This window comes from Dromaius novaehollandiae, chromosome 12, assembly GCF_036370855.1.
Source record: "Dromaius novaehollandiae isolate bDroNov1 chromosome 12, bDroNov1.hap1, whole genome shotgun sequence".
NCBI lineage: Eukaryota > Metazoa > Chordata > Aves > Casuariiformes > Dromaiidae > Dromaius > Dromaius novaehollandiae.
The window spans coordinates 24914136-25058314 of record NC_088109.1 but is presented as its reverse complement, the minus strand read 5'-3'; the positions used below and the strand labels follow the sequence as shown (position 1 = coordinate 25058314).

General features: G+C 45.3%; 3 protein-coding genes and 1 long non-coding RNA gene across 5 annotated transcripts; 1 reads left to right on the top strand and 3 right to left on the bottom strand.

Moving 5' to 3' along the window:
• Nucleotides 1-87485: 87485 nt before the first annotated feature.
• Nucleotides 87486-103030, bottom strand: EDEM1 (ER degradation enhancing alpha-mannosidase like protein 1). Its single transcript, XM_026110679.2, has 12 exons — nucleotides 102507-103030; nucleotides 101948-102020; nucleotides 98798-98901; nucleotides 97910-98081; nucleotides 96610-96793; nucleotides 95878-96052; nucleotides 95200-95320; nucleotides 94572-94742; nucleotides 93882-93955; nucleotides 92640-92736; nucleotides 91670-91855; nucleotides 87486-90762 (listed from the first exon to the last, which is right to left on the bottom strand). The coding sequence occupies exons 1-12, from the start codon at nucleotides 102890-102892 to the stop codon at nucleotides 90673-90675; spliced, it is 1833 nt and encodes a 610-aa protein (XP_025966464.2). The 5' UTR covers nucleotides 102893-103030; the 3' UTR covers nucleotides 87486-90672.
• A 5605-nt stretch (nucleotides 103031-108635) lies between these two features.
• ARL8B (ADP ribosylation factor like GTPase 8B) lies at nucleotides 108636-123818 on the bottom strand. The gene is made up of 7 exons (XM_026110666.2): nucleotides 123511-123818; nucleotides 113748-113828; nucleotides 112570-112643; nucleotides 112047-112140; nucleotides 111248-111315; nucleotides 110936-111006; nucleotides 108636-110599 (listed from the first exon to the last, which is right to left on the bottom strand). Exons 1-7 carry the CDS (start codon nucleotides 123631-123633, stop codon nucleotides 110550-110552), a joined length of 561 nt encoding a protein of 186 aa, XP_025966451.1. The 5' UTR covers nucleotides 123634-123818; the 3' UTR covers nucleotides 108636-110549.
• Nucleotides 123819-124003: 185 nt separating this feature from the next.
• LOC112988862 (uncharacterized) lies at nucleotides 124004-126132 on the top strand. The gene is made up of 2 exons (XR_003260643.2): nucleotides 124004-124864; nucleotides 125008-126132. It is a non-coding gene; the product is annotated as an uncharacterized LOC112988862 (long non-coding RNA).
• Nucleotides 126133-135062: 8930 nt separating this feature from the next.
• BHLHE40 (basic helix-loop-helix family member e40) lies at nucleotides 135063-140238 on the bottom strand. Of its 2 annotated transcripts, none has more exons than XM_064519237.1 (5): nucleotides 140089-140238; nucleotides 139932-140001; nucleotides 139024-139131; nucleotides 138509-138632; nucleotides 135063-137579 (listed from the first exon to the last, which is right to left on the bottom strand). In XM_064519237.1, exons 1-5 carry the CDS (start codon nucleotides 140160-140162, stop codon nucleotides 136660-136662), a joined length of 1296 nt encoding a protein of 431 aa, XP_064375307.1. In that variant the 5' UTR covers nucleotides 140163-140238; the 3' UTR covers nucleotides 135063-136659. The 2 variants fall into 2 exon arrangements, with proteins under 2 accessions (XP_064375307.1, XP_064375308.1); XM_064519238.1 differs by having other exon boundaries at nucleotides 135063-137504.
• Nucleotides 140239-144179: the final 3941 nt, after the last annotated feature.

The following is a 144179-nucleotide window of genomic DNA, read 5'->3' as shown; positions in this document are numbered from 1 at the left end:
TTGAAAAACTGGGCCAGAGAGACTGTTCTGATCAAACACCAAATATTCAGAATGGATATGTGAATATTTCAAATGGATTGGGCATGGATAGAGCCTGCATACCAGGAAAGACCAACCCGCTGCCTAATCTGGCCCTGCCATTTTTACAAGTCCACATGAAGAACAGTAACTGCATCTGCTCAGTGCCTGAGCTTCTATGGGGAGGAGAAAGGCAACAAGAAAAGTCCCTGATAAAATAAGAAAGGTCATAAAAGAGTGAAAAAAGTTATCACCTAGAGAATTTGGCTGAGTTTGAGAAAACCTTGCATCTGACCAAAAGCTTGTAATCAAGGCCTGCAGTGGAAATTTAGTAAGAGGCAGAGGCTTCTCTGACTGTTTTGCATATATGCTTACATATATTTTTCTAGAAAAATAATGAACTGATGCCCTGAATGGTTATCTTCGTTGAGAGTTAAAGAAAAATCTCTTGGCATATAGGTTAAGTAGCAATGAAAGTTTGATGATGCTACGTAACAGTGAACAGCTTTCAAAAAAATTCACTTTAATATACAGCTCAAGTAGAATAAAATACGTTTTGACAGCTCCTCTCATAGATGCTTTCCTACTATTAGCTAATGATCAAAATGTCTCTGAGAACAGCAAACAACAGGGGAGACGCTCAGAGGGAGATGTCCTACTCAGGCCACACTGACACTACGTGGCAACACTGATATTTAAACTGAAGATTTCTCAGCCCCAGCTCTGTGTTCATGCTCCACATAAAGCTGATACATCACCTCTGTGCAACTACACAAAGATGAAGACATGCAGGAAGACAGCTTCCAGATGGATGAATTCTCAAACATACAGTGCATGTCTTTAACCTGCCAAAGTAGACCACATGACACCTTGTCACTACGAGATATCTAATGAGCTTGGAATCCAAGGTGAAAAAAGCTCTCTCAAAGTTAGGCTATATAGGAGGCAACCCAAGAATAACAGTATCCTAAAATAGAGTATTCTAAAAACTGTGATTTTGTTCAATACCTATGTAATAATAAAGAATAAGTAATGCATATAAATATGCAATTCTTAATGAAAACATCAACTCCCCAGGACATTGAGACAAGTACCCAAATCTTCTCTAATATCCTCCTTCAATATCATTGCCAAAGGCATTCAAACAAGCCAATGGTGAAGCTGACAAGCACTGCTTGCTTGTATTGTCAAGTTAGCAGAAAAATGTATGGGGGGGCGCGTAGGGGTACAGAGGCAAAACTGTTAATAATAAAGTCACATAATTACTAATGAGGTAAAGGAAGAGGAAGAACTGCTGCAATGGCATGAGAATCACTTCTAGTGCCAGTCTTGATCCAGCTGTATGAGCACAGAATAAGGGGTCCATTTGAACTCAATCTTGTGCCTGCAGCACTAATGCCCTGGTGTATGTTTCGAGATTAGTTTTCCCTAATCAAAGATTTAAAGAGCAGAGCACACGACTCAGCATCTTGGTCTTGCACTGAGATTTGGCTTTAAGCTATAGCCTCCTCAGAGCTGAATCGTTTTCCCAAACCACAGAAATTTAAGACCACATACCATCTTCAGTGAGATGCAACTAAAGCATTTAAGCTTTTTAATAAAAAAAGTGGACTCTAAAATTAAAGTGTAATGACTAAGGTTCTCCTCCAATATATAGGAATCTTAGATTCAAGCCTGTTCTTTATTCAAAGGAAACTGAACCTTCTCCAACATCCTCGTTTGATCCCCAACCCTAACTACTACCAGGTGACCAGTTATTCAGGGAACTGCTTTTCCTTGTGAATGTTCAACACTGTACAAGCCAAATGTGGTGACTGGAGCAGTCTAGGTGTCTCAGAACAGGGATCATTACTGTGATTACTGGCTTCAGAGTAATTTTTCAGTTCTTTTCCCAAAGTTTCTTGTAGAAGGTCCACAAAAATCTGTGAAAGACATTTCGCTGAGAAATTCCCAACTACCACTGTCAATCTCTTTGCTGTGGAAGGAAACCTGAACTTGCTTTAGAAGACTTAACTATGCACAGCCAGCAGTTGTGCTCAGGAGACAACAGCAACTGTCTTACATATCAGTTAATACAGTGTTAGAAGTACATATCCTTTTTCTAATTTAGTTTTGAAGCTACCATTGTAAAGCACATCAGTTCCTTCAGAGATTTTGAATCCTATTACATATTACCATCTAACATCCTTCTTTAGCATTTAGTGCTGAAATAAAACTAAAGTCTTTGAGATAGGTCTTGCAATATACCCCCCCCCCCCAACAACATCCAAATTTGCCGAGAAAATTGAGATGTTTAGGCTGGCCTTTTTAGTAGTATTGGACAAAGAAAAATACTCTTAAAAAATTACAGCAAACACTATCTTTTGTCAAATTTTTGCCATTTGCTCCAACCCAGTAGCCTAATGACACTCTGCTCCTAGAGCGTCCTCCAGGAAAGCAATTTCCTCAGCTTGCACAAGTCCTACCATTTAACTGCATACCTGGACAGATCAGACTGTCAAGTATGATTAATCAAATTATTTGCATCTTAAGTCACACATCATGACTTAATTGTGCTATAAACTTCACAGCTACAGAATGAAAATATACCTGTCCTAAAACGCATAAAATATAAAATAAGAAACAGATGACTTCAGAGGGAAAGGAAAGCATGAGAAAATATTAGATCATATTGCACAGCACATCAGGCAGAGGGGCTCAGCATACCAGCTCCCTACCCATTATACTCAGTCTGGGTATACATGCTTATATAGTGATTTGTATACATTACACTGGAAGTAAGATTATGTATCAGCTTAAAGCCAGGAAGCCATGTGACAGTACTTCAGCAAAATACATGTCAAGCAAGTTGGATTTTAAGTCACTGATTGTTAACAAAAGAATGCTTTTGTCTTGCTTTTGCTCTTACAAAAATATTAATTCAAGAGGTCTTGCTTTGCTCCCACAATTTTCAATTACTCTAGCTCCACTGCTTTCACAAGAGATATTCCCAATACGTACTAGTGTGAGACCTAAAGTACAGATATCAACATGTAAAATGTGCCCAATTCCCAGGTACACTTTAGTACAGTCATAGCCCCACAGTGATTGCCGTGTAGCTATCTTCATTCCCAATGTATATTTTAGTAATAGGACTATAATTGTTAGTGCTTATAAGACATATAATCTCATTACAGCCAGCCATGTTAGCGTGCCGTAGCTGCAGCCTGCATGTACGCATCCCATTTTACCTCTTGTTCAAATACATAAACATTTTCTTCTGCATGCAAGACAAGCCTAATTCCTGGCTCTGACAGTGATCATAGCTCACCAGGAAGACACAATGGCCTGCCTCACTTAATACATTTCATTTACCACTTCGGAAACAGAGCCAGAAGGCAAGAGGTTTATGACACACTGCAATTATCTCATTACATTTCTGACACTCACATTAAAGAAAAAAGATGCAAAGGGAGAAGGATATGAGCAACATGGGCAGACGCAGTCTAGACAGGAGATAGTACCTGAAATACGGAAGGCAGAACCTGAGCCAAGCCTGCAGGTGGGCTTCCCACCTCCAAGCCCTGAGCTAAAAGCAGTGCTGGCAGGCACCGCTGAGCTGTGACTACCAGCTTATCCCTCCAACACACCAGCCTGTATCACTTCCAGCAGCCTTTACCATTGCACCTATCGGACACATGTGACAGGCAAAGATTACAAAAGCCAATAGCCCTAAACCAAGATTTACCACACAGTAAATTAAAGAACAAAGAGCAAATTGGGAATACAAAGAAATTAGATTAAAATGCACATTATTCTCTGAAGTACTGCAGTTTGACAGAGTTACAGAATCAGGCAAGACAGACCACTGCTCTGAGTCAGCTGATCATCTTTACTCACCCCTGTGCCCTCAAAAGGGAGATAACAGGACAAAACAATGATGCCAGAAAGCCTCCAGTGAGTTTGAGTGTCTGAACATGCATAGGTCAGCAGAAAAGCTCTTAAACATTTGGAGTTTGATCTTAAAGGTAAACATCATGCATCCTCACTAATTTCACGTCAAAACATCAGCACAGACTATATGCCTTCACCATACTCATACATACAACAAACATAGCAAACTTCAGGTAGAAGTGTTAATACTCAAAGCTATACTGGAGAGCACAGTACTAAAACAAAGAACTTAAGTACACCCAAAAGTACTTATATATATTAACTTATTGTACTAGAATGCAAAAGATGCAACAGGCTGCAGGAGTTTCCCTTCAGCTAGTTTCCCATAGAAGGGATGAAGTTTTTCCGAGTTTTTCACTTACAGATGAGGAACAATTAGTAAATAGCAAACAAATGATTTGTCTGCAGACATCTATCATTAGACAAGTTGTGTAGGTTGGTTCATTCCTACTAGTTCTGCCAGACCCCCAGCTTCTAAGGGAATTCACTAGGGAGATTAGAGAGATTCTAATATTCAAGAATATTTGAACCAGGGGTTTGAATTAAGAGTCATGCAATGAGAACAAGTCCTAGAACTGCAGCACAGCTTTGCAAAACCCAGATGACCTTACCAAGTCAGTCCAGTCCATAGTTTAGTCAATGCTCAAACTACTCATAGGCAAATGTGGACAACCAGCAATCAATGAGTTAACATGATGTGCCTTTTATGATCAATATTCATTCATAAATATTTGACTATTTTCTGCAAAAAAGGGAACATGCAGCAGGTCAAAATTCCCTCTCATTAGAATCTATCAATGAGAACTACATGTCCAAGAGGAACATGCATATTCAAAGCTTCCTACAAATTCTTCTTGCAAGGATGATGCTTGCATCTCTGCTAATTAAAAATAATGAACAAGTCCAGCCCAATTCCTGTACATACAACGACAAATACAATTGTGGGTGCCTGTTAAGGGTATCGAGCCAGGAATATCAGCATGCTACTTACTGCGGAATAGCTTAGATGTAACAGTGATGGACTCTATAGGATCTCCTGAACTAGATACAGCATGAGGGTACTCACATAAGAGCCCCAAGCTTATAAATCTAGAAGGGACTGGTTTGTTACAACAAAAATATGTATATATCTAAAAAGCCTGCCAATTTGTTCTGACCCCTTGATTCCTTTTAACATTAATATATTGGCACTTCTAAAGTCAGTCTTGTTAATTTGATAAATTGAAAGATCTTTTAGAAGAAGCTGTTAAGGTTCAATAAATCCATTTTTAATATCAGGATCACTTATTTGATAGTCCAGAATGAATTATTTTGAACTGTTATCATCTATCATTTCAATCCCACTGTCCCAGTTGAATCTTCAGCTTTTGTACTTTAAAATCAGCTAAAGAACACATAAGAAAATGCTTGTGAAAAATGCCAGTGCAAGTTTAAATAATGTGAACAGCTCAGTCACAGCACCCTCTACATAGAGAACATGTAAGCTAAAATATTTCAGCTTAAGTTATTATACTTATAAATCATAAGACATCCCAACTATAACCTTAATTCTTTTACCTTGAAAAGAAGCCATAAATACTTTAATGAATCATTAAATAAAATTACAAATTTATCTAAAATTAAATCTGTTGTGCATAACAAACTAAGAGCAGCATTTTTCCATTCAAGTAACAAACACCAGAAAATACTGGAATTCAAAATGATTCAAATGGTTATAGCATTAAGGGTAGCAAGGCAGACAGAGTTGTTCTAAAAAGAAGTAGCCTATAAGCAAATGCATTAAAGAAATCTAAGACAGCTCCATCATGTACATCACTGAAGTAGAGTAGAGGGTTTATGACTCATGCTAATCACATTACACTAGTATATTTTATATATGACACTCGCTGTATGCATCATTTAGCTTCTGCAACATTCTTTCAGGTCCATATACTTGAGTGTGGGTATAAGAGCAGAACTGGCACGATCTTTGTCCGTGCGCTGGTCAGGGAGCAACACAAACCATAACAGAGAGAATCAGTTTTCAATATGCTCTTGTTGTCTGTTTATAGTTGAACAGCATTAATGGCACCAATTTATCCCAGCAAAAGAGCAACAAAACTACCACCTAGACTCTTAATGACCAATTACCTAAGAAAAGTAATTGCAAAAAAGATATTACAAACCTCATTAAGTTTGGTTTATTTCTTATTACACACACCTGATCACGTTATGTTCAAGCTAAACCTTAACAGGTAGGTACAGAAATTAGCTGTGCCCATTTCTGCTAGCTGATGACTTGGTACAAGAGTGCCTATCCATTACTGGATGCCTCAGAACAGCTTCACTGCAATAAGGTGTCACAACTACAGAGTTCTGAGATGTTGCAAAAAAATTCACACCTTTCATCCTCCTACAGCTGCATAGCTCTACTGTATCTCAAGTCATGGCAAGAGGACAAACATGTAGATAAACATTATATATAGATATCTATAGAGAAGGTTTATCATTACAATGAGCATCTCTAACAGCAAAAAAAACTCCAAGTATTTCAACAAAAATGATACATAATGGCATCTGTTGCTATTGTTCAGTATGATGCTCCTTTTGTTAATGAATAATCTGACTGTAAAATCTCCATTAAAGGAAATACCAGGTATCATTACTCCTAACACTGATGCACTGTTAAAAGCGACAATGGTTATGATAGAAGTGTGAAAATTAAGATTTGTTTTGCCACTTAAATTATAAAATATGTGGTATAATGGCATTTACCTTTTAAGTGCACACATAGCAAGGCATTTATGTAATGTACCTTCTGGTTGAAGTAAAAAAAAAACATGGTATTTGTAATACAAGAGCTCATTTTCATGTGCATTTCTGTACATCTCAAACAGCTTTAACCTTAGGTGGTCAGATTTAATTCATTAGCTGCATTATATATAGATATCCCAGAATAATCTTGTTAGGCCAACCGCCTTCTTGCAACACTCAAAGGTGCTTTGAAATAAGATTTTGACTTGGCCAATGATGCACAAAAGCAAAACATTTAAAACTTAACCCAGGCCATGAGACTGGTGTCAAATCACAGTTAGGGCTGTCACTCCCACAGCTTGCGCCTGCAGACCACCACACCAGGGAGAGGGCCACAGCAGCTCTCTGCAAGGGGATGTCACTGTCCGCTGCAGCCTAATAAGCTGTTATATCTACTACTGAAATTTTCCTGGCATGGTCTTGCCCTTAAAGCAAGAAAAACCTCTACAAAGGGTGCTACAGATTTTCACCACAGACACATCCTGAATGCAACAAGCTTGACACAGAGGTGCCCTTCTGACCTGGGTCACTTCTTGGGCAGCACTATGGGGCAAAAGAGACTATCAACACACACCACAGCCAACTGAGGTATTGGCTCCATAGGGGGCTTTTGCTGGGGGATTATGAAAGGGAGTCCAAAGAACAGTAGTCAAGTTTATCAATTATTTTAAATATTTGTGGGTATAGAGACATTAAGCCTTCTGTTTGGAAAAAAATCTAAATAAGGCTTTCAGTTTAATTCTCAGCTTATCTAGTCCCTGCACTGCTTATTTTGCACGTCAGCTTACTGTGCTCATTTTGTCAAATTTAACAAGTCCATAACAGACCTACAATAGAAAAACTTTGTTGGAAAATTCCAACACACCTCTACTCCCAGTATAAGACCCAGTCCTACATATTATTTTCCCAGCACAACCATCTTAACTCACACAGCCTAACATCTGAAATGTCACTAGCAGAATTACTTTCAGTCCTACTGTCACTCAAGAACTGTTTTTTGCTGAGTTCAAGTCATCCAGGTTTTTTATGCAGTGAGGTCACACGCACTGCCTAGAATTCTGATAATTTGAAACCTTCGTGTGCATGCCACTCATTTTATTCCTCATGCATCTTAATAAGCTTTAGAGATATACACTGCTTTAAAGAAGTTCGTCCTTGCAGAGTAAGTTCTTCCAGAGTAAGATTTTTTTTTTTGCCTCTAAACTCTCCCAATCTGTATCTCTAGCAATATAAACTGAGAATATTCTTTGTGTTACTTGTATTCTTCCAATTTAATACCTGGACACTTTTCATGTGTACTTCTGCTAGTAACCTCTAAAACCATGTGGTATGATCTGTAATTATGTAAAATGTATGTAATCTGTACGGAAGTGACAAATACATATGATCTCCGAAGCAAATAGGATCCTCTTAAGTTTTGTTTGTGCTATTCAGGGTTTGCATCTGAAATCTTAGTGATGTACTTTTGTATGAATAATGTTACATGTTCTGTATGGCTCTAAGGAATATAGAGTGACAAATGCATTTGTATGTCCTGGTTATTGAAATTAATTGCAGAAACCTTGTTACATGAGTCATTGCAAGTCAGACATGCAAAGTGTTCATGGATATAAGGAATAATCCTGCCTCTGTTTTCATCACAGAAGTGCTGAGTGGTCATAACTGAAATCAGGATCCCACTGTGCTATGCACTATACAAACAGGTAGAAGGACTATTAATTACATTTAGCAATTGGAAATGGCAAAGAGATTCATTGAGCAATATGCTCAAGGTTATGAAGGTTTTACCTATGGTAAAAACAATTCAAGGACTGGTCTAACAAGGACTGGTCTCTAGCACAAAATCTCTTCCTTTTCACCACCTATTTCTAACAAAAAGATAACAGAACATCAATAAGTAACCCAGGACAAATATTCACAGTGGTTATGCAGACAGGCTACAAAGAGAGGAGCTATTAGCCAGACTGGCTGCCTTCATTTCTCATATGGATAAATACACAACCAGGCCATGTGTGTGATCCATAGTTTCATTTCTCTGAAAATGAAACTATTTTAAATGAAAAAACTTTTAGAGTAAATGCATCTTCAGTAAAAAAAAATCTCATAAGCTTCAGGAGATTAATATGCATTGAAATAACTTGTAGGAAAGTTATTACAATCAAAAGACAGTTTTTGTTTTATGACAGTTACAATATTTCTAAGTCAAAAACAAAAATAATGTGATAAGCCATATCACTTTAATTTCCTCTCATTCATAAATCAGTGTTGTGTTCAGCAACAGTATTTCCAAATACTTCACATAGAGTTGCAGTGTTTCTGGCATCATCAGGTTGCCTAGCTCAATGTGGTGAAAGTTCCTTATCCCATTGTGTTCAAAGGTATATACTTTTAAACATGCTTGACACTTCAACCTATATTTTTATTTTATAAAATCAAACATATTTCTAAAGCTTGGTTAGTGCAACATTCATTTAAACTTTTCGTTACAGATCAGATCTTCAGCCGATGTAAATGAGGTGAGCATTATTCAGTGAATTAATAACAGCCAAGTTATATCAACTGGAAACCTGCCTGAAGACTTTCTGCAGATCCCCGAGCTGTGGTTTAGCACAGCAGACCAATTGTAACTGATGTAAACAGCCTGTTTACCAGCAGCAGCTGCTGCCTGGCTAGCTGCTCTCAGTGCCATGGGGCACCGAGGGGAAGGCACTATCCTCTGTGAACCAGGCCAGAATTGAGAAGTCAGAAGAGTGCTGGGAATGCAAGTGTCAATCCAAAGGCAAGATGACAGGACCTAATGGTGAGCTGGGTCCTGTTCAGACTAGCAAGAATATTGTCTTCAACTTCAGACAGGAAAAGAAAAAAAAAACACCAAACACACACAGACAAACACCTAAGCAGCACCCTTCACTAGCTTTACACATACAACAGTTGTTCACTCTCAGTACAGATTATCAGTAAATTAATCTGAAATTGTTGAAAAACTGCAGATACACAGAAAACACTAAATGCTTATGACAATTGCAGCAGGAGTCTAGAAGGAACAATATAGTCCTCATGTGAAGATGTTGCCAAAATTTATAATTGCTTTTTAATGTATAAGCTAGAAACATTGTTTACTCATTTCTAGTATATTCTCCCAAACTCTCAGAAGCTGCATTACATTGTTCCTTTCATAAAGGCTCTTCCACCCATAGCAGTTTATTATAACGAATGGCAAAGGGAAATGGGTTCAAATTTTGTTATATGATAATTCCTCCACTTACTCTATGACCCTTAGCTAGATACATCAATAGAAATTCTGTGTTTGGAGAGGAAAGAATGAAACTCTTCAGTTTGTTCAAAACCAGTTTTGAGTTATTCAAAAATTAAAGAGCATTCACCTGACACAGTAGGTCAGCCTTTGAAATACAGCAATATTTCAAAAAAGGAAGCCCAAATTACAGATTTTATCATGTCCTTAATCCTGTCTCTAGATAAATGTCAGTAATTTCCTCACTGAAGTAGTCACTACTAAGTCATACTAATATTCTATAAGTAATTCAGTACATATTTTGAGACTGAGGAAGCTTCACCTCTCAGTTGCTAAGTTAGGAAAGTGCCTGTGCTAACCAAGTATTTTAAGACTGTTCATCCTAGTTCTGCCCTGAGACCCACATGCACAGCACCTATTTATTGTGGTGGCGCTAATATCTGGAAAGACTCTGGAACAGGCACTTCACAGCGCGGTTAAGGCCAAGACATGACAAATTATCTGTTGTGAAAAAAACTGAAACAATATATATTGCATCACTGTACTATGAACGTACTATGAGCTTTCAAAAAAGAGCATCTTATCAGTAGAAAGATTAGGAGATAGTACATAGGAATTACTTCTCCCCTAGATAAGCAGCATCATAATCAGCATACCCCAAGTTTTGGGACAGAAAAATATGGCATGGCTGGGGCATACAGCCTTTGGTGCTTTAAACTAGGAGAGACAGTACCAGAGGCATAATGGATGAGTCTCTGAAAGGCTAAGGAAAAGAGCAATGTAGGCAGCCGTCCCAGCACGACGCTACATAACCATTACATACTAGATGCCTTGAGATCTTGCGACATGCCTGAATTCCTTCTACCACTTTTACACCCCCGTGGGATTGCTCATCACTGCAGCATAGCTAATGAAATATTTCTAACCTGGTATTACTGTGGCTTCCTCATAAGGAGAGCTGAGACAAGGAGAGAACTACAGCATTTCAAAGAGAAGCAAAATCCTTGTTTCTAACCCAGTTTAGAACAAAACATATTTCCAAAGCACTTTCAGAAATGACTATCTTCAGAAGTGATTCATTAACAGATTTTTCATACAAAATCCTAAGAAAACATGTTTTGAAACCTTTAATAGAAGAGGATGTTTTATCAGCTTATGTCAAGTAAATATCACAGCAATAAAATTTAAGTTAACCCCCATCTGTGTGAAGATGGGCATAACCAGAACAAGAAATAAATATGATGCTTTCTCCACACAATTTTCTCTACAGTTTTACAGGATCCATAAACGGGCTATTACATTAATAGACTCTTTTGCAATTTTTATTTTCTACCCTACTGTGTCCAACATAACTGGTCCCAGTACATTTATCTAAGATCAGTGATTCCCATATATTACTGAAGAGCACTGTTGAACCTTCTCCACTAACTGTACTGTACTTCTCCAAAGGTAATAATTTCCACACCACTGCAAAATGTGCTTACAAAACTAATCTTTCAAGGACTAGGAGCCACTGAATTGAATACCAAGAAGATTTATTCATAGACCTGCATGTTGTATTATTAATTTTGAAGTTGCTCTATCTCTGAGAAATAGTCAACTTCATTCTACCAGTTCTTGACCCAAAATACAATTATTTGTTCTGCTTTACTGTTTCAATTGACCTCAAAGGAACCAATCAAGTGTTAAGTAGCTCGCATTTGTGTTCTGCAGCTTAAATGATTTATGCTGTAAATTATATATTACGTACAATATAATGTAAACCCAAGATACCAGAATAACGCTGATTATATATATGCCTCTTCAGGAGACAGTTACTGTTATAGCCTCCTACATCTAGAACTATAATTTAGAATAAAGCTGCTGGTTCACAGAAATGTACGGGTTTTAGCCTTTCTCAATAAATCTGAAGACAGAGCCTTGATAAAAGGGGTTGAATCAGCTTCAAAGCACTTAAATATTATGAAAGATAGATGTTTTTAATCAGGTATCTAATCATTTAACAATATAACAGAAATAGTAACACATTGAAATAATCAGTAACTGGTTTCCAATGTCAAAGGAGCATAATTTAAATAGGAGGAAGCACTGCACATTTCAAAAAAAATGACCTAAAAGGAGGTTCTTAAAGTTTATTTGCAAGCACAGAGAACATTTTTCACTGTCTTGAAGTTTACGCTGTCATTTCCATCTATGCAATGTCCAAGACAAAGCTCTATTTCAGATTTCCCAATTTCTGTGATAGGGAACAGAAGTGATGAGAAAATACAACCCACTAAAACTTATCCTAAACAGCTTACAAACATGCTCCTCCCTTCAAAAGCAGTCATTTCTGTCATTCCTGTCACTGTTAGAGCACAGTATTTATTCTGAGTCACTGGGTGCATCCCTTGAGAAGCCCATGGTCTTTTAAGAAGGTAAGTGTTTGCAAGTAGCAGTGATGCATTTCCATGATGCATTCTGTTTACAACAAAAATATCTACATTATTCATTTCTGCCTTTTTTTTTAAACTATCATATTCATTTCATTTTGAGAGATTCATTCTACTCCAACAGAATGGTTTTCAGCAGTATTCTTGGCCCTCTAATCTTTGGGAACTATTTTAATCAGTCGCCCTTGTTTGTTTCAAAAAAAGGATATTGACAGCTATGTCTACCTCCCTCCAAATTAATTCTTACTCATTTTTGAAGTAGTATTCCTTAGGAAAGCTGGATTATTCTAATTATGGGCTTATTGCTGTTTTCTTTTGAAATCTAATTTTTGATGGTTTTTTAATAAAATAGTCCACTTATACTCAGAAAACATTGTCAGCATTGGATCTGCTAATAGTGCTTATGTATAAACTGCTCTTCTGTTATGGGTGCACCAGGTGAAGCCTTATTTACTTGTAGGGTTTGGTTTTGCTTTCCCTTGTGTTTGGGAAACAAAATCAGAGCCACATGCTAATAAGGCTCCCAAAGAAGAAAGCCTCTCAGATATAACTGGAATCAGGCCACAGTAACAAACTTCAGAGCTGGAATCTTCTTATCCCAAGGGTGAGAACTGGAAACATCACAATTATATAAGCAATGGAGACATGGTACTATTTTAAAATAGCAAAAATGCTTGAGAGAAACAAGAATGCTGCCTTATTTTATATGATAAAGTGAAGGCACAAGAGTCATTCATGCCATTAGAACGGAGATTGGAAACCAATACCCATGGCATAAATACATTAGTCATGTTTTCATGAGGTCTAATCAATTTTGGTCTTCCTCAAGTTTTGCCTGCACAGAATAGTTTTCTGATTAATTTGCTGGTCTGGAATCTAGAACTTCCTCTAGGCTGGAAATCAATTAGTTATTAAATATCTAAAAATCAAGGTGACATCCAAACTGCTGGAAACAAAGCTATTATTTACTTGTGACCTGGAACCAGAGAGAGATCTCCATCTCTGGGTACAATACAAAATACACAACAACAAACTTTTTTCATTTCCTGTTTTCACTCCCTCTGTATAGCTAAATGCCTTCAACTTAGTTTAAGCTTTAACTGTCCATCCAAAGCAGATGAAAGATGAGATTACATTAATTTTAAAGGAATTACGATACTCAAAACAGCAGAGGACATGACATGAATTGAGTATTTCTGAACTTAAGAGACTTAAGTAGAGTATTTCAGGGCTTCTGCTAAGGATATAAAATTGTAACTTCTTGCTGTAACAATCCCCTTTAGCAAACAGCTTACCTATCTCTAAAAGCTAGCAGAAAGGTAGAGAGAAGCACATCCAGATACCAATACAGCCCGCAGAAGATCTAACTCACCCCCATGGGAAAAAATTCTTAGCATAGACACTTCCAATAGATATTCAAAGTCCAGTGGAATTTGAATAAGTATCTGAAGAAATGTCCATTTTCTTTCTTTCAAATTTAGCTTCTTCAGTCCTTTCATTTTAAATGTCCCACTATTATCTCAGGTGAGAACTTGCTCCAATAACAACTGCATAAATCCATTTCTATTACCACTTGAAGAAATTACACAAGACTACGAGTACCATCCTCTTTTAGTGTTAAAGTTCAATAGGATACATACACCAGCTATTCCCATTTAATCTTAGACAAGAGAACAGCTGCTAAAACTATCTTTCTTCAATAACTTACTATCAGTATCTACTCAAGCAACAACTGCCCAGAAGCAGGCAAGGTCTAGCATTAAACATGCTACTGTAGACCTCCTGGGGCTGGATGGTTTGGTTACCTTACCAAGAACTTTGCTTTTCTTTGTCACCCTCTTCTAAAAAAATAATGCCTGCAAAATACTATAAAGACAGAAAAGACAAAAAGCCAACAGGCTTTATAGACTTTAAAGATGATAGTGAAGTTGGACTAAGTTTCACCGACTTCACCAGATCAGGTCAATGGAACAAGCATTTCTCCAAAGTCATAACCTCCACAAAAGTTATTCCCCCCACCCTAAAGATTAGAGATCTTTTCCCTAAAGCAAATAACTTTTCAGTTATCCATACCACATAATTCATCTCCTTAGAATTATGACACCAATTTGGAGATCCTGTTTGCATATAAGAGGGAATGCATTTTGCTCAAGTTTGTAACACAAAATTAAAATGGTTAAAAGATTTCCAGAATTAAACTATGTAATACTTTCAATGCAGCTAACAACTCAATGTTATGGATTCTAAAATTAGACATCATTCAAGAGAGTATTCAGACGAGTTAGCAAGAAGGAAGTTCAAAGCTATTAAACACAGTTAACATTTCCAGCTCAAGAACTCCCAGAGCTGGAAATTGCTGGAAAAATGGGAGAATCTACCAAGCAGGTATCACTGTATGACTGCACCATCCTTATGCTCTTAGTCATCCACTATTGCCATTGGATTTGATGAACCTTTGGTCTGACCCAGCCTTTAGAAACCTTTCTAAGGTCCTGATTCAGAAAAGTTACTCCAGCATATCACTCACATTAGACATGCCACAGTTATTACCATAACTCTTCACTGTCTTACATCAACATCTAGAAGGTGAACACAGCCAAACACAACTACACAAGGCACATGCAAACACCTAACAAAGTTTATGATCTCTGTACCAAAAATGTTTGCAGTTTAAATAAAACTGATCTAAGATTAGTAGCATTTGCATTCGTTCCCTCTGTAAATAAGGTCCTGATCTTTGATTATGGATCTAAAAAGAAATCAAAGCTTGCCAAGTACAAGCTTGTATCCATCCATCGACTTTAATTTCTCAGCTGTAATCTTCATTTGGTTAAGCACATCACCCAGAGTGAACAGCAGTCTGAGACAAAGGAAACCAAAACTTAGGTGGTTGTTAGTTTCTTCTGACAGGTAAAAACAGTCCACCGCATTCTTTACGTCATGCCAAGATGTGAGCAGAGGTGCAAGAGGCACCAAAACTGTGATATTCTCTGTGACATTTCAAGTCCTCATGCTTCCAAGAAATACCATAGGTATTTCTTAGACAGACAGTTGGAAGTTCCACAAGTAGCAAGTTAAATGTTCACCTCCAACTTAATTCTTAAGTCTTCACATAGTGGATCACTTACAGAACCTCAAGTACTGAGAAATTCTTTGTTGAGGTTGCAGGAGTTAAATTTTATAACCAGAAAATTAAATACCTTGCTACCTTGGAAGCAGAACCTACAGCCAGTCTATGCAGACGTATGGTAGATGTGTCCACAAACTTTAGGGAAATGAGACCCTAAGCCCACAAGGAGGGTCATAAGCCCTCACCACAGATCCAGAACTGGATCACATCCTGCACAGTCATTATGACAATTCAGTAGGCTAAGTTTTAAAGCAGCAAGTACATGCAGTAAAATAGATCTGTATTTATCTATCTATAATACACAATTGAGTTAAATCTTCCCAAACCATACTCATCTCTCATGGAGAAGAGTCAGACATCTGATCTGTCATAAGGGTTGGAACACAATAACTGCATTGAAAACCTAACATTAGATCTCATCCAACTATATACATTAATTTTTACCAGAAAAACAGCCTCTTTAATGATAGTTAATCATGATATGAAGCAAACAGAATAATTCAGTGAACCCTGATGTTATATAACTTCAAAGAAATATCAGTAGACTTTAGCTTTCACCATGTATTTTCGGTGAGGTACCTTGGGATATACTGCGTGTGGCACATGAATCAGCCCAAAACAAAGCAGTACCTGTGCCTCTCACAATAAAAGAATAACTTGTACAATGCCAAATGAATCTAATGAGCTATGACTCCAAATCCCCAGCAGGGAATAACTCTAGTTTATTGTTTATCCACAGTACTGTCTAAGCTTCTCTACGGATGCTTTACACAAACACCATCATTCAGGTGGAGAACTACACACGGCTGAAAAACTGACTACACCTCCCTTACAAAAACAGGCTTTTGGCCAAATGCAATTATTCAAATATTTGCCCTGCCTTAGGCCTTGTGTAAGCAAATTATCAGCTTATATATACACTTGAGTTTATGCAATTAGCTTCCTTTGAATTCCTAATTTTTGAGAAAGCTAATTACCATATTTATTGCTACTTGGGATTAGAAAGGGAATCTATAGGAAAGTAAAATTTTACTGAATCTTTATAACTAAAATATCTTCCAGAAATAAATGAGCTGAACAGTTTCTAGCTCAAAATATAATCATCTTATTTTGTGTCTACAAATAGATGTATTATTCGGCTTGAAGCATCTCACAGTTGGCTTTGTTGTTATTTATACTCTGATAGTATATTGGAGCCTGGTCACAAACCAGGATTGCACTGAGCCATTTGCTATGAGAACACAGAACAAAAGGGACATAAGCTTCATGATCTGACAGCTTGTCTACACTTAAAAGATTTATTAATAGAGCATTCTGGTAAATCCCCTTTAGTTTGCATACACAGTTTTGCAGCATCAGTTACGTTAATTCGAATGAAACATGCTAGCATTTGTTACCCATACATTGCTGCTTGTTACCATAAATACACAGTTGCTCCTTTTCCTCCCATCCCAGTGCATTATGCTGGTAGAACTTTTAAACATAGCTCTACTTCTCTATTTATCAGTCATTACATACACTAGGCATCAATACCCAGGCATTTCAGAAACATGGATATATTTATGCTCACAGAATGGTTCTGAGGAGCAAGCTATCATTATCCCTACCTTTCACCAGGGAAGTAGGCCCAGAGAGAATGAAAGATTTCCCCAGTGTCAGGGAAGAAGTCTGTGACAAAGGAAAATAAATGCAAGTGTCAAAAGAAAGATGTCCAGTGCTTCAGCTGCATCATCATTTGCCACACCACCAACCACAAACAGCACCACCATAATGACAGTATCAGTGACAGACGACAACTGAAACAAGGCAGCGTGTGATGCTAAGTGAAACTTTAGCCAAGTTTACACCTCTATTTTTATAAATGCACCCAATGGATCTTTACTTTTCTTAGTTGCCTTCTTTAATTCATATTGTTATAGAGCTTCTGTTTTCAAAAAGTCTTGACTGACTTATCTTTGGCTGTTCAAATCTTTAACTTGCCCAATCATTAAAACATTTGCTAATGAAGATTGAGCTCATTCTATAAAACCGTCTGCATTGCTTTGACTGAGTTTTTTCAGCTATTAAGAAAAATTCATCTCAATAACACCACATTTCAGAACACTAGAAGTTGTCTTCACATATATCATACCTTGATTAATTTTTAAAATGCAGTATTACTTTTAATGATCTGCAGCAGAAGCATTTACCATACCTGACTATTAAACATGATCCTTCCTCATTGCAGGCTGGAAGGGATATCAGTTAAAACTTTGATGTGACTGGTTGCAAGATGTAGGTATGACCTCCAGTTTCTGCAAGCAATAGATAACAAAAGAGGGGGCGTACCTGCGAAGGCTGAGAAAGTCACACACAGGAAGGTGCTAAGTGGATGCTAGAGCAATATAGGGAGCATTTACTCTTTGGGGAAGGAAGATTAAGATATTAAAGCAGCAGTGCTGTAAGCATCAGTTCAGATGGCTTCAGGAACAGAGACCAGCTGTAGAGGAGGACCTTGAAATGAAAGGTAAATTAAAAAAGTTTTTTTTCCACAGGAAAGTGAGACTGTGTTTGAGTGTAGGAATGTCTTCAGCAATTTATGACTACTGTTCTCACAAATATAAAAGTTTTAAATAAGAAAGAATAAGTGAATATAAATAAGAAAATAAAGCATATTTAGCTGTAAATAAACTCATAGTATTATTTGTATTGTACTGTCTAGCTAGATACTTTGTAAATAAGTATGCAACAATTGTTTTTTGGGGGCACAGACTGCATCCCAAAACACCAGAAACTGTACTGCTGGATTTCCTACAGCATTGAAAGATAAATAATTTGTCCCCTGCAGATGTGTTCTAGCAGTCAGTAGATGTTAGCTGTCATAAGTGACTTCCAGAGAGCTTCTCCTAAGAAAAGGAAATATTGAAGTTCGTCTTCTTTAACAGATTTCAGACTTAAAGATATGTAATTATTTTTCTTTAGTATCAGATCTCTTGTGGGTATAACATAGGACCAGGACTCTACCTCTCTTGGGGAGAAAAATATGGGCGACAGTTTCTGCTTACTGATGGGCGACAGTTTCTGCTTACTGATGACAGTGCCAGAATGTCCTTGTTTTACTCTGCTAGAATGCTGAGAAATGTTAGTTTTCATAAGTAAATTCAGGCGATGGCTACCACAAACCCAAGATAGATTAGAGATCTAATTTTGAACAGGTTTGTGCTTTGAAAATTTTGCAGGCATCCTTGAGGTGTCATAAGCATATTTTGCCCTTTGAAATAACTGAGCAATATTCATCCTTTATGTGGGAACAGCCAGAGAAGACAGTGATGTGCACAGGTTTGGGCAAGTGTCAAAATATAACAGGTGCTTAAGTTCTCCCAAAAGGCTATTTCAGGAGTGCTGGCATCCTACTGGATCCTGTCCTTGAACATAAGTTCAAGGGAAAAAAACCTTGAACTTCAGGCAATGCAATGAAATTAGTGAAGTGGTTTAAATTCTTGCAGGGCTATGGCTTTAACTGTGTTTCCTTTCCAGAGGAGACAGGAGGGGGAGATTGTCAGTGAGAAGAAACATGAACCATTCATAGCAGAAAACTCTTCTCCCTGTGCACATTGGTGTACAATTCAGTTGAAAAGTATTTGGTCCATGAGCTTTACCATATTTTCCTCACAAGAGTTTGATTAATTAGCAGCCAGGTACCTTTGATTTTTTCCCCCCAATAATCTAATGAATAATTAATGAAAACAAGGTCATTTTTATTATACATTGTTTTAACTACAAGGGAGTTAAACTTAAACAAAATTGAGAAAAATGTAGAGTTACACTCTCTCCTAATCAACTCAGACTTTAACCTAATGGACCCCCTGCTCAGATACTGTAGCTGGGTTTTTGGCTGTAAAGCCAGAATTTAGATTCAGAAAGCAATGACCTTTCTTACGCTGAGAACTCAGAGCAGGAAGCATTTGCACCTTCTGCAAGAGTTCCTCTACTAAGAGAGGAAAAAACCCTTCTTGTTCGAAATTCAAGCTTTACCTTTTGCAAGCTCTAGAAAGGCTTTGGAGAATCCATACCCATCCTCTTGTATTAAATTTTAATATTTAAGGCTCCCTGATGTAAGAAGGGTTAAAACTCAGAGCAATTGCAAAACCAGGAATTCTATTTGTTCCCAAATAGGCACTCCAGGGCTTTGGACTGCTTACCTCAAATGACAATACAAGGACACAGTATCAAATATTACAGGGTAAGCTGAGGATATATTGGAAGTGAAAAGAACTTGTCTCTAAGTAATTTAGTTCTAATCTGAGAATTAAATCCTAGAACAATTATCTGGTAATGGAATATAACTAATGAATTACCTTGTATTTCTGTAAAGGTTTGTGACCCTCCTAGGTATAATTCATTTTACCAGTGTTATTTTTATAGTAATTTGTTTATCTCAGTAAATGAACATCAAAACATTTGAAACCAGCAATTACTTTAACCTCTTAACAGCATGGGTAAGCAAGCCTATTCTGCAGGGGAGGAGACTGAGGCACAAGGGATCCAGGAGCTTTATGATCCAAGAGATTTGAATTACGTACACAGACAGTAGGTTGTAGACTTTGTAAGATCCCCTGGTAAGTTATTTACACAACAATAGAGCAGATGTCTCAGCAGACCTGCAGTCTGCTGTTTATGAAACAGAAACACGTAACAGGGTATCCGCCAACAGAACAGCACAAGTTTAAAATTCTCAGGCTGCCTACAAACTAGCTACAGGTCAGGAAATACTGACAGTAACTGCTTGGAGAATATCACATCTGACAAGGTGGCCACATACATTCAAACAGAAGAGGTGAAATGTTTAAACAAGTTTGTTATAAACTGTCTATTTCACCTCTGTTAGAAGTACGGTTATTTGTAGGCCCCGATTTGTGTAAACAGTGCCATATTCTGTTACACAACACTCTGCATTTTATCCTAAATACCTGATGTGCACACTGAGGTTAAAAGCGGAATTATTTCTTTGGCATAAAAGAATCTCAGATTCAGCCATCCTAGCTGCTGACCACTGCAGTACACTGACAAGACCATGGCTACTCCCCCTCATCCCCTTTTCCCATCATCTCTTACAATTACAGCTCTTTGGAGAAGGCACTTACTCTTTCCTAGAGACCCAACACAAAGCCTTTGCATCACTGGGTTGTTGCTAAATATTTTAATAGAAATAACACAAACAACTAGTAGTCAAGCTGATCACAGTAGTGTTATTTACATGGATAATTTTATTTCCACAGAGAAAAATAAAATTGCAATTTTAGTGATTCTGGCTGTTTTTCACAAATGGAGCAATGGAAGAACAGACTAAGTCAGCACACTCTGGTCTGGCACAAACCAAAGCTCACAACACAAGTGCAAATCTCCTCTTCCCAGGGTTGTGTTTGTCTCCGGATCAGATCACTACCGAAAAAGGCTGGATTGCCATTTCACACGAGTTACTTCCCCAGCAAAGGAGGGAAACCATGCCTTGCACAGTGAATGCCAGCTGCCTGCAGAGCCCCAAGCCGCCTCCTCCCTTGGAGGGAGGCAGCACCGGCACCAGAACCGCCGTCACTGCTGCTCTGGGGCAAGCCAGGAGGCTGAGCCCTGCCACCTTCACCACACTACGAGCTTCAGCGGGCTCCTGCTGCAGCCCACGATGAGGACACCAAACCTAGGTCTTATCCAACAGCTCCAGAGGACAGGCCATTCTGATTTATGTTTTTTTAATTGGTTTTCTAAATGTCAGCTGGGTCCAGGATATAAAGTTCAGTTTCTCAGCAGCAGTCTTCCAGCTTTATCAGAAAAAGTGCTTGCAGCTTTCAAGCAGGGTGAGATTTAACATCAGTGCAAGGACCTGCTGAAGGGACAAATTTGAAATTCCTGGACAGACCTCCTATACTACATTAATTCCACATGCACATTGCCACCCATCCACATAATACTCTTCATATCACATTCCCTGCTAGCAGATAGCAGCTCATCTGTATCTGGAAGGATTCATTCCCATTATGGTAACAACTAAGGTTCTGTATAAAGGCTGCTGCGGATATTGGGTGGCTGAACACATGCTCTTCTTCACTACTCTAGGAGCAATCAGCATTTTTAGGAGACATTTACACCCCTTTGCCACACAAAGTATTTTAGCTTACTAATAGGTTCCTTGGAGAATAAATTCCTGAGAGAAAAAGCAGGTTCTAGAAATTTTAAGGCATTTGTTAGCTTGTTATAACAGCAAATTTTGCCTCTTAATGTGCAGATTTGCCAGAGAAATTTCATATCAAATCACAAGAGATGATTTCTACAGTTTCCCTAGGAGCAGGTGCTAACCTGAAAACAAGTATCACACTGAGCCTTGAGAATTCATGTCCACTCATGTATTTACAGTGTAACTGAGTATTGGTTTATAACAGCAAGATTTAAGTATTATTAAAATGGCTCAATGTTGTCTAAGCAAGCATGCGCCTTATATACCCTGTAACACAGCTGATTTGGAGCAATGTGATAGCACTGAACCATGTTTTGCAGTTACAAACAGAATTCATAATTCCATTTAGTTGCCAGCAATATGTCCAACTCTTAGCACATTAGTGCAAGACTAAAGAAAGCAAAATTCCAAGTCCCATTCTGAAAATTATTTAAAGCTTTTATGTCAAAAGCTAAGAAATAATTTGCTTTTTCACAAGGAATTCAAAGATGTCACAGTAAGTCAATGAAAGCATCATCAGCAAAAACACGGGGGGAGAAGAGGAAACTGTCTGTATGAAAATTCGCAGTGAACTAACAATCAGAATTAGGGTGTTGAGCTGTCTTGCAAGCACACAAAAATGAGAGTCAGTCAAGCAAGGAACTCCAGATTATAATGCCATTCAAAGCACCTTTGTAACATGCTTCATCTTGAAACAGAAGTTACCCAGAAATACTTCCTCTAACCCTTTAAAAACAGATAGAAAGTCAAGAGTCTGTTTACTTCAGCCATAGTTCCCAAACAGAATAGAGGCAGCAGCTGTTTTCCTCCAAACTCCCAGTTCAGACATGCAGGTAAGAAACGCACTGCATGCCACAAAGCAGGCTTTTTACATCATGGCAGGGAGCATCTAAAGACAAACCCAGTAAGCAGGCTATACATTTGAGGAACACTTGGGGAAGATTTATCCATTGCCTTGCCACAACCTATGCAGGAATTCACTTCTCAAACTCCCCAGTGTCACAAGGCTTATAGGATGACAGATTAGGCACAGTCTGCAAGAGCCTCACAGCGTGTGGGGCATTTTAGCCTTTGTAATCAATTTTCAAAATGTCATAGGGGGTATTTCCACAGTTAGTGGAATTACCTGTATTACAGTAGCACTAAGACACAGCAATTGAAATCAAGGATCCATTGTTGTAGACTTGACAGGTATCTATATTGCAAGAAAGGACAGGGGAATCTGAGTTTACAACCTAAATGTACAAATAAAGAAAATAGCATCCATTTCACAAAGAGCACAGGAAGATTAATATCTAAGCATGCAGTTTGATAGGTCTAGCTTTAAATGCTCTGACCAATTCACATGAAGATTGACACACAGCTGGAACCAGACATCACTCTTCCAAATCTAGAACTATAGATGGAGAACAATAGATGATGCTTTAATGGCACATATGGGAAGCCCAAAAGTAGTGTGAACAAGACTAGACTCGAAGTCCTTTCCTAACTTTGAATCCACAATATTCAACTGAGCTGGAATTAAGAAAAACTCCTTCTCCCATACCTATTTCAAAGCAGTCTTCCACTATAGCTGTGAAAAGCAATCTACTCAGATCTCCAGGGAGCTATACAAAACATGCCCTCCCCACTGCCCTGTGCTTTTCCAGAGCACACAACTACTTTTTCCTTCTACATTTTTATTTTTTCTGACAGAATCTGTTAAAGCCTCTAGCAAGTCAGTAAATAAAAGCAGACAGTGCACAGAAATAAGTATTAATTTGTCCCACCCTGACATAAACCCTTCCTTCAATAAAATTAGTCACAATGGTCATTTAGGAGGACCCCCATAACAGGAAATGCAGCTGCACATGCAGAGGGAAGGAGTAAGGTAGTTAATACATTCAGAGGTGCACCCACACAGCTTTGATGATATTAATGCATAGGTAATGTATTCTCTGCTTTCAGACTCATTGCTAGATATTTTGTATTTATAGAGGTTTATTCAGCCAAAAATCCTTAGTGTACTGACATCTTATAGAGAGTAGTTACAGCTCTCAATATCCCTGTAAGACTGCTATATACTACTATTCTCTTTTTACAGACAGCTATGAGAAACAATTAAGTGATTTGCCCAAATACACACAGAGAGCCTGTGCTAGTCCAAAGCAGATCAGAGATGTCTTCAGCTCTTGGTTCCTGAGTTTACCTTGCATCACTTAACCTCATGCTGATTAGCATTTTCATACATTACAACACAGCCTTCACAACACAGCAGCAGACTGGGAAACATTGCTGCCTCATGCATGTGGGGAAAGACACAGAAAGCAATGCAGTATATAATGAGTATTTAAGCCAGACAAACTACACCTTCAGCCCATATCTATCAATTGAATTTGGTCACAGGTAGCTTCTGTAAAGTGATTCACAGAAATGACTGACTACTACTGAACAGAACTTCAAGACCGCTGAAGTTAGGTGCGCAGGTCCCTTCCTATTTTAAGGGGTTTGCATGCTAGCTTGTCAGGTTCAATGGATTCACAGAAGCAATGCTGCTAGCATTAAACCACCAACTGAAGAACAACTATAGAAAATAATTACATCAGTCCTGAGAAAACAGTTCTCTCCCTCAATTACTTAAATCTGCAGAGTTCAGCATTTCCTGCTGGCCCTATAGATAACAAAGGAAAGTGTGTCCACTGGAGTAGACTTAGTCCATATTCACAAATGGAAATCACATTAAAAGAGCAGAAGATCTGACTGATCACTAGGTCTAAAGAGAAAGGAAGATGAATTCAATAAGCATCAGAGGCATTCACCATTTGCCAACAATGTTGGGCACCATGTAGAATGGGACTGTAGCTAACTAGTTTGTTAGTCCCTCCTGAATGATTTTCTTAAAATTTTAATAAAAGCAGTAAGTTTTCCTTTAAGCCAATCCAGAGGCTGCTATATTAGTTTCTTTGGGTCTGCTTACAAATACAGAAAGTCAGTTGAACTAGAAGTGCTGAAGTATCTATTACTGTAGAAAAAACATAAGTGGGCACACTTGTATACAGTTTTAAAATTATTCTCCTTACCATCTGTGACAATGACTTTACACTGGCATACTGAACACAGATTTATACAGGCTTTCTGCTTAAAATTTTAGATTTATTCTCTAAACTCTTCTCCTTTGATAGCAATACCACATTGCTATCACATGGAATTTTGCTCTTAACATTTATCACTTTCCATGTCCCTTGACACAAAAGAGAAAACTGGCAAGAATGATGTAGGGCTCACAAGCATTTGCTACTGTCACACATATGCACAAAACAGGCTTATTTTATTGCCCCAAGGCCCTCCCCCCGCCACCAAATCCTCTGAGATCATAGGGGATGCCAGATTGAATGTGGTACAGTCTAAAACTGGCCTGCATTCAGAATAAAAGGTCACACCAGGCAACTCCTTCAGAGGACTGTTCTGAAGAAACATGGAAAGATGCATGTGCATGTACAAGGCATATGGACACTTCAGGAAAGGCACAGTTCTTAACAGTGATAATAGTGATGCCTTTTCATGTGGAAGAAGCTTCCTTTGCTTTCAAGCAACTTTAGGTTTATTTAGGTCAGAATACATGAAAATTTGCAGTAAAATACTCAAATTTAGGAGCAGAATGGTGTCCCGGAAGATAGAAACTGGAGCCACAGCCAGTTGTACAGCTTTCTATACAATGGCTAAAGTAACAGACATGGTTTCATTGTCAGGTAGTGATTAGTGTGTGCATCTGCATCTGTAGCCAACACAAGATTTTTGGGGGACCCCAGGGGATCCTTAGCTTTCCAACAGCTACCTGCTGCAAGCACCTGCCACTGCTGCAGCAGAACAGGGCTTTCAAGGGAGCAAAAGGTCCTTTGTGCATCCGGTGTCAGGGCAACTACACTTTGGCCATGGTTCCTCCTCCTAGCTCTTCCCCAGCACAGAGCCAGGAGCCTCCCCTGCACATTACCCTGCTGCTAGCAGGGCTCAGCTCCCAGGAGAGCCATCACCTCTCGCCTGCGACAGCTGGGCACTTGAACTCCCTGCACCCAAGCACAACAGCACCCTATAGCAACTGGGGAAAGAAGCTAGGTAGACATGCCCCAAAAAATTCTTGGATGCAAAATAGAAACAGTAAGCTAATAGTATAAATGGGCAAACAAATTAACAGTGCAGTTAGTGTCTTCAGGTTTGTCCTCATTATCCTCTCCCTAAATACACAATTTCTTATCCTAAAGCTCTCTAGCTTCTACTCTGAGTTAAACAAGTGCAGCTCCCCAGTAACCAAAAGAGCTGTGAATACATACACCCAGTATCTCACTGAATGGTGTGCACCTACAGCTTACCTGTTGACCACTGCAGAGTTATGCAGACTAAGGGAAACCGTCTACATTCCTTTTCTGCATTCAGTGAAAATACTATCATACACATGATAAGGAAAGGAAAATGTGTTTACACATGTGCACAGACAGCTTTGATGTCAACCCATACTGATACTTTTACCTTTATGTCTACATGAGACATGTTCATTACATTGTTGTCACAAAGAAGTGCCAAACACATTTCAGATGTTACATGCATATACACTCAAAGACACTTTCTCTTTTCTGACAATGGGAAGATGGAAAATTAAATCACTCCAAAAAGTTGTTCCATTCTTCCATAGCTTACAGATTATCCAGTATTCTTTCCATTTTTAAAAATCTGGAGGGAACATACTATTTAGATGTACATAATTCAACTATGGCTTTACATGTTTAACCTAATCTTTTGTTTCATTCTTTCTTCATGATTGGACTTTATACCTATCACTGTAGCCCTCAATTACAAATGTAGTTTGACTGCATACCTGAAAGAATTTCAAAGACATTTTATCTCCTGATGCAGACCCTGAAGAAGGCATAGTTGCTTGTCATTCTAAGAATTACAAGTAGTTTTTGAAAAGATATGAAATGAATTGCAATTAATCACAATTGTTTGTAATGAGATGTCACATTCATGTGTGCATGCACACATATATGTATCTATCAGAGGCCTTCACAGGACAAAGAGGAACTATTCTGTGCATCATTAATCCTACACCATTCACAGAAGGAGAGTCAAACTTCTTTTGGAGCAGCAGGACTTGAGGTCTGCTACTATGTTTGACTTTACTGCAACCTGGAGCATGTCAGTGAGTCTCTTACCACACCATGGATTTATTAACTGACTTTAGAAGTGAATTTTTATTCTCTTATGGACCCCACGTGACCTTTGCCTAACCTGCATGAATACAGGTAAGGTAGCTTGCAGTAAATGAACTAATCCATAAACCCAAAATGCATAAACACAGCCCTCCACTATGTAACTTGTGTTACATTCCTGCAGGATTCAAGCTCTTCTTTTCTATTGAAAAGGCCCATGCTTTCAAAGAAAAAGAATTCCTGTTAAACCAGCTAAGGGCTAATAGATACAAAAACATTACTTCTCCAAGTTCCTGGAGGCAGAGGGTCACAGTAGATGTTTGCCCTGTTCCTACACTTCTCCCCTTCAGGCTTCTGTCAGACATGCCACACTGGTCTGAGCAAGCCTTTGATTTACCAAGTACAGCCAGAGAACAGTCTGAAGACTATCTCAGCAGGTCTCTAATCTACACTGGGCCAAACTGTCTAGAAAGATTCTCAACATGCTTTGCTCTTAGAAACAGAATACATCTGGGCCAAAAATAAACGCCAGTGCTAATTCCACAGAAGTCTAAAGAAGATAACAGCAGGATTACAACAGCCAATATGGACACAGCAGCATATGAAAGGAAGCAAGTGTAGGAAAACAAGAAACAAACAACAAATCTTTCCAGCGTTACTTTTGATCTCCCAGCATGAATGAACTTGTTGCAACTCTTCTTTTAAATCTGTTCTCCACAGAGCAGGACACAGCAGCTCTGGGCCCTGGCAGATAGGCCAAGTCAGTTTTACCAAAATGTTCAAGCAAAGCTTCTCTTCACATGCAGCTTTTGCAGGAGCTGTAGATCACAAGTGACATGAATGATTTTGGACAAATCAAACAATGTTACATTGGACAATACTGACAAGGCAATACTCTATATAACCAAGCTTTTAATATTTTGTATGAAAATTGAAGACATTTGGATATCTTCATGCATCCAGTCTAAGACCTCCATAGCAATGCAAAGGTTAAAGCAGCTCTGATTTGATCATCAGAGTTTTGCCAACATGGAGTAGGCTATTCCACTAAAAGCATGGGTGACGTTTTTCTGAATTCTAACATCAACATAAGCATCTTCAAGTATACCACAGTGAAGTGTACCAATATGTCTAAATAAGGAACCTTGAGCATAAATGGAACCCTTTATAGCAGAAGGCAGAAAGATGGATATTTTAAAAGATTTTATTGAGATGCAATAGACATGTCTGAACAATAATGGTACCTTCTCACCTTACAGTCTCCACAGCATAGGAGGAGCTTAAGAGCCACTTAAGAGAGAAGCCTACCAAACAAAAGACTAAAAAGGACATGCCCAAGCAATTATGGCCTCTGAGCACTCTGTCATTATTATTGAAAAGTCTTTCAAAATAAGCAAATCAATTTTGTAGTCTCTCAAATGGTTGCTTAAAACAGATTTCACTGTACTGTCATTTAGCTGCCTTTAGACTATATGTCAATATAACTGTTATCTTGACTATAAGCCAGGAGCTTTCTAATCCAATTCACTTTAGTTTATCATTTAGGAAATTACCCATTAACAAACTCCCTGCTCTCATAAAGCATGCAACTGGTTTAGATTAACACAGCTAACCAAGTGAATAGATGTCTTCAAAACCTTTCTGTGCAGAGATCATTAATGAAATCTAGCCTAAGAGAATGCTAGGGTGTAGTATTATTAGGTTTTTGTTCTTTTTGTAGTTCCTGTAAAATACAAAAGAACACAAACCTGTATTAGCTACATTTTCTTAAACTCACTTTCCTCTCAGTCTCAACTAACAAACCAACATATGAGATTTCTTACAATAAAATTTAAATGAAGTTATCTGCTTGTAGATGCTCTAGCAGCCAGTAGAAGTAATGAATTAATATATGTGGCAGCCACCCTTCAGACTGCTGAAATCCTTCTGGAAGCCCCAGAGCACTGAATATCATTTCCCTTATGTCACTGTCACAAAATCACATGCATGGCAAAACTAATTCATCTCAAAGCATGTACCTTTTCAGGCATGTCAAGGGAAACTTTTTGTATTATCACCCTCCAAAATTTAGTGTTTCCACATTTCATTTCTTTAAAAGTTAAATCCAGGAGAAACTATATATTTTTCCTATAGGATAACAGGTTCTGTAATCCATATATTTCCCCATCAGAAGTTACTCAGAGGTAATAAGAAGTTATATTGATTTGACAGGGAAACAGTTTTCTAATTAAAGCTGAAATGGTCAATGCTTTTACTAACAGCATTTTTAAGCATTAGAGTCATTTTAATACATTCACTGTTTCCAAAATAAATGCAAGGAACAGTTTAAGGCACTCAAGGATTAAGGAGAGGCATAATATGAGACTGCCTTTGCAATCTCCATTCAACCATCTTATGCATCTTCTTTATTAAGATGTGTTTAATTGCATCATCAACATTTCCCCACATGCTTCTGCCTCCCTGTGTACCTAGGATGGTTCAGTTTTACTTAATGAGCATTATTTAATATTCTGGGTTTGCCTTATTTTTCAGTGCATGTCTGAGGCCTTATCTACTGCACACTGTCCAAACACTGCTCTGAATAAAGAATTTTTCATTTCCTTTGGGCTCTTCTCTGCTGTTTGTCACTATCTGAAAGCTTCACAACATTAATTGAACTTGACAAGGTAAGGCAGTAGTATTATCTCCATTTTACAGAGGGGGTACTGAGGCACAGAAAAGTCAAAGTCAAAAGTAAAGCTAGTCAAACTTTACAAATAAATTCTTTCAGCTGAAATAAAAACAAAACAAAAGAAAGCATGCCCTTTAAATGAAAGCATCTAATGAAAAACAGAACCAGAATCTCAGGTTCAGGGTGAGTGGAGTACAGAGAATGAAGAGTTGCTCATTTCAATCTAAAAAACGGAAAATATGACATTTCCATTTAGCAAACACCTTTGAAAGTTTACATTTTCACTTCCAACCTGAAAACTTTGGAAGTTGCTATGAACTTGAATGGCTATTTTTAAGCAGACTTGAATCACACCAACATTTTGGATGTTCAATTGTAGGCCTTAACTACACAAATAAATTAAAGGAATTTGGAGTAAGCTGGCCATAGGCAATGTTAACATACCTGAACAAAAGGGTTATAAACCTCAATGCAGATAAAGAATCAAAGTTCACTATATAGATAAAGCTCAGGTAGCTGTAAGCAATCAATTTGGCATACATTAGAGGTTACCACACACCTCAGCTAAGGTACAGTAGCTGTTTCTATGCATGCTTCTGGGTAGTACAAAGCAACAGCTCAGTTTTAAAGTGCTGATGCTTCAAATGGACCAGGATGTCCGTTTTCTTCCACTCAGCCCAACCGCTATTCAATATTATCCATTGACAGAAAAACACTTCAGAGGTGCAAAGGCTAAATCAAATTAATTTAGGGAATGGCACACATATGATCTGACCAGGAAATAGGCCTGTGACAGACTCAACCGTTATTGACAAAAAGCAATCTTGCATGCAGATTGCAAATTTTCAAAATCTTGTCTTCAAAGATAGCACAAGAACTGCTCAGAATGCCCTGTATGACCTGGCAAAATGGAGCAAAGCACAATTATAGCCTTTTTACATCTTTTCAGCTATAAATAGTTACTGAGTATTATTACAGATTATCTGAGTGTTACTCGGATTCTATTCCTTCTTGACTGTCTACTTGCATATAAATCTATTAAAGCAAACTAATAAGAGTCACCCAAAAGAGAGGTAAATATAGGTGCCTGTGACTGTGTTTATGCAATTAACACAAAAGAATTCCAAACGCTCTAAGAGTCTATGATCTCTTCTTGACAGAGCTACATAATTTTGTCTAGGTACATGTCTTGGGCTGATATTTTGAAAAAACAGGTCTTCAAGGTCATTTATAGACTTAAAGACAACATTTTCAAAAATAAGTGACAAAATATAAAGGCACAAGCCTTTAAAAAGGCTTGCAGAAAGCTATGGTTTAACAACTCAAAATAGTGTAAAACAAATTTCCAAAGTGTCATAAACAATTCTTCTGAAAGCAGTTTCATCTCATCTATAACCTCATATTCAATTCTAGAATTCTCTACTCTCCCTCTCTATCAACCGCCATTAAAAAGTAGCAAAATTACTGATTACAAGAACACATCTAAACTAAATCCTTTAACAGCATGTCAAGTGTGCAAATATTTTAACAGCTAATGGCAAGTTCCACAGCAAAATATATATTTATTAATTTCAGTCATTCAGGCCAGGGAGGTATGAGTAAGGGCAATATTATATAGGGCTGTAATTAATCATCTTGGACATTCCATTGTCAGTGAACATAAATCAAGAAGCAAATGCTTCCCCATATCCAAGTGATATGTAACCAGCATTAACACAGTGACAAAATCTAATGCTTGTCAGTAGCTGATATATATTTTATATACCTTTGACACCTAAGATGCAAGGCTGTTTCACATGAGTGCCCTCCACCACAGGATTTATTTTTTTGGATACAAAGCACATCCTTTAAAAATACTACCAACATTACAACAAGGCTCAAGAAAGAGCTTACTAAAGGCCAAGATATAAAGTTTCTGGAATTAAAAGAAAAAAATCTTGTAGATCAATACAATTAAGGCACAAATGCATGTTAAAAATAAGAGGGGACACACACCCCTTTGCAGGAGGGTACAAGGCAATTTTTAAACTGTAAAACAGCTTCTCCAGCCACCAGTTATGTTCTATGTATGTCTTTGCTAAACATCCACTGGATCATTAAGAGACAAATTGACTTTTGCAGCCAGTAGTTAAATGCTTACAGAGACTGGAGAGTGGATGCTTAATTACAGTCTGAATCATACGGAAAGGAAGGACCTGATTCTCTTGCACCACACAGGTCAATACCTCACCGTAACAGCACCAGTCATTCTTCAGAAGGTCTCTCTTGCTTTCATTGTGCCTAGACATTTCATCCTGAAGCAGAAAACCCCTTCTATGGAACTATTTAGTCTGAGACTTCCTCAAATCCCTCTCCCTAACTCTTTATTGCCTTTTAAAACTGTCTTCACAGGCAGTACCTCTGACTGCAAGTGTGGAAAAGGATTGCAGAGAGTCAGGAATTTGCAAGCTCAGAAAAACTAGTCTCTAGCTTCACACTTAGTTACCCTTGCTACAGCTATGTGTGTGCTATAGATCCCATGCTTTCAGTTGGTCTGAAATGCAAAATAGAGATACTTCCTTGAAAATGTTGTTACCACACCAGGTACAAAGCCCACACATTCAGCAAGTCTGTGCTGATAATGGCAGCTCAAATACCATCCCTTTACAGGCCCCAGGCAGAACAGCAGATGCCCACACTGGGGGCCCATCCAGCACCCTCATCGGACCACCTGCACCCTGCCTTATGCCCTCTGCACTTCTGAAAATCCTGGCACAGGGAGGCACAGGAGTTACCCCACAGTCAGAGCAAGTGATCTGCTCTGAAACCTGCCTGCACCCGTGGACAATGATGAAATGCCTTGTCAGGCTGGATTCAGCCTGTATGTACTCATTTTAACACCATGAAATATGCATAACCAGTACTCGTGCACCAGAAGTGGAGGTGCCCTGGTGTTCAGCAGCAATTTTCTGGTCTGCCTATGCTATAGGTAACCACCTGTACCAAAACCAGCAAGATGGGAATTCATTATGACTATTGAAGCACAGCTCTTTATCTTAAGCTGTAAAATAGCATGTTTCCAGCTCTGAAGACATTCAGCTTATTCTTCAAATTATAGCCTTTGCAGTAAGAAAATGCTCTCCATCACATATGCAAGCCCAGACTAAGTTTAAAACACTGCTGGGGGAAAATAAAAACTACCCTGAAGCACGAAAACTAATTTTCCCCAAAAATCTGAAAATCCACAGGACATCTTCATGGTCAGGATATACCAGACTGCCAGGATAATTGGTTACATAAATCTGGAGGAGTGGAAGGCAGAGTATTTGAAAATTCATTTCATGTTTTTTCAAGTTCTTTCAACCCCTGCAATTCTTGCAGGCACAGGTGTTACCCCAGACAATGCATGTTAAAAAAATTATATATATTATATATACATATACACACACCCCTCATGGAGGCAGTTAAAAATCAAAGCAAGCCAGGAAGCAGAGTTCAAGCTGCACTCCACATATGAGTTCATAGCATTCATAGTTTTCTGAATCCACAGCCCACAAAATAGACCTATAATGCTCCAATTTGCACTGACTCACAAGTTTAGCTGCAGTGATCCAGAAGTCACTGCCCCAGAACCAGCAGAGATTGAATGGGGGCCTGGAGCTGCTGTGATTAAACACTGCAGGCTATTAACATGAACTGAAAGTGAAGTCAGTTCATGATAGCCATTGCAGCTCAGAACCCATCATGAAAGCACCATCACAGCCTCCGCTCAGGTGCTTCCACTGTAGGGACTAACCTCTTCAGTCAGCATCACTCACTATCCACCTGGCACAGCAAGTCAAAAGCCTCAAGCCTTTCCAGAAGTGGTATGGGTGTGAGGAATCTTATCACTGGATCAGAGCCATCCTATATAAATCTTGCAAAACTGGTTAATTGAATTCAGTTTACTGCCTGCAGGGAGACTTATTATTGAAATATGATGAGGTGTGTAGAGAAGGAGTAGAATATATGTGTCATTTAAGTTCTTAGTTAACTAAAACAGAGGAATACAATTACTATATAATGTCCTTTTAAAAAATTCTCAATACTGCATTTTAAGAATAGGTTAGTATGAGAAACTCTTATCTACAAGATGGACTTATGAACTACCCAATGCACACAAATTTGGGGTTGGGGGAAGCACGCTGTTTACAAAAAACAGCCAGAACTGTTCTATCTCAACACATTTAGACTTAGTTTTTAATTGATACAACTGTGTTTTCCCAACAGACCATTATAACAGGAATTTGTTTGTTGCATAAATCCATATCTACTCCTTCTGAACCATTATGATGCATTTCACAATTAGAAAAAAAAAATCACATTCAGTTCAAGTTTGTTAGTTGCTCTCAATGAACTAAAGATCTCCCAAATTCAAAAATAACCAAGACCTAGGACTGGCTCCAAGTTGCATGGCTCAAATAATTCTCTGTTTAATGGCAGATATAAACAAATTCTTCTCAAAACATTGCTGATAGGCCACTTTCAGTCACATGAGAAACAGGAGAAAAATACAAGCTACCAAAACTCCAAATCTTCACTCCTTCAAAATATGTATTCAAAAGGGAAATCTACAGGAGCATTTTAATATTAGCTTATTTACCAGAAATGTATACTAGAGCATAGCAACCCAAAATATCTGCCAAATGTTAATAAACATAGGTTTGAAATATGCATTTGAAGAGATTTAAATCTCACAAGTAGCTCACCTGAAACGCATTCAAAAACTTAAACTACTTTAAGAAATCCTGTTAAGACTCTGGCAATAACTGTCAATGTCATTTATTCCAGTTTTTCCATTTCCAGCTAATATCACATGCTTCAATTACAATTCAAACCATTTCCTATTAAAACATTAACCATCATTAGAACATAATAGTTTAATAGATAAATTACTTGGGTATTAATCTAAACTAAGGTTAGAAGCTAGACCAGGTTTAGGATTGTTATTTGTATCTACAGCAGGAGAGAAAGAAGCAGGTGTTTTGAGAAAACTCAAACATTTTACTCTCCCCACAGAGCATACATAGCAGATAGCGATATTTTTAGATCAACAGTGATACATCATACACTACTGTTATTTTCTAAAGATGATTGGTGCAAGTTATCAGACTCCAACAACTTTAAGAGAAGTCCCTCACCCCAAAATAAATTCTATTAAGCTGCTTGAAATACATTAAGTTTCTCTTTGAGACAAATTGTACAGTTACCTATTTAATTCCATTTTCCTAAGAAAATTTGCTTTGTTTCACAGAGCTGCAGGAACAAGGACCTCCAGTTCCAAAGTTTCTAATGCTGGGGCCAGTCAGACAGCTGGTCTGGCATAAGATGGGTTTGTTTGAAGTACCAAGCTGACTACAGCCAAGCCTGCCTAGTCTAAACAGTCAAACATAGCTGTGAACACAGGTCATCACCCAAGATTAAATACAATTCAAGACTGCTGAAGACAACATTAATCCTTTGGCTTTTGAATGTTCAAGATCTCAGCACTTGAATTCTGATATTCCCTAACTTTTTTGCCAGCCCACATATTCTTGACTACTGCAAATTTTATATCCAAACTCAACCCTAGATATACTTATTGCAATCTCTTGCAGAAAAAAATGATATTTCTTATTTAATCACACAATTCTATCAACAATATACAGAGGAGAAAAATATACATACAGCAATCTTTCTAAGCTGTACTCTAAGCACTAAGGTAGAATTTTGCTCACAGGCAGTAACTATAAATTCAGGTTTTAGATAATCCATTTGCAAAATACTAAGCATACAGCATGTTTTCAGTCTTTGATGGAAGTGTTGTTCTCAAAGCAATTTACATTTAAATTTGTATTTTAAGAAATCAAACACCAAAAATAAGTGTCAAGGTTTTCTTCACTGACTTGTTTCTTAATTAGATTCAAGTGTTTTGTCTAACCATTTCATATTCTTATTGCTTTCTAACAATTACAAAAATTTCTTTAATTATTCATGACATCTAACCACTGGGAAGCACTTCAAATTACTTTTTAAAAAAAGAACAGGCTGTTTACATATAGCTACTGGGACACAGCAGGGGTAGGTGGAGAACAGGTAATTATCTTACTACTTCCTTGATATCTGCTAGGACAAGAAAGGACAGGCATTGCCAATGTCCATTATAGACACATATTGAATAATATTTTAAATGGTGCAGAAAGTGTTCCATGGTTCTATAACGTTTTCTTTTGTTCTGACAACAGACATAGTAAGAATTGACTGACTTAACAGTTTAAAAAACATAGTTAAGTAATAGGTTTTCATGCAGGAGCCACCCATGAAGTTCCTGGTGCCTGCACTTGAAATTTACTTAAGTAAGGAAAGCACTTTATACCAGAAACCAAATTTCTTCAGTACTATCCCAATGACAGCACTGCAAATGAAAATGAATCAGACTGCAGTCAACAAGCTCAGCTGTAGCTCCGAGCTAGCTCAAAACCAGAGATGCAGAGATCTCCTAGACCGATCAGGTCCATTTTTAATTCAGAAAAATCTATTTCTGCATCTGGTTTTTATATTCTATTGTGCTTCTGAAAGAATTTAAGATTATAAAGTTTTTAAGCCAACCTATACTGCTAAGTGCTTCCTGATATAATTCCATTCCAGCTGATAGCATTACACAGAAACTTGACACATCACATCTCATTAGAGCTAGATGTGCTGCCACTTTGCGAAATATTTCGCCTGACCTCCCCAATTGACTGAGTACTTTAATTTTTTCTTTTTAGTACAGTAACTAATGGAGGAACCACTTATTCCACTTCACTGAAACTAAAAGTTGATCTGAAAAACAATAGCTGCTATTAGCTTATATTACATTAAACATTGCCTTCTGAAAGAAGCAGCCAAATAACAGCATAAGTGAGAAATTCATTTTTTTTCTAGATGATCTCCTTTATGATGATTCCCCCCCCAGACATTTTTACTTTTCATTTAAAATACCACACTAAGAAGTTCAATATAGTGACAGAGAACTATAAAACTAGAGAATACCTTACCTTCACAGCTTCTGTAGAAATCAACAGAGACTTCTGTGCTATCCCTGCATTCTTGAAGTTGTGCCCCCACTAAACTACATTCTTCTAACAGATTTGATTGAGTCACAGTAAAGGGGGACATAAGGTTTGTCCCAAGCTTAAGTATTTCTTTACACAGTCTGCTGGGCTACAAGGCCACTCTGCATGCCTGCCAGTCACACAAGGTAAGCCACTGTAAAGAAGTGCTGGGCACCATTCACTGAAAGCTGTAACACAATTTTTTTCTACTAAAGTGTTCTGCTACACAGAAGAGTCATAAAAGGCCTCATCTACTCACCCCCACTTCAGGTGGTTTAACATTTCAGACTGTTTTCTGTGCAAGAAAACAGGGCATTTGGACAGAAATGCCATAGGTATAACCATAGAGCATAAAAGGAAGAAACTCACATTTGTGTCACAGAGAGAAAAACCCAAGGTAGGCTTCTTTCTCCAGCAGGCACCTCCATGCAGATGCAAAAGGGATCTCAGCTAGACCAACAGGAAAGTTGGTTGAGAAAGGGACATCCAGTCTCTTCCTGCAGAAAAAATTGAAAAGTTTTATCTAGAGAATTATCAACTGTGAATATATAACTCTTTACATTGTGTCATCAATTCAAATTTACTCCATCTCAAAAGCAACCAGAAGTTGTTACTACTTTATTTCTTCATTTAGCTCCTGATCCCAGTTCACCTATTCTAGTACAAAAACATAAAAATGCATCTTCCCATAACTTTCCAACTCTCAAGAAGAGAAAAAGAACAATAAAATAATAGTGACAGATTTCAAGAAAACTCTACTGACTCAGAAAACTAGTAGTCACAATACTTAATTTAAGCAACATAAAGGTGACAAGAATAAAAAGATGTTGAAATTTCTTGGCACAGGCACAAACTTCCCCAACAGAAGAGATGAAGGGTTTTACACTTTCCCTTACATTCAGCATTAAAGCTTTAATTTAGGAGACATCTGCATTTTCAGCCCAAATTACTACCTAACAAATTTGATAATTAAAACCCTAGCATATAGCTAACAATACCCCAAAAAAGGAACATTTAGGCCACCTTTTGCTTTACTCATCACCTAAAAAAAGGTGAACTGCAACCAAATAGTCACTAGCAGCAGCAACAAAAGAGGTTAAGCTTCAGGCTATAATAGAGAAAGGAAAACTTAAAGGGTAAAGTTTAAGCTAAGTATTTTTGTTCTGCCTGAGTCAGATAAAATTTATCTCTGGCACTTGGATAACTGCCTGATGCAATTTCAGAACCCTTAGCAGTTACCTTTGAAAGCTCGTGAAGACCAGGCATCATCCTCCATCGCAGGAAAAGCACAGGCAAGGTGCCCAGCTAACAAAAGAAAGGAGGGCAGGAAGCAGGAAGTTATATATTAGCCAGCTCAACCTCAATTCCTGAAAACAGGTGGGAACAATCAGTTAATGAGCCTCTAGCAAAATCAAGGAGATGAGTAGCAGCTGACATAGTTTTAGCAAGAACAAAGCCCACTTAGTTTCCTTCTGTGACAAAGTAATGGGGCCTGTGGATAAAGAAGCTTTAGATCTGAGTAAGGGGTTTTACCCTGTCTCACCTGACGTTCTCACAGGCAAGCTGCAGAAACATGATCTTCAGAAAACTTAACTAATTATATAAGCAACTGGAAAGCATAAAGAGCAGTTATGAGTGGTTCACTATCAAACTGAAAAAACATATCTAGTGAAGTCCATAGGGGTTTGCCTAGCATCCAGTACTAATGAAAATTATCACTAATGATTTGGATGATGGAACAGGGAGTATACTTATTAAATTTCCTGATGACAAGAAGATAAGAGGAACTACAAATCCATTGAAAGACAAGATCAAAATTCAAAATTATCTTGCCAAACTGGAGGAACAGGCTGAAGGGAAAACAAGGAAACCATTCAATCAAAACAAGTGCAAAATTCTACACTTAGAGGCTCATCAAATACAGAAATACAGAATAAGGAGCAACTGGTTAAGTAGCAGTGTTGCAGAAAAGGGCCTGGAATCAGTGTGGATCACAAACTAAACAAGAGTCAACAATGGCACATAACTGGAAAAAAAAAAGCGAATGTACTTAATGTACACACAGCAATATTTTGTGTAAGATATGTGAAGCAATCCTCCTCATTTTTACCCAGAACTTTCAGGGTCTCAACTACTGTTCAGTTCAGGCACTACATTTCAAAGAGATGTGAGCCAACAGGTGAGAGCCCACATGTGTAAAGACCAGAGCAGGCCTCCAAAGAAAGGTTAAAGGGATTAGGTTGTATTAGGAGAAAAGAGAAAGCCAAGGAGACACATGATAATGTTGTCCAATGTGTAAAAATGTAGCTACAAAGAGATAAACTCTTTTTCATGCAACAAGTTACAACAAGAGAAATGAATGTTAGATACCAGAATTTCCTGGAGGAGTTGAGGAATCACCATCATGGGGCATTTTTAAGATTAGGCCGGTCAGGAATAATGCCATTTATCCTGGTTTAGGTAGCAGGCAGAAAGTGAAGATGGAACAGCTGTTCAAGACAGCAGACAGCTTCACCCATACAAAAACACATACCTTGCTCTGGCCCATGGCCCCCACAGCTCCCACCGGGGACGAATCCTGGGAAATGCTGGCCAAGGGGTGGTATCCCCCGCCAGCGCAGCCCGTGGCACCCGGCTGTGCGCCCACTCACTGCGACAGCACTGAGGCCTTTGCTGACCATGTCAGTCTTTCCAGATGGATTTGTTTTCCATATTACATACCAGAGACTGTGCAAAAGCCTGAAACGGCCTAAATTTTCCTAGTTTCCCCCTTCATCACAAAACCTGTTGTTTAAAGTAATTTTTACCTCACAGGAACAAGCTATGAAACCACTGTCATTAGCATTAATGCAATCTTGATTACCAAACCTTGCCCTATGGGATGCCTGCTGTTTTTCAATATTTCTGTCTCACGATGCTATCCCAGGAAAAGCGTGCTTTAATGAATGCTTACTACAGCAGTTATGAATAAGATGTCACACTTTTTGTCTCCTTCAGCCTCACATAAGCCTTGATTATAACCTAATTACATTTATAAAAATCAAGCTATGTGGTTAGAAATACTGACTAGGAAAAGCCTCTGGAGTAATGATAAATCATGCCTTTAATGTCCTCATTTATTTGTGAAAAAGAAATGATGCTATTAGTTGGGACAGTGCAAATCTGATCATTCAAAGCTTCGGTAAACAATCCTGCAACTTTTAAAGGCAATGAAATCCTATTTTTTTTAATAGTTAGGCTGCTAAGGCTGAGCTTAACCTTAGGAGATAAATGATACATGAAAAAATGATATTCCTGTTTTTTTTCAGAAATATTTTCCAAATCATTTCTCCTTCCTTTAATCCTTGTATCAGAAAACTAAAAACAGAATTGATATTAATTAAAGCTATGCTAAGAAGGGAAGACTCTCTTTCAAATTAAAACTGGTGTATACACAGGAAACTAAAATATGTATCCTAAAGCAGATGTATAGCTTGATCCTGGTATGCTTGACTAGGCTCATAAACTTACATGGACTACTTGATGCTTCTCAATTTCGATTGGCATCAGAATTAAAAAAGCTAGACATGAGGAAAATGTCATTGTAACAAGCTTTGCTAGACCATAAGGAATGCTGATCTTGTAACAACCACAGTCCTTCAACATGTTTTGTCTATGCACCTTGTGCACACCTCAAATTTTTGTTGCATAGCAATATCCATTGGAGCCATATATGTACTTTGGGCCTCTGTCAGAAAATGCTACCCCGTAGCAGAAACCGCAGAAGTAGTTTTAGAAACACTGTCCAATGTTGCTGAGAATGTGTGAAAATGGAGGAAGGCTTGCAAAGGACAAACAGTGATTTTTTTAAAGTGCTAGAAAAGGAGATGGCAGGAGCCCTAGAACAATTAAATTATTTCACCTAGGGAAATATGAGAATAAAAAATAAAATAATAACAGAAATGTTCAAAGTCAGGGAAGAGGTAATAACCTCCTCACTTAAAATGTTTAAAATTAAATTAGAAAGCATAATAGCAAATGTATTTTATACTAACAATGGAAGAACTACGGATCATTCAGGACCACATCATCATCAATGTCTGGAATTTTCAGTGACATCTACTCAGCCAACTTTACAGCAAAAAGATCTTGGGAGCTTTCTTTGGTGTTTTTTTCTGAAATCATTTCCTGCTGTACTCATCATGACCAATTGTATATCACTTCCCCATGAGTAATAAAAGCAATTCACTTCAGCCAGGCTTCCAAATTATACAGGAATCATGTTTATAACAAGTTTCTATTATTTGCATGCTTTTATTAGAACAAGAATATCACCAATGAAGAACACAGTGTTCCTTTAAAATTCTGCTTTGAGAGAAGCAAACTTTGAAGGCAATCTCTGAAATATATAATTTACAAAATTACTGTAATTGATGTAACTGTTATATTGAGAGGTGTATAAGTTCAGAAGCTTCCTATATAATGCATTTCTGTTTTTAAAATGCTATCTTCTCTTGCATAATGGAGCATAGCTAATAACCTGTCTTTCACCGACAACCCAAGTCAAGCAAGTGGCAGGGCCAAGCTGCAGAGCTTGTTGAACTTGTCATTTTCTCATTTGACAAGTAGATAGATGAAATAATTTAAATCAAATAAAAATTAGACCAGACATTTATGCAGCCACCAACCTTTTTGGCAGTGTGAAATTTCACTTGCCTTGGAGTAAAATGTTATGTTTCAACTACCTAAGACCAAACAACTGCTACAAATGGATGGAGATTTTCTGTGCTCAGACAATACAAATTGACTTCTTTAAAGGAGGAAGCTCAGAATTCTTTCCATGTTGTCTGTGGGAAGTGTGAAAAAGACCAAAAAGACCTCAGTTACTATTCTGTTACTCTTAAATGGTTAAGCTTTAACAAATGTTAACATGTGTTAATAAAAATGTGGCCATCGTAACAATAAAAATGTACTTCAAACATGTGGCATATACACATAATGAACATTTTTATTCCATCTCATTGGAAACTATAGTCATATCTGTAAGACATTTAGTGAATCAGTGTTTTCCTACCGTCAGTACTGTCTCAAGATTATTCAAAAACCTTTGCAGTTTGAAATGGTTGTTGTTCATTGACTTGCATAAAATAATTGGCACTATAATTTTATACCTGTCAAAAATCCAATATACACCATTGACTAATTGCTATTTTGTGTGCTCATAAAGGTATAAAATCAATTTAACTGCTCTGGAAATCAACAAATTCTTTTGTGAAGCTATAGAATGGTAAACATAATTATGTTTACTACCTCCAGTCTTCAATTTTAGTCTTTCTTTTTTTTATTTGCTTGCCTCATATATAATCTTAAGACAATTTTGCGACCAATCTTGTAAAATGCTTAAACCACTCTAAGTTGCTGAGAGCCCTCAAAACCTGTTAGTATACAACCTTTTATCCAGCTGAATCCCCAGTGATTTGCATTTTTGTTTCCTGGTTTTATTCTGTTCCTAAATCAAAGAACTTTAAAAAAAAAAATAAAAAAAAAAAAGCATCTCACATGTGGGTGAGAATACGAAACAAAGATATCTTTGGGGGATTTGTACTTTCTCAGGATGTGGCAAGGCACACACAAATCATGTGATTTGACACAGTATTTGAAAAGAAATAAAAAGTATTGGAAACTATTCCATATTTCTTGTGCCTTATACTGAACAACCTCATTCAGTCTCATCAGAGGGCACGTGGAGAAGGTAGAATAGTGTTCTCGTTATGCGCATTTCTTACTCCTGTGCCTCCTGCTATGATGTTCTAATACTGCTCCCATTGAAGCCAGTAACACAGCTTCTACTCTGAAAACATTTTGCATTAATGCCACTTTTATCAGAGCCTTGAATGAAATGAATGAAGCTTGAAGTGATACCATCAAATTTCATGTCTGTATATTTCAAAAAACAATGCATCTGTCCTAATTTTACAACATGTTTGGGCAGAATAGTTTCTTCTGTAAAATAACATTTTCAAAGCTACTGACTGTGGTTTTTATTGGCAATTGAAGTGGATTCTTGTGGATTCATGAAATAAATGTGAAGAAAAATAGTTACAAACTGAAATAAAAATGCTATTATCAATAGGTAACACGAGCAAGGATGCCATTCACTATAGAAAACTGCTATGCTGAACAGCTGTAAGAACGCATATTTCCACAACTTGCAGTATTTTTGTAATAAAACAAACAAGCAAGGGCACTAATAATCTAATAGATGAGGAAGATAAATATTATCTACATTCCTAAATAAGTCTCTGTTTCTAATATACTAGTTTTTTATCACTTACCCAGCAGAAGTTTTAAGTCAACATCAGTCCTAAAAGGAACTCATCAAGGACAGGTTTAATGGACCCTGTAATGACAGGTGACTCAGAACAAATTCAGAATTTTTATGTTAGTTTCAACATAAGGCTAGCTTCCCAGAAGCAATGATTTAAAATCATACACAGTCTTATCTGTCAAAGTGCCTACCCTACTTTGTTACAGGACCTGGGTAGTTTTGCTGCCTTTGGACCAGCCACTTGATTTTGCCATGTTTCAAATTCCCCAAAACTGAATAATCACAAACAAAACAAAATGCCAGAAAAATAAAAAAACAAACAATCCCCCCCACACACATCTCTTATGGCAAGATGGCCACGTGAGTACCTCTAGTGTAGCTGGATGCCTCTTGTGCTCTTGGGCCTGTCCCTGTATCTCTTCTCAACAGTATTTCTGACAAGGTAGGAAACCTAGAAAAATAGATTAAATAGAGGTGAGCCTTGCACCATCTCATAAAAGTACTCAACTTCTCTTAAAACCCCAGCGAAGCTATTTTAAAGTCAGAAGCCGAGAGAGTCTGCAGCAGAGACTTTATCCTGAGCCGCTAGTGCCTGCTAACTGCAGGAGACACACAGCCCAGTCTCACCTGTCCTCCCAGTCTGCAACGCCTCAGCACAACTTCTCTCCAGCTTTATGCCATGCACAAGGCACAGCAAATAATAGATCAGCCTGGCCAGTGGCCTATGACACAAAATTACAAAGCAGGAAAGATGCCGCAGATGCAGCACAAGAGGTGCAGCAACGACTTGGCGGACAAATCCGATTCAGCAGCAACGTGTAATTGTTTTTGCCTAGAAGTAACACCCAGCTTCATCAGTGGTTCCACTTTTCAAACAGACATTACCTGTTCCAGAGGGAATGGTCTGGGAGCAGACTACTGCCTTCTTTCCTTTTCTTTAATGTAATACAAAGTAATCTCTTCTCTTTGTATTTGCTGTCTTAATACATTTAAGCAATTAATCCGTAACATGACAAAGGCAGCATGAAAACAGACTTACAGCTTAGTTTTAATAAGCATTAACACATTTATGCTCGTTTTGGCAGACCAGCCTTCTACTAATACTTGGTTTCCCAGATTATATCCATGAAAATTAATGATCTGTCACCAGACTTGCCTATGTTTTAAGGAGCAGTTAGCCAAGCAGGAGTAAAGTCAGGTGTAAGAAGCTGCCTTTTCCTGTTTGCAATAAAGCCTTTCTCCCTTTTTTGCTAACAAATTAAATTAGTTGAGGGTAAAAATGTAATTACTGTCATTCACTGATTTTGCATTTGTGATCAGAGAAGAGCATCTTTGTGAGCTTTATAGTCCCTTGCTTGACTGAAACAGAAGAGAAGTAAGATAAACCAAGCTGAGCATCAGAATCGAATTACCACTATTGTTTTCTCCAAGCAACAAATTCCTGGAAAAAACTTTTGTTTCTTTCATTTAAATAAGTAAGCTTCTTCTAGCAGTCTGATAGCAGCATTGCCATTTCGTACCTAAATCAAAGGAACAAAAGTATATCCGGTTACACTATTGCCCTTGAGCAAAACAGAGGATGATTTAATAACTGAAGTCACCTTTCTGAAAAGGGCTGCATTTCTAAGTACTGTGCTATAAGCACTGGAGGACCACAAGGGCCATAACTTATTTCTTAATACAGGCATCACACAACACCTGCAACATTTGAACAGACTGGAAGAAAACAGGGTGAAAACATATAAAATAGAACAATCCTTAAAAAACATCTTCTCAGCCCTGTCATCACATATTTGTCTAAATATTATGGAATAAATCCTTACAATATAGCTCATGATTCAAGAAATTTCCTGAGACTTGCTAAAGTAGAGGAGAATCGGCCTTTCAGAGCATACCTGCTCAGGGCTAAACAATTCAATAACTGCTCTGAGGTGGAAATAATGCAGTTAAACTGTAATTTGCACTGTACAATCCAACTGACCAAGGGCTCTTGCTGCCTGTATGCTGGCAGTTTCCTAGGTATTGATTATTTTGATTTGTCTCAGCCAAAAAAAGTTCACAAGGATCAAGATTTAGCACCATGAAAGTAAAGTTCAAGCCAGTGTTGAGACTGGAAGATGGAAAAAAAGAGCCAGAAAGGATCTGAAGAGACCACCCTGTCCATGATTATCTCGCTCGGTTCATATCAACTGGTAAAAAGTATCAGCAATTAATAGCTTGGCTTCCACAGGACGCACAATCCACATTTCACTTGCAGAATGACATCAGCTGCATTAAGCACTGTCACTGTTGACTTCATCCTGTTTTACATACTGCCAACCTAATGCAACTAAAAGGACTGTTAACTAAATCAGAAATAAAGTTATTTACTGCCTAAACACGGCACTCAGAGAAAGCTTCTAAAAATCTAATCTTTTCTGATCACAGAAATAGAAGTCTGCTCTAAAATTCTCAGTAGTTCTAATATAATCATGTACAGCAATAATATTGCAGATTACTGAAGTTCTAGTATAATATGCATTGTATCAAAAAGTCAGAATAACCTTAATATACACTACTTATTGTACTTTAACATACATTATACTTTTCTGTGTAACATAAGAAGCATTTTGCACTTTTGTACCATTTCCCTAGCTATTTAACTTCAGAAAAAAAGTCCAAGCAATTCGAAACCTCCAACTTCCTGCTCTGTAATCTTGCGAAAATATGTTCCTTAAATCTGATTTGAAGTTATATTTCTTCAAACAGTCCCTGAAATCTCAGTCAAGACCAGTCTCCTGTGCTGTGAGAAGCATATATATTTACATAAATATATATAGCATATATATGTATCCATCCCTTGAAGACCTCTCAGTTGGAATAGACATGATAACTCATTATTAAGTTCCTTGCATTTCGAATCCCAGCCGTGTTGCACTGTGCCAGAGCTAATAACAGCGTTTAAGCACTTTGCTGTCAGACAGCATCCACAAATCAGCTAATCAAGTATGCAAACACTTAACATATAGCTCCACAACTGTGCATGGTAAGAGCTCTGCATGTGCCTAGTAGCTGAAGCATGTTAACCCTGATTCAAGTGCTTTCCTGCAAATTTTAGAAACAAGTGCAGGGGGAGAAAGGCAGCTGAACCGAGCTCCATGGCGGGGACTGAGCCGCCGTCACTGCACGCATGCTGCCACAGCTCTGCTTCGGGCAAGAGCTGGAGCAACGCCTGTGTATGTCAGCACTGCCTTTAGTACCCTCCTGCTACCATCGATTACATTGCGAAAAGGAAAAGAAACCCACAATTTTCCACAAGAACCGGACAGAAGTGACTCCCCATTCCTGGGCTTAACATAGGATTTCCAGGCCTCAGCTTCTGCCATCTCACCTGCGTCTGTATACATCAGTAGTGACTCCACCGCACTGCAGCTGAAAAATAAACAAATAAACATAAGTAAATCTTTAAAAAGCTCCTATTTTTGTTTCTGTGGCCATGGCATCCAGACCCCCATCCCCGTGCCCCCCACAGGCGAGGCCCCCCCCGAGCGGCAGCAATTCACAGCCTTCACGGGTGAAAATCCAAACCCCACAGGCAGCTCACCTGAACCCCGCGGAAACGTTGCGGCCAGGCCTTGTTTATTTTTCGGAAAAGAGACGGTGGCGGTGGTGGTGCCGGGCCTGGTCCGGGGAGACGCCCCAGGGCCGCGCTCGCACGCCATTGCCCTCCCTGAGGCGGCGCGGTGCCGGGGGGGCAGCGGGAGCCTTCCTCTTCCCCTTCCCTTTCCACTTTCCCCTTTCCCTTCTCGTTCCCCTTTCCCCTTTTCTCTTTCCCCTTTTCTCTTTCTCTTTCCCCTTTCCCTCCCCCGGCCTGCTCCAGCTCTGCCCTTGCTTCATGCAGGAGAGAGGGGAACGGCCCTGAGGGAGGGACACAAAATGGCGGCTGGCCCCGGGGCCTCCCCCCGCCATGGGGCCTCGGCCGCCGCCTCAGGGCCGCGCGAGCCGTCATGCCGCCCACAACGCCCCAGCAGCACTGCCACGGCTGCAGGGAAGAGCGGGGACGGCAGAAGAGACGTGGTATTTCTGTCACTCCCGTGGGGGACAAGCGGCGAGGGGCTGCCAGCCGGCACGCGTCCATCGCCCTGCGGGGCTGCGCGCAGGCTGGCTGTGACTGAGCAGCAGAACTGAGCTAACGCCCAAGGCGGGAGGCACCCGGCGCCTTCTCCTTTCAAGCCTCTCGTTTTTTTCATTATTCATATTGGAAATAAAAAGGCTGGGCTAAGATTTGTGGGTCCTTTACAACCCAGAGATTATCATTCATGCCTCTTGATAATTAAAATAAGTAGTAAACAGTCCGGTTTCCCCCCTGTTAGACGGCTAGGTTCAAACACACCTAGGCAGCCGGGGGAGCATCTTTTTCCTTAAATCCTGGATATTTTCCAAACTTTGCTAAAAAAGTGCTAACCAAAGCTCTTTTTTTTCCTAGCCTCACGTGTCTACTCGCCTCTTCACAGCTCCCAGGGACCCCTAACGGCTTCGAGAGCAGCTGCATGCACGTCACTGACAGAACCACGAAGCTCTTCCTCCGAGCTTAACAGGGCGTCAAACATCGAGCTTTGGGGCACTACAACTTAAAACATGCTGTTTACTCTTTGGCTTCGGTCCGGGTGGCACTTCCACCCTTTATGTCTGCAATAATCAGCACACCTGGAGACTGGAAGTCGAAGCGAGTCGAGGGCAGCAGATTGAGCAGATATGCCAAGTTCTGCGCCGTTTGCACTGCTTGGCATGCGGCCCTGAGCTTTATTTACTGTACGTATTATTCTAGCCATGCCCTGAATTAGTAATTTCCCCGTGGATTTTTCTCTGTGGCACTGATCGGTATGTTATCTGAGTGCTTCATATGCCGTTACTACATTTATGCGCACAGCCATTCTTTAGGTAATGTAATATTATTATGCCTATCAAAGCACAGAATAAAAGGTCAAAAATGCCCCCAAAACTGGGTGATAAATCTGAGATCTTAACATGCAATTTCTCAGAGTATTTAGCATCTTATAGTACACTATATGCAGAGTACAGCATGCAGTTATTTTAATGCAAGCTGTGACATCTCAGCCTCAGGCTCTTAAGCTGAACACCATAAAATGAGAAAAACAATCATCTATAAAAATTTGGTTTCAGTGACTTGACCAGTGGCGCACACACACTGCTGATTTTCTCCCTATCTATGAACCTCTCCCTTTCTACATATAAATGTACAGAGAGATTACCCAGAAGAGAGAGAATGGCACCTGGAGCTGCAGCTGGAGGGATGTCACCAATATGGGGAGAGAGACAGACAGCAAAACAGTGAGACAAAAAGAGAGAGGACCAGGGAGAGAAGGAGAGAGAAGGATCCCAGTCCCAGGTCAGCCTAGTATCTGGCACCCTTGCTCTGGAAGAGGTGCAGGCAATGAGATGTAGGGGAAGGAACAGTTTTGTGAAAGTGATAAAGAATAAAGGGGTCTCATGAAAAACAGCACTTGCACTGTGTGGTACAAAGGATCGAGGTAAACTAATAAATGTTGCATGCATTGGTAGCATTGAAGTATTTTTCATTAGAGTTGACAGTAAAAATTATAGAGAGCAGTTCAAAACTGGCTTCCATTCCACCAGTTCCTGGGGGGGGGGGGGGGGAAAAAGCAGTCCCAAACCATCTATTTTCCAGAAAGACATCTCCCACGTTGAACAAACATCAGTTAATCCCAACAGCACAACAAATACTCCGTACTCACACAGCGGAAGTGAAGCAGTAGGAAACATGGGATTTTTAATATTCTCCTCTACCTCCAGCAGCAAAAGCACAGCAGTGTATTTTTCAAAACTGCTTCTTTGTGAATATGCATGAAACACTTGTAGCAGTATGAAGCACACTCTTCTTTCAATAGGTAGCTCATTTTTCACACAGGGCTTTCTTTCTCAAATAGCCAAAGCACATGGCATTGTTTTTTAAATTCATATAGGAGTATTCTGCCAAGTACTAAACTTTAAAACCTTTATATTCAGAGAACCCTATCAAAATTTCAGTGCCATTTGAAGATTAATTCACTTCCAGTCATAACTCCAAAAAGGCACAGAGCCATTCAGCAAGCCAAAAAATAGTCCAGAGCTTTAAGGTAGGGGTAGGTAACTATTTGAAATACATACCTTTGCAAGAGAAATTTTTTTTCCAGGATCTTCAGCTTCAGGTTTTGCATGCCTGCTTCCCTTTCTCAGTCTGCATGGACAAAGCGCTGGCCCTGAATCCCTTAGCCAATCTTGGAGGAGTAATAGCCCAACTCAAAGCAATGGTAAAGAGATGCATTGGCTCAGATCATCATACTGCAAATCTTGATTTGACGTTCAGAAATTCACAAGTTTGATGATAAAATTTGTTTGTAAGATGCCATATGTTCACAGTTCCTTAAGGCTTTTTACTGTTTCTAGATACAAGACTATAGTTATTCTAAGAAGGTGTCCTAAATTATGCCCTTCATAAGCTGTAATTATGTCACCAGGGTGAATGACATGATGACAGGTAAGCTGTTGTTGCTTCAAGAAATATGCTTTATTAGCTGGATTGTATCGACGACTCTGTTCCAGGCATGTGTTGGGGTTAGAAACTTCACTCCATGATTTATAACAGTCATTACATCTCAACCAAATAGTTGCCTAGATATATAAGAAAAAAAATGTCACATATCCATTGCAGTTCAATTATCTATTTTGCCTTAAGGATTCTAATTTCACAGGCATTTTTCTTGTGCCTCCCCATAAGTTCTCTATGCAGGATTCCAAAAATGGTTTATTCCTTATACATTATCATTCTGGACCATGGCTGGCTCCACAAATTGGGTTTTTTCTTTCTCCTGTTGTTCCTGATGCTGTGAAAGGGTTGTTTGGTAAACAGAATGGTATCCTTCAGTTCCCCAGAGGGTGAAGGTTGTGGCCTCTGGTGATTTTCCCTTTACCACAGGAATTTCTGGTGAGAAAGGAGAGCTCGGGAGAATAAACTCTACCAGCATATGAGTTGTTTTCTTGAAAACTCTTTCTTTTGTCACATGCCTAAAAGAACATGCACAGAATAAAGCTCTGGCCCCATCATAATCAGCTGAGACCAGGATGAAGCCCTGGCCCCCGGGAAACCCTCCAAAAGCTCTGCCTACAGTGAATAACATGCCAGGCTGTGGAGAGAGAAACTTACTGTGTACTGGGGTCGACCCAATTACGCAGCCGAGAGGGATCCTCTCTTTCAGGACAGAAAGCAACAGTGGTTTATAATTTGTCAGTTAATTGCTGGAGCTTCTCCTGGTGTGATGCATCCAAGAGACTGCACATTACACGATATCGTCCATGGAAACTACCATAAATCACAAGCAATATCGAACTACTAGGATTAAGTTTCAAGGAACATATTTTTAATGCCCTCTAATTTTGCTCCCAGGTACCATATCAGGTGACTTGGCAGGAACTTACACCTGGTAGAAGAGTGCCTTAAAAATGTAGCTTCATATCTTACAGTGGAGCAAATGGCCTCGCCTGTGGCAGGAGCCTCAAGGAACTGACAAAATAAAGGTAATGAATGGTGTCTTTTCAGAAATCACCTCAGACACTGTGGAAAATTACTTAATAGAAACACTTTAGCCATTGTACTTTATCATATAAAAAGGTGTTCATGTGATTTTTAAATTCCATTTTATTTAACCTGTCTTCTCCAAAAGCTGCTCTGAGCCTCAATGCCCCATTGCAGGATGATGCAGTATGAATAGCTGCTATTTACTTGTTTAAGTGTTTTTATTTATATGCTAAAGACCAGACTGGTAGCACAAAAATGGGTCCTCATTTCAAACCCAAGCCTTTGGTATAAAAAGATCAAAATAGGAAGGATGAGATCTCCTGCATTATTTTTAATCATGCTTTAATCATTCTTTTATGTAACCTCTATCATTTTGTCACTCGTGAAATTCAAGTTTCTGCTCTGAATACTCAAATATGTATGAAGTTTTGTTAAATACTTCTAACATAACTATCTTTTTTGAACGTGTAATCTTCAGATTGCACTAGACATTATTTGCAAACCTGCATTCAAAAAGGCAAAGTTAAACCTCTGCTTCAAAATAAAGCCCAAATGCATCTACTACATAAGGAAATAAAGAATTCACTCTATCAGCTGATTAAAAGTATCTGCAAAAAACAAAAGACAGTTAATTCTTCATTCAGAATAAATGTCAGCAGAAAATCCTCATCAGCCTTACTTGTTAAAAGCAGTAAGGCTTAAACCACAGACTGGTTGGAAACCCCACAATATTCTGAGGATTTGACCAGACCTGATTCCGTCTTGTTTACTTACAATTTGCATATTACAAGCATGTAAATAAGTATCACTACAGAGAATAGTTAATAACCGCAGTGCTTCTGCCGGACAGCCCGCCTGCCCCCGGCTACCTGCCCACCGCCCTTCTCGGTTCGAGGCACCTCTGAAAGCAACAGCCAAAACGGAGCCAGGTGGGAAACCCAGCCGGTCTCCCCTCCGCTCCGCGCGGGGCTGCGTGCCCTCTCCAGCTGATGCTCACACACCAGGACTGGACACAGTCCTGGTCCAGATTTCCCCGGGAAGGTGGGGTTTGGGACGCAAGCCTCCTGCCAGCATTTGCACCATGTTCTGAACGCTTTGGAGGGCGAGAGGGTGTTGGGGAGGATGTTCACAAACGGCTTTCACGCTGCAAAGGAAATTAAACAGAACTGCAGAATAAACAGTATGGAAGAGAAGAAAAGCAGAGTAAGCTAACGGAGTACTGCTAGCTTAAACACAAAAACAAACGCTGATTCTCTTTCATATCTCCATGCAAATGATCCTGGGATTTCTTAGTCATGGAAACTATTCTTAACACATCGCATCCTGGAACTTTACAACCATGATACAAAAACAAATGCAGTCGCACTTTGCCCTTAAGTTGTTAGAAAACCAGGCGTGTACATAACCGTACTGCCCTCCAGCGGTGCCTAAAAAATCTGCTTGTACGTAATGGCACAGATAAAATTATTCATTAATGAATATTGAGCTCAGCCTGCAATGCATGTAATAGAGTTGTGTCACTTTTATTTGAAGACAAGTGGTCTATTTCAGCAACCAAATTATATTTACTTGCAAAATGATATATTTATGAGCAAGATAGAACTGCTCTTTTCTGTAATACAGGCTAACTAGCAAGAACATTAGGAGGGAGAGAATTTTGTTGAGCTGGGACAAAGTAAGCTGTTTCAGGGTGGAATCTCAACTCATAACAGAAACTTGCTAGATCTTATAATTCACAGGAAAACTTCTACCTTTTCTGAAATGAAGTTATACCTTTTCAATCTTGTATGACCTGAAAAATCACTTTCTGGGAAGAAAACAATACTAAAGAATAATGATTAGGCAAACTAGGTCAGGGACAGAAATTTTTAAAAAGAATATTTTGCCGTGGTTATTAAAGCTGTGCTATTCTTTTGTTAAGAAAGGTGTTCAGTCACTTTATGTTTTGTAGAGAACAAATATAAAGTCATTGTTTCTTTTATTCCAATTGTAAAACAACATGTGGCAGTTGTAAAGATTAATTTGTGCTATGTCTCACTTATGTCAGCTGCTCCTCCTTTGGGAATGAGAGAGGAGGAAAGAGACTTGGTGGCTGGAAAACATAATCTGAAACATTTCAGTAAATTAATTAACAATTGAATGCTAAAATCTAATTAAGAAAGCACGAGCTCTGAATCTCATTTGTACTAATACTTATTTCTAGCATATTAACAGATCTCAAGTCATTGAGGATCAGGCCCATAGTGTGCCCTTTCATTTAATGACATGTTTTCAGCACGCTGGTCCAACCTGCTAGGTCGTGTTGTTGTAAACTCGGAGCTTCCCAGTGCAACGTGTGCCACAATGGGTTTTTAGATCCTTTGGCCGGGGAGCAGTCGTGGTGATATGACAGCCGTTGTGGATGCTCCACATGTTGTTTTCCATGATCATCCAAGGTCATCCAAACCACAAAAAGAAGTAAAAGGGTTTCTTTCACATATGCTTACATGTACGCGCGTGGTTTGGATGCCTGTAACAATGGAACTGGTTACTTAAATCCAGCAACATCCTGGGTTGTGCTTGCACCTTACGGAAAAGCCTCTGATGTTGACACTCTAATGTCCCTTCTGATTTACACCAGCACATGCAAGCATTGGACTCAAGTCAGGGATGAAAATTCAAACCAGACATGGGAGTGACAAATGGGGTTATGAACACTTTGGTTCACCAGATGCAGAAAAACCTTTGCCACATTATAAAAAGCCTTTCCGTGCTTCTTTTGCTCCACATTGCTGCCGCAGACACCGGTATTTTCTATCATGTATTCCTGTCCTACGCTCACTGGATTAACCTGCTCCATTTGCTGAACACTGGGCAAATTGTTGACAATCCGTATTAAATTTCAAAAAACATCTATTTGGTATCAAAAATCTTTGGCCTACAAACACAGAAAACATCAAATAAAACATTTTCAGTAAACCTTAAATCTCAAAGAGACCAGAAGTGTTTACTATCCCCATTTCTGCATTCGGCTCCTCTAGCGCTGGCGTCTATCTCCCAAGCCTTTTCGGTCTCTGCTTCATTCCAAGGGCTGACATTCCTTTCGTGTGCCCTCCTCTCACTCCCTCCTTCCAATGTCAAGGAGAGGAAAGCAAAGCAACAGCTGTTTTCCCAGGAAACTGTTAGAAACAGCTTAGGCCAAATGCTCCAGGGGTATCCCCACAACATTAATGCAGTGCTGCCCAGGCCCTTAATATTCATCTTTGAGAGGTGGCGGCTCGCACTGACTGCAGAGCTGCTGGCGGAGGATTCATTCCTCTCCTACGGGTTATGCCTCTATCATGCAGCTTGCAGGGGAAGCTGCTAGTTTACCCACGGTAGCTGGAAAAGTAGGGTCTCCAGGTCTGGAGAGTCACATTTCAAAGCTAGCATTTTGGATTTAGACATGACCTTCAGCCCTGCCGGTGCTAGCAGCACTTGGACATGACACATTCACTGGCATGTTGTACTCGAAAAGTGCTCACAACGCGGATGCAGCATGTGCAGGAAAAGCTGTACCCGTAAGCCCATGCTCCCACGGAGAGTGAATTTGGGTGTCTCACCAGTCTTGTACAGACACTCAAGGCACTTCTTGACATCCCTCTTCAGATCCGTGCCCTCTCTTGGAAATCCAGGAGACTGGCTGCAGGCATGTCTGGATGCACACATAAATCAAAGCAATTAAGTAACTGTAATAAAAACGTTGTCTTTTTACAGGCAGAAGCCATGATTAGTTAGGAACTGTTGATTTCACTTCAGTAAGAATTACACGATTTTTTCTGTTGAAATATTCATGCCTCGATGGTCAAATGTTAATATTTGAGGAATCTTTACATGTGTTCCTACTTCCTCCATGCTTTTTCAAGTCTATATTATTATCCGTTTGCCCTCTTATTCTTTCCATTACTTATCCTAATACAAGTTGTTCTGAAAGATCACCAGTAATTCACATAAAATATAGGACTGTTACTATTCTTTTCTTTAAAAGAAGCATAATAATTGCAAACTGCAACTACTGGAGCTGAAAATAACTCTCCAGACAGTTGCACATACAGAATTAGATTAAAATGAGCTCATTTTTTAAAGTGATCTGATAATTTGTAGGGGAAAAAATTAAATGTCTAACAATTGTCATCAGTAGAGAATGCTACAGTCCTGAAAGCTATTGAGAAGGGCCTTACTACATGCAGATGAGACAAACGTGACCTGTAAAGGCCAGATTAACACATACTATAGGTTTGTAGACCAAGCTGAAATAATCAGATTTCCATTGTCCTTTAAAAAAAAGAGGCAGGGCAGAGGGTGGGATAGTTTAGCAGTTAGTGAAGAAGAAAGTCTAGACAACCTAATACAAAATGTAATGCAAGAAGGATGACTGCCTGCGGTTGCCAGCAGAAACCTGTGTTTTGTTCTTACTAACCTCAGTATTTACTTTCTAGAGCCTGCAAACATCACATCGTTTTGTGTGTGGCAGGAGCAGAAGGCTAACAGGTTTTCAGAGCGATGATCTTCCTTGACTAGGGGAACAAGTATGACCAGAACTTGAACTTGGTGGCCAGCTGCATTAAATTTTGAGCAAGCAGCGTCCCAGAGTTCCCAAGGTTTCCTGGAAAAGCTGATCTCCATCACGGGTCAAACACCAACACGATCACTCCCGGGTACGTGAAAGTCCTCATTACCTGAAAAGTATCAAAACGCTCGTTTTTCCAAGACCCAGCCATGCCATACAACCCACAGGCAGCCAGCTTCACTAGTCATTAACTACTCAACTCTTCTGAAGTCCTTGGTAAATTAGGACCGTAGCACTATTTTAACTATTTTAACTAAACCTCCTAAAACTATTTTAAAGCGGGCTAATGAGAAGAAAGCATTATTCCACTAAGCAAAGAAGCGATTCCCCTTTTCAGTGAGACAGTTTAGAAGGCAGATCTCTAGAACTGGAAGACAGATTGTTAAAACTTCTGTTTCCAGGGATTACTATAATGAATTACCATTGCAGCTAGGGTACCACCACTTGCAATAATTAATTCTGACTAATTTTATGGTTAACCTGTAATATTGACAATATTACTGAAAACCCCATGAGTAGGCTTTGCAGGTTTATAAATATATCCAATTATCATGTATTTGATGAGATTTAATTTAAATCTAGCAAAAAATATTCCCAAGTGAGTCATCTATTATTCATAACTTAAGATGAATTCAGCCTCCATATCACAACTTTTCCTCCTCCTCCTTTTTCAGACCCATTGCTTCTACATAAATTAAATCATTCACTACATATATCCAAGTCAGATTTTGTTTTAGAAAGCCATATTTTAGAGAAAGCAATTACATTTGGTCATTGATATATCACCTAAGCTTTCAAAGCCCCTAAAAATGGAAGAAGGCTTCAGATGTTAATTTGAACCCATCTTACGCCTTGATAATAGCTTGTTGTAGAGAAGAGGCTGTAGCATCAGATGAGAAAGTGGAGATCGCCTCTGGCGCGATGTAATTCTTTCAAGATGCGCCGATGGGAAGCGTCAGGCTCTATATCAAAAGGGGCTGATCTGCAGATGGTGTAAACTGCCGCAGCTTACTCCCCTGACCCGAAGGGGCCACGACGATTTATGTCAGCAGAGGGGGCAGCCCCATCAGGGGCAACGCGCTAATTAACTGCTGCAGCGTCCGAGCACCTCAGGGTGAGCGGGCAGCGCTCGGAGGTCGTTCGCCACGCGCTGACCTGAGAGGTTTTATTAAAAGCGCAGCTCAAGAGGATTTGGATTCTCTTTAGAAGTTCATATTTCCTTTCACAGCAGGAGCTCCTCTAGACAACGCTGCAATGGGTACAAATATCTTCCAAGAAGCGTTGTTACAACACATTCACTGCAATGCTGAGATTTAAACCGTAGCACTGGAGGAAAACACAACCACATTTAATTGAGTTAGAGAAGAACAATTTATCAACTGGCTTAAAGGATTCACACATCCAAATGGAAATGGAAATATGACTCACTCCAGAAACTGCACAAAGCAGAAAATGCTGTTAATCTATAGCTTTCAGACTGATTACATTAAATACGTACTTTGCTGTACATATTTTGAGATGAACAGATCTATCAGACCCAGGCTGCTTATTTGCAATCAGGCCAGAGGTGGGAGCAGATGAAGTGTATCCAGGAATGCATTTATGGGGGAAAATCCTGCCTCTCCTGTGGAGGGGGAGGAGGAGCAAAAACAGTGTTAGTTTTCAGTTAAATCTTGCAATACACTCGTCTCTTCCTCCCTAAACCTTTTCTTCCTCTTTTCCATCTTCATTTGTTTGCGCTTTGTACATGCATTGCTCGCTTTGCTGTTTCTGTGCCTTCCGCTACCTCGTTGCCTCTTGGCCATCCCACGTCGCAGGGACCCCTGACAGCCCTCGCATTGACACACAGTGCAAAAGTAACGTCTACGGTGGTCATGGTGCTAGCTGCTAGGAAGGAAAAGAAAAACAAAACCCAAAATGGTACAGATAAAAGCCAGGTTCTCAAACAAAAGCTCTCAGAATGTAGTAACATATTATTCATCTGTGAAGCCGCATACTGTGATATAGAAAAACACGTAGTAGACTGCTGGGTGCAAGGAATCTGCCAGCATCATTATAACGAAGAACTTGTCAACCCGCCCTGATCGAGGGTCGTCACCAGCTCCTGGTTGGGCTTTGCGCTTATTCTGCTAATGGTGCTTAGAGGTAAAGAGCCACAAGATCCTTTAAGGAAAGCAAAACTTCATTTATGTAGCCTCCTGCTTTACTTTGTGACTCCTCAAATCCCTTTCCATTAACTATCTCCCTATTAACACTCACTTTTTTTGACCTGATGCATCATACCACTCCAAGGGAGTCGGCACATTGCTATGAGTGTGGCTTTCTCTTCCTGAGGGGAGAAACAAATGTGTATAAAGTAAGACTTGCCAGCATTTTGAAAGACTAAATATTAATTATTTATTAAGTCCCAGGGCACTGCCGCCGGGTTTCCCTGGCGCACGTACAGCCCAGGCGAGCTCCGTCTCGAGAAAGAGGATCAGGGATGCGTGGATTTAATTAACATTAAATCACAAGTCAATCAAATAAAAGCAGAAACCATGTGCCTTTTGATGATCCCAGATCAGAGGCAATGATTCATTCTCCAGACTTGAAGTGAGAGTGCTTAATGGCATGATAAGAAAACTAAGCCTTTTTCTCTTGGGGGTGGAAATACTGCTTTTTTAGCAGTAGTTACTGGATAATTAACCTGTGCCCCTGTTATTACCTAGGCATATTTGCCATTAACTCCAATAAAAGAGTTCATATGAGGCATGGATGTGAAGAAAAATGATGAAAAAATGTACTGCTTTGAGAACATACTCCTGGTGTAACACTCAGGCTTTCCTCCCGAGCGCTGGCGTGGGATGCAGAGTTTAAATCACTCAGTGCAAGCAGACACGGAGAAGGTCTTCTATTGCTTATTCCAGCTTTGGTTCTAGAGCCAAGAAGCTTTACCATGCTAGCGCCCGTGTTAAATATCATCTGAAAAAGGTGACCTTCCACTTTTTGACCGTGAAGTTCAGCTCGCTTGTGCCGCACTTGACCAGACACATTTCTTTTGTTCGCTGCCAAGATCACAACCTTTGCAGAGAAAGGGAGGTAAGAGCGAGGTGGGGAATGCCACAGCAGCCAGCAATCATCGCTGACACGGGGTAATAAGGGCCCTTTGGAGGCAATCTTTTGAAGTCTGCAATTCGCCAAATACGCTCTTGTAGCTGCCTGCAGCAAAGGCATCCGCTTCTCTTTTCCATAAACAAAGAAAGCATTTTAAAGTTATGCATGGGAGGACTTTGACTCGTCTGGCCTTTCATCCGCCGGAGACATCTTGCCGTCACAATCATTTGGCTCATTACTCGTCACTCGCTTGAGCAAAAGTGACTGAAAATCTTCCCGTCCTATTTATACATTGTTTCAGTTTCTCTATTAAAAAAAAACTACCTAAAATAAAGTGTAGCATGACAATGGTTGGTTGGTCCTTAAAATATTGACAAAAATTATGAAAATCATCATTAAAAAAAAATACACGAGATACTGAGACAAACCTTGAAAGTCGAACTGCGATGGTGGAGGCAAGGGACCGGTGAGATGGGGACGGTGCCTCTTTACCAGCCATCAGCAGAGGAGGAATGCATCAAATCTGTACCCTAAAACAATAAATAATAAAGCTATGAACAAGTTTTCAAAGCGGCTGTAAGTGAGCGTCAAAAATAACTGAAGAATTAGGGAACATGGATTTCACAAACCCTGTTATTTAGCAAAAAGAAAAAAATTGCAGCAAATGCAAAAGACTTCAAATCCATAGAAACCTCTTGAGCAGAGGGAGGGACAAATCTGTTCTTCCTGCCGACTCGGGCAAGCATTCAAATATCCTGGATTTTTACTTTTCCAGATAAAGGCTAGAGAGCTTAAGGTTAACACCTGGATCTCAATACTACAGCACCATCTCCGTTTCATATATTTTTAGATATTGGCAGGCTGAAGTCAGCTATTCCAAATAAATATATATAAGCATTCCTGTGTTACTGTTGTTTTTTTATTTATTTTATATATTATTTTATATATATTTTTCATATTATTATTTGTTTATGTTTATTTAATTTATTTATTTATTAACTAATAAATCCCATCAGCAACTATGCTTTTACCAAATACTTAGAGATTTATGCCAGGTATACTTTATTGCGTTGCGTCATTCTGTGCAGTTGAGTGACCTTAAACAAACCTTCAAGATTGCTGTTTAAGGTGGCCTGATAATTATTCAATTATTATTTCATGCAAGTGAAGAGATAACTTTCCTAAAATAGCTGATTTTCAATTTCATCCTTATTTGCACCCTGAGTGAAACCATAACATTTTGGCGCTCTCCAGTCTTTTACACTACCTGGCCCTATTATATGCTGTTATCCTACTCTTTTTTCTTCTTAATTTGTTTCCTAAATCATTTTTTGTTATTACCACAGCTGAGCTGGTACACCACCTAAGTGCACGCTATTGCATGCAACACCACATTAGGGAGTGAAAACAGAAATTGCCCATTTGCAGCAGACCCCTGGCCGTCACCTCTTTCCAACAGCAGCTAAGGGAGGGGAAAATAACAAAAGTAGTCTTGTAGAAAACGCAAGACACTGTGAAATAAACACAGCTAGGTGATAACCTGCATGTGCGCGCACGTGTGTGCATACATACACACACACACTTCACGCTCTTTCCTGCTCGAGAAGCGCCTGTGTCCTGGAGCATAAAAATTTACATGAGTTCTCGAGCTTGGAGCTTATTTTTAGAAGTCTCTGATTATCTGCCAAGCCCTTGAATACTTTTCTCACTGGACAAGATGTATAAACCAGCAAAGAAATGTATTTGATATTTTTGAACGTCTCCACGAGATCCGTTAGCAAAAGCATGCTTCCCGTGCTTATTAAGGTGCTGCCCCTGACAGCCGTTCACTAAGTGCAAGAAATGCGCAAATTCAAATGCCCATATTTTTAAGCAGCCTTCTGTCACTTCTCATCATTCGTAATATAAGTAACAGCTCTTCTCTTGCAATCCAGCCGTTTCTCCCCGTGGGTTTATCCACTGATGCCGCTCACCTGCATTTGCAGCGGGAGCCCTCGCCATGGGGCCGTGCGATCGCTCGCGGCAACAGGCCTGAGACCTGTCTCGGCAGATGCACAGCCTCTGCACCAGCTTCCTCGGAGCCGTTCTTGTCACCCATCCTCAGTTCAGGATCCACAAAATTCGGACTAAGAAATAAGAGAAAACAGAATAAACAAAACCTTCTCCTCCGATTGCACTCTGATCCACGTGCAACCCCTCCAGGCAAAACCGCCCTTGCTGCCTCTGGAAGTCGGGGTGCAAAGGGCTCGGCAGCTTCTGCGTAGTTTGGGGAGCATCTGGAGAGGAAACTGCAGCAGGAATTGGGGATGTTCAGTGTCTAAATGAGACTCCAGGGAGCAAGGCACTTACATGCGGAATTACCGCTAAGGAAAACACAAAAGCCGGAGTTAGCCCAGCAAGAAAGTGATGCTGGCAGCCCCTTCACGGACGGGGGACATGTGCCTGGAGAGGGGCCGTAGCCTGCCCAAAACAGTCGGCACAGCTCAGTGCCCCCCATCCATCTACAGAGACGTCCTTCCGACTCCCGGGGAAAACCCAGATCATCCTGGGTTAGCGCAGAGCAACAGAAAAAGCACCAAGGAGGAGGACGTAGGCCTCCAACAACGCAAGCGAAAAATAACTTTTCTGTACCTGGTCCTCAAAACTCAGGAGTCTGCTTACAAAGTTACGGCTTTTTCTCTGGGTTATTAGTATTTGCATTTGAATAAGAAAGGATTCAAAAATCAAATAAAAGCTTCAAGGTCAACAATCTTTTAATGGAAGCAAAAGCCCACGAGAGGAATTTAAGCAATTATTCTAAGCCAAAGGAGCAGTCAGTTCAAATGAATGTATCAAAGCCTCCAAATTATCAGCAATAAAATCTTATGTCATCTAATAATGACAATGATGACGATAATTACTAGGGCAATGATTTAAAGCTGAGCACTTTTATAGCGCCTAATTTAACAAATATGGTTATTTATTTATGCCTTTACGAACTGAAAAAGCATTTTTCTAGGTTTGTTTATTTTTTAAGATTAGAATTCTAGGAGATACGAAGAAATAGCTTGTAGGAATTATCACACAAAAGCCTCTTTGTGCAGAGATGCTGACTGAGGCACAATTTTAATAGGCAGAAAGTTTATGGATGTCAATCAGTATTTACGAAGAAAATGGAAAAAATGAGAGCAGAGAAGCAGCAAAACTTGTGGAAAATAAAGTCAGACTCTAGCAGCCAGCTTTGGGGTGGGACCAGCAGCCGTCCGGGCGGATTTCCCGCGTGGGAATCGCTCAAAACCTCGGCTCGTGTCTCTCAGCCACCCGCATCTCCTCTGGCTTCCCGGCAAAAGAGGGGAAGCCTACCTGCGTGTTAGCAGTACTGAAATATATCTTTTACATCAAAGAAAACTTAGTGCTGTGCTCCTTGTGCTGCTTCGAATGCACAAGCAGAACTCCGTAGTAGAAAAAAGATGGGGAAACGCGGCTCCAAACGCAGCTGGGGTGTCCCCACTGGGAGCATTTTGGGGGGTTTTAAGAGTACTAAGGGCTGTTTTGGGGCCTGAGGCACCTGCCCGGCAGCAGCAGGTCGCGGGCTGCCCTCGGGGACGGCGCCTGGGACATGTGCCCCGTCTGCCCCTTGCAAGTGCCCGGCCTATTACGGTTGGCAGCCAGCGAAATCAAAGAAAAAAATATTACTTTTGGCTTCTCGCAGAAGGCCAACTTTGGGGAAACTCAGAAAAACGCCGTGCCCTCTGCACCGATAGCAGCATTGCACCCCCAGGGCTTCTGGATCCCTCAAGTGAATTATTCCACCAGCCTTCGGCAGCCAGATGTTGGACTAACCAGCTGTTGCCTTCCCCTGTCCTACACGCAGGCAAGGCGTCCCGGAGAGGGGCACGTGTTCGGTGCTCCCTCGGCTGCTCGGGGAAGGGGGCAGTCCTTAGCTAAGGGGACGGCTCTTGCACACGCTCGTAAAATTGGAAACACAATCCCCGTAAATTAAGGAAGTGATCGCCTTGGCTTCAGCAGGTCCTAGATCAGGCATTTCCCCCTACATAATTTAAAATAGCAAAAGGAATGAATGATACTTGCGTTTGATTTTTTTCAATTCCGTGCGCAGGGAGTCATGCCCAGGCTCCTAAAAACTAGCTCTGACGTCATTTTACTGTTACGAGTTTCAAACCTGCTTTCTTCGCCCATTTTTAAAAGGGCCGATTAAAGCAAAATGTAAATACACATGCAGACACTCCTCTCTACCCAATCCCAGTATCAGAAAATGTTACATAAATTCACACAACAAGCAAAAATACACAGATCCCTCTGCAAAATTCTGTGCAAATATTTCATAGTTTTTTTAATGCAAATCCACCATGTGCATGTGATTGCAAGAACGAGCAGATTGGCACACCGCAGTTACGTCTAGCCATTTTAAAGGGTTGATTTCTCAGCTGCATACATTTTTGGCACGAAGATCGGACATCTACAGTCATTTTGCTGGCCAAGGGTTTCAAAATAAAAACTCAATGACCTTGAACGGCTGCATCCCTGCCAGCACCTGGGAGCATCCTGCTCCGCTTGGACTCCGTCGCCTGGGCAGCTCGCAGGGGCTGTCCAGGAGCATGGGCCGGCCACAGGCTGGCACACAGCGCGACGAGCTCGATTTTCAATACTTCCCTGCTTCCCCATAGACTCAGGTTTTTCTCCATGCTTGTATTAATGCTCATTAACAGGAAAAAATTAATTTCTGCCTGGCAGCATTGCGATGAACGGGACGCAGCAGCGGCGGGACGATCCCTGCCCGGGGCTGGAGGTGCCTGGACCACCCCGAGCAGCGCTGGGAACGGGAGAGGGAAAATCCGCCGTTGCTGAATATTTCATTCACGTTAGCGGCGTTTTTGGGTTAATCATTCAGTTCCAATATTTTTTGCACGCTGACTGCCAGAAATAAATTCCTGTGGAAATGGGATGCTTGGCGTGTCTGAGCTGGTAAAACATGGCACGTTTTGGAGGTCAGTGCGAAACGCAGACACGAGCAGCCAGCCCAGGTGGGGCTTTGGCCCAACATCAGCCCCAATCATTAAGACATCTCACCACGGCTTTTCACAGACTGGCTTGAACTGTGGAGTTCAATATCCCCTTGAAATATTTGTTATTACAGGTTTTCATACCATGCATACTTGCAGTCCTTCTCTGAGTCCTGAGTATTAAAATCTCAGCGTAGCAGGAAATTCGACTATTCAGTTACAGCTTTTTCTAACAAATCCGGCCTTCTGCTGTTCTCCAGGTGATCAGCTTCTCAGGTCGGTATCGGAAACAGCTCAATTTCTTCACTCTGAATATAGCTTTGGTAGTAGCTTTGCTCTTGCCAGTTAGAGCACGCACGTACGATTGCATTTGCAATTCAAGGCAAATACACCGAAGTTCACATACTGCGCTGGCGTTTTGCCATATACCCCCACAGCTAAAAACTTTCTGTCTAGAAACAACCAAACCGATAATTTGCACCCATCGACCCCGTGTAACATGATGTACCCACTATCTAGTAATGGAAAATTTATCGCTCAACAGGAGTCAGGGGTCTTGCACCAAGCAACCCTCCCACTTCCCAATCCCTGTCGTTTCACTTGCACTTCGCCGAAACGTCGCACTCCCTAGTCGCTGGGAAGGTTTAAGAGCAGCCTTTTCCCTGAAGCCCTAAGTGGCATGAAACTCAGAACCACAGAGATCTCGCTCCGAACGCATGCATTGTGCTAGTCGCAGAGAACTGGACGTAAATTTGTCTATAAAAGCTAGCCACGCCATTCGTAACTAAATATTCAGGTGTTACTAGTTTCCTGGGTACGAATGATGCACGTATTGCACGGGACAGCAGAGCAATCAAGCGCTGCCACGTTGCCACCACCGTCTCCTCCCTGCACCGGGGGAAGGAAAGGGCAGTGCTGTCTTCATGTGCGCTGCTCCGGCCACGTATTGCACGAGCAGTGCCGACGACCAGTAGTAAAATGCGGGAAAGCAACAACCTAACCCATCACCATAACGAACGGCTATGAATCCGGCGCCTCCTTCATAAATGTTATAATTGCGGTAATTAACTACGGGGTCGGTCAGTTGTGTGACCGCCGCTATTGCACACGATGCATCACGATTTGCAGCGCTAACGGTGCGTTAAACGGGTCTGCGGCTGTGAAAGCCGGTTGCCTGAGCCTGCCCGAGCCCCGGGCGCCCCGAGCTCACGGGCTCACAGCAGGGACCGGGCGGCCGCCGAGCGCAAAGTGCCGGCGGGGTGTCCAGAAACCACCTCGCACAGCCCGTTTGTTACCCCAGTCCGAGATGCTGCTTTCGCCTTCGGAGAAGTTTGCATTTATCCCCAGGCGAGGACGGACGCGGGGGAGAGGTCTGCACTGTCCCCTCACGTACCTGGTTTATCTCCGCCGCGTGTCGAGCCCTCGCCCCAGCTCGAGGGAACGACCGAGGGCCGGGGACAAGAAGGGAGGAGGAGGAGGAGGCACGGACACGCACACAACTATACGATTGCCAGGAAAAAGAAAAGCCTTGGTCATTACAGACAAATAAGATCAGCGCAGCAAGACGCTGGGTAATGAAAACAGTCGTCCTAATGCAAAATTCAGCAGCGCTCCCAAATGTCGGTGCCAGACAAATTGCACCGTCTGGTCAGGGAGATATGGTCGTTTAACAAGGACCTCGCAGGCAGGAAGGTCTCGGCCATGAGCCGGGGATAACACCGGGATTCCCCGATCCGGGAATCTCCCTCCCGGCTCCCACCTCAGCCCGGCGGCGAGGGCTGGTGCGGGGCGTCCCCAGGGCGCTGCGGCGCGAGGCAGCGGGGCGGATCCTGGCTCAACCCCCTCCTTGCACCGGTGGCTTCCCACGGCAGCAGTTTCAACTGCTGCTTTAGACGTAGCGCTAGCACCCGTGATCGTGCTGCAGCATCGAAGCACCTGCCGAAGACCTTCCTCTCCCCTGAAAAAAGACCCCTCAAAGACGATAAATACTCGTGCACAGCTGCCCCTTCGAAATGCAAGGAGAAGGGATCGATAATTCGCATTGCTCGGTAGCCTCCCACCAAGCGCCCTGGTATTTGAGGTGTTACATGTAGTTTGCCTCTATGAGATGCTGTTTAATGCAAGCTGAAAAACCAGGCAAGGACGGCACGCTGCAGATCAAAGCTGCTTTCCGCAGCACGTCGCATGGCGAAATATCCACCTGCGCTCTCAGCACCACCCGGCAAACGGGTATTTTGGTGTTCCTGGCAGCAAGTTATTTTCGGGGATGGGGGGAGAGCCGCGGGAGGGCCGTATCCGCGAAGATCCCGGTGTACAGCCCTGCGTCCCCCCTCCCAAGTGGCTTCCCACGCACGCGGAGCCGAGCTGCTACGTCGGCGACTCCGACAGCACCGCCGGGATTTTACCAGGCAGAAGCTCCATCTTTGAGTTTACAGCCAGATAAACTGGAGAAATCAGTGCCTTCATGGTCAGGTTTATGAAAGCAACGGTATAGGGACGGAGATAGAGGTATGTGTTTGTGTGTGTGTGTATCATATATATTTGTGTGTGCACACGTGTATATATGTATGTATATATACTTTAAAGAAAAGGCAAATAGATTCCCGACGTGAATTTACGAGGCTGAAGGAAGCTGCCTCCAGGCTGAGCTGCCCTGGAGGTGGGAACTCAGCCAGCCCTGCTTCTCCCTGGCTCCCAGGTGCTCCGTTTCTCCCGCTACATTCTCAAACAGTAACTCATGTCCCTGTGTCGCATTGACCAAACCACTCTTTGCGATCGTATTTTTCCATCTACATCTTCGCTTGTAACCAGCTCCTAAGACGCCGGGATTGCGAGATTTCTGGTAGAGAAGATAAAAACGGTACTTTATGGTACTGACCTTCTCGATTAATACATGGAGTTAGGTGCAACGCCATTCTTATTAGGTGACCGTGACGACGTGCGAGACAACCAAAGGGCATTTCGGTATTTACGGAGGCCTCCAGCGCGTGCCCGAGCCCCGCGGAGGGCTGCCTTGGGGACACGGCGGGAGCCAGCCGGCGGGCGTTACGCGCTCCAGCACTGCGCAGCTACCTTAAAACTTCGAAATTAGCCTCAAATTTATCCGATCCAGCAGGGATCGTTTGGAAGAGCCAGTTATTACTTAGCCCTGGCAAAAACAGCCGTATGGAGGCAGGGGTTGCTGTAGGGAGGCGTGTGAGGTGTCACGGGCGCACGGCGCTGCTGAGCCCGTCCCCGTGGACCCCCGGCTCTCGCCCCGCTGCGGAGGAGGTCGGGCAAGGGCCCGCGGGGAAACGGGGAGGAACGGGCAAAACGGCCCCGGGGTCAGAGAGGGGGAAACAAAGTTGGTGTTGTCACAGAAGGAGAAACCGGTCCCTGCAGGTGAGGGCTGATGATGGGCAGGTTAGCACCCTTAGCCGATTGCTCATGCCGTTTTTTTCCAGATAATTGCTAATATTCCAAATAAAACAAATATCACACCTTCTGAAATTAGCCAGGTAGCGGCTGAGTCGGTTAAAGCCGCCGAGAGAAGAGGGCGATGCAGGTCGGGCACGCGGGGCGCAGCTGCAGCCGGAGGCTTCGGAGCAAGGCCGGGTTCGCATCCCCTCCGCACACCAGTACCACCAGTGCTGGAAAGAGGCGGGTGAAGCTGAACGAGGCCACGCTGGAAGGGTCCGTACCGGAGCCACTGGGCATCCTCCCGAGCACCTCCACCGCCGGCGGCATCTCCCTCCGCGAGCCGCAGCCGGGCACCGCGGCGGGCCGGGATGCTTTCTTCCCCTGGAAGAGGCTGGGCGGTTACGCAGAGACGTGCACGCAAAAGCTAAACAGAAGATCTGTTTTCCCTCACGGTCTGAGGACTGAAACCCATTTTCATGCATTCGAACTAAGAAACATCAGCCCCCGCGCAGCGCCCGAGCCCGCCGGGAGCGACGCCGCTGGTCTGCAGCCCTGCGGGCCCCAGGCTGGGCAGCGGTTAGCCTGACGCGAAAGCGTTAACTTGCACCGGTTCCACTCCTCGGTGAGAGCTTAATACCTACGCCTTAATCATTCAGCATGCCAGACACCTATAAAACGTCAGCAAATCGTGTAATGGTTATTATAAGTTATTTTTTATTACTGCTTCAATAACTATGAGCTCCATTTGGTGACATCAATTACATTAACACAAGCACCCTCGGTTCACTCGTTATCATTACAGCAACTCCGTAACTACTGACTGCGGGAGGAAATACCTTTCCATCCCAGGTAGCGCAAAGCCGGGCTTTGCCTCTCCCTGGGTGCTCGGGTGCTTTATTAAAGGCGAGCAAGTCTAATTAGGAAAGCAACAGCTCTGAGACGCAGACTTTCACCGAGGGCTTATTTAAAGCCCACGGAGCAGTCGGAGACGGGACGTTTTGCACAGACACAGCCAAAGAAAAGAGAACCACCTCTGTCTTTCCACCCACAGGGGTTTCGATGGTACCAGAGCAAATCCCCAGATGATGCAACCAAAAAAAAAAAAAAAAAAATTTCAATACCTCTTAATTTTAGCACCCGCTGAAGGCAACAGTGTCCAACCCAGCCTCCTCATTGATGCTTTTGGTGCTGATACTCGTCTTCAACAGCCTCAGCAAAACGAACCTGCTGCAACATCACCTCCTTGAGCACAACCCCGCCAGCGGTGCAGGGTTTATGGGCTCTGCTCTCTCTCACCTTTTCGACCTCAACGAGCCTCGCAGGCACAAGCAGCCTTCCCCCAGCGTGATGAAAGGCCCTGCGGCAGCCTGGGCTCATCTCCTGCCTGTTTACAGGCAAAGAAAGGTCAATCCCAACTCCAACACCGAGGCCAGGAGGCAGCACTCAGCCTGCAGCAAGGCTCAGGGAAGCTGGTGCACATAAATGGGGGGACGTGCAAGGACCTGCACCTGTGTCCCAGACCCTAATTACAAATTAGCCAAAGACCCTGATTACAAATTGGCGAGGCACCACCACTGCCATTAGCTATCGGAAGGTGAAATTCCTAATTGCTAAGCAAGAATGCTTTAATTTCAATAATTTGTTTACTTTAAATAGTCATCTTAATTGCTCAAAACTGCATTTCATTCCTTTTTCTTCTACATGCAAAAACTCTGTATTACCCTTTTCTATTACAGGAAAGTCAGCAGGACGTAACCTACTACGTAAGAATAACGTGCACGTTCTTAGTTATACGAGACGCTGCTCGACGCTTTGCCCAGGGGCAGCTGAGGGCTGCAAAAACTCTTGGATAATCCAGGAGCCAAATAAATGAAAAACCTGCCTGCTTCCCTCACAGCGATCGCCCTGGGCTCCCAGCAAGCGCAGGACCGCACTGCTTGGCGCAAGCGTTCGCTCACATTGATGCTCCGTGCATAGCAGACCGCGCTCCTTGGGCAGCCGTCAGCGCGTGGGGACCGTATTTATTTATTAAGTGTATTTATTCTATTTGTATGTGTTTATCGCATTTAGGTCTGTTTGCTTTCTGTGTTTATTCAATGTATTTATCTAAGTCCTTGTGAAAGTCGCACCACATTTTCAGTTTATACCTATCTTCACCAAATATAAATAAATAAATAAAATCCCTGTTATGACTCTTGCATAGGATACTGTTCCCATTAGCATTGAAAACCGACGCTGCCAAAAGCGATGTTATCCTGTTTCTGCCATGAGAATCGTATGAGATCGTGTTGCCTAACAGCACAAGCCATAAATGCATTAAGAGAAGGGTGTCCGGTGCCCCTGCGCACGCAACGCAGCCCGTGCACGATACGCAATATAATTGCATATGACTGCAATTATATGCAATTGCTAGCATGAGAAATAGGGGATGTGCCACTAATTCCTGAGATATTTCCCAGCCAGGGAGGGGGGTGGGAAGGGAAACCCCAGCCCCCCGCAGCCGCAGCAGCTCGCCTGCCTCCATGCCAGCCGACGCACCGTCAACGTCCCTTTGGGCCTGTGAGCGTCACCTGTGCAACGGCTCTTACGCACATGCAAGTGGGCTGGGGACGGGTTTTTACTCGTTTTGCCTTTTCCTTCGCGGCGGGCCGGGATTTCCGCTCTGGCGTGCCTGAAATGGCAGCTCCGTCTGCTGACTCCCGCCACAAAATCGCGTGTTTTCCCCTCGGACAAGGAGATTTCAGAGCCAGCTCCGAAACGGGGAACAACCCAGCTGGAAAGGGCCAAGGCAGGGCACGAAGTCGTCCCCGCAGCGGCAGGAGCGCCGGTGGCCGGGGCAGCACCGCGGGGCCCGTGAGCAGCACGTCCCGCGCCGCGGCAGCCCCTTAGTTGTCATTATTATTTGTGGTTACGGGAGTCAGACGCAGTCGGGGACAGGGGTGGCTTTGTGCTAGATGCAACGCTGTCGTTAATGGATTTATCGGGCGAAGGCACTGAAGAATGAGGACGTTGAGCATCCATCAGCAAACCCGGTAATCACCGGCTCCGGCGGGCTGCAACGGCTGCGTTACCGCAGCACGAGGAGCAGCAGCATCGTGCAGCTGCGTGAGAGATGAAGACCAAAATGTGTTTTCCTAAACAGCTGCAAGGCAGGCAAGCCACGCATTAACCTGTTTTAATTATGTCTGATAACGCGATGATTTGAGCACGACCTTCCTCGCCCTTTCACCAAGTCTGCCATCGCTCAGTGCAGCTAACGAAGCAGCGGCGCGCTCTGCCTGGGAGGTCTCCACCGCCAGCACGTCGCACGTTGCCGAGATGCTGCATCGGCGACTTTCATCAGCCTCTAGCGGGGCAGGTCGCTTCGTGTCTGGGCTAGAGAGGGAAGAAGAGCTCAGCTGGAGGCATGAACAACTGCGTGGATGTGGAAGATGAGACCTGAGCATCACCCATTTGTTACCCAGACCTAGATCCGCTGGCGAAGGTCAGATGCTGTCCATCATGAAGACCAGGTGTTGTCCATCATGAAGACCAGATGTTGTCCAGCAATCATGAAGATCAGATGTCCACCACGAAGACCAGATGCTGCCCACCATGAAGACCAGATGCTGTCCATCATGAAGACCAGATGCTGCCCACCAGGAGCAGCGGCTGGGCGTTTTCCCTGTTCCCTGAACGATTCCTGTGCAACCTGGGAGATCCTGGAGGAGGATGGAGACTCAGGAGGCTGCTTTTCCGCCTCCGCCCACCTATGGTACAAGTCCCACAGGTCATCCAGCTGCTACAGCCCCCAGGGCCGGAAAACGCCAGGGAAAGCAAGGAAGATGTGAGACGGCCCCCGCGTCTCGCTACGCCAGCGTGGAGACCCAGCGCCTCAGCGTTGCACCGAGCTCAACGTTGCCTTGGGTGTTAAAGCAAGAGAAAACCAACGGCACGGGCAACGCTGAGCCGCGGCACGTCAGCCCCCGGCGAAGCCAGCGGGAGGAAAGCGCGGCTCTGCCGGCGAGGGGCACCGCGCGGGGCGGGTGATTTTGTGCATTATTTGCGAATGCGGAGAGCATGCATTTTAAGTAGCTTGTAATAGCTATTGAGTGGTTACGGGTTTTATGGCGAGCGGCTTACTGATTTGTCGAGCTCTCTGACCTGCTAAAGAAATCGATCATTTAATAAATTCAACGTAAAGTGCAACTGCAAACCAGCAACCCGAGTACGAGCAAATGCAAACCCCGTAAGAAAGCCTAATTAACGACGGAGAAGACAGACCAGCGCGCTGCTGTATTTTCAATACCGATGACTCAAAGAATCACAAATTAGAAGATAAAATTAAGATGAATAATGTATCAGCACCTCTGGCAGGCGCCAGGCGCGAGCTCGCGCTGGTCGCTAGCAGGCTGCCTTCCCCTGAAACGCCTGCCTTTGCACCTCTGCAAGGGTTTGGGCCACAAACAGGTGAAAACAGCCTCGTACGCTTGTTCGGGCAGCACCGGGCGTCCTGGGCAGGCGACTGGGCCGTGGGGAAACCCTCCGGAGCCCAGACGGATGCTGCCAGGCAGGAGGGGCCGAGCCGGAGCGACGGGCTGTGCAACGGCTGCGGAGAGGCACGCGAGCACAGCGATGGGATAAACTGCATCAGCTCGTCCTTCCTTGCAGGACGGTGCTTAAGTAAGGAAAGGAATTGTTTTTTTACTGAAAATATAGGTATAAATACTTCATTTAAGGCTATACAGTGCCCAGCAGCCCTGCTAGAAAGAGTGCAGGAGGGAGGGCTTTATCGCTGGCTATGCAATGACCGAGTTAAGATGCATGCAGCAACGCCAGCTCAGGGCACGGTTAAAAATCCAAAAAAGTTATTCCGCGTCTCCCGTGCACGAGGGCTCTCCGGGAAGCAGATACGGCCGCACGCGGCTCCGTTTCCATGGCCTCGTCGCCCGGCGGAGCCGCTCGCAGCCCTGCTCGGAGCGAGCCCACAACGCCGGAGCAGCCCCCGGGAGCGCGGCACTGCGGGAGAGGCCGCGCCGGAGGCCGGGATCAGCCGGCACCGCTGCACGCGAGCCGAGTGCGCCCCGCTTTGAACCTCTCCCACCCGTGCACGCGGGCGCGTGAGCACGGACCGCCCCAGCGCTGCAGCCTTGTCGATCGCACCCGGCGCTTCACGGGTGCACGAGATACGCATGCAAACTCTAAGCAAAAGTTACCCAAGCCTTCGTTTTGCCTGGTCAGAACGGCATTTTGTATTCCCGGTCTCTAGCCAGGAGATGCAGCGTCCCAGGCGCACGTGCACGTCGCGCATTCGCACCAGCGCAGGCTGACGAGAAACCGTTCAGACAGAAGCAAGACCAGCTCCTGCAGCCAGCCGGGCAAATGGCACCGTGCACAGAAGCGCTGACTAACAAACGAAGCCTTCCCTACACCAGCCAGGCTTCCTGATTTCCAGCAATTATCGTAAGGTCTGATTTGCATTTTAAATGTCACCTGTATAAATTAAGGCTGTTTACCACTAGCGCTGGCACCGTCCCGGCCCAGGCCCCGCGCCGGCAGCGCCGCTATGAGACACACCATTTTTCAGTGGTCCCTTGCCGATGCATCGCTCTGGACACGGTTTAAAGCCATTTTTAAGCTGCTGCCGCAGATTACGCGGCGGAGCCTTGCTACGGAGAGGAAGCGGCGATAACCGGGATTTGGGACATTTTCAGGCATTCTGCTGTGTAAAGCAGAGCACGGTCTCGCCCGCGGCCTGAAATCCGCGCTTTGGTGGCCCGCGTCCCAAAAATTTCGCAAAATTTTAAAAATTTTGCAAGTCCCTTGAAGATGCAAGGAAAGACCGTAAGCAGAGTCTCTTCACCAGTGGAGACGAGCACCGTTTTTAGCTGTAGAAGAGTACACATGTGCCCTAGCCTAATTTTTTTGATGATGCAAGAAGGGGCCCTTGAAGTTCTTGAAAAGTTTTCTTCTTTCATTGAGCTAGAGATGCAGGGCATATTCCCCTGCTTACAATATCAGTGTGAACAACTTGAAAAAAATTTCCCTCCTTCATGCAAATTTTTACCATTTTTCCTGTCTGCAATCGAGAGAAAACTGAAAAGGAAATGCTAAAACTACAGTTCCTGAAGTATATTGTAAATTAAAACCTGTGAAGAGGAAGACACTTTCCCTGAGCAGCCACAAACCAGGCCCTTCGGTTAGAAAAGCACAAACGTCCGAGATTTTGGAGACTTTCCTGGGAGATCTCAGAGACGCCCTGCAGCTAACGGGGGAGCACAATGTTCCTGCGGCCGACGCAGCGGCAATAAAACGCGCTTCTCTGTCTCTTAGAAAGGAACATCAACTTTTTTCATCTTTTCAGCTGCAATGCAAGTCCGTACCAGAGGTTGCCACGAGGTCATTAGCTGGTCTCCTTCAGCGTAATTGTTCAGGAAAATTATTATTCAGAGAAAGTTCATGAAATGATTATTTTGTCCAACTTTGCGGTTCAGCTCAGAGATCAATCTAGGCGAACTAATTCCTTCTCCCTAATGATTAATGTCTCGTATTAATATAACGCCGAGGAGGCGACTGAGAATCCCGTGTTTTCATCCCCTGGGATAATTATACCTCCAGAATCGTTCAGTGCTGTTTCCCCAGCTGCAAACGCGCCGCGGTCGCGGGAAACGGCCCCGCGGACCCGGCGCCTACGAAAAGCTCAGGGGCTGCTGCAGCTGGGGTGGGCGAACCTTGCACAAAGCCCTACCTTGGCCTCCTAAAACACGTCCAACCATCGACCTTTTTCCCGAGGTTTACGCTGTGATTTTTATGCCGTGAAGCCACCGACTTGTCCCGCGTGGCAGATGTTCCCGGCTGGCTGTGCGGGGGACAGCGCTTGGGGTCTGGCTGGGCATCCACCACTGCCGCGGCTGGAGAGGCGGAAAGAAAGGGCGGTTTGGAAAGAAAGGGCGGTTCGGAGTCACGTTTTTGGGCTCTCGCTTCAGGCTGCTGGAGGCGATGCAGACGTTAGCCCTGTCTTTGCTTCCGCTGAGGGCTCCCAGCCCGGTCTGTGCATCGCCCCGGTTTCCATTGGCAGGTGTAGGGTCTTGGTCACTGCTGTCTCAACCCCGATTTTCACGCATGAGCAGGACAAAGACAGAAGAATAAAACAAATAACAGTATTAGGAATGTATTTATGTGCAATAAAAAAAAAAAATTAAAGCTGCTATTATGCAAAGTTCACACTGCTTTAAAGGCTCGGTATCTTCTGAGTTAAATATACCATTTGTGGCACACAATGCACCACAGAGGCCAACATCTTCCGTCCTTATTTGGGGGGGAAAAGAAGCGATTATTGCTTTGGCCGGCACCCGGAGGTCCTGGCTCCCCCCTCTCCCGGGTGCGAGGGCGGGCAGCACCGTCCGCACGGGCCCTGCGGGTGCTCGGGGCCTGCACGGCACCGCGTTTCCTCAGCCGCCGCCTTTACGTGGCAACCGGTGTATTTACTAGGGTCACACGCCGTCTGGGGCGTTTCTCCTGCAAGGCGGGAGCAGGCTAGTGCTGCTCACGGCCGAGGAGAGTGAGCCCAGAGCCCGGAGCCGCCTCTTAGCAAAACGGCAGCAGCGACGCAGCCGCGTTTCGGCAGGACTCGGCGGCTCCTCGGCCGGGATCGGAGCTCCTCTCTGCGTCCGAAACAGATTTTAAATAAACCGCTTGAAAATGAAGCTGCTGTTGAGTATTTATTCCAAAGGCCATTTTCATCTGTCCGCGTATAGCATCACTCAAAGTAACCGAATCAAACAGCGATCGGATTAAAGATTGTTTTTTCAAGGCTTGAGAGAGGTTTAACGGCACGCTGATGTGCGCTTAACATCCGCGCGGCTGAGGCATGCCGCGGCACCAGAAATTGCAGACTTCCTCTGACAGCCACATTTTTCCCATAATCCCAAAAAGCACGAAACAAAGGGAGGTGCTTTTACATGCAAAGAGACATAAACTTACTGTGTTTGACATTGAAAATGCAAAGAAGAGAAGCGCCAAGACCCAGAAGTACTTAATAACTGGTGCGATCCAGGACAGTAAGGCAACTGCAGAGCTGGGAATTAGAGCTGGATCTGGGGAATAACAGCTTTGCCAAAGGGAAAAGAGGAGGAGGAGGAAGTCCAGTGTCCCAGAAACACCCGAGTTTCCGCAGATGGACTCTGTTCTTCATTCCTGCTTAACAACATGGGGTGAAAGTATAAAATAACGTTCTCATTCCAGCTAAGACAAATATCAGCAAGGAGACCTCATGGCTCAGACCTCGAAGAAGTCCTTCATCTAATAAGAAGTTTGCAAATAGCATTTAAAAAATCATAACCTCGAAATTAGAAAGGCGAGGATATACAACCTCCAGGCCTGATTAAACCCCCCGAGCTTTATCGCCGTGTAATTGCTGCCTGAACGGTTTTGCAGCAGCGCGAGCCCAGAAACTTCCCGAATACGAAATTTTAATTTCAGGGCACCTCTAATTTATTGTGCCTGATACTGTTATATTATAAAAACCAACGCAGTCTCTCTCCAGGCATGGTGTTTTTCTCCTTGGCTTCAGTTCAATTTATTCCCCAATTTCAGAGTAACCAAGCCTGCGCTTTCCCGTGCCGATGATGCGCTCGCGTTGGGGCGGCTTCGTGTCCTGCCCTGCTTCGGGGTGTGCCAGCAGGTTGCTTTTTCAAAAATTACTTATTTTCCATGTTATTTTCTCTGTACTCAGCGGTGGGGCCCAAATCCAGAACCCAGCGACGGCGGTGGCGGAGGGGCTGGGCTCACCGGAGCAGTCCCGACCGCTACCCACCCTGCACGGCAGGCGCCGGCCCCTCCTTTCCGCTGTAAAACTCGATTTTTTTGTTGCCGGGAGGTGCTAGGGCCTTCCCACGAGGCTTGAGCTGCATTTCCTCGGGATTGCTGCCAAGAAAATCAGATTGCAAATTTAGGCGTATTAACGGCAATGCTGCAAATCCCAAAATGGTCAATTCAAGGCGGCTTTAAAGTTACCGGACGGCAATAAGCAGAGCTATTAATGCCATTTTTCCTATTGTGAAAGATCACCACGATAACTATTTTCCTTCTAACAGGCCAGGAGCATCACCTGCGCTTGCTAGTTTTCACTCTTTTTTTTTTGTCTGTATTGCTCTAATTCAGACCGCGGACGTATGAAAACCGGAGGGTGGGAAGAGATCCTCCGGCTTCGTTGGGGGTTAAACCCTCCAAACTGCTCCGGCGACGCTTTGCTGAACCTTGACGGCAACAAATCCCGTGAAATCCGCGGCCGGAGGCAGGAGAAAGAACGGATGAGGCAGGAAACTGAAAAGCAAAAAAGAAGAGTAGTTTCACCCCGCTCTGCGCCGACGGCGGTGGCAGCGTCGCTGCCCAGGGCTCGGTGACAGCTGGCTGTCTGCAGGGGCACAAGGTCAGTCTTTTCCGGGGCCAAAAACCATGAATCAGGAAAGAAGGAGGAAGGGAGAGTTAACGTATTCAGGTTGTGCAAATTCTTCAAAAACAAGCTATATTTTGCAGACAGCAAAAAATGCTCACGCGAAGGGCCTGGGGACGCCCGGGAGCGCAAAGCTCTTCCCAGCGCCCCTCCAGCCTTCCAGGCCTTCTTCAGAGCAGCTTTAATTAAAAAATATATAATAATAATAATTTTTTTAAACTGTTTTCTAATTTAGAGCCTCCCTGATGCTGAGCATGCAGTAACGCAAGCCGGTGCGGTTACAGCCACCGGTCTCCTGTGCTCCTTTGTGCACAAACTGATGCTTTTCTCTTGCTAATCCCGCTGTTTTCCTCCCTGGATTCTCCTCTTTAACCCCAACCCTGCCCACGCGCTCCCGGCCCGCCGTGCCGGAGAGCTGCTCCCCGGGGAGCGCCCGAAAACTGAGGCATGTCAAAAACACACGAGCTGGATGTTTTAGCAACATTTCTATGGAATTTCTCCTTTTGTTCTAGGAAAGCTGCTATAACAATGTATCAGATTGCATTTTTTTTTCCTTTTTTTTAAAAAAAACATTAATGCAAAACGCCTGGAACAAATTGCTTTCGCTGCTGCACGCGGGAGGAGTTGTCCTTAATTAGATAATATCAGATTTCTGGGCTCACGCAAAGCGATGCAGAAATAAGGCGCTCGTTATTGATGGGACAAACCTTCGGAAAGGAACTGAGCAGGGTTTAATAATGCAGAAAATTATTAAAGGGAGAGGTTTTAATTCTTAATAAGCAGATCCATGGGTTTCATTAACTGGTGTTCAAGGTTTTTCTTTTTTTAAGGATCGGTTTTATTACCTAATTAATTTAAGCCTGACCGATAAGACGCATCAGTCTAATGGAGTTGCATCCTATATTAACAGCAACACTAATTAATCACCTCTGGCGAGGACGGATCCGCAGGCAGCTCCTGCGGCAGCTGGGTCATTACTCCAGCGTTAGGAGCACGGAGACGTCTGGCACCGCCGCGGAGACGCGCCGGGACAACGCCGGGGGCATCCGACGCGCCGAAAGCAGGCGGATACGGGTGCGAACAGCATCCCTGCAAACCACACGGGCAGCAAAAGCCCCAAGCAAAGGCTCAGGTCTTGCAAACCGCCTCTGCCTCCCAACCAACCCTACAAAAACCATCGGCGCCTCTTCGCTAGCAGGCAGGCGACCGAAGTGCAAATGTGCGTTCGGTGCCTGAACCACCGGTATCGAATTATGGCGCCGGTCACCCACGAAATTGCCACCATATATTTTCAGGGCCGTTGCACGCTAACAGATCAGTCCTATTTGTTTTTCTTCACCAGGGTATTGACTTCCTCGATTGCTTCCGCGGTCCAAGCAGCTCCGGTGCCCGGCTGTGCCGCATCGGGAGCAACGCAAGTTCGGGAACAGCAATCCTCGGCAATCCGGTAATTGTATGTCAACAGAAGTGAAAGGCTACATTTTTCACACTCTGAATAATACATTTTTAATGCTGTTTTCATTCCTAAAGTTTAAAATATATCATCTTAAACCCCTTTCTGCGGTACCATCCTTGCTTTACCTATTTGTGTTACTTGTTGGTACAAAAGGATTCTCGGGATTAAGGGAGACACGGACAAACCAACGTGACACTGAGACACAGGGGACCCTACAATGTCATCACCGTGATCTCCAGCCGCACATGAACCGCCTGGACTTCTGCAAACCTCTGAACTATCAAAGAGCCCTTTCCCTCCTCCTTACCGCACATTCCCAGCCGGTGCCAGATGCTGAGTTTAGGGATATTTTGTTTGAGAGAGTCACTCCAGAAGCTGGAGAGCCATGGACCTTCTCCAGGTGTCCCACCGGGAGCCACATCAGGGCAGATGTGGGGCCACAACATCCAGGTGTCCCTAAGTCTCTGCCCGGCGGCACGGCCGGTTGCGCTTCACACCGTGGGCGACCGCGCTGCCGCGGGAGGAGAAGTGACCCCGCGCTTGCCTGGGTTAAGGACGTGGTGTGACGGCACAGGGCGTTTGGGAGAGCCCCCGGGTCAGAAGCAACCTCCAGGGGCCACTGCAAAAAAAAAAATAAATACATAAATAAAGCTAAGTTAAGGTTGGGAATAAACACCAGCAGCTTAAGGGCATAAAAAACCCTTCGCGTGGCTGCTGTAGTTATTTGCAAAACAAGCGTTTAAACCCCAGCAAATTCCAGCTTCCACCTAAAGAAATCCACGTGCCCGCGGTGCAGATGTGCGGCACCCGCTCGTCGGAGCCGCGGCAGCGCAGAGGCACAGTCCGGCTTTCCCGGAGCAGAAACGCTGCCGGAGCTGGGCCCGGCCCCCGGCTGCGGAGCTGCGAGCAGCCGCCCTCGTCGGCCCCGGCTCATCTCGCGCCTGGGAGAGCTTCCCCAAGAGGGACGCGGGGCTGCCCACGCCGCGTGCCCAAGGCCAAAGCGCTCCCGAAACAGACGTTCCGGTGACCTTGAGCCAAACGGGGAGGTCCGGCATCGCCTGCTGCTCCCCAGGGACAAGCTGTGACCGCTCTTGCTCTTCGCAGGACAGGCGAGCTGCGCGGGAGTTATTTGAAAACTTTGCTCACAATATCCTAGCAAGAGACCAGGAAATGGATGCGCACTCACCCAAATTTTCTAATGAGCAGAAATTTTTCATACAAACGGGCTGAGCGGGGACAGAGCATTTCCAGTCCCAAGTCTATCAGCATCGTCTTGCACCCGCCTGCTGCTAGAGGCGATCGCAAGCATCAAAGTCGTATGCAATAGGTATTATTTAGGATCTCCTCTTGTTGAGGAGAACTGGGACACTTCTATTTTTTGTGCTTCAGATGGTTTTGGCAGCTGCTAAGCTCAGAGGAGCAGGTTTTTGGAAGCTCGTCTTCTCAGCCCTGGAGCAGAAAGAGATTACGAAGCTCAAAGCCAGACGATCACAGAAGCAGCAGACAGAACCTTCTACCTGCTCTTAGAGCCACCTCTATGGCACAATTTAGCTATTTTCAGAAATTCAGCACGTTTTAGATGAAAAGCAGCAATTCCTGGATCCTGAAAAACTTTTCCCCTCTGATTTTCACTCCTAGGTGGCTCCTTCCCATCCCTGACCACACTGTAATTATAAAATTAACTATAAAATTCTCTACAGATGCCACAGCACTGTCAGTCTGTGCAACTCTAAAGCACATCCTTACGTGCTTTATGCTATAAGAGAACAAATTTCTGTACTCTGAAAGAAAAGGCAAGTGAAGTCCTCATTTATTTATATCTATGCTCTAATAGCTTTTAGGCAACCAGAAACCCGATGCGATGGAAAGGCAGAACTGGTTTGCTGGGCTGTTGCAAACCCCTGCTGCAGAGGAACGCGGCAAAACAGCCCCGGGAGCAGGGCAAATGCCAGGAACCAGGCAGTTTTCCCGGCTGCTCTGCCTGCGAGTGCCCGGATCACCTAGAATATCAAGTTTTTATTAATTTCACATATGTGGTTTGCGACTTATCTAACGGACAGTTTGCACTGTACCTCTGAGGGGCTGCTTCAGCCCTGACAGATCCTCGAGGTTACCTAGTGTTTCTATAATGAATCATTTCCTAGAAAATGACTCTTTACGTGAGTTTTGGCTTCAGGATGAAAACTGGCCTCCGGATTCACCGACTTGGTTTCATTTCCCCCCGGTTTCCACCAAAGCAAACAGCTAGCAGAACTCAGTGAAGCGGCTGTTCCGTCTCCCGGGCAGGCTCGACGCCCCTGGGGCGACGGGAAGGGTCTGCAGCCCGTCCGGTTCCCCTCCGCCCGAGGCGGTGGCCGTGGGGACACGTCCCCCGCGGGAAGGACGGGAGGAGACGTTCCCCTAACCCGGCGAGAAAAATCAGCTCGAGTCCGAAGTATTTAACTCACTCCCCAGGGCCAGGTATTAATTCACACTGGAGCAATAACGTAGTCGTTCTTCTGTATTCTTAAGCTTAAGAAAAAAAATCACGGAGGTCACGGCTTTGCAGAATAGGGTGGAAAAAAAGAGCAGCAAACCCTGTCTCCCTCCGGGGTGGAAAGTAGCGTTTGCCGGCCCCCGTGCCCTCGGCCGGGACGGGGCGAAGGTGTTAAAGCCCCTCATCCCCCCCGCCTCGGCGACCCGCCACCCGCGAAACTCCCGTGGAAACGTCACTCGCTGTTATCGCGGCTTTCGATAACCCGGCGCAGCCGGCTCTGCCCCGCGGGCAGCCACGAGCCGTCAGCCTTCGCTCCGTGTGCCGTCGAGGGTGAAGCACAGCCGCCCGGACCCATGCGAGGCAAAAAAGCCAGCAAAAAGGAGGAAAAAATAAAAAGTCTGTTGGATCCGATTTTTCTTTTCCTAAATTATGGATTAATTATTCTTACTACATGCTGCAAAGTACCATACTGCTTCATAACAGCACATTAGATGGGCAAAAAGCCTGTTGATGCGTATAAAATGCAGATCCGAGCTCGGCGGTGGTGCATCGATGCCGCGCTCAGCTGCGGGGATGGGAGGAAAAGGAAAGAGCAGTCGTGTGCAAAAAAAAAAAAAAAAAAAAAAAAAGGAAAAAAAAGAATCTGTAGCTGCTGCATAATTTGTTTTTTCATTAAGCAGCATCCAAGAGCAAGGCGATATTTGTTCTATTAAAAACGCTTATTTAAAATCTCCTTTCGGAGTTGGTTTTTCCTCCTGAAGGCTGCTTTAAAAAAAATCAATCTCCTCTGTAGAAGAAGAAGAGAAAAAGCAATATTTTTTCAAACTGTGTTCTGTGTTTCATCTGAAGCGAATGCAGCTTCTTGACAAAACCATATCACGCCAGATTGCTAGCACTGCCTTTACGTGACGAAAGTAATTGATTCTGGAACATGGTACTTCTCAAGAACGATTAGCGTTAAGAATCACCTATTCCACCAAACGAGCGTTATGAAAAATTAATAGTATGCAGACTGCCATTATTGCAAAAGCCTCTGGGCCTTACAGGGCAAGTAATTGCAATTATTCAAAAATATTAATAATAGGAAAATTTTCTTTTTTTTCCCTCCATTTTTCTAATCCGTTTTTTCCACATTTTTAGAGGACCCACAGTGTGCAGATGCCACAGCAATCTTCTGTGATCTGCCTGCCAAAATGTGCAGCAGTATCCTCAAAAGGTAGGTTTGCAAATGGGGATGTCGACACCCTCTCCGGCCTCGCCGAGGGCGAACGGGGGCTACCGGGACTCTCCCGGGAAACACTGATTGCTCCTGATGGAGACGGGAATACAGCGCTGAGCAGCAGCTGCAGGGACAACGCTGCCCAGGCCCGGAAAACTAGGAGGAGCGATAAGATGCTCAAATGCAAAAGTGAGTTTGAGACTGCCGACGTCCTCCCGTGCTCCAGCCAAAACCACGGCGCGGTGGTCCCAGGATAGGTCCCTGCTCTTCTTTCTGTACCTTGACCAGTCCTAGGGGTAAAACAGAGGCTGGAGGAGAAGTCACCGCATCACATAATGAAGATTTGGGGTTTTTTCCCCTTGGGAAGCCTGCGGAAAGCCACTACCTCAGCCGGACCCCATCGGGGCTGGGAAGCGAGAAGGGAAGCACGGGGGAAGGAGAAGACCCAAACCGCCCTCAGCTTCTCCCCCGGCCCGATAAATCCAGACCTGGTCGAGACGCGCAACCAAGGGACACCAGAACCGTCCTTTGCCCCCGGAAGCCGGCGGGGCGGTGGGCTGGCGTCTGTCAAACACCAGACAACGCCGGTTATGTGGAGCCGCCGTAAAGCTGTCTGGGAGGTGATCAATTCCCATTTCGGGGCGGGATATAATTCCTGTAACCGAAATACAGCGATGAATCAGAGTGACAGAAATACTACGCGTGTTCTGTCTCCGGCGGATGAGCCTTCGACACACGTTCCTAATTTCTCCCTCCCCTAACGACTGCCAGACGACGACTCCTTCGTTTATGCAGTCGCTAACCATAAACGACCGCGACGCTCAGCCCTTCCGCCCGGCTCCGCAGTCAGGTCACGTCGGCCTTACGAAACCGCCCCACTTCCATCATCTCAAACGCAGAGGTGAGCCGCGGGCGAGAGGAAGCTCCGTCCCGGGGACTCCCTCCCCTGCTGCAAAAATAACCCTTTGCAGTTCAGGCCGAGACAACAGGACTTGCTTTCCCTCGGCCAAAGATCGCCAGAGACTAGGATCTTCACCGCCGAGCGCAGGGGCCGTTTCACCCCTCCCGGGTTGGTAGGTACCGGCACCGCGTGCCCCCGCCCTGGCAGCGGCACGAAACTGCCCCGACCCCGAGGGTTTTTGAAGATTTGGTGAAAGTTGTCATTATTAACACAGCTGCAGCACGACAGTCGTGACAGCCACAAGCAATTGCTCCCCTCTTCGCCCGTCTGAGATGCGCAAGGCAGCGGCCGTGACCGCGACAGACCGCGGTCAGGACTGAAACAAGCAGCGTTGCTGACGCTCAAGAAGTCGATTAGCTCAGAGCATCCATCGCCGCTAACAGCCGCGTCCTTTCTCGTGCTTCAGAAGTAGCCAACACATACCAGAATCATCTTAAAAATCTCATTGCATCTCACGGAAGCAACCAGTTCAAAACAGCGCAGTTCGGGAAGGTTACAGCCCTTCCCCGTAAATCGCTCCACCGATCACGACAGCAGGAAGCGTCCGGCGGGAGGCGGCCGGAGCGTCAAAGCGGGGCTCGGCGAGGGCTCGTGTACCCAAAACAGTCGTACTCACCCCAGCACGGGGCACGATGCAGCCAGCCGCAGAAACACGGCGTTTGCTTTCGCTCTTATTAGTGCTACCTAAATAAAAAACGACTTTGTGAGACTTCACAAAGCGCCCGTTTTAAGAACCACATCCCCTGTCTCCTTCAGGAGAGGGGGGCAACCACTCCTGGGCACTGGCAGGTCCAGCTGTGCTCATGCAGCTGTAGCAGCTCTCAAGCTACTGTTTTCTTCAACCACAGCTATGCGAAATTGAAGGCAGCAGAAATTCCATCATCTTTAAAAAAAAAAAGAAAAAAATAAAGCTTTTCAATATAATCTCTACAACAAACGTCCTTCTGATACATGTAAGTTAGTGGTGGACAAATAGGGCAACGGCAGCAGAAAGTGGGTTTTGAGGTGGGTCAACAATACAAGTGTGATCAGGGAATCAAAATTTCCCTCTAAAGGAAGTTTCGAGCAAGAACGAAGACAAATGTCTCCACAAATTAGGAGCAATTTGACGTGCAGCTGCAGGGGGAGAGTCTCCAGTCTGCTGACAGCGGGATGCGTCCCTGCTTTTCTCGCTCGTCTTCCCTCAACCCTTCGCAGCTGCAACTGAAGGAGAATCAGTGCTCAAAAAAGCTACAAAACTACCTTTTGAAGCATTTTTAATTTTCTACTTAAAAGCAGCGTTACTCCTGTTTTGCTGCTGTGTAACGTGTGGAGACGTTTCCAAGCAGTGGCACAAGGGTGGTCTCTTGTGGCAGCTCATCAGATCGACAGCATTAACATAAATACGCTAGCACCCAAGGCTCTCAAAGACTATTATCTACGGCTACCAGAAGTAGCATTTTTTAGGTGGAACACCAGGTTAGCTTGATGCATTTTATCCTCGAAAACTTCTGAAGCTCTCACTCACACTTTCAAGCTTTAGCTCTTTTACCACATATGATCTTAGTATACTCAAATCTGCCAGAAAACAGAATGGAAACAGTGTTTTCTCTTAAACATTTTCTTAAATATGGGATTATTAAGAGACACCACAACCAAAACACCTGGAGCTGTAATGATTTGACCAATTAGCTTCCACAAAGCAGATAAAAAGGGAAGACAAGATAAGGAACGTGGTGGTGAGGAAAGAGTAAATAGTTGCTTTGGGGCAGTGACGCCAGTAGTAAACGGGCAGCTACGCAGAAGGACATGAGAGCTCTGGTTCTTCCTTCAAAGTCAGGATTTCAGCCCGCTTAAGGCTGCTTCAGAACCGAAATTCGGAAATGTGAACCCAGCAAAAGTGGTATCAGATGAGCAAAGATCTCTTCACCAGAAACCCAGAGGGACTTTAAGAAACACTACAAAGATCCAAGCACCATGGTTCAACGAACCTTGTCTTTTAACCTGCAGTTTTATCCGGAGCCAAAAAGCGTCCTATCAGCTTCAGTGGCCTTTCAATCAGGACTACAAAGTAGAAAATAACAGGTAACATCAATCAAAGAGAAAACAAACCCAGAATAAAAAAACCAAAATGACATCCACATCCCCTGTTTCCATATTGCTCTATGCTTTTTAATATGCTGTGCCGATCCAGTATCGGGAGGGTTTCGTTACGATCCCAAGGACGAGGTTAAGACGCTAAAACCGGTCAAATATCGTACAACCTTTTAATTTTATTTTCCACAAAGTGGGGAGAAAAGGTGGGGAAAAGTGAGGGGAGAGAGGGAGAGAGGGAGAGAGGGAGAGAGGGAGAGAGGGAGAGAGGGAGAGAGGGAGAGAGGGAGAGAGGGAGAGAGGGAGAGAGGGAGAGAGGGAGAGAGGGAGAGAGGGAGAGAGGGAGAGAGGGAGAGAGGGAGAGAGGGAGAGAGGGAGAGAGGGAGAGAGGGAGAGAGGGAGAGAGGGAGAGAGGGAGATCACCACCCGTGGATGCAGCGGCGTCCCGTTGGTCCTCTTCACCCTGGGTGTAAGTTTTGGCGATGCGCGTGCAGTAATTACAACTCGAGCAGGGTCCGACCCTAGGTTCCCGCTGAAAAGCTTGGAGCCAAATCAAGGCAAGTTAAATAAATAAATGGTAATGACACGCGTGCAGTAGTTACAGCTCGAGCTGGGTGCCTCCGAAGAGGGACCCCCAGCAAAGAAATCCCTGGGCAATTATAACTTTCCAGTCTAAGCTCTCCACCCCTCAGGCAGTAGTTTGGACCAATAGTAGTATTTAGGTCTGGGGTCTCCTGCTCCTTATTGGGTCTCATCCCTGTCCCTAGGTAGGCTGTTTATCTTTACTGTTGCGGTTTCTGCTGACAGATGTGTCTTGATTCCTCGGGTCCCGCCCTTGTCTCTCAAGGTCCTGACAAAGAGATGTTGTTCCAGCAATTAGCACTGCCCCAGCAGTGACAGTAGGTGTTATCTCCCGAGGTCCAGACGAAGGGGATGTAATCCGGACTCCCCCCAATCAGCACCGTTTCAGCAGCGAGAGGAGGCCCTGCGCCCCAGGGTCCCGGTGCCCAAGCAGGCATCACTTCCAAGCCTTGACCTCTTCCCTCCCGGAGCGTGAAGCACAGGGATGCAAACTGCTTGCAACCCTTATCATCCCAGTTTGAACCAGCTCTCAGGCCCCTTTTCTTACTGAAGTAGGTAAAAGTTCATTATTTTATCTAAGCACGGCCTAAGGCTTCAACAAATTTAGCTACTCATGCTAAGCAAGGTTTGTAGCAATAATTTACAGTCCAGGTCCCAAAGTCTCTGCCCAATCGTGCCCTGGTTTGGCACAGGCTCGGTGTGTCCCGGGTGGTCGCAGGGAGACCATTTCGGGGGTCGCAGCAGCTCAGTCCTGTTTCCGCCAGGGACAGATGGCTTGTTCAGGGTTATGGTTTGCTTGCACCTTTTGTTCCAAGAAATGTTTAAGGCAAAAGTTCACTCATCCATCCACCACATACACCGTGACCTTTTTCCCAGTACGCGTTCCTCCAAGGCCTGGAAAGAGCTCAGCGAGGTTCTGCAGGTGGGGAATTCTGCACTGAGTAGGACTTATTTGGAGAAAGTGGTATCAGGAGAAACCAGCTGACAGCAAAGCAAGTAGGTCAGTACTGACTCGGTGACACTTGGCTATCAGCTCACGACGCTGACAGCTTGGTGCCACCACACTTCATTTCTTCATTCCACCTCAAACCACTGCTCTCAGCTCAGGCCGCCCCTCAAATCACCATGCAGTGAAAATGAAGGAGAGAAACTCACTCCCAGGTGTCAGAGGGACCATCGCCTAGATGCGAGGAGAAGCCCGGAGAAGCCAGCCCTGCTGGGGACCCACAGACCTGCAAACCCGAGCTGTAGGAAAGGCTGCTGCCACCCTTTCTGGGTGCTAGCGCCAGCGCCCCGGCTGCCGTGGAGAGTCTTTTAATCCTACACGCTAGCAAGCATTTCAGATGTGCTCCAGCTGTCACTACTGAGGAAGACGGAGTTCATGAGCAGTTCAAGGACAACTCTCCAAGCTTTCGAAGGCACCACCTTCCCCTGTGCTTAACAACACTACAAAGGAAACTCAGCCTGCTGCCATCACCAGCCCTGTTATTCCTCGCAGAGATAAAAGGCCGCCGAGGAGCGTAGCAGCCTTGGGAAAGCTTGATCGACACCATCGCACATTCTCATCAGAAAGATGCCAGCTGCATTCTCCAAATGCATAGCTGCTTTCTGACCAGAAACTGGCTTCTCCATCACTGCAGAGGGAAGGGACACACATAAAAAGCACAACAAAGACAGAAAAATAATGGGGTGGTTTTTTTCTTTTTGGCAGCCATTTGTGTTGGAGGGTTTTTCGAATTTTTCTGCAGTAAGGAGCCATACCTTATTCTCAGCTAACTGAAAAGACAGCATATAGCAGGTGGCAACTTGGGTCTAGTAACTAAGCCAGCCAAAGTTAGTAAGCAATCCTTCGCCAGACAGTAATCCTGCCTCCAAACCATTCATTTACCTAGTGTGCCACTGCAAGGATGTGGTTGAGAAGTCTATCTCATCTCCCATGAGGGGGAAACAAGTTACTTCTTCCACACCTCATGTATGTGTTCCTGAGCTAAACTGGTCTAAGGCACAGACAGAACCAAGTTTTCCCTGGGGACAAAGAATTACCAAGTTCTGTTTGAGGCATTCTTTTCTTCCCTCCCCAAAATATACAGCAGTATGCCCAATTTCTAAGTAAAGGAATTAAAGCAGTGTTTGCTCTAAGAGATAGCAATGCTTTTAGCAGTCATAGGGGGTCATGACTAAAGGTTGGCTCATTCAACAACAACAAAAAATCCAATGAAAAAAACAAAAACAAAAAACCCTTGCTTTTGTGGTACACAGCGGAGACTTTATTCTGCACCCATGAGACTGGCGCTGGCACCTACTACAGAATTAGAGAATTGAGTTGAGGCTTTTGGTTTTTTACTGAAGTGAAAGGTTTTGAGTACTCCAGACTGGCCAAATCACAAGACTAAGAGCTGCAAATCTGCTCAAAGGCAGACTTCAGGTATGTTTTGCTTTACCCACCCCTGCTCCAGTTCACCCTCAACTGCCAAAATTTTTGCATGTCTAGCGAATGCCAGAGGTCAGCTATACATACTAATTTCTTTTCCGTATGTTTGGAAAGCACCTGCAAGCCTCACGATGTCCTTACAAAACTGCAAGTAAAAACACAGATACGAGTGGTCAAATATACTATTTTTAATGCAAATTTGTAAAATTTAAGCTCTGAATTTTGAAAATTTAGGACATTTCATGAAAGAGCATTTGGTCCTTTTCCAAGTTTCCCATCCCCAATTAAATACTTTAAAAACAACAATTAAGCATATATTGCATTTTTAGTTAGGAAAGTGATATTGCACATCATACTGAGAAATACAAAAGTGTTTTAGCAAGTTATTCCAGCAATGTTTTCAACTTCACTTTGACATCACTGATTTTTTAAGGTTTCCATTTTATTGCATAACATGTGCCCTGTGTTTACAGAGTAACATACATCTAAGTATTTTTAAAACAAAGAGGAAGAGAAGTTGGCTCCTTAGAGAATACAAACCTTTCACTGCTTAGTCAGTACCAGTGTCCTAGCAGACAAAATCATTCCTGTGGAAAGACGGCTGTCAGATCACCTTGGCAACACAAATTTCAATACTGTTGGTAACGAGAAGCTGACCATATACTATTTGGCACTGTAACTAATGGCCCAAGTCACCAAGGGCTGAAAGGCTGTAACATGCGCCTATACTGTTCCTATTCTACAGTTACCTTTAATTCTAGGTCTGGCAATATACAAGAAGTGAAAAACAAGCTAAAACAGCTGCAACTTCATAATGTTTGTGTAATTCTCTGAGGAAAATTCTGAAACAGATTTCTGTGCATAACACTTAACTGGAGCCCTTACCAGGGCTCCGTTTCTTTGCAAGGCACAAAACACTGAGAGGCAATTGCAAGATATATAATGCACATTCAAAGAGAGCTAAACTGCGAGTTGGGGAAAAATCATTATCAGACACAGCCCACGAGCACACCTAGGGGCAATGTTTGTGTTGGCATCCACTACGTTGTGATTTTAAATGGCAGGTTCTGGAACGCTGCATGTTTTGCTTTCACATTACTAAGCACTTCTCACTTCAAAGTTATGGCTAGCAAGAGATCTGGCCCTGCAGCAGCATTTCAAAGTGCCCAGTTTTGCCTCCTGCCTCCCTTGTTAGGCAGATGCACTCCCTCGTGCACCCTTCTGCACTGCTGCTGCTTTACACGTTTGCAAGCTGAAGTGTACTGGCATGCCCAGCTAAAGCTTACTGGCTAAGGAACTATACCTTGCATCCCTCCCAGCGCCTCTTTGGATCATAACACCCTGAATTTGTATTTTGCTTTAAAACAGGCAATTGAATCATTGTAAGACATTCTAGTTGCTTTAAAACAGGCAATCAAATCATTGTAAGACATTCTAGTAAAAGCTTTGCAAAGCCATTTCCAAAGGGGATGTGCCCTCAGCTATCAAGGCAACTGATCCTATCACAAGGTTTTGAGAAATCTTAAAACCCTACCTCCCCCCGTCCCCCCAAGCCCCCTAACAAATACTCATTAAGACTAGGAAGACAGGATTTTTTTTTGCCTGAATACAATATTCAGCTACAATAGAAGGTTCTACAGTGAGGTCCCTGAGATGCATCTGTATACTAAAAGATTCAGCGCTAACTTCATATTTATTAGAAGTGTTCTGAACTGCAACATATGGCTTACGAATTTTACCATAAAAAGGTGACAATACAGCAGATCACGTTTGCCCCCATATTTGAGCCTTAATTTAAAAATAATGAACACAACAATAGTGTTCAGCTACTTCAACTGTAGTCAACAGTAAAAATAATAAAATAAACATGTAAGCAACAGGGACCTAACTGGGGAAAAAAAAAATAGTTATCCTTAGAGTAAGTCGGTTTAGCCTCAGTTTGTTTTCATCCCTCACAATAACCCAGCCTGAATTAGACTGCTTTCCTCCTGAAGGCTCACATTCCTCAGATGTATCTAAGCTGCACTTGGAGATGGTAGGCTAGAGAAACAGTAGTTTTCCATCAGTCGTCACTGGAACCAAAAGGCACAGTTTACAGTTACAGCACAGCACTACAGTCAGCATTACCAGCAACTGCAGGCACGACCCTGTTAAAATGGCAGATACAAAACTGCGTCTTGCAACAGGAGGAAGTTAGCACACTGCAGCCTCAGACCTCCTACGAATTCCTGCCCCAGAAGGCTGCAGAGACAGCCACTTTAACTACACTGACTTGGAGAATAAATCCAGCGTGAAGCATTCTTTGGGATGGGCACAGTAGTCAGTATTCTTCCAGTATTAAGAAAAAGAAATAAAAGCCTCTCAAGTTACTTTCAGATGCACTGAACTTTGCAATCAACTGATCAAAAATAATTTATCCCTCCCCCAAGAAAGCTCAGGTTTTCCCACTGTTGAAGACAAACTTAAGGCACTAACTTATTAATGCTATTAGGAATGTGGAACAGCTTGTTCTTCATATACTGTCAGATAGTTCTTTACTTTAGCAGCATCTCTCCTGATGAGGCACTAGATACACGACAATCAAAGTAACTTTTGGAATACCTGCTCAGCTAAACTATACCAAGTTAGCTGCTTAGAGCTGAATGGCTTTGTACGTTCCCCTTCTCCCTCCCCATCCCCTTACAAAAAAGGCACCTGATTTATTACTGGTTTCTGTAGCTACAAGCTCTTGTGACTGCGTAGTTTTATACAACTGTGTATACAAGGGATCTCATGACTATATTGATAACTCCTAGTCACGTAGAAGTTATCTTTTCAAGATACTATTCTAGACAAAGCATTTTTGTTTCAGCCAAAACCCACTACCAGCGGGTTCCTACCTGAGTAGTACTTAAGATTGCGTATTGCTAGTCAAAATAACTCAATGATTAAACTTGGTGTCAGAAATTGCACTTACCCATTCCTTCCCCAGTCCCAAGATCATTTCAAATTAAATATCAGACCCTTTTCCAAAGGGACATCTGCAATGCAGCTACAAAGAGGTAGCTAAATGGCACATGCCAATTTTCTTTTTTTTTTTAAAAAAAAGTATATCCACCCTTCATTTGCAATAACATTTTTCATAGGAAGTCTTATAACAAGAAAACTCTGTACAGGTGGCATGTGGAGTTACCATAGTTCAGAAGACAGAAGTCTAAGCAAACAAGATCTCCCTTCAGGTCCATAATTGAAAACTAGTAAGCATGGGGGATACTCAAGTGACTCAGCACAGGCAAGGGTGTAGCTGCAGAGGACAAGAAGATCTGGAGCCAAATCCCGTGCTCCTCCTGACATACGATAAAGATTACTCTGAAGAGCCATTCAGATCAAGCCCACCATTCGATCAATCTGTCTCATGTAGTTACTCTTCAATGGCAGCAAATATCTCCTCTCATCTGGGACTCTGTTACACTGTTGAGAAAAATCACAATATTTTAAGAATTCGAATCTGCGAACAGTCATCCTCTTTACCCTATTCAGCACCAGTGACCATAGATTTTCCTCCCAGTACAGAAAATCATACCCAATAGCACTTTGGTCCTGACTTTCCCTCACTATTTGCATGCTTACACACAGCACACAGACAAACACAGAGTGTTTCCTTCGTGTATGCTGCAAGTCTCCAAATACAAACCAGACTACTGCAGCTTGCTATTCAACAGACATCCTTCACTGTGACAACAGTGTTTTTTGGTTTGGGTGTTTTTTGTTTTTTCTTTTAATAATGCATTTTTTCTGCAGGATGGGGCTGGGGGGGGGGGAAGGAAGGAGGGAAGAAGGGAAGAAACCCTGCTAGAAGTTACTAGCAGAGATTTTAAAAAATCTGTATCTAAAAAAAAGAACAAAAAAAGCTGAAATTTTGGCTGGTGATAGGCACTGTACCTGTAGCTCTGTATTCAACTGATTCCTAGCTAAAACAGGTCACCTTTATATGCCTCAGAACCATTTGGGTGGAGCAGGAGAGAGAGGCCTTGTTTAAATCACTCTTTGCTCTTCTCCTTGCCCATCACACCAAGACGAAGACTTTAAGCAAAAGAGAAGGGAAAAGTGATTGGAAATAACCTAACAAAAAAAATGAATTGCTCCAAAATACTTACAAGAGGACAGACTGCACCTTCAACTAAATCGCTCTCATATTATTCATTTCAACTACTGAAAGTGTTTTTCACAGGCGAGCTTCATATGTAGTGTTTAGAAAAGAAACAATGCATAGCCCTAAAGTACCACTTCCAAATGGCTCTTTTTCCACTGCCTAATCTAGTTCAACACCTATCCCTTCTCCACTGACACAACCAGGAAAAGTCTGTATATTCCTTACATTAGAACTGAAGTTGACTGCCTTCAATTCATTCGATTTGATTTTTTCGGTGCTGTCCTCTTCACCAGGGAGGGTATCTTGCCACAGTGAGTCACGAAAACGTTTATCCACAGACACAATATGTCCCTCAGTAGTAAACATATATTTATTTCCAGATTTGTGCACTGGATTCTCTTCATCAAACAACTAAACAAGGGAAACAGGAGAGAGACAGCTCAAGTATACATGCAACACTTCATGTTCCATTATCAAAAAGTTAAATAAAAGGGCAGCACATGCTTATGCATTTGAAGGATCACACAAAAAGCATACGTTTTAAGCACTAAACAGCTAGCTACTGTTCGAACAAATGGAAATAAGCAGTTTTAATGCAAGGGATTTATTTTGGCAGTTAGAAGTGGAAAGCAAGAGAAATATTTCTTGCACAACTTAAACTGCCCTTCACTTTCTAAGCTGCACTATGCAGGCATTTCTAGGCTGGCACCCACTGCTTCCATTTGGTCCAAGCCTTTTTTTTTTTTTTTTTTAAAGAAAAAAAAAAAAACCTAAAGGAGATTGAGAACAGTAGTTTAAGCAGTGTTGGCTCAAATCCTTCCTCCTGTGACTGCCAAAGCCTGACGAGGAGAAATCAAAGGCTGCTGCTAGGCAGACAAAACAGCTACAAGCAGCAATTTAGCTCAGAGCTGAGCAGCAGCTGTCTTCTGCCTTCTTCCCTCCTCCCAGCTCCTCCCGTGGCAGCTGCCAGCTCTCCAGCCCAGGTTCAGAAAAGGAAGCTCCTACCTGCACCCCCAAGGTTGGGAGAGGGGGTGTCAAGAAAGAGGCAGAGTGCACCCTCTGATAAGCTCTGATACCTAATGCTTCTCTTGCCCACAGCTTAGCACAGTTTCTAAGTGTCCTGCCTACTCACTAGGTCATGTTTGCATATAGTGCTCACAAGAGGATGCCTTTAAAATGAAGAACATATACATACCAGGTACAAATATTTACATGTTTCACTGAGAAAAAAACTCTCCATTCGATCTTCTTTTGTCTTCTCTACAACATGATGTAATGTAGCATAGCCGCACCTGAAAGATTTAAGATTAGTTTGGATTTAGTACCCATACATTTTGATCTCTGAGCATTTCCTAAATTCAGACCATTCCATCTGTCACTAGGCATGAAGTTAAAATAACTTCTTTTTTAAAAAAAAAAACAAAGAAGCACTGATCATTGATTTTTGGTATCCTGATGAGACTAATCATTGATACTGTGCAGACAGAAGAACAGTGGCTTATCTATTCCATTGTGCTGATGTACTAAAAATGTCTTTCAAAAGACGACAAATTATCAGGTCACCCTGAACGAAACAGATAATTTCCCCATATTGAGCACATAAGAGATCCAGGTTTGAAATGCCGGTCTGCCTGCAAAGGTTTCCTTTCTAGCTACCTACTCTTTCTCCTCCCAAATGACAGAACTACAAGCTGTCACAAAGTGCAGTTTTGGTTCTTTCAGACCACCCTCTACAAAGCGGTCTGAATCCCACTTAACTGCAAAACAGCACTGTTTTGTACCGTCATGATTCCTACAGAACAGACTATGAAAGTAGTAAGTATCAACAACCGAATAAAGATCCATTGTCCTCTCTCCGAGTCTTGCAAGAAGTTCAGATACTCGGTATTAAAATTATGATTCACGGTTACTGCCTTGAGAAGAAAGTTAAGATGCAAAGTCTAGCTCAGAGACCATCCTTCCAGTCCAGTTAAACACCAAAGGTCAAAGAGGTTAGAATTATTCTTGCAGGAGACGCTGGAAAAAAAAAGGTGTAATTTTGCCAACTTTGGGCAAGAGATCATCAATAACACATTTTAAAAGGTAGAGTTATAAGATTCTGAAGATATAAGCCTGTCACTGGACTATAATTTCATTTTCAGATGAGAAAGAGACAGCTGTTCAATAAATAAATCAACCCTTGTGGCTTTTGGAAGGGAGGGGGTGGTTGCGTTTTTTGTTTGTTCATCTATATTTGGTAGATTAGATTCTATATATGTATTTATATAATCAAATGTGCATGTTTTATTATGTAAAGGTATTTATATGTACATTCACATGTACATACAATATAAGTGTACATACAAATATGTACATTTATATAATAAAATATGCAAATTTATGGAATAAAATATGCATATACAGCAGTGAGAGAAGAGAAAGAACACTGAAGACTGACTTTGCTTTCGTGTATTTTTCCAGGCTCTGTAGGATATCCATTCCTACGTGAAGGTAAAATGGGTTCTTTGTGGCCTGGATAGAGAAGGACAAAAGGCAGAGTCAACAATCCAGAAATCGTGTAGAAATAGTGCTTTTACAATAAAGGCCTGCTAGCGTCACATATTCCTGTGCACTATGGTAAATTTTTCTTTGTAGAAACATGCCTTCAATTACTCTGTGCAAGCTTGTCACATTTGCCCTAGTGCAATAATAAAACCTGTAGTAAACTTAAGTTTTGATAGTTTTCTTGCAGCCAGAAGTTATTTTACTGTACTTGCTGCCAGTTATAGAATGTGCCTGGACAATATTGCAAGGGAAGCAATTACACAAACTTCAACAATACCGTTAAGAAATCAGAACTCTACTTTGTAAAAGTCTGTCAGGTATTTTTTCAAAAGGTCATTTAGTATCATTTTTGCATGCCTTATAAGCCTGTTTTTAGAACAAACCATGTACCAACTACATTACATAACAATCAACTCTCTAGACAGAAACCGCTGTACAAGAACATTCAGATACAGAGCTACTAAGTTTTAACAGTTCATTAGCAATGAAGTACATGGCAGGGGTGAGGGGTAGAAAAAGAGACTTTCTGAACAAAAGCATTTTTCTAAAACATTTGAGCTGTTAGTGCAGACAAGTCAAGTACCTGATAAAGAAGATATGTGGATTCCACTAACTCTGGCCTCAGTGGATAAAAGGGAACATCCGGTGCTTGCAATTGCCAGTTGTATCTTTCTGGGAGAGCTCCATAACGTTTCCATATGGCATAATAAAAAGCATGGAGACAAATAGCATCTTCCACATCTCCTATCAACACCTAGGCATAATGACAGCCATAAACATGCATGTTTAACACTCCAGGCCAGCAAATTGCTTTCCACACTGTATGATAACACGCTTTACAATAAAACGCTCCCCTCAGAAGGAAAGACCAGTAAAAAACAAAGTTTATATATAATCTCTTCATACCAAAAGCATCAGTGGAGATTATGCCTCACAGCATGATACATGCAGAACACTTTTTAAATTTCATACTTTATCTTGGTGTCTCAAAACTAGCAGAGAGCAGGCCAAGCTTCCCAACACTGTTATGCTGATGCAGAAGCTGAACTGTCCCACGAATCTTGCCAGAACATCCAGATGTAAACCAGCGGGTTAAAGCTCATCTCAGAAGAGATGCTCAGATTCATCTACACAACTAGAATTATAATAAGCCTCTCCAGCACCCCTCCATTGCATCACTCAGTCTTGAAAAGAACGAAAGCTTATTTTACCTGCAGTCCAGGAAAAAAGGCTTGCAGAGAGTCAATCCACGTGTTCATCAGCTGTCCAGTGAACATGTTTACATTAACATACAAAGGAGGGTCACCTTCACCTTCGTTACAAGCTTCTCGGCTGCCAAGCAACAATAATCATATGTAAATACTCACTATTTTAGAAGAACACAATGCATGTTCCATTTTATAACACCGCCACTAGCAAAGAGAAAGAGCTGCAGTTTTGTCAGTGCTACACTGAAAGCCGTTTTGAGAAAGTCAGTCCAGCTCTCAGAAAAAATCCATTCTTAAAGGTAGATGCATCATATCCTTAAGCTATATCAGCCAAAGTCCTACCAAAAACTCACACTAGATAAGATCAGGCCTTAAGAAGTACAGCAGTAGCTAATTCAATATATTTTCTTTACACGTCTATGGCTTTATGTCATTTACTGCTTTGGAGGGTAATCAATTTAGCTTCTTTGCACCAATAATGCTATACTGATCAACAGACTTGAGGAGCGAAGGGAACGTTAAAATTGATTTCCACAGTGACTACCACAAATATATATTTGTTTTTAAAGAAAAAAAGAGCACAGATTTTCAAAAGGATGGTACAAACACCATATAAATCTGTTATCTCTTACTGAAGTATTTACAGGTTTAAGAAATTGATACTCATATGAAATAACATACCCTCTTCTTAAGTGGTTCTGAATGCTCCGATAAGCATCATTGAACATCTCCAAGTCTTCCCTTTCTCCAAAGAGGATGTAAGACTTCAGAAGGTATTCATAGAATGAATCTGACCCTGCGCCCAAGCCACTCTGCTTTCCAACCCAATGGCCAGTTTGAATATTCACAACATTTCCTTTCAGAGAAGACAAAGACAGGAGTTTAGTCTAACATTGCCAAGTATATCAGAGAAAATAAATCAAGAACTAGAACTTAAAAATATTACAGCGTCAAGAAGTCCTGAGGAGGGAAGAACAGAGACTACTATCAAAATAAAGTGTTACAGAGCCCTTACTGGGGAATTAGTACACACATATAGTTGTTTTAAGTACATTTATTCATAATCTAAGCTATATTAATAGGGATATACATGCAACAACTCCAAACTCACGTCCCAGGTTCGTGAGAAATTTGTCTTTGAAAACCTGTGCCCAAAGTAGCCATTAAGATACTCCATTTTCCTTACAAAATTACAAAATGCCACTTGGTCAACAGAAGGCACAAATACAGGAGAGCACTACTTAATGGTTAGAGAGGAAGCAGATCAGTGCAGGTTATGACATGTGAAAGACCTGCAGAATGACTGCATTCCGCTACACGAGACTGAAGTCACTTAAAACATTGAGCTAGGCAGCACAGCATCACCTGAGACCAAAGACCTTGCTAGAGAGATCTCAAGCACACAGAGATTACCTAGCAGTCCAGTGTTGTTGCTCCTGAGATTCCAGAGTGCTTTGACAGCCCGCCTGGCCACCCATTCAAACGTGGAATCACCAAGCAGTCTGCTGAGAATACCAAACTCCACTAACAAGGAGCCGGCTCCTGCAGTACAAGTTTCGTTATTGCTGTTTGGAGGTACTCCCTTCTTCAGATTGACCTGTGAAGCAGGTAAAGTAAGTGTTAATCACAAGAACGCAAGCTGCTTGTAAATAATCTCATACAGTTTTGTTCTAATCTGCAGTCTTGCCTCTATTATAAGGCCTTCTCATTAGTGCTTGCAATGCATAGTGTGCTGTCTATACATAGTTAGAAAGCCAGTGTATCGCTGCTTACTCAAACGGCTCTCCTTTCTTTCAGAATTCTTGAAATTCATCTTTAAATTTATATCATCACGCCAAAGGTGGAAAATCCCCATAATGCTACCTTTATACTTGTTAACCCTTCCAAAATTCAGTCCACTTTTTCCTCACTTCTACTAAATATTCAGTTTCTTCCAGGGGTGATGCAAGTACTTCTTCCTCTAGTTTAGTTCTCTTCAAAGCGAGACTTTCTACTGAAGAGAAGTTACACCAGCCTCAACTGCTTATCACACTCTGAACAAAAGTGGAAGTTTGTGTTTCCACAGCTTGACAGATCTGGAGAAAAAAAGATAGTGCAACTGTTCCCAGAAAGTAAAAGTAGTCAGGCAAGTGCTAAGTAGTTCTACACTGAGAGCTCTTCCACTAGAACTTAAGTTCTTCTTGATAGCATCTGTTTAACACCAGAGAATGCAACACTATTCAAGGAAACGACATATCCCAAGTCAATGCACTATGACAAATATTTTAGACTATTTTTATTTCTAAATAATAATTTTCTAAATGTTATTTGCCTTTATGATGTTTGTTAACCTTAACGGCAACATTGTTTGTTACCATTTGGTATAAAAAGGGGCAAGGGGGGAGAAAAGGACATGTTCTAGTCAAACTGCATGAAAATAGATGACTATTAACCACACAAAGCCATACATACAAAGTGAAAGAGCAGCTTAAAGAAAGAACAGCTTAAAGAAGATTCAGTAGACATGGTAAGCAACTGATGTATTGTCCATTTCAACATAACATAGTGCAGTTTCCCCCACCCCATTTCAAGCCCCTAGCTTAGGGCAGGTTTCCAGTCCTGAAGTCCACATAATAAATATACACACAGAGCACAGAACTAACGTTGCAGGACAGTTAAATAACCAGTTTTAGATTCTATCCCCACTGCGCTGATGTACATGGTGCTCACTTACTCGAGGATAAGGAATTCCAGTTTTGGTGTTCTCAAAAGCTGGAAGCAGTCTCACTGCTAGGTCATGAGCCATATGCAACAGTTCATTATCATAATCCTTAATGGTCATATCACCAAAAGGCTGTTTGGTATCTGTAATTATTATGTGGGCAGAAAGCAGGCTTCCCAAAACCCTATTAGGAAAGGAAGAGATCCTCAGTTTTTAAATATGATCCAAACCTAGCTCTTCAGCTAAATCCTTACCAATAGCATGTTTAATAGAAATATTACTTTGTGCATCTTACAAGCTATATTTTTATTTATTCACCAAAGAAACAGATCTGCTCTTTTCTCCACCACCAGCAAAAAAGTCTAGATGTCACATTCATCTGTCATTCACAGTAATCCCTAGATCCTGTTCTGCAGGATTTATCCTAACCCAGGAGTTTCTTACAACATACCAAGCATATTTATGAGTGAAGACAAGCTTTCCCCACCTTTTTCACTGCTGCAAAAGGCAATAAAGTTGTTATATAAACCTAATGTTCCCCCAAAAGAAAGTCTACAAATACTAGAGTTAAGCAGCAGCTGAATAAGCCATTTCAACCAGCAATTCAGAAAATAATGCCATTTAAAATCAGAGTACCTTAAACTGATCTCCAAGGCAGACAGGCCTTTTGTTTTTCCATCTACAATGATTTTCCCCATAAAAAGTTTAGAAACAGAGTAGGCAGAAGGTCCAGGGAAAATAACCAAAAGAGGGAAAACCTGTCAGCAAGGTTGTCTGTTATACACAAGGCTGAGCCTCCATTGCAAGAGTAACAACAAAAACTAGAGGTCTACCAGCCAAAGAAGGTGGAGATACCTAACCTTGTTACTGTTTTAAGGACAGAAACTTATGGCTACATACCTGATTGTTGCCTCAAAAACCTGGACTGTTGAGTCTTTGTCAAATGAAACAGTGTCAATCACCAATTTCACTGCTTTCTGGAATTCTGAGGAATTTCCCATTACCTTTTACATGAAAAAAAAAATAAAAACAAACTATTTTGTCTAATTATTGCTTCAGAAGGGGAAGAAGCAGCACAATAAGTTCACATGTTAAACCAGTCATATTAGTTAGATCCAGAACAGAGTACTTCAAGTTCCTGCTAACAGCCTTTCCAGGTTACCTATTTTACTGATATGCAAAAGTACACTAAAAGAGGGAAACCCACAAAGATGCACTTTTGTCCTTTGTACTAACCTATGCATTCATGTACTCCCCCATCCCCAAAAGTCAGCATCATGGGTGATCTCTTTGAGCAAAAGTCTAAAACGTCTTAAGATCTTGCGTGTTGAGTGTTTTAACTGCTTTACTATACACAGAATTCAACAGCTAAGCTCTGCTTTAAAACAAACAAACAAACAAAAAAACCCACACGAACAACGCAATCTGATTTGACATTTATTTGACCAGGAGAGTCTGACCCTTTGGGCTTTTGATTCAACACTGCATGCCACATTCAGGAGTCTCCTCACACCGGTTTTGTTTGGATATTTCCCTACTGAACGATTTCAACTACATCCAGAGAGAAGTAAATTTAGCTGCAGTTTCAAGGAAGAGGGAATGAGGAAGGAAAACAGATTCCTGCTTGCATAAGTTTATTGTGAGGCAGAGCATACATGGAGCCTACTTGTTCTTCACAATACCCAGATTTAGGAGGAAAGCAGTCACATACTTGATCAGAGAGGAAGGAAGAGCACAACAGGCTTTCTCCCTGCCTGGAGATGGCAGCAGCTGCTTTACCAACATGCAATCAGCCAAACAGCTCAGATCCCCAATTGCTGTTTCTGTTAAAATTACTGTTTTCTCACTTCCTGCTTTAAGTTCTGTATGTTACTGCCATGTTCAGCTCAACAGCTGTGGCTTTTCACCACAGAGTTGCAATTCCATTTCAGCAACGGGAAGTATTTTATAATTCAACGAATACATATAATCCTTGTACACACCACCCCCTCCTTAAAAGAGGAATGGACTACAGATAGCATGCATAGACAGGCACTGACCATGCTCCAGAAGGCCAAGAATCTGACCTGGCTGCAAAAATGAGACTGATAGAACCTAAGGGGGTTTCTAAATACACATAAAGAATTCAAGCAAGGGGCTCTTTTCTATGATACTATACTAAAAATACACTATAAAACTGAGTTAGGATAATATTTTCAAGTCTTATCAGAAATGTGTATGATAGTCCATTTTAGCAGATGAGAAGCAGCTTTACAACTGTAACAACTTTTTCCTCCCTCTTCCTTTCACCACTTCTCATATCGACTTGCATGTCAATCAGGCCCTCTCAGCCAGGCAGAACAACTACAGCCCTTAAAGTCTTCTCAGATAAGATGGGCTCTCCTCCTATGTTCTCAGTATTTCCTGCAAATTCCAGTTCACATCCATCCTTCCTGAGCACCAGTGACCAGAATAACAGGAGTATTCCACAGGAGATCTCATTTGAGCATTGTAGAAGATCACTGGAACTTCATCTCTTCTGGAAATCTCCCCTGATACATCCTCAAGTGCTCCTTCCTTTTCCACACTTGCCTCCCACCACTAGTTTGTCATGCAGCAGTAAGCTAAAGCATATCCAGCTCCTCCTTTTTCTCAGAAATGAACAAATTAACCTTAGAAGATATTAGTCCCTTTCACTTCACATTGCAAAACTTCATGGCAATTTTTAATTACTCTTCACAAGGTCATCTTGCCTTCTCTTCATGTTAAGAATTGATCTCTATTGCTGTCAGCAACTCTACCCCACACATAAGAAAGTTTCATCAGCACCCTTTGTATTCATAACCTTAACACATAAAAACTAAACAGCCTGTGGCTGCTTAGTCCTGCGGCAGGTCCTTGCGAAATACCCTGGAGCAACTCCCTCCAGTTGGATACTTTCTGTTGCCATTTCCCCTAAAGCCAGTTTCTCATCAATCCTACAGTTTCTATACACTCTCCCTTCTTCAGCTCTAGGAGTAGAGTTTTTTGTTTTTAAATACAGAGCTGCTTCAAGATATCAGATCTGCTGTGGTCTAAGTTCAACATCAGAGCAAGAGACAGTATTGGAACTGTTCAATATCAGGACAGATTAATTTAGCAAGACCCATCTTTAGGAGGGCATTAAGTAAGTTAATGATGTACTGTATCCCCATTTTCCCCCTCTCTTTCCTTTAAAGTCTGCTCCAAAATCCTGCCTACTATTGAGATCAGATGTCACAACCATACTACTGCCTCAATTCAAGTGTCCTGCAATTTGGACCTGCAGTTTCATAAGCCCTTTTAAAAGAAGCTCTGTGCTATAGATGGAGTTTCAATTCTAAGTTTCACACACCTGGGCTGGGAATAAACAGACAGATCAACTGTGACAGACTTCCATTTCCCTAGCCTCACTTCCAGTATTAAGAACTGCACTAACAGAACAAACAAAAGAACTATACATTGTCAAGGGCATCTGGAGTTTCTCATCTCTCCCAAAACCTCTCACCCAATTAACTGACTTGATTCATTCAGACATTCGCAACCATATCCTGTTAAGACACCGGCCTTTAGATTTTAATTAGCATAAGAATTACGCTTTGATAATACATATTAGATAAATTAGTGTACCTTTAAATTAATTTGCAAAACTCAGTTTGTTCTCTTCAGCTTCCTACACTACCCTCCTGAACTTCCTTCCTGAAGATTCTGATTAAGTTTAGCTTAAGAGGGCCATGTAGAAATTCTGAACCCTTATCATGCCACAGAAGCAAAGTTATTACAGCTGAACAGATTAAAGACTTCTTTGCAGGACTACCAATTTGGAGGACTAGTTAAGGTTTGGTAAATATCTAAAGGCTGGACAAGATTTTAGAGATTTTGTTATATCACTTCAACTTTCCCTGTAATTGATATCTAGCCCGTTACCTCTTTCCTCCATGATGCTATAACCCTCATTCCTACTAACTGATAACTTCTTTTTGGGACAACTTGCATTATCTCCCCATACAAACAGGGGAATAAAACTTGTATGTATAGATTTTGACAACTCACCGCTAGGGTATCCAGTGCGTCAATCAGAGTTAGTGAGTAGTTTCCCAGGACATCATTGATATTCAGATTCGAACTGGGGGGGGAGGGGGGAGGACAAAAAAAAAGTTAGGTGTCCGGTATTACGATAAGCAGACTGCCAAAAAAACTGCCAAGCTATCGGAAAGGCAAGCAACCATCCACCTCGCTTTCTTCAGCCTCGCTCATAAGTTTTTCAACCCACAGAATGGGAAAACCTGAGGCGCTATAAGGTAGGGGCCATGCTCCCCTAAGTCCCAGGTACTCAGCCTTCAGCATGGGCCCAGCCCGGCCCCCCCCCAATCCTCTCCCGGGGGACCCTGAGGAGCCCGGCCCGCCCCACCTCCACCCCCGGGGGGGCTCTGAGGAGCCCAACCTGGCCCGGCACCCCCCCCATCCCTCCCGGGGGGCTCTGAGGAGCCCGGCCCAGCCCCCCCTCCCCTCCCAGGGACTCTGAGGAGCCCGGCGCGGCCCCGCCATCCCCTCCCAGGGGCCCCGAGGAGCCCGGCGCGGCCCCCCCGGGGGCCCCGGCGCAGTCACTCACGGGTCGCGGCGGTCGGGCCCGCGGCCGCGGCAGTGCAGCGGGTCGAGCTCGTCGCGGGGGAAGGCGTGCTGCATGTAGCTGTCGTAGCCGAAGGCGAACATGCGGCGGGCGGCGTCGCGCAGCCGCGCCCGCAGCTGCGGCGGGAAGGCGCCGCTGTAGCGCGCCTCGTACTCATCGTCCCCCCCCGCCGCCGCCGCCGCCGCGCCGCGCAGCGAGCCCCAGTGCGCGCCGCCGCCGCCGCCGGGCGCCCCCAGGCAGGGCGGGCGGCGCGCGGCGAAGGGGAAGGCGAAGCGCGGGCGCAGGCAGAGCCCCGGCGCCAGCCAGAGCAGCGCGTGCAGCCCCAGCCTCAGCACCAGCAGCCCCAGCACCAGCGACCGCCATTGCATGGTCGCCCGCCGCCGCCCGCGACCATCCTTCACCGGGACCGCGGCCCCGCGCCCCGCCGAGGAACCCCCGCCGCCCGCTTCCGCTTCCGCCTCGCCTGCGGCGGCGGAAGACAAACACGAGCGGCGCGGCGCGCCTCCCATTGGCCGGCTCCGCCCGGGGGCGGGAGCGCGCGCCGCTCATTGGCCGCGGGGCGACGTCAGTCAAGAGGAGGGAGGCCGCCAGCCTTAAAGGGCCCCGCGGTGAGGCGGTGCCGCCCAGGGGTGTCGTGGCACGCCGGGTGCGAGCGGGCGGGGCCCCGCCCCCCGTGGCCCGAGGGGCGGGGCTTGGCGGCCGGGCCCGCCTCGAGCTCGGGCGGCCGTTAACGGTCGTTCCCGCCTCCCCCACCCCACCTTTCGCCAGCGTTGGCTTCTCAGGAAAACGCGCATATTTTAGATCAAAACGGTGCGGCCCGGGAGGCCACTTCAGTTGCACAGGAACGGCTAGCACTGTGAGAAGATGGGCGCTGGCCGCTCCTTAACGTTTACCTAAGGAAATGGCCTCTTGAGCACACGCTCCGGGCAAGAGGCTTTCCTGAAAGGCCTGCGTGAGAACACTTGTGACATGGCAATCGCCGAAGTTACCACAGAAAGAAAAGACTATCAGAATTTTAGCGTACAAAGTCTATTAGCCGCTAAAGGAATGAGGATTGTTAATCTCCAGTGCTTACTTTACAGTACAAACCTCTTTCCAGAGAGCACTTAGATTTGCACAGGAATTCCTGAGAGGAACCTTGGTTACTTTTACTGGCTTTTTAAAAAAAAGAAGAAAAAAGTGTCACTGTTGGCAGCTGCCTGCCTTCAAAGGAGGATAAAGTATCCCACGGGCTTTTTCTTCAAGCATGTCACTAAGATTATGCTTTCCCCCTGCCAGCCAGTGAAGGTCCTGGGAGGCTTTAAAGTCGCTAGAAAAAACATCCAGTTGCTATGGTTTTACGTGGTCACATGCTGAAACAGATTGGGGGAATTAGTGCTGCAGATGCTCCTTTTCTAGCATGAGTATTTGCTGGTGTAGCCTCCACCCCGCCACCTGAGAGGGGGCTGTTACGTGCACCAGGCAAGGGCAACCTGGCTTTAGCTGTCACAAGAAGTTAGGTCTGTCTCTTAATGAATACACCAGGCACACGGTAAAGGTGAGACCAAAAAAATGGTACACATGTAATTGGCAGAAATAGCTGCTCTGCTGCTTGAAACTGGCCAACTCTTAATCATAAGGTGAAGCCCTGAGACTGAGAAACAAAAGTTGTGCAAAAATATCATTATACTACAGTATAACTCAATACAAAGCAGTCTTCTTTAACCTAAGCTTTCAAATACATTTTTTTTTCCCTCCATTTTTTTCCTGTGCGGAGAGGAAAAGTGGAAGACCCCAACCACACTGAATTATGGCAAAGGCAATATAGCTCAGGGATAATAATTTGTTCCAACATCAGGATAAGCTTTCTTCCTTGCCTTACAGAGGAAAAAAAAGTAAAAGAGAAAACAGCGTAGGCAGTAGCTAAGAGGAAAGAATTTGGAACATGAGGACAAAGAGAGAGATGGATCATCAGTGTGGGAATTCAAGTTACACAACTAAAATAGTCATGAATAGCAAGATGAAAAAACAGAGTAAGTGTGACTACGACAATGCCAAATATGTCATGAACTAGTATGTTATGCGACTGTGGAAATGAATGAAGAACAAACTCCAAGACAGCTGGGGTTTTTAGAAAGCAGCATAAATGGGGAAAAGCTGAAAAACGCGGTAATCAGAAATGGTCGAGTTTCACAGAATTTCTACCCAGAGAGATGTCCCCTGCTGAGTGCAAGGCTTATGGCCACTCTGTCAAGATGAAGTTATGTAGTTAGTTTGTCGGTTTCCATAGAAACCAATCTTCTAACACAGAGCACATAATGTCCCAGCAACCATGCCGCAACAGCTTTCAACTTTTTCACAAAGACATGGAATTGCAAGGTAATGAACAAACCCATTTACAAGGGGCAAACAAATGGTACTTTTCTCTGACAGCCATGCTTAACAGTTCAATTTTTTTTCTTTTTTTAAAAAAGAGGAAATACATAAAAACAGAGCTATATGTACAAAGCTGCCTATGTAGCATCCAAACATCAGGATTCCCAACTACTCACCTGAGCTGTAGGCTAAAGGAGGAAGAGGGACAACTTAAAATTAGCCTTAGGCTCATTCATAAACATATTCTAGCTCATTCATAAACATATTCTAGATCACCATTTTATGATAGTGCTTAAGATGTAAAATTTTCTAATTCATTCAGGAAAGAGTTCCTACACTTGTTACTTGAGTGTATATGCCTGCCTATACAAAAATAGTACCACATAGTCTCTTAATTCCTAGGAGAGCTCTTGAAAGAGTCAACTTGTTTGCTCCTCTTACAGATGATCTATAGAATTAGATTTTAGCATAGTTATTTTTAGTTTAGCTTGAGAGTAACAATGTTTCCCACAATTTGGTGATGAAGACCTGGTATATATTTCTAACAATACATAAAAACAGCTGTGCTACTATAGATGAATATGCAAAGGAACATTTTTTCAACAACGCTTTTATTGAAGTACTTCAAAATGATCACAATGATAGCTGTCACCTTTAACAGAATAAAACCTGCAAAGTTGTAATTAAAAGGCACTAATCCTGGGACAAAGGTCTACTTACCCACCTTCCACCATGTTGGAAATAAAACCAAAGTATTTTACTTCCCCTTTAAAAGTGTGTGTGTGCACCCCCTTTAAGTACCATTCTTTGTTTGTCATTTAAGTGACGTATAAAAGAAATCCCTGATGTCTGACCAAGGCATACTTTAACTTTCATCATCTGTAGTTCTAAAGCAATATATTACTTTTCGAAGGTTTAAAGTTTAGCGAGGTATGTCATTCTAAACTCACATCTTTGGAACAAAAGTCCCAAAGCATGGAGCAGTCTTAGGCTTTCACACATTACTTCTCCTTTTACACCATTCATTGACTTGCTGTTCACCTAATCTTCAACACACAGCTCTTAGCAAGGCAGCTTTAAAGAATCTGAGTTACATCCACTATTCAGTATTCATAAAGCTATCTTTAGTGTATGGTTCAGTGCAAAAACCAGGCAGCAGGGAGCAGTGTTGAGGCATGCTACCAGTGAAGACAGTGGTTTTACGTTCATTGAACAGGCACAAAGCAAATCATGACATGCTAGCACACCCATTGCCTAGCCAGAGTAAGTAGCTATAAAATTAAATGTTAAAGGAGTTAAGAGAACTTGATAATCCAGCTAAGTCATACTTCAATTATTATAGATCTCTGCATGACATATATCATCTTAATTTAACCAGAGAGATTGTTTAAGGCATTTTCTTTGGCCTCCTTTCTTCCACCAAAAAGTGAAGATCATGCAGTTTTGTGTCTGTCAGCATCCAAAAAGGGCCATCTTTCAAGACCGTTTCCATTAAGGAGGTAAAGGAAAAAAACACCCACAAATTAATAAGATACTAGGTTTCATTAGTTCTATATTTCATGCTACAGCTTCATACTTGTGCATTTTTCACGTTGCCAAGTGGTAAGGCAGAACTGCTCCGTGCAACTGCTAAGACACTTAGCTGCATCAGCAGCGATGGTGAGAATTATGCTGCACTGTAATTCCGTTTAAATAAACCACCACCCACACTAACATTGCATAAACCAGCCGATAGGGCATTAACACTTCTCAAGGACTTTCACACAGCCCAACACTGTGGGTGCATGCACAAACATTTCTTCCAGGCTAGTGCAGGGACTTGGCTGCTCTGTGATCAGCAACACCGAGCAATCACTTAGAACTGAATAAAACCGACAAAAAGTATTTAGAGCTGATGGCTATTTTAAATCATTCAAACACCACAAAAGACTAATATACCACAAGGTCATAAAAATAAGACTGATGTCTTTAACGTACATGCATATTTATGATCAAGAGTTCTCTGGCTCAGTATTTGCCTTTTTCACAAGACCCAGTTTTCTTAACAAATATGCTAATGGGTCAAGGCCTACACCACATCAGAAGAGTGTTTCAGGACTATGGCTACTGGATTTTAAGTACAATAATTTAAGTCATATTACTACAAAAATACATGAAATCACCCCTCCAAAGCATTCCCCAAAGCAACTTGCGGTAAGAGAATTAGAAATTTAATCGGTCTACTTTTGTTTTTCAGGCCAACTACAGAGCCTAAGCCAATTAGCCATCAGCGAGAGGTTTGAAGCACAAGCAGAGCACTGCTGTAGCATCCAAGTTTAGCAGACATCATTAACGCTATCCTACAATTCCCCTACAATTCAGTAGAACAGAAAGGGCTTGACCTTGGACTTCAACTATGCCAGATGAAGGTTAAGTTTCTTTCAGCCCAAGGCTGAAAGGTGGTAACAGCCTCACTTCTCTGGCAAGACTTACTGCATACTTCTAATCCATCTTAAAATGAAGGGAGTTGGCAAGTTAATCCAGCCCTCAAACTGAAGAAAATGTAACCCTCGGCACTAGATTCAAACATTCACTTAAAGGTCTACATTTCTGCCAGTGTTTTGAGTAGCTAAGGCCTCAGGAAGCACAGTGCAAGAATAACTCTGAAAACCCAAGTGGAGTTTCTTATTTTGTGAAGTAATGCACGCATGCTCCTTACACTATGCACATTACAGGTAGCCACTGTAGCTCTCTTTGCTATTTACATTTGGAAGTGGAAACTAAGCATTCCTTGAATGCCACCTTAAGGAATCAATTGTTGGCCAAGCTCACACTGCAGCTAACTTAAATAATTAGGACTGATATTAGACCAGTTAGGGTGACAGATTTTGCACACAGCAGTAATACTGTTTTCAGACCTTCTGCGCATAGAAGACATTTTGCTTTGACTGCTAACTCCAGGTAGCTAATTTTACATGCAAGCAACTCCCATCAAATGAAGTAACATGCACAGGATCTTCTACTTCAGTTCATTAGTCCCCATCCCATGAGCCCAGTTACATGTAGAAGGATGTTATTCAGACTTAAAAACAAATTTGTTACAGCTCAGTAACTTTGAAAGCTTGCATGAAAACAGACTGTGAACAGAAGACATCCCATTTGTTACCATTATCTGGAAGATGTTGACATGGACCTATGAGTTAATCTGCAATCCAAGAAAACTTAATGAGACAAGGCATTGGAAGAACAGTCAGTGTAACTAAGATTAAATCAAGACAAGGACTTTGTTCGAGATCTCAGTCAAAAAAAATCTCATTTTCCAATGAGGTGAGAATCTTCTACTCTTATTAGCACTGACTGATTAGACATTGCTAGATCAGATACTTGTGCTAGAAAACTAAGCATCATTTTATTCCAGGCTTGATGACAAAAGAGCTTGTAATCACAAGCCTTTTTCCTCCTGAAAAATGGAGTTCCAGACAGCTGCCATACTTAAGACCCTTCAGCTGACTAAAAGGTATTTCCCCCTCCCCAATAAGCAAAAAAAGGCTCAGCAGACCTCAGTACTGACTAGCTAAGCTTGCTCATGTAAGTTGAGAAAGCTGCGGGCTTGAAAGGCAGTTTTACAAGCATTTCACTTTAATAGTTTAACCACAGAACATAGAGCTCAGGTATTTACTGGGCCTTCTCCCCCCATTTTAGTTTTGTGGGAGAAAAGACATAGATAGTCCATTATGCATTGCCATGAGTTAAGCCACATCAACTCAAGTCAGTCAGTTAAGTGTCAATACAACCCTCAAAACATAAGTTTATTGAGTAAAGCTGAAGAGCAGTAAACCAACATATGCATCCACCTAAATAAAAAATTCACGTATTTACAAAGTTCAGTAATTGTATAAGTTGTTCACATGCAGAGAGTAATGCACAGGTTAACAATTGGTAGTGTTTGGATGCCATAAACGCTGAAAGCAGTGAAGTAGATAAACACCAAACACATCAAGTTTAGCTATAGGCCAGTTAACTAAACAGTGACCTGGTCCCCCACAAAGATTCACACATTCTAGTTTAGTTTCCTTATTTTAGGCACAAGCAAGTTTGCTAAATAGAAGTACTGTAGCAGTTCATGGAGAACTAGTGACTACAGCAGCAAGTTAATATACCCTCTCCTCTACAGCACCAGAGTATGACTTAATTGAAACCATGCTTCAGAGAACTTAAAGGGGACAAAAAGTTAAAATGCAAGTCCAGACTGAATGCAGGCAGCATGTAGTGTCTGTGCAACAGTGCAGTAGTCGGTACAGAACAATAAGGCCATGGCAGTCTAAATTAAAACTGGTTTGTCATAATTGATAACGGACTAAACAGTGTTTTCAACCAAAGACTGAAATAATGAAAACGCTACATTTAGGTGAAGAATCACACACAGTGTGAGGCAACACAAGTAGGTGTACCATGTATTTGTATACACTAGTAAGCTACACTGACATTACTGTATGAACAAACCAGTCTTAACAAGTCTGTCCCTTTAAATATATTGAAGTCACTGAGAAAGTAAAGCTACGAAAACGTTACAATCTTTAGTTTATACATATTTCTCTATACGGTAGAAGCTAGTCAAGAAATAGGATCAATTCATTGGCTCTCTTGTGCTTTGACACAGTAGAACATTTCATCTTGCAACTTACAGACTTTGCACATGGTTACATCAAGAAAGCAGGCAGGTCTAGAGTTGTCACAATAGCTTAGATGGTTCATAGCACCAGGTGAAACTGTGCCCAGCTATTTCATGAGCAGGAGAGACACTAAACAATTACACAGATATTGTGCTAAAGGTCAACAACTGACTCTATACAAAAACATCAGTAATTTAAGTGTCATGCAGCAGCTCAGAAGTTGTGTTCTGGTTTCAGACAGAGATCACTAGTATCTGGAGATAGGAAAAAAAAAAGATGTGTCTGAACAAAATCTGATGTTCCTAGCAACTTGTTTTTATGCTGGAATACTACAGTTTTTGAAAGCTTGACAAAACAGTCCCTTCCCATCCCCCATACAAGTGTTAAGCAGAAGCAACAGACAATGATTTTGAACAGTTGATTCTTTCCTAATTCGTAAGTTCTCTTTTTAAAGTGACAGGGTAAGATCTCAGCTGTAGATTAGTGATGCTGATTTATGCCTTGTGCTCCCCTCTGCAGACAGTTTCCATTTCTTTGCTTACATATACACATCACATGCATTTGTGAGATAAAATACTATCCCACAATTCACGCTTAAATGTTTTTAACTACTGTATGTGGCATCTTACAGAATCTTAATGCTGTCAAGCATCAGCATCTTCAAGCCACTAAACACTAGAAATAAAACACTTGCTGAAAATCATATAAAAACCTGGCCCTGAAAAACCAGAACAGAGTGTACCATCATAGTTAACATGGTAGAGATCATTTTTTAAAAAGCCCCCCCAACCCTCCCAACCTTAGATGGTTGTAAAATAAATATTTTGTGCTGACTTTATCATGACAACTCTAGTTGTTTCTGTGACAAAATAGGAATACAAGTCTTCAGCAGTGCACATGAGAAATGAACTGTGAAAAGGCAGATTCTTGATACAGGATTTTTGGGTAATCTCTCATTATGGAGGGAAGTGGACAATTGAGATTATGGCCAACTGGTACTGGAAATTCCAGGAAGACTTCAGCTTCTTCTAGATTTTGAATGTTGAATAAGCCACTGAAGCGTGATATCTAGAAGGAGAGAGAAGAAAAGTTCCATATTCAAGTGTTTAACTGTACTTACATTACTGGCATCACTTTGGTACACCAGTGTCCTCAAATACATGAGAGAAACATCCAGCCCCTCTCTAGAGGATGGTCCAAGATAGATTACTAGAATGATACCAGTCAAGCATCCTCATTGCCATCAGGAGTCTAATACCAGATTTAATCAGTGTACTTGCATATTGTTCTTCAGTTTGTTACCAACTTCCTGAAGCCAGGAAGACTGCGTTTAAGAAGTTACAATTCCCCAATCCATCCTCTAACAGCTCTCCATAACGCTTAGTATTTTAGGTTAGTAGTTACCTATATTATCCTTCTCTTTGCAAGAAATTGAATAGCAGCAGATTTCTCTGTCCTGAATAGCAGCAAGGTTCCTATGAAGGAGACAAGATTTCAATACACATTTTATTCATAGTAAGCACTCCTATATCGAGAATCTTTACACTGTTCTCACTTTATCTTCTGTATGTGGCTTGTTTCTGTACAATGTCTCAGCTACCAGCTGTTGCTGAGTTCTTTACTTCTAAATGTGAGCTTGTACATTTAACACAGCCCTACGTACAGGAACTCATTTATTGAGTTAAAATAGCCTTTCACAGGAAGTGTTAGACTTACATCTTTTCAATTAGCTGTTTCTCATCCAGAGCATTGGGAAGGTCTCTCTTGTTTCCAAGTACTAAAACCTGAAAGTCAAAACAGAAGGAAACAGTTGCAGAATTGATTTTTTTTTTTTTTTTTTTTTTTTAAAAAGAGACTTTAGAGGAGTTTTACTTAAGGGAATCTGACAAGCAGTCTGCATAAAACATTTACTGGTGCAACAAATCAAGAGCAAAGATTAGCTACCAAAAAAAAAAAAAAGTCAGTGAGATACTAATGATTTGATCCTAATTTTAGCCTGACTTGAGACATAAGACATCATCTTCTTCAAGTACCTGAGTCATCTCCAGTCATTGTTGGCTGCTTCTACAATCCAGCCACAGGGAATAAGGGGATCTAAAACTCTTATGACCAGAAAGCAAGCATGAGAACATACCATTTGATAAAACAGAATAATCCCAGTAAACTCTCAGCTGAGATTTCCCAAGCTTGCTCTGTAATTTACATTACACTATTTAGCTTGTTTGATAGTAGGTTCTAGAAGAGAGAGCAAGCTCCTGTTGTGGAATACAGTAGTCTAAACTCCTGCTTTTTTTTGTGGGCACTGAACAAGAATAAGTAAGATCATTGAAGGAGTGATTAGTGGTAAACAGTTTATGATTTAAGGCAGGAGGGACAAGTATTATTCATGCTTACACTAACAGCTAAGGTTAGGCCTTACAGTTGACTTAAAGGTTCCAAGTCAGGCTTCAAAATTGCTAAAACTATGCACATTCCTCATGCAAGTTTAACACTACCAGAAGACAATATTACTTACAGGGATTCCTTGCAACTGTGGTTTGTCTAGAAGATTGTGCAGCTCATTTCGAGAGGCTTCTATCTTTTCACGATCTGCAGCATCTACCATGTAGCTGTAAAGAGAATAAGGTTAGTTCAGGGAGACTGAACTACTTCAGAAACAGCAATCTTCGCTTTCCAGCATCAGTTGCAAGCATATTTAATAAAGCTTTAGACAAAGATAGGTCTTCTGAGAAGAGAACTCTTAGTTTTTTTTCCTAAAAGGTTCTCTAGAATGAGAGTAGATGGAAGATTCTTTAACAGAGTTAGACTACGCTGCCACTCAAACAGGAAGTAGTTACTACTCAAGATTAGACACTGATGAGAAAGGTAACCCAGTCTTGAGCCCTGAACTTAAGGGTATAAAAAGCCACTTAACATGGCTGCAATACAGTTTTAGAATTAAAATGCGTATAGTGAGTCGTGTGCACAGTTAGAAAAGCTAGATGCAGAAGAAAGTCAGATCTGCAATTAGATACTAGCCTAAGGAAGATGACACTTACACAATAGCATTAACTCCTCTGCAATATCGCTCCCACATGCTTCGGAATCGTGGTTGCCCTCCTATATCCCAGATCTTAAGAAGAGGGAGAAAAAGAGACAGGTTAGCTATGCACTATGTTTAAACATGGCACAGAGAGCTAAGACAAGAAATTGGAACACTCAGTTTGTTCCTGTCTCCTTATATCAGCCGCAGGACCTTTCGTGTATTAGAACAGGAATAACTTCTGCAGACAGTGGTAAATACAGCTGATCAGAGCTAGCTGGCCCAATGGTATAAGATCTGAGCTACGGCATCTTACATCAGACCCCAGAACACATCTGTGCATTAAGTTAGCATGGAAACACACTGTGGAATACATGAGAAGGCAATATATTGACTTAAAACTTAGCTTTCGACTTAAGCCTGCTCTTAAGCATTAAGTTGTTATAGCAGGGAGTAACACTTGCTCCTGTGCCTCAGACTTCCACAATCACTGCAGTATGAGAAACTGCAGCAGAGGAGGATTTGGGGGCCCTTAACATAAAAGTAACTCAGATTAAAAACAAGACAGTGTCACAACACTGCTTTAACAAGCCCATCAACCTGGAAATTGAAGACAGATACTCACTAAAGGAGTTCTGCAAATAAATGTAGCTATAGTCTCTTAAGCTATTTGAGAGATCTATCTGAGCCTCTTCAGTTTCCTAGCATGTTTAACAATAGACAGAACAACCTGTTTGTCCATGGAATTTTGCCTGCAGGTATCAGTGAGTGACATGATTAAATTGCTCACAAGCAACCTTGAACAGCTTTGCATCTCGAAGAGAAAGGATGCTTCTTGTTATTAGGGAAGATAAAACAAGGCACAGCATCATGTTCGTAGTAGAACCTCACCTCCCTGCCGTTTCTAATCAGCTAAGTTTTCCTGCCTCCCTAAATTACATCTAGAAAGTAGAACTAGAGTATAAACTGAGCATTAGTAGCTTAAATTCCTAAGAATTCCTTTTCAGCATTTGTTGCTTGTATGTAGTATTACTGCAAGTGATCCAGAACCCATAAGCACATAATACAGGGAATTTTGATCCAGTAGGGGAAGTAAAATAGAGCAGTTTTAAACTAGAAGTTGAAGATAACTTTGCCAGTCTTTTTAGAGTTGCCTTTACCTTTTTTAAGCCCCACAGAGCAATGTTAACATACCTTTATTGTGACATTACCCTTCGTAACTTTTCTCATGTTGAAGCCCACAGTAGGAATCATATCTTCACTGAATTGACCTGACTGGACAAAAAAAAACAAACGAAAAACAAAGAATTAAATCTAGTGCTGATCTTATGCAGACAGTTGATATGTTAAAATACCACTAGCTCTTCTAACCTTAAGCCTTCCAACTGAATGCTCCATAGCTGAGAAGCTGTAGATAACAAATTCTTGTGTATTAAAGCTTGTGTGAAGTTACCCATTTCTTACTAGTGCTTAGAAATAACTTCTCAAGCCTTGAGGCACAAAGTCGGGGGAACAATTACATACAAAGTTACTTGGGTAGGAGTGCTTTGCATAGCTAAACAGCCAGCCAGCCAGGACAAGTGTTAAAAAAGAGCCATTCACCTACTTCTACTGGAGCAAAGTTCAAGCTATTCTTCAGGATCTCCTAGTCAGCCTGGAAGCCAGAAGTACCCTGCAGGTTTTCCTCTGATGCAAGCTACTCTATAAGCAATATTTACAGTAGTAAATTACTCTTGTGGAAAAAGCCTCCAACCCACAGGTATGGGTTAATTCCCTGAGGTTTATTTAAGAACACTGTCAAGTGGAAGAACCTGACAGTTCTGCTTCCTATTACGCTACAGACCTTTGCCCAACTCCCACAGTAGCAGGAAAGGCAATCAAAATGCAACTGGAGGGTATTCCAGCCTGTTTCCACCAGGAGTTCAGCATCAGTTAAAGCTCTGACATAACTGCTGCAAAACAGTCTTATATTAGAGAGGCTCTTCAATGACAGATGTTTTATTATCACAGTTGCACATTTTATCTGTAATACAGTTTGAAAGCCAAGCTCATAGCTACCAGTCTGTAGCTAACCTAGGAGCCATAACAAGTGTTCTCAACAGCAGCACGAATTTCTCCTATGCAGCCTTAGCTGTTCAGCAGAAGGTGACTCTCCGGCAGTGGTCATTATGTACCTCACTCTGCCCATTATGTTTAACAGAACGAGACAGTCGCATCAGATTTTGAAAAAAGGTTGACTCAGATGCATTCAGTTGTTTTATTAGGGTTCAAGAGCATAGCTGAAGGAAGTCTGCCCTCTCTCCTCTGACACTGCACAGAGAAGCTAGTCTGAGTTAAAAGCTCCCCAGAAATATCACTTTTAGGAGGTACAATGCAGGCAGCCACTTCACTCCATACAGTTAGCACAAAACTGCTCACAAGCTGGAAGCAGTCACCAACTGACTGGACATGCTTTTGGGAGTTTGCATACAGAGAAGACAAACGACTTAACACCAGTGCTTTACCATTCAGCGTCTGCCTAGAGACCTATGCTTCCTTCAGTTTGTTTCCCCCTCCAACAGTGTTCTTCTACTAGCAAACCAAAGCTAGAAGCTTCCCAGTGTTCAAATTCCAGTATAATGCTGATAAACCTTGGAAGTCAACTGAAAACATACAGATTACAGCAGTCTCATTTTTGCTTATTTGTCTGGAATGCAGCAGGACAGAGTCCTTCAGCTAAACGGCATGCTTATCTTGCTGTTGACCTCCAAAGAAAAATATAGCCAGCACGGAGGTTATTTAGGTCTCATAAACGGGTGATGATTTTTCACATTTGTGATCTGCTTCACAAGAGTATGGCTATACAAACCAAAGGTCTCTTAAAAGGGGACTGAAGACTTAATTGCTTGAATCCAAGGGAAGCAACTATAGATCAGTGAAAACCTGAAGAACGGACAGTTTGAATTTCTTAGCTAAATATTCTGCATTCTCATTTGAAAAATGTTTTAATCGTTAAGGCCACAGAGCAGAGCATATAGCTTAAACTCATGCGGCACGGTTTCAGAAAACTTTGCTGTTAAACTTTAGCAAGGTGGGTTCAGAATCTGAATGCCTGTTAACTTCATGTCACTGCCTTGAGAGCTCAGTATCCGACTCATCCATTTTAGCCAATTTGATTATATATAACTGTAGCAAGACAGTGAGACGGCTAACCACTGTTTCCACGGTTGATGCAATTTAGCTAATAAAGCATGCACTGCCAGTCTTGCCTTTGAAGGACCAGCTTGCCATGGTTCCTCAAGTATCACTGCATTCCTGTCTCCACAATCACACCCCACGCTCAGCTAAGTGTCTCCTGAACACTCCCTGAGCCTCCACCTTACATGGAGCCCATACGCTTTTAAGCTAATCCTACTCACATACTTCCAAATCCTTCAACAGACAGCTGTTCCTACCAATAGCTTATGCCTCACCACCACCATATCCTTTCAAGATACAGATTCCCCCAGACTGGAGCAAATTCACATTTGCCATATGCTTAATGTCGTGTTAGATCAAAAGATTTTCTTCATCACAAAGAAGCTTCTGCAGAGTCTTCAGTAGGACTGCTGAACACTTCAAGTATTATATACCCACGCTACACATCCAGGTAGAACAGAAGCTTGTTCAGATTTGCTAAAAAAAATTGTGCAGTCACTCAGCTACAATTTGAGTTTCAGCTTTTTATATTGTCTTGTATGTTACACAAACCAGCAACATCTGACCCATTTTAAACTGTTCGAAACAGAATGAAAGGGTGGCATGCGCTTCCATTGAATTGCCTTGAAAACACAAGTGAATCCTTTCCCTCTGTAGGGAAGTTGGAGGCTGGGGGTTAGGAAGGAGGTACTTTATAGCCTTGAAAGGCACCTCCTTCTTAGTGCTCTGATTATACTGATCAACTTAGATCTTTAAACACCTTATTCCAATTTAAGTGCAAGTGCTCCTCTGTTCAGAATCAGTATATTTGAGGAAAGCTACTGGCAGTCACCTTATCTTTTAAGACAAGCCAGAACAATGGTTAAGATGATTGCAGTGGATTTTGTGTTATCATGTCTCAGCATCTCCTATTGTATCTAATTGCCCTGGCCCTGAAACTCATCCTCTAAATCCAGAGTTAACTGGGCTTTTGTTTGCTGCTGGGGGGGGGGGGGGGGGATTTCAGCTGTATCATATGTATCAAAGTATTCATACCCAAAAGCTACCTTGAACAGAACAAGAAAAATTAAGCTTTTATTAGTACACAGTTCTATTTGAACCACTTTGTCTTAAGGCAGATTCCTCAGCCTTATCACTGTGTTCAACACAGTATGATGGTTCCTCCTTCCAAAACAGGGGTCAGCTTTAAAACAAGTTCGGTAGGCATGGGAATATTCTCAGCTCCCAGTCTGAGTGCTTGGCTGTTGTCATATGCAGTAAGCACTGCTCAAACACAGTGCCATCAAGCACAGCAAGAGTAGTTGTTTACAAATCTAGCAATAGTGTCAGTTTTCAGCACTCATGAATATTCCACTAGACAGTGTACTTCATTCAGGCCTCCTGGAAAAATCAGCCTCGTATACTAGAAGTGATTATCCATTAAGGCATTAGCTCCGAGGTCATACGGAACATGCAGCATTTTAATGCACAATGTTCACTGAGGGTCTCATGATGAAGTTAACTCTTGCCCATACGTAAGGGATAAGAAAGAGGGAGACTAAATAGATGCAATATCAGAGATCACATGCTCAGAAAACCTGTAGGACCAGTTTTTAAGGCTTGTGGTTTAAGAGATGCTCCTTTGTCAATACTCCAAACCACTGGAGAACCCAGGCACATGACATACTAAAGCTTAGTGCCATCAGATTCCTTAGTTTAGGTGCAACAATAGGCATTAAAGTTCTCCAGCACTCCTATCAACCAAGGTAGTTAAAGATAAGCATTCATCAAGACTGATCTCTCTTGTTTAATGGAATACAGTACTAGTCATTACTGCAGTGACTAAGATCAGTTGTAAGAAGTACCCTCTAGTACCTGTTCTTCACACTTGGATAGTGTATCATGGCTTTATATTCCGGATGTTGTGCATGATGGGCATACAACCGGTTGCTTGAACTCAAAACTCACAACTGATAATCATTATTACCTGCTGCACAAAAATGGAAACTGTAAACTCCAACAACACAGGAAGTGGGAAGCTCAGTGTGGATTTGCACAGTTAAAGCAACTTTGGTCCAGTGAGGTCTCACCTTCAAGAGCAGGCATTAAATCACCACCATACTAGACCTGAAGTGCCTTAAGAGTAGGGGATTTATTAACTAGCTGATCTGTTGCCTGCTTAGCCTCATATGATGCTTTTCTGCTCCAACAGATAGTTACTGTAACAAGCAGGCAAGTGAAAGAAAGTTTTATCATAGGGGAACGTGACCGTTTACCTCCTTGACGTGGATAAAGAGTACTCAGAGGAGTAAAACTGCTTCCAGACTGGACAGTCTCCAAGTCCCTGCACTGTGCTCCAGCAATCTAGGAGCACAGAGCAGATGCCTGCCTGCATGGATCAGCTTGGGTTCAGTTCACCTTGTGCCTGGTATAACTAGTACCAACTCTTGCATACGCTCTAGCATTTATGAACTGCACGCACCATCTCTCTCAACACCAGATCCAAATTTGGTCCATCTATTATGCACCAGCTAACACTAGCTTTGGTTTGGAGTTCCAGTATGTTGAGCTTCACCTCACAGACCGCTGTTCCAAGAAGGCAACAGACAAAAGTTGTTTGGCAGGTGTCAACCTGCTTTGCCGTAGCTAGTATGGCATCAGCCCTCACACTGCACATCAGTCTAGACTCTGTGCTGCTTCCAGAATTGACTCTGGTATCTGCGCCAGCCCAAGCAGGACCTTCCTGCAGACCTGTGCTACAGGAGCTGTGTCCTGTGACACACAGCTGTACAAAGAGAAGTCCAGCCAATTCACAAACATTGCTTTCTGCCTTAACTCTGGCACGCTCTTCCTCTGGGGCTGCACCCCTCTCTCCCGGACACAGCCTCCGTCCGCCTGTTCAGCCCACCGGCAGGGCAGACGCGTGCACGGCTGGCCAGCCAGCACCCACACAAGCTTCACTTCAGGAAAGAGACTGCAGAGTGCCGATTCACTGTCCAGAAGGGTAGGATGAGAAGATTGTGGACAAGCATTTAATCTATCACCTAATGTATTTCAAAAGTTTGGAAAGCATGCAAGTTTAGTCTTTTTTTATACACAGTCAACACTGAAACAAGCTGCTTACTAAGTCTACCATTTCCAATTGTCTTGAATCAAAAAACTCCAGCTGCTTCACCCGCCTTTCAGACTGCTGACTTCCAGAGATGTGCAGTTACCAGACTGTCAGCATGAATCTCTAACTTGATCAAGTCATTAAGGATATGACTGGAATTCCTAGAACTTTCCTTAAAACTTCATTTTAATATACTGAAGTGGTTAACGGCTAAAGTGGTAGCTCTCTTTTGCTGGCACCAGAGAGCATGTGGCCCACCATGGCCCATCCACATAGTCCTCAGCAACCAGTTCACATTTGACATTTTGATTGTACAGGCCACACAAGGAGACTCTCTACATCAACAAAAAAAGGTTAGGACAGCCTTTGGCTTACATCTCAAAGCTAGTATGATTCATTACTGTTATAGCACAGATTTCTTCATCAAGGCTTTGTTACTACACAAAGATTATCTTGACTCATAATATTTTTCACCCATCTAGAAGGCATCATGAACCAGCCTAGCTGACTGGAAGACAGCATCTTAAGCATATGGATTTCAGCCAGGACACTCCCAGTCCACCTGGACTGGAAAAACACCTTAATTCCCTGTGCTCATTCCCATATTTCTTGCCTTTTAAACAAAGGAGGAAAGCTGCATCCTTGAGGAATTTTTCTTGGGGGGGGGGGGGGGGGGAGCAAAGTCATTCTACCATCATATAAAAGCTACCTCTCCCCATCCTCCTCTGGGACACTCAAAGCCTCAACCAAGTGCATCATATATGGGCAAATCAACTGTCTAGTTTTTGTAGTCTACTTTCCTTCTTGAAATATTAGTAGAGTGTTTCAGGTCCTTGTGATCATATTCAAAAGCTTGAACACTATTTTGGAAGCCTCAGTCCTTGAGATCGAACAGTCCCTTGAAAGGTTTTCCAAAAGCATTTCCATGAATGATTGCTGCAGAGAGCACAATAGCTTCTTAATCTGACAAGAAAATGCATTTTTATTTCCCCAAACCTGACTTCAACAGAATTTTTAAAAGAATATGGACTACCTATTAAATAACTACCACAGAGCAACAAAACAAGAGCTAAAAAGGCACATTTCTATGTAGCAGTCAGTCATATAAGAGCTTAAAAATCTTTTAAGCCTTTGTATAAGCCACAAAAGTATCTTTCTCTAGGTGCTACCAATTAGAGATCTTCCACTGCTTAAAGGATGCAATATGGGAAGTTAAGACCCTGATAAAGGAAACAGACTTGCATTTTTCAGGCCATTTGGGGTACAGCAAGCAGGACCTCAAAACAAGAGTATTAACTGGAGTATGAGTCAGCTCATATTAGCTTTATTACCTAATGCAGTGAGGCAATCCATCTCAGGAGATTTTTGCAATTAAGAAACACCTCACTTAAAATGTATCATCCTTCTCACTTAACTACCGTGAAGTGATAACGTATGCTATTTATGATCCGTCTAGGTGCCTCAGAAGGCATTAAACTAGCAGTGAAGCTGCTTGGAACAATCTTTTTCCCATACTTCTCTGCTATGGCTTCTTTAAGTCAGAGTTACTAATAATAGTCACGAGGACTGAGGGAAGTCTCAGCTCTCAACTGTCCAAAGGAATCTTTTGTTCAGAGGGGCTTCAAGCGAAGTTTTCTCTTCCCAGAAACCAAGGCCTCATTCAAAGGCCTGTCACCTATTTCAAGGTTAAAACAAACAGAAAACCACCCAACCACACACTAATTCAGGCTTTGACAGGAATCCTAAAAAGGGATCTTATCTATCCTATCACCTCAAGGAAAACAGATGGAGTTTAGATCTTAAACCTGACAAACAAATCGGGAGAGTCCGACTCCCTCCCCACCCATTTAATTCTCCTCTCCCAACCTGGGAGTATTAAGCTGACGAGTTTTAGTGCCAAACACGTGGCTCAAGGATCAGTCTATTGGGCTTCAAGTGAGATTTTTATAGTAGGAAGCCTTCTTTTTTGAAATTAAACATCAGCAACCTGTTATTCACCAGTATTCACTGCCTATAGCCTGGAAGCAGAGTCAGTTTACTTGAGTCATGTTTCAGCTGCGCCACGTGACTGTGGCGCTTGGTTGTCTGTCATACCTCCTCATACCGCCATGGCTATGACTTGCAGCTTTGACAGCAAGCCTGGTGAAAGCCTGCTAACAGGCACGAGCTGCAGAGATGCAAATAACAGGTGATATTGCAGACTCCAGCAAGTAAGGGACATTTCAAGGCCTCAGCTAAAAAATCAAGATGCAAGATAGCAATGACATGCGGTATCTCTGAATAAGAGCCATAGGCCATCTACATTATGGAAATTAGGAGCAGGAGGAAATGATAGTCTCCCTTGTGAGCAAGTTTACTCACGCACATGGAAAACTATTTTCATTATGTTTAATATCCAATTAGAGACAGTGACTAACACGAAGCCTTAGCAAAGCAGAAGCTGCATTTGTTGCAGCCAGCTACGACTAGATTTCCCTGCTAAGGTTTTTAAACCTTCTAAGCAAACTAAGCTTGGTGTGATTACAGACAAGCTAAGCGTTTGTTTACACTAGAGGCATAAACATGGCCAAGGAGGATTATCAGCCTAGAAAAAGGTTATTGCAGAATTGGATTGTTTGCCTTTCACAGATTTTTCCACCTTCATGGCAGGCAGCAGTTGTGTCAAGGCTCCTTTGTAATTGGCTTGAGTTTTTCCTCCAGTTACACATGCTTGATTTGATTGGATACCCACACAACACACCAGATTACATTAGAGATCTGCATTAGATTAAATGCACTGTTAGAAGTCTGGTAACAGCTTTGTTACACCGGATGCAGCCTTATAAGCCATACCGAGCTCCTGGTATGTAATCCAGTTTCTAGAGCTACTCTATAGGACTAGCATCTTGCTGTGTCATTCCTTTCATTTTAGTTTTATGGAATCCCAATGCTTTGACAGCTACTTCCATGGAGGCCATTAACTGGCCTGCAGAGAGCAGTTCTTTTCTGGGCGCTAGTTTCCAAATGCACACTAGGAATTAAAATAAGCCAAAGAAGTGACTGACAAGAAGAGAGATCTGCATGCCATGGGCTGCACTACTCTTTCTGTGAGAAGCAATATTGTGCTGGTTACTGAAGCTCATGCTGTATTTTTTATTACTTGTTAGAAAAACCAAAAAACCCAAGACAAAACAAAAACTTGAGCAAGTCTCTGAAGTCTGACATACTCACTCCATTCCACCTCTATCCGCCCCAAAGTCACTAGATTCCCTAATTAAAAACTTTGGAAATGCAACTTGCTATTTCCTAACCAAAACCAGCTAACCTAACTAGGTTGCACATTTTGCACAACTTCCTTATTTCACTCAGTTTTGCAAGCCTATTTGAATGACACTCAGATAAATTCCTGGGTGTGATGCTACTGTGCAGTTGGACTCCTGCAAGATTCAACTCCCAGCAAAGCAAGCTGGATGAAGATGTCAGCTTTATACAGCAGCACTACCACTTGAGACAATCTATATAGACTAAATTTCTATGCAGCTACTACAACTGCACACATCTGCACTACAGTTTCACAAATAACTCCTCAAAGGAGATGTGCTGCTGGTGCTACACAAACAGAAAAGTGAATGGCACTGTGTAAGGTATTACCATCCAGGACTCCAGAAGATGAAAAACCTGCAAAATAATCCCACTGCCCAAATTTAGTTGCAAGAACAAACCAATCAGTATCAGCTCAACTATTAGATGCTTCTATTCAAAAAATATCCTACAACTTGGAAGCTTGAAAAAAAACCGTTGAACAACCCCAACAGTTCTGTTTCAGGTTAGTCCAACAGTTTTTGCTTAACGTACCTTTCACTAGGGTTGTCCACTTCATGCGATTACGACTGGGCCCACTAAGTACTAATATTCTCAACTACACAATATCTTTGTTATGTTTTGATAGCTAATCAGTGTAAAGAGGATGACATACAAATGTAAGAGAATGACAGCCTTTTCCCTACCAAGATATCCATCCAACTGACAAACAATGACACTCATAAAAATATTAAGGACACAGCCTCAAAGCAAGGTTGAGGGTCTGTTCAGATCTGAGGTTGGAGACGTTCACTTCCCGATCCCGGGCGCGCCAGAGCCTCAAGGCAATCGTGCTCCCTGCAAAACAGAAAGGTGCACCGGCTTCCCACCGCAGCCTCCCTACAAGGGCCTCCAAACTCCAGCTCGTCTCCGAGCGCCTTCTGCCACGTGCATCCCCAGAACAGGACGCAGACGAAGCCAAACACCCCATTTAAGCAAGCCATTTTCCCCCCCTTGTTCAGCAACAGGAAAGGCCTCACGGAGGAGGCTCCCCACACCCTTCCTTCACCCGCTCCAGGCGGAGCACCAGAGCAGCAGGCCCAGGTAGGCCGAGCAGCCTGCTGCCACCAGGCCTGGTAGCGGCGCTTGCCAGGACGCACCTCACGGCTACCTGACGCAGGTTTCTGCAACGGAGGTGCACAAAAAGCCGAGGGAACAGCTGGGAGGGAGAGAGGCAGCGCTGAATCCCTGACCGGCGCCCACCGGGGCAGACCTGCGTGCGCGGGGCGAGCGGCGAAGCCACCCCGCGCTGCGCTGCGGGGCCTGGGGGGGAAGGCCGCGCCCGGCCCGGCTGGGCCCCCTCGCGCACACACGCACCGCCCGCCCGCCCGGCCCGGCCGGGCCGCTCACCGCGATGACGTTGACGAAGGTGGTCTTGCCCGAGTACTGCAGCCCCACCAGCGTCAGCTCCATCTCCTCCTTCCAGAAGAGCGAGCGGAACCAGTCCAGCAGCCGCGACAGCAGCGCCAGCATGGCGGCGGCGGGCCCTGGGCGCTGCCTCGCGCGGGCTCCGGCTCCGGCTCCGGCTCCGGCACTGGCGGCAGCGGCGGCGGCTCCGGCCCCACCGACGCCCGCTCGCTGCGACGCGACCCGCCTCACCCCCGCGCCGCCGTCATATGACGCCGCCGCGCCGCGCGGCAAGAGGGGCCGCGCCGCCGCCGCCGCGCCCCGCAGCGGCCCCTGGCGGCAGCGCCGTCGCGCAGCGCCCTCGGAGGACCGGCCGCGGCGGCGCGGGGCGGGGCCGGCGCGGGGGGCGGGGCGTTTCGCCGCGCGCCCCGCCCCCGCGCCATCTTGCGCGGGAGCGGGCGGGGGGGAAGGACCGCCTCCCCCCCCCCCCCCCCTCCGCGCCATCTTGGGTAACGGCCTGCGCAGAGGCCGTCTCCTGCGGGCGCCCGGGAGTGACCGAAGCGGAGGCCGAGGTGCGCAGCTCGCCCGGCCCTTCCCGGGAAGAGCCGGCCCGGAGGCCCCGCCATCCCCGTGGCCTGGGAGCTCCCTGGGGACGTCACTGTGGTCGCCCCGGCGGGACCGGTGTCCCCCGACTCTGCAGAACAGAGTGAAAGAGCAAACCCGTGCACAAGCCTGCGCATCTTTTTTAAAGCAGAACTGATAGGACTCGTAATATTCACAGGGACGGAGAGCTTCCTTTCCGCAGTGCGTTTCACACCTTGTCCAAGCGATCTGCCCTTGCCCCCGAGAGGCACCGTGGCGGATCCCCGTGCACGTGTCATCCATAAAATCCCCTGTCGCTAACTCTGCCGGAGCTCAACCGCGGCATTTGCTGTGCGAGGCCGGGGCCCGAGCACAGTGTTCGAGCAAATAAAAATTTACCTGGGAAAAAAAAAAGAAAAATCATGAGGAGTCTAAAAGCAGCCTGAGGAACGAGCACATTTCCCCTCCTTTAGCTGAAGTACCCTTTTTTTTTGTTGGGGATTTGTTACACACCGCACCATGCCTGTCCCCAGGCCCCGGCGGCAGCGCAGCTCCACACTACCCTCCAGTGGCTGAATGTCACAGCGTGACCCTCAACGCGCGAGAATCGCGTGTAAAACCTGCGCCCAGCAGTACCCCGAGATACAACATGCCAGAAATGCAGCTGGCAAATCCCGGTAGGGCCATCGTTAGCATCGACGGAGGCCTCCCTCGAAAAGAAACCGCGCACCCCGACCTCCTCGAGGCGCGGGGCGCTCACCGGCCGCTGCGGGAGGTAAAACAGGGGTTGCCTTTGTATATTATGTTCTCCAAGGATCCGGCAGCATGTAACATCCTTTGTTAATTGTTTGTTGGTTAAAGTGCGGGAGAGGAATCTCTTTGCAAGTCTCTTTCTGACCGTGGTTTGCTCACGTATAGGTTGACGAAGATTTTGCAGGAGCTGAAAGCTGTGGTGTGTCACCGCGCTCAGATTGCAGACCCGGCCCAGAGCCAGTCTGAGCGGTCAGCCGCTCCGGTAGATGCAGATCATCGCTTGGCAGGTAAAAGTGTCCTGAGGTGCGTACACATTGTAGTACACTCCGAAAACACATGTGGAACGGGCAAAAGCACATCTTATACAGCAACCATGCTTTCCATGAGGTGATAAATGAGTATTTTACTCCTGGGAGCAAATCCAATTTCCTTATTCAACCGCTGGAACAAAATAGTGTGAGAAGCACTGAGTACTTCTGTAGCTGAAAACATCACGATTCCCCCTATCTATTCCAGCACTGCAAAGATATCACAGAGATTTCTACGTGTACTGCAAATTCTGTATAGAGGAAGGTTCTTCTCCTTTGTGGCATGATTTTCGGGTAATCAATTTTGTGATTTATTACCAGCTGCTTCCAGAGCCAGCAAATGGGGATGCTATGTCTATTCTCTCAAACCACTGAGTATTTCAGGCATTTGCACGTTCTCATATGTCAAGTGTTTGAACACTGTAAGTATTTCTCCCAATAAAATCCTGCTATAATATATAGCAGAACAAAAGATGGGCAGTTGTGTTTAAACTCAAAGCAATGATAGGATTTATTATCTCCAGTTAACAGTATGTTCTTGGTATTCATCTCAAATTACAGGACTCTCCAAAATGCCCCTCACAATGATCAGAAAGGCCACAGTGAGCACTACTCTTGTTACATAATTTTATGGACTGCTCCATACGGGGTTTCTGAGGGCTTTAGACTTTGCCTCCTCGTTTCCATCGTTGGCAGCCTGCATACGCGCCCCGGGAATCTTTACACTCCACTGCAGCAGTGCAGAGCACTTCGAGCAGTGCAGTCCCTGCTGCTGTGGCTTGCAGGATATTTCTGGCATCTGAGAAGGACCTGTCTGCCGGTGGCCACGCTGGAAGAAAAGAGCACGTAAAAGCAGCAGTCAGGTCGTCAGCTTCTCTGTCTAGACATTTCCTGGAAATTCCCTGGAGGTTACGAAACACAAGAGGAGAACCACTGGACTCACGCAGTGTTACAATAAATAAGCCCAAATTTATTTAGGATACATACACAGTTGGGTTGACATTTATTTAAATTACAAAGTACCTAAATTACCAAACTTCCGTAATCACATGAAATGGTATATTGCTGTATCCTCAGATGAACCATAAAAGTTTATAATGTTTGGGTGATGCAAGAAAAAATATTCTGTAACTCCTGTCAAGGACAAAAGCTTCAGAATTTTCCATGCCCGTTCAGGAAAACCTTGACATCACGAAAGGTCATACAGAAGATGTAATCAGTATTATATGGTGCCAGATTAGTGCTAATCAGTAAGTGGTGTGCACATGTGTGTATATGGCAATATTCTAGCTCACCCGGCAGACTTGTGGTCACAAGTCATTTCAGTAAGCTGCGTTTTCATTTTCATGGCTAAAGGTCCTCCTTCGCCATCATCACTGCCAGAAGGAAATTTTCTAAGTCACACTGCATTATTTTCCTGAGCCAGCGGGTAAGAATGAGGGGCCCAAATCTATTCCCATAGACCAGTGTCAAACAGGACTAAAAAAGCAAACAGAACTGCACTGGCGTAAAACCACGGGGACTGCACACGGGGGCACAGCAGTCTGCAATCAGCTCTGCCAGCCGCATCAGCGGGATCCACGCTCAATCTATCGCTGGCCCTTGAGCTGCTTGGCAGCTCCCCTGACCTTGCTGGCAGAGCTGTATTAATTGGTTTCTCTCCGCATCTCTCACGCGGGAGGAATTACAAGCACTGCACGCGGGGAAAAAAGCTCCTTCCCGTCCGTGTCTGCTGCAGTGATGGCAGGGAGCTGGGCTGCGCAGGTCGGCGTGTGGCCGCTATGAAATAACACTACGCCGCAGCCCCAAAATTAGAAATTTCACAGCTCCCCAGTGATAGGGAAGGTGTTTTCCCAACCCAAAACAAGGCTTTTCTTTGTATCCATAAAAAGCCAGCTAATAGACTCCCTCAAAATAAGCTGTGATATGAACTATGCTTTGAAAGGTCTTAATCCATTTTATGGTTCATTAACTCAGAAAATTTCATACCCAGGGTTAGCAGTATCAAAGAGGAGGCAAAGCCTGGCACCAATTAGTTCTAATAAGGAGCTAAACTGTGTGCGGATTTCTGAGTCTATCATTAGTATGAGAAAATAGGATGGCTGCTCTCAAAGTAGGATATCTTACTGGGCATTTCTTTAATTTGCCTTCAGCTAAAGACATCACCCGCTAACTGATGCGGGTGAAAAAACTAGTTGATTTAGTTAGCTACAGAACTGTGCTGTGGGACACTTTCTGCTCCTGCTGAACAAGGAACCATGATAAAATGATAGCATCAATATTATTATGTAATTTTGCATTTATTCTTACTGATATTTCATACTTTCAGAAGGCAAACATATGTGCCTTATTTGTGCCTTCAATTTACTTAGACAGCAGTTTTCTCTCAAGCAGGATTGAGCGTCCATTTGTGAAACGGCTTTGATGGTGCCTTACAGACCAGGCATCCCGATTCCTCCGTGTCGGCGGAGGGGGCAACCCTCCGAACGTGCAGAGCGGATGAAGCGATCACCTTGCCCATCGATGGGCCCTGCCTGGGAATCCTGCTTCTCAACGCCGGCAGGTCGTGCCTGCACCCAGTTTTGCCTTCTCGAGTCGCAGTAAAAGACCGGCAAGAGAAAAGCAGGCGGGCGGTAGCGCACACGAGATGCGTGTCGTCCGCGTGCTGTGACTGCTCAGAGGAAGTGGGCATGGAAATCAGATTAGCCGTCACCGTCCCCTTTCCCCGGTCACGCATTGCTACAGCAGCAGCATGAGCCTAGCGCACGGTAATCCCGGCGCAGGTAGATCAGTCCCGCGTGTGCAAACTCCTGCCCGGCGTTAACTGCCGCCCCAGCCTCAACTTTGGATTTAAATCCTTTTTTCTTGACACCGTGACGCTCCAGACACCTTACTCAGATCACCGTTGCTAGTGAAAGCCCAGCCACATCAAATCAGGTAGCTTTTCCCCCTCGCACGGCAGATCTGTGTTGGGGTCAGTCGTAGTTCTCCTGCTATTATTAAGATAGGCAAGAGTCATTTCTCTTTCTGTGCTACTTCCAAAGAAACAGCTACGAGATGGACGTTAAAGCTGTAATAAGATGGTGCCTAAATCTGACACAAAGCCTGTAACACCTACTATTTGCAGTCATGTTGCAGGGCAGTGGCCTGTGTCTTCCCATAATTTTTTGAGTGAGGAGACTTTGGGATACTGCCACCATATAAATACCCAATAAAGAAGCTGAAGAAGTAAAGAAAGGATTTCTCTGTGTCTTCCACACATGGGAGGAGGCATCAGTGGGGCCGAGACAGTCCTAGTTACTGAGGGAACCCGAGGCACAAGGCAGCGCGGTGACTCTTGTGCAAGAAACCGAGTGCACAGGAGTGTCTCGTTTCCCAACGTCTTGCATATTCGCCTGCAGGACAGGCCGGTATGTCAGCTGGGCGCATGCTTAGACTCAGGTTTTCCAGCTCTCTAAGGGGTCACTGGGTCTCACCGGCGAGCCCAGGTGAAATCCTCACGCTGCCCCTGCCGCCGAGGTGGTGTCGGATTTGCCGAGCGGCGTTACCTTACCTACACCTTCACCTCCCAGCAGAGCAGCTCGAAACGTGGCAGCTAAGGAGCTGGCGGGCTCTAAGGTTTTCCACCGCTGACAGTGAAACTATAACCGATGGCGGGGGTTTAGCGTTTCGATCCGGTGGATCTTGGCAAGCCCTTTGTGGCGTGAGCTGCCGCGTGCAGGCGCTGACCTTCGGGAGCGCGGGAGTCTCCCCGCGGCCGGGCGGCAGAAGCGTGAATCAGCAGAAGAGAGAGGGGAAAAAGTGATGGTGAAAAAGGAGGCTGCTGCTGGCAGTAAGTTAAAAAAAAAAAAAAAGTTTCCCTCTGGTCGTCCAGTCAGATTTATTAGCGGAGACCTTGGCACTTGCACAGACCCCTGCGCAGAAGCCAGGCCCCTGCTCACAGATTTACGGCACAGGCAGGACCTCTGCCAGCTCAGACACAGCATTTCGCCCTTTCTATAATTCAGATTTAAAATCCAAAAAGGCACCAAACCATTGGCGTTGGCAGCACCGGTGTATCCACGACCGCGGTCAGCGAGCCCCTCAGGCCGCCGCTGCCGGGACACCGGCCGGGCCCCTCGCCCCGACCTCCATCACCCGGATGCTCTCGCACTTCCCGGCAGCGTGACCGCTGGGCGGCTGTCGGGGACCCGCCGAGCCTTCCCGGCACCAGCCGCCGGATTGCGTCCGCACGGGCTGCGCGTGGCCCATTTCCGCGAAGGCCTCGGTCGCCCCGTGCCAGCGCCCCGACGGGGCTGCGCTCCGCGGCCTCTCCGCTCCTGCTCCGCTGCAGGCACCAGCAACCGGGGCTGCTGAGCTTTCCTTGCACATGCATCTCCTCTTTCGCCCCCGTTTTCTGCCTGGCCAGAGGGTGGTTTCGTGCCTTTGCTTGGCTTTTCCAGCAGAGGGGGATGCAACCTCACCAGAGCCGTCCTCCACCGGGGCCTTCAGCCAGATGCTCTCGCTCATCCTCATCCTCACCCCATCCAGGGGCTCCCGCAGCGGCGGCATGCGGGTGCCCGTGTCCCTGCCGGCGCTCCCGGCCGCTGCCGTGCGATCCCGCACATCCCGTTATTGCGCGCAATAAAGCCGCAGGCAGGGATTTGCTCCGCGATAAGCGGGTAGCAGAAGGTGAGTGAACGGGAGCCGCGGCACACTGTCCACGTGTCGGCTCCGGCTCCCGTGGCGTGGACGGCCGCTTTGGTTTTTTCTTTCCTTTTTCAGCATCGTCGTGAGCAAGGGGGGATAATCCCGGGAAGGGGGTGTTGCTTTGGAGCGAGGCGGACGGTGGGATGCTACCGCCAGCTGCAGTGGCTGCGGGACCTCCGTCAGGCCAGGAGGACAAGGCAGGCCCGTGTAATGCTTTCGAATCAGTCAAATCCCAAAAGTGCTTCGCGAAGCATCGCCCTGCAGAGCCGGGGAAGCTGAGGAATGACAGGAGAAGTCCCTGTCCGGAGTGAGCTGGCGGGGGGTGGGAGCCGGGAAGAGCTCCCGGGCGTGGGGAGCCGCGGTGGCATTCGCAGGCCGAGTGCTATGGAGCGACGGCTCCGCAGTGCTCTGGTCCTGCCCTGCCGTCCCGTGCCGTCCCCTCCGGACGCGGCGCTCCCGGGTGGCGTTTCCCAAGCGCGCTCCTCCGCCCCGCTGCACCCCAAGGTGCTGCCTGTCAGTGCTCATTCTCCCGGCTACCCGGGTATTTTCTACTTGGCTAAAGCATCTGAAAACAGAAAGAGTCTGCAGCTATCCTAGTCCCCCCTGCTTTATATGCAGGAGCAAGAGAGGGAATTTAGGCTTTCACTGTGACGCCGTACACAAACGCCTGCTGGGGAGCGTCACTCTGATTAGCTTCTGTTCCACAACCAAGAAAACAATATAAAGAGAATAAAAACAAGGGAGAGCGCGGCACGTGGCCCCGCTGCTCCCCGGCTCCTCGGAAGATCTGCTGGGCTGCTCGCGGCCCTCGTCAGCGGTAACCGGTAGGTTTTTAATCCTCTTTTAATAATGAGAAACTGAAGTACAGGGGCAATCTAGTGATTTGTCCACAGTCGCATCAGAAAGCTTCGACTGGATTTAGCATTAAACCAAGCCAGAGCCTGACCCGGAGGCCTGCCCTTCCCCGGCCGTCGCTCCCGCAGGCAGCTGAACGCCTCGGACGCTCCGACGGGCAACGCGCAAACAGCAAAACCGTGGGGGTTTCATAACTGCCAACTGCACGCGGCCCCCGCTCGTGGTAGTCTGGGATGGAAAACAATTTCATTTAGATCTGGGAATTAAATTAGCAAAAGGGATGAAAAAGAAGAAGAATACCTCGCATCCCAGCACGCATCTTTGGCAGAGTTCACTGCTGGAAAAGAAGATGAGGACGTGAGTCTTGCTGCCTCGTGTGATGCACTGAGCCGACGGCTCCGTTCTCCGCTCCTGAGCTCTGGGGTTTGGTGCGGACCCAGGTTTAACCTTTCCGTGGGGCCCTTCCCATCCAAACCGGAGGCAGGAGGGGCTGGTTTCCCCGCGGAGGCTGCGCTGGCCGCGGGCTGTGCACGCTGCCCGTCCCTCGCTTCGGCTCTTCCCGGTTTGCCTGAGTCTCGACACGGGGCCAACGCAGCCCCTCGGCGCCTTGGGCACAGGCTGCCCCGTTTCTGAAAAACAGGGCTACCGAGTTCAGCGCAAGCATCTGCATATGGATTTCTACAAACCTCATCCCAAATAAAGCCCATCCAAAGCTGTGGTTGCTCAGGAGTCGCGTTTAGAGACAGGCGAACACAGGGAGCACGAATCAGCGGCGGTGGGTCCGGTCCTGCCTCCCACCCAGCCGCACCGCGCCAGCACCGCCGCACGCCCCACGCGGCTCCGATCCCACCGCACACTTTTCCCCCGGCACATCTCAGGCTGTTAGATTAAAACACCGAGCTCTGCTGGTTGAAGAAGCCCGTGTGTCCGACCTGCCCGGGCGCTTCCCGGGGTGCGGGATGGGGATGCGGCCGGTCAAAGCCAACGCGTTCCCACGGCATCGCCGGCCGCCTCCGGCCTGCCCTGCCCATCACCCCGGCCTCAGGGCTGCTCCAAACCCTGCCGCAAGAGAAAGGAAGCACAGGCAGCGTTAAGGCAGCGCTTAATTCGCACGAGATAAGCGCCGGCGTGCAGCAACCGGCCGGGGCGGGCGGCTGGGTGGCCGGAGCGGTGCCGGCGTTGCCCGAAGCCGCCGGGCGGGAGCAGCCCCAGCGCCGCGGCGAAGGAGCGCTGCGCCGGAGGGAGGGAGGGAGGAAGGAAGGAAGGAAGGACACGTGAAGAGACAAACAGCAGTAAATGACCCTGCCGCATCATTTTTTTTCCTGTAACCCTCCCGGCCTTGCAAACAGGAACTTCGTTTCAGACTAAAAATAAAGCGTGACGCCTGCTCGACGCTGCAGACGGGTGTTTCCAGCCGGGCCGCCGGGCTCCGGCCCTCCTCCCCGCAGCCCCGGGAGGAAAGCGCCGGGCTCTGCACTCGCTGTATTCACATATCAGCGGCTATCGGGAGACCGGGCCGTCCCGGGGGAGCTGCAAGGGGACATGCGCTGCTCCGGGGCCCCGCGCACCTTTCTCACGCTCGCGCTGGGAGCGCTTCCCAAGCGCTCCGCTCGCCCCAGCTCCTCCCGGCCGGTTCCTTTGGGAGCTGCGCCCACGGCAGGGCCCGAAATGCAAACCCCGCCGCGCTCGGCAGCGCTCCCCCTCGCCGCCCGCGCGCCGGGCGTGACCGAACAGGGGCCGGCGGGCGCGTCGGCAACGCCCGGCTGCTTCGGCTTTGCAAAATAACAACGCCGCCGTCCCTCCTTCGAACGTGAGACCGTCCCCGGGCAGGCGGGACCGCGGCCCACGGCTCCCGCAGCAGCTCGCCGCCGGCCGGAGGGGCCCGCAGGGCTCCCCGCAGCCCGCCCGGGGCGTGCAAAAAGCCCCCGGGGCCCTGGCCTAGTTCTTGCCGCGCGGCGCTGGCCCCGGCTCGGCGGATGTGGTTTGGTGGTCAGCGCACCAGACGGAGCGCGCGAGAAGAAACATCCCCGCGCTCGGGGCCGGGCGGGCCTGCGCCCGCTCTGCCTGCGGCCGCCGAGCAGCACGCGCGGGAAAACCCTGCCCGCGGAATCGCCGAAAGCCGCGGCCCGCGGCGAGCTCGGCGCCGGCCGCTTCTGCCGGATTTACAGCGGCTGGAGTCGTCGGCTGCGGCGGCCTCGCGGAGGGCGGGCACCCGGCGCCGGGAGCCCCGGCCGAGCCGCCGGCGGGAGATGCGGGCCGAAGGGGCGGCCCCTCGCCTCCCAGGTGGGCGCCCAAGCCCGTCGGGCGCCCGAGCGGCTCCTCGAGGCCGAAAGCCCGGAGGCCCCTGCCGCGGGCACCCGAGCCGGCGAGGGGCATCCCGCTCGCTGCCTCCCTCCAGCCGCGGGGAACCGCTCGTGCTCCAAAAGCCGGGCGAGCGGTAGTCCAGCCCTGACCGCCTGCACGTGCCCCCGCGCTTGCGCACGCGGACGCGCGTCCTGCCGTCCTCCCAGCTGCCGCCCGCAGCGGGCCCGGAGCAAGGCTGCTGCGGCGCCGGGGCGAAGGCAAAGACCCCCCTCCCGCCGCCTCCCGGGCGCTGGCCCCTCCAGAGGCCCGTTAAGCAAAGCGGGATCCTTAAAAAAAAAAACCCAGCAGCAAAAGCCGTGCGTCACTGCGGATTATTTTAGGCCCTGGCCCATGCATAATGCAAACACGCAGCTCCCCGGGTGCCTGCCTGCAGGAACCGGCCCGGCCCGCCGCGGCCGCCCCGAGCGGCTTTCCAAACAGGTGGTGAAAAGCTAAAATTATGAGCGTCTGCCTGTCCTCGCCGGGGTTAGGAGGGGTCCTCGCCTCCGGGAAGGCGCCTGTTTTGCCTCTGGTATAAAACGGGATCGGGTCATTAAAAAACCTCAAGAGCACTGATGTCCTTTGGGGCAGTTCTGCGTCGTATCGCCGCGCTCAGCATCCCCGCACCCCCCGACCCGCGCCGAAGCGGGCTGCTCCCGCTGCCGCTTCCCCCCCGCGCCGGCTTTTATCCCGTCTTTTTTAAAAATCATTGTTTCTTCCTCGCCCGGCTTCAAGGAGTCGCTCGGGAAGCCCTATTTATGGGTTGCAACGCCGCTGAAAGAGTTATTGCCCTGTTATTCGGCTGCCGTGCCAAGCCCGCGCGGGGCTCGGGTTGCTGCTGAAAGGGTGCCAGGCACGTCTTTTTCCAGGAACCGGCAGCCGTATTTAGCCTCCGGCTGCACATGAAAGACTGCAGTCGGAAACGTGACATTGTGTCAACAGCGGAGGCAGGTCAGAGCTGGGTGAGACCGTGAAAACAAGTCCGGGGAACTCAGCACGCCCCGTCTGCGCCGCGCCGGCCCGGTTTTGGGCTCGGTTTTAAGGGGAAGGGGCTGCCGGGGAGGGCGCAGGGCGTGCGCCCATTTTACAGACGGGCGCGCGGGGAGACGGGGCCGTCGCTCGCTCGAGGGAGGTGGGCAAGGAGCGGGGGCCGCGCGCGCCTCCACGTGCTCCTACCGCGAGAAGACCCGGCTGGGAAGGTGCCTCGCTGGTCCGAAACGTCGCCGTGCCGAGCGCGGGTCCCGGGGTGGGAACGCCCGAGAGTCGCCTCCTGGGAGCTCAGCGTTAGCCCTAATTAAAACACACACGCACAAAGGTCAGGGCGTGGGGAGCCCCCCGAGACGCACCTACCAGCAGAGCTGCATCCTAGCGCAGCACCACTCGGTGTAACCTCGCACTGACTTCGGTGGAGAGCTGCCCCTTGGCACCCGGCCTGGGATGCGATGCCCCTTGGCCACCAGCGTGCTCCCCCAGGAACCCCGCTCGCGGCACCGGCCCCGAGGAGGACGGGGGCAGGTTGCCCCCCCCGAGGAGGGGGCTGGTCCGGGCAAGGGGTTTCTCCCCCCCGGGTCTCCAGGCCGTGGGGGTTTTGGCGCTGGAGCTCAGCAGGAGCCAAGAGACGAAGAGCAGCGAAGGGTTGTCCACTTGGCCCAAGCTGCTCCTCCTCCCCATTGCGGCCTTCACGCTATCTCACCCGCTTCCAACAGCGGCCATGGGGACAAAACAGGCAGGAACGGCTTTCCCCGGGCCAAAGCACGGCCCAAAGAACGCCCAAACCCCGTCGGGTTCCCCCGTGCCTGCGGCAACCAAACCTGCCCAACAGCACCGGCATCGAGGAGCCTCCGGTGGCCGAAGCAGCAGGATCCGGCGCTGCCCTGGGGCATCGATCGCCCGGAGCCCGGGAGACGAGCGGGAAGGGCCGGCTCGCCCGCGGGGCGCTGCCGCCGATGCCCATCGATCGCTGCATGGGACCGTAAGAAACGACCCTCATCAATTATTTAGAAGCACAGGAGGCAAACCCTCATCTTCCACAGGAAAAGAATTATTTTATTAAGTATTTTTAAACAACTACTTAACATTTACTCAAGATAAAAATATGTACAATATCCCACCTCGAAGAAGGCTCCAAAATATAGACACTGTACCTCTCCCTAGAGAAAAACAAAACAAAAAACCTCTTCAAAAGAAAAAAAAAGACAACCCCCAAAACAAGAATACATTCATATTCCTCACGTCCTTATGCTCAAGTAGTTATACAAATAATAGACATCTGAAACGTTTTACCTTTTAATATATTTATATAATATATATATATTTATAACAGGATTTTTACAAATAAAGGCAACAACTGTATACCAAAAAAAACAGAAAACCAACAACAAAATAAACGTTAGAACACGATCTGCAATCAAGCATAGTGCATCTCAACAGCTGGTGCAACGGGAGAGCGAAATGGAAATCCCGACGGCATCTACCCTGGACACGAGGTCTCCAGACTGGCAAGAGCAGAAACAGCACGGTCTTGCAGTGCGTTTTTTTTTGTTGTTTTAAGCCAAATTGGACATAACGCTTCTCTGCAGTGCGGAGACCCCCACGGTTCTCGGATTTCATGGGACAAGTGTCAAAATCCTAACCCTGTTTTAAACAAACAGCAACGTGGGCCGGAGTTTGCCGAGGAGAGGGAGGGATCCAGGCGCCCGGCCCCGGGGACGAGGCTCCTCCGAGAACCCCGGCCCGGAGGCACCGACGGGCACATCCAGCGGGCACAGCTGGATCGCTCCCTCCTACCCCAGGCGCAAAACAGCTGGTTACCGGCTCCCCCCCCCCAAAGCAACTCCAAACCCCGCGCTGCAGACGCGCGGGGCCCAGAGAAGCTGCGCAGCAGCAGCAGCGAGAGGCCCGGAGTCAGGTGCGAGGAGCAAAGTGATCCCGGGTCACCTCCTCCCTCCCGGCCCAACCTAGCAGCTCAAGTTACAGGAAGGGGCGCGTGTTAATTTATTTATTAGATGTACGCCATGTAAAGCTTCCAAGCAGCATCTACGTTTTATTTATTAAAAATATATATATAATATATCAGCAAAGGTGTGGAGAGAAACCCGTCTTAAATCTACCTGAACCACCGACTGTGCATCACCAACCGGTGCCTGCTGCTGTGCTCGTCTGGCGTTTTTGGTGGCCTTGCACCAAAACCCGTGCCGCTCCGTGTGCGCGCGGGGCCCAGCGCGGGCAGCGGCCCCGAACCGGCCGCCCGGGCGCCTGCAGCCGGGCCAGCGCTCGCCCAGCCCCGGGAGAAGCACCGCGCGGCCCTAACCCTAACATCTGCCTAATGGAGTATTTTCACAGCTTTGAAATATAATCCGAGCTGGCTAAGTCAGCTGTCGTTCGCAGAGGCGGGGAGGGAAGGAGTAAAGCACAAAACCCTTTTTTCTCTTTTTTTTTGCTTTTCCTTTCGGAGATGCTTCCGAAGAGCTAGCCCGGGTGCGTCCTTCGTCCTCCTCCGAGCCACCCGCCACGTCAAAGGGGGATTTAGCTTCCTACGCGCAGCGAACCTCGTCCCCACACCTCAGTTCAGCCAATATATAAAAGTGAACCAGTCTGAAGCGCTGGAAAAGTCCCGCCGTGCTCAGTCTTTGGTTTCCAAGTTCAAGGGGGGGATGTGCTTCAGGGCCTGAAGCAGCGCCGAGGAGTCGAGGGGCGAAGGGGCCGGGGCCGGCGAGGGGAGTCTCTGGGGCATCAGCAGCGGCGGGGAGATTTTGTCCGGGCTCACGAAGCCGGAGAGCGCGGCGGCGGAGGCCGGGAGGCTGGGGTAGAGGACGGGGACGGAGGCCGGGTACCAGCACTTCTCCAGCATGGGCAGGTAGGCGGTGGCGGACGGCGGGATCAGGTAGAAGGGCAGGCACAGGGGCGGCTGGTGCGCGTGGGCGCCCAGGAAGCCGCTCGCGGGGCCGAGCGCGTCGCCGCCGAAAGGGCCGTCGTCCTCGGGCGTCTCCATCCGGGTCCTTTTGGCCGGCGGGTCCTCGGTCTCCTGCTTAATGGAGCCGATCCTCTCCTGCACGGCGTACCGCAGCTCCGTGTCCTTTTTAAAGTACGGCTCCTCCGACTTGGGGTCGCTTTTCTCCAGCTCCCCGCCGTAGCCGCTGTCCGTGTCCGTGTCGCTGCCGCTCTGCTCGCCGCCGGAGGGAGCAAACGTCCTCTGTATCACCGGCACGCAGTTCTTCCCCTGCCCCTCGGCCGCGCAGCCCGACTTCTCCCTGGGGCCCAGCGCCTGCGGGGGGGCGGCGGGGGGCTTGCGGCCGGCGGGCAGCCCCTCGGAGGCCAGCCGGTGCAGGTGGCCGGCCAGCTGGGAGCCCTTGAGCTCCTTGCCGCCCTCGTGCTTGGCCAGGTACTGCAGCATCTCCTTGGCGCACATCTGGAAGCCGGAGCGGAACATCTCCTGGCTGGAGTCGAGGCTCCTCGGGGACAGGTCGCCTGAGGAAACAGCGGCGGAAAGAAGTTCAAGATCAGCAGCGTGCTCAGTAGCTCCACTACGCTCTCCGAGGCACCCTGCACAGAGGCAGCTTCATTAGCCTTCTGCTGCACAGGACCTGTGGTCAGCCCCAGTTTTATGCACGCCCCCCGATTCACTTTTACACCCATCCACCCACTTTGGTACGTGCATTCAGTCTTTATTTCTAAGGCTCCTGCACATGGCCACCTGCACACAGGTGCAAGGATGGAGGAAGAAGTGAACCCGCCCGGTGTCTCCTCAGGGAAAACCATCCCCTTGAACGCCAGACTGCGACCTGCTCCTCGGCCGCCAGAAAGAGCCCTTGCTGCAAGTTTACGCTCCAGCAGCTCCAGAAACCTAGGGGCGATTCCTTCGGCTTGGGGACTCCGGCTTAAAGCTCTACTGCACTCCCGGGGGCCACTACAGCGGCGGGAAGCTCTTTAGAAAAGCTGTTTTACTTTATCAGATTCACGTGAGTGTCACATGCGAAAACAGGAGAAGGAAGCGCGTTCAAAGCGTGATAAGCCGCAGACCTGGCCCCCCTTGGCCTGCAGGGCACCGGCTAACCGGCTTAGAAAGAAACCTAAAAAAGGGGCGTATAAGAAAAAAAAAAAAGCAGATGTCTTCATATTTTGAGGGGGGGATTCGATTCAAAGCTCATGAATGTGAACAGGAAGGTTTTGGTGGCTTTGCAGAGAAAGCAAAACTGAGCTTTAAATAAAACCAGCAACATTCAAATTAATTTTAAAGCAAATTCCCCGCGCGCCCTGAACCGGCCAAACCGAGAAGCGAAAAGCTGCTTTTTCCTGAAGACTCATAAGCAAAGCGAGAGAAAATGAAGGTGATTAAGAGAAGACCGACTCCTTCCTCCTCCTCCTCCTCCTCCTCCCTCCCCTGCGGCCAAGTGTCACAAGGAGGGAAGGAAGGGAAAGGAGGGGAGGGCAGGGGAGGGAAGGGAGGTCCGCCGAGCGCGGCAGGGCCTCACCCGCTTGCAAGCCGCTCTGCAGCGCCACGATCTTCTGCTGCTGCTGCTCGATGAGGTTGGTCAGCGCCTTCACGTGCTTCAGCGTGAGCTCCAGAACCACCGCCTTCTCCAGGTGCCCCAGCGTCTGCGGGCAGAGGGACCGGTCGGTGCCGGCGGCCGGGCACGGGGCTCGGACGGCGGTGCCCCCACGCAGGAGACCCCCGCTCGCGTGACTTCCCGCGGCCCGGGGACGCGCGAGCTCGGAAGCGGCCACGGGGAAGCCCGGCGCCGCCTCTCACGGGTGCTTCTGGACCGGCCGCGTAGCTCCAAGTGTTTTATCTGCCTGCTCGGCGGGGACCTTCTTGCAGCCGCGCGGCACCCCGCTCGCTCCCGGCAAGGGCCGGGCTCCGCGCCGGGCACGCGAAACCCCCCAGCACACGGCGGGCAAAACCCCAGCCCTCCGGCACAGCGGCGGGAAGGGGGAAAAGCCCAAGCCACCGAGGCCAGCGGCACGAGCGGCGCCGGGCCCCGCTTACCGTGAGCTTGAGGTGCTCGGGCAGGAGGTCCTTGAGCTGGGCGATGCACTCGTTGATGCGGTCGCGCCTCTTCTTCTCGATCAGCCTGTGCGGCAGCTTGTAGGTCTCCTGCGGAGCGGAGGGCAGAGGTGCCTCAGCGCACCGCAGCCCGCGCCGGGCTCGCTCCCGGTGCCGCGGGCAGAGCCGCCGGGGAAGCGCCGGGCCGGGCGCCCCGCAAGCGCCAGCTCTGCCCGGGGCGCTGCGCTGCGCGAGGAAGTCGCGGTCTTTCCTCCAGAAGAGTCAAAAAGCAACGCAAACGCACTAATACAAGCACAGCAGTGCACGCTAATGCACACGCACTAACGCGAGCACAGCAGTGTGTGCTAGTGCAAGCACAGCAGTGCACGCTAACGCACAGCAATGCACGCTAATGAGCACTAATGAATGTACAGTAGTGCAAGCACAATAATGCATGCTAATGCACACTAATGCAAGCACAGCAATGCACACGAGCACACACCAGTGCACACCAGTGAGCACTAACGCCAGCACGGCAATGCACACTAAGGCACAGCAGAGCACACACACTAGTGCGCACGGCAATGCACACTAAGGCACAGCAGAGCACACGCACTAGTGAGCACTAACACGAGCACAGCAATGCACACTAAGGCACAGCAGTGCACACGCACTAGTGCACACGGCAATGCACACTAAGGCACAGCAGAGCACACGCACTAGTGCACACGGCAATGCACACTAAGGCGCAGCAGAGCACACGCACTAGTGCACACCGGTGCACGCTCCGCACCTCCCCAGCCGCGATTTCAGGGCCGGAGAGGCCGGATTAGGCGGTGCCGGCGGAGAAACTAACTGAAGGAGCTGCTGCAAAGCGCGAGGCGGGCAGCCCCCCGCCCCCCGGCCCTCACCTTGGCGTCGTCGCTGCGCTTCAGCCCGCGGCGCGGCTTGTACACCTGGTACATGTGGGCGAAGTCCAGCCTGCACGGGGGGCGAGAGCGCGGTTAGAGCGGCCGGGCCGGGCCGGGCCGGGCCGAGCTGGGGCGGGCCGGGGGCGGCGGTGCTTACCCGGGCGGCGCGGCGGGCTCGCGGGCGGGCAGCTTGCCCAGGCAGAGCGGCGGCGGCGCGGGCAGCCGCTCCATGGCGGAGGCGCCGCTGGGGCGGGCGGCGCGGCTGAGCGCGGCGGGGCGCCGCGGGATGGGTTAAGTGCGGGGAGCGCGCGGCGCCCCGCCCACCGCCGTCACGTGGCGCCCGAGGCCACGCCCCCTCCTCCTCCCCCCCTCCTCCCCCTCCCGCCCCGCGCGCCACGTGACGGCGGCGGCTGCTGCGGGGGGACCCGCGCGGGGGGGCGGGGGGGGCTGCGCCGCGGGGAGCGCGCGGGGGGGCGCGGGGGGGCGCGGGGCTGCACGCTGGGCCTGCACGGTATCCCTGCACGCTGTCCCTGCACGGTGTCCCTGCACGCTGCCCTGCACGCTGCTCCTCCGCGTTATCCCCGCACGCTGCCCTGCACGCTGCCCTGCACGCTGCTGTGCACGCTCTCCCTGCACGCTGCTCCTCCGCGTTATCCCCGCACGCTGCCCTGCACGCTATCGCGCACGCTGCTGTGCACGCTGCCCTGCACGCTGTCCCCGAACGCTGTCCCTGCACGCTGTCCCCGCACGTTACCCGACACGCTATCCCTGCGAACTGCCCTGCACGCTATCCCTGCACGCTATTCCTGCACGCTGCCCTGCACGCTATCCCTGCACGCTGTCCTGCACGCTGCCCTGCACGCTGTCCCCGAACACTGTCCCTGCACAGTTCCCGCACGTTACCCGACACGCTATCCCTGCAAACTGCCCTGCACGCTCTTCTTGCACACTGCCGTGCACACTATCCCTGCACACTATCCCACATGCTATCCTGCACGCTATCCCTGCAAACTGCCCTGCACGCTATTCCTGCACGCTATCCTGCACGCTATCCCTGCACGCTGCCCTGCACGCTATTCCTGCACGCTATCCCTGCACACTGTCCCTGCACGCTATTCCTGCACGCTATCCCTGCACGCTGCCCTGCACGCTGCCGTGCACGCTGCCCGGCACACCACCCTCCTGCCCCACCCTTGCCCTTGCGCCCTTGCCGGCACGCTCGCGGGCACGCCGGGGAGCACGCTGCCGGGGAGCCATTGCCCCCGCTTTAGCGTCGCGCAGGAGCCGGTGCGAGGGAGGGGCCGCGCGGGCACACCGCGGGGGCTGCTCTGGCCGCAGAGCCGCGGCGGGGCTGTGAGCTCGGCCGCAGCGCTGAGCCGGCGCCCGGGCCCGGCGAGTCCCGCCGGTCACCGCTGCGCCGGGAACCAGGCCCCGCGCGCAGACGGGGTCGGAGCAGCGCCCGGCAGCTCCGGTGACGGTCGTCACCAGAAGCAGAGCCACGTACGGTTTAATGTGCCCCCCCTCCGACCCCTCTCGCAGGCAGCAGGAATAACCAGGGCTTGCTGCGGCCGACCGCTGATGAAGAAGGAGCTTTGGGGCAGCCTGCTCGGCCTCTTGAGCGTAAACTCGGCGCGAGCGTGGCCGGTTTCGTGCCCGCGAGCCGCCTGACTCCTGCACGCGCTTTCAGACATTCGGCACATTCCTGCAGTGGGTGGTGAGCTGCGGATCGGGGTCGGAGGTAATCCCCAATTATTCAGCCCTTTTACTGCGCTCGTGCTTGCCAAACGATTCTCCGTACCAGGGTTTACTCATGACCTTAAGGGAAGTTGCCAGGGATTTAGGAGTCCCCCTAAAAAGAGGATCCAAACGAAGTTTCTGCATTCCCGGGCATCGAGTTCGGCTGCGGGAGAGTTGGATTACACTTTCCCGAGGATCAGTTTTCATCGGCGAAGGCTGATGCAATCACCCGCTGGCCATCTCGGTCCCGTTTGCTGCATTACTTCTGCGTGCAAGGGCCTTTCCCGGCGCACGGCCGAGGCGACGGCGAAACGGCTAAAAAGGCTCGATTTTCGCAGCCGCCGAGGCAGGACCCGGCCTGCGCGTGCGCTCACGGGCAGCGCCGGGCGCCGGCACACGGGCTGCGGCTCCGGGCTCGCGATAAGGTCGCCCAGGGCGGATCGGTTTTAAAATGCCTCTCGCTTAATATATCCCCGAAGGCCAGGCCTGTGCCCGCGGCCCGGCACCGAGTAGCCGCCGTCCCCAGCCCTCGCGCCTGGCGTTGCCGGCACCGGAGGCGGAGGAGCCGCCGCGGCTCTGCCCGGGCCCGGGGCAGCCGCCGAGGCCTGACCTCAGCGTCAAGGACGGCGGGTTCGGGCGCGTGGACGTGCGCCGCGCCGTCCCCGTGGCACCGCTGGCCGCGCCAGCTCGCGCCACGAAGAGCCGTCCGCTGGGATGGGACGCTGCGCTGCTGACACGTGCACCGGCCGCCGCTTCGTCACGTTATTTTGGGTGCCGTGGATTCGGTTTGGATAAAGCATTTGGGAAGCGCTGCGCTCGCGCTGCCCCGGGCCAGTAAAGGACCCTTGTCCCTGCGCTGCCCCGGCCCCGGCTGGCACGCGAGCGCGGGCGGGCTCCAGGCTGAAGTTGCTCCGCGAAGCTTGCCCGGAGCCGGGAAAGCCATTTTCCCCTTCGTGCGGAGATGTTTGCCAGCGCCGACTGTGGCAGTGGGAGGAATCTGTAGGTGGAAACTATTTGGAAGTGGCAAAATTTATGGACATTGCAATTCCTAATAAGAGACTTTAGCCCACTTTGATACTCTGTTTAATGAAACGTTACTGCTTTGCTATGACATTGTGGCCTGCCTCTTCCTGAGACAGCCAAACCCAACAGCAAAGGAGCTAATTCTGCTTAACCAGCTCTCCGCCGGCTGGTTGCACCAGCCCGTGAGAAAGAACTGCAGGCGTGCACACACGCGCACGCACACGCGCACACATGCACACACACGCATGCACACACACGCATGCACACACACGCATGCACACGCATGCACACACACGCACGCACACACGCACACACACACGCGCACACACTGACCCTGCTCCCTCCTCCGTAACATCCCGTGCACCGCTGTCCGGCCGCATGAGCATCAGCAGGACCTTGAACCTCCGTCTCCAATTACGGGTGCAGGCGCGACTTCCAGGGAGGCGTCACGCGCCCTCTGCTCCGGCGCTGGCACGGCCGGGGCCGCGGCTCCCGGGGCTTTCGCGGGGGCGGCGGCGGGCAGGCGGCTGCGGGAGGGTCCCCAGCGGCCCGGCGGCCCCCAGTGCCGTCCCGCTCCGGAGCAGGGATGGCTCCCCGCGAGCGACACGTTGCCCGGTGCCGCAGGAGCTCCCAGCCGGGGAAGAAGTCGCTCCTTCTGCTGGAGATGGGTCACGAGAGCTGCCGGGCCAAAGCGCGTTGCGGACGCCAGCAAGTGCCCTGAACCGCTAACGGCATTCAGAAGCTGTACCCGAAAACAAGGGGAACCGAGCGCAGGCGCAGGCAGGGACCTGCAGCGTGTTCCTCCTCCAGGCCGGCCAGGGCAGGGGGGACTTAAGCCCTGCCCTCTGGACCCGCCGGACCAGGCGGGAGGCAGCCGGGCGTTTCTGAGACGCCGCCGAGGCCCTGGCACAGCTGTGGCTCCCCGAAACTCGCCGTCTGATGCCGCGCGTATGGGGAGCCAGGCGCGGCCCGGGCATCGCTGCCGCGGTGCCGGGGCCGACCGGGGCACGCGCGGGACTGAACGGGGACGGGAAGCGTTGGCGGCGGACGGCGCCGCAGCGGGAGCGCAGCCAGCCCGGCCGCGTGCACCGCTCGGGCTCCTCACCGAGCAGCACCCGCGGGCACAGGCATCCGCGCTTCTGTAGGGAACACAACCCACTGCAACGGGGGAAAGGCGGACGCACCCAAGGCATCAGCAAGGGAAGGAGCGGCTGAGCAGAGCGTCCCTCCCAGCGCCCCTGCCTTGCTGATGCGGCTGAGAAGCGCCGCAGCAAACCACAGCCGAGCGTGTTGCTGTCTCCCCCAAATACTTTCTCTGACGAGGCTTTTCAACAGTTTTGCCCCGCCGGCGCCGGCGAGCGGAAGCCGAGGTGGGACCGCTGTGTGCCGCGGCGGGACGCCCAGGCCCTGCGAGGAGGCGCGACGTTCGCGGGCGGAACCGCTGCGCCGGGGGGGAGCACCCGCTCTCGCCTCTCCTCCCTGGAAACC

Excerpts from the sequence above, each read along its gene's own strand:
- BHLHE40 (XM_064519237.1), bottom strand. The coding sequence starts at position 140,162 with ATGGAGCGGCTGCCCGCGCCGCCGCCGCTCTGCCTGGGCAAGCTGCCC. Across the intron at positions 139,132-139,931 it reads AGCGCAGCGACGACGCCAAG|GAGACCTACAAGCTGCCGCA; the intron begins GTGAGGGCCGGG and ends TCCGCTCCGCAG. Across the intron at positions 138,633-139,023 it reads CCGAGCACCTCAAGCTCACG|ACGCTGGGGCACCTGGAGAA; the intron begins GTAAGCGGGGCC and ends CTCTGCCCGCAG.
- EDEM1 (XM_026110679.2), bottom strand. The coding sequence starts at position 102,892 with ATGCAATGGCGGTCGCTGGTGCTGGGGCTGCTGGTGCTGAGGCTGGGG. Across the intron at positions 92,737-93,881 it reads GAAAAATACACGAAAGCAAA|GTGCGGCTATGCTACATTAC; the intron begins GTCAGTCTTCAG and ends TAAATCTTTCAG. Across the intron at positions 90,763-91,669 it reads CAGTCAACTTCAGTTCTAAT|TGTAACAGAGTCCCAGATGA; the intron begins GTAAGGAATATA and ends TTTTCTCAACAG.
- ARL8B (XM_026110666.2), bottom strand. The coding sequence starts at position 123,633 with ATGCTGGCGCTGCTGTCGCGGCTGCTGGACTGGTTCCGCTCGCTCTTC. Across the intron at positions 113,829-123,510 it reads CCTTCGTCAACGTCATCGCG|TCAGGTCAATTCAGTGAAGA; the intron begins GTGAGCGGCCCG and ends TTTTTTGTCCAG. Across the intron at positions 111,007-111,247 it reads AAACAGCTAATTGAAAAGAT|GAACCTTGCTGCTATTCAGG; the intron begins GTAAGTCTAACA and ends TCTCCTTCATAG.